The 144179-nt window shown below is 47.8% G+C and overlaps 2 protein-coding genes and 1 long non-coding RNA gene across 3 annotated transcripts; all 3 read right to left on the bottom strand.

Annotated features, from left to right (window-relative positions):
* Nucleotides 1-55126: 55126 nt before the first annotated feature.
* LOC139237774 (adhesion G protein-coupled receptor E3-like) lies at nt 55127-78054 on the bottom strand. The gene is made up of 7 exons (XM_070866959.1): nt 77896-78054; nt 74809-75006; nt 70618-70850; nt 67892-67958; nt 67021-67112; nt 56174-56342; nt 55127-55282 (listed from the first exon to the last, which is right to left on the bottom strand). The coding sequence occupies exons 1-7, from the start codon at nt 78052-78054 to the stop codon at nt 55127-55129; spliced, it is 1074 nt and encodes a 357-aa protein (XP_070723060.1).
* Nucleotides 78055-79916: 1862 nt separating this feature from the next.
* Nucleotides 79917-107262, bottom strand: LOC139237832 (adhesion G protein-coupled receptor E2-like). Its single transcript, XM_070867059.1, has 6 exons — nt 107202-107262; nt 102730-102852; nt 100966-101015; nt 99802-99903; nt 98289-98466; nt 79917-80130 (listed from the first exon to the last, which is right to left on the bottom strand). Exons 2-6 carry the CDS (start codon nt 102743-102745, stop codon nt 79931-79933), a joined length of 546 nt encoding a protein of 181 aa, XP_070723160.1. The 5' UTR covers nt 102746-102852; nt 107202-107262; the 3' UTR covers nt 79917-79930.
* Nucleotides 107263-122406: 15144 nt separating this feature from the next.
* LOC139237831 (uncharacterized) lies at nt 122407-134612 on the bottom strand. Its single transcript, XR_011588528.1, has 3 exons — nt 134518-134612; nt 122514-122573; nt 122407-122425 (listed from the first exon to the last, which is right to left on the bottom strand). It is a non-coding gene; the product is annotated as an uncharacterized lncRNA (long non-coding RNA).
* Between the last annotated feature and the right edge of the window lie 9567 nt (nt 134613-144179).

Below are 144179 nucleotides of genomic sequence, written 5' to 3'. Positions count from 1 at the left end.
ATCCAAACATCCTGCTTTAATCCAATCTTTAACTTTTAACCCTTTCGATATCTCCAGACTGCGCCGAAGCAACTCGCCCAGTGACCAATCGGTTACCTTGTGCAATGGTCGGTTCTCACTTCCGTCTTGGGTTCAAAACCAGCGACCGCAGCCAACTGAGGCAAGTTGGCTCGCACCTGAAGTCGGAGCTGAGCGGGGGCTGACGGAAGGGGTGTTGGTAACAGATGGGTTGACTCCTGCGGAGACACGTGGCCCTGGCACAGCTCCGGGACACAAAGAGGGAAGGCGGCAGCAAGAGTTCTAGGAACAGCTCAGCTTGGCACTTCAAACTCTGGCGGAGTCATGAGAAAATAATCAAATGTGTTCGAGGTTGGAGTGACTCACAGTAATAAGCATTTATATCATCATCATCATAGGCAGTCCCTCGGAATCGAGGAAGACTTGCTTCCACTCTAACAGTGAGTTCTCAGGTGACTGCACAGTCCACTACGGGAATTACAGTCTCTGTCACAGGTGAGACAGACAGTGGTTGAAGGAAAGGATGGGTGGGACTGGTTTGCCGCACGCTCCTTCCGCTACCTGTACTTGATTTCTGCAAGCTCTCGGCAACGAGACTCAAGGTGCTCAGCGCCCTCCCGGATGCACTTCCTCACTTAGGGTGGTCTTTGGCCAGGGACTCCCAGGTGTCAGTGGGTGTCTTTGAGGGTATCCTTGAAACGTTTCCTCTGCTCACCCTGGGCTCGCTTGCCGTGTCGGAGTTCCGAGTAGAGCGCTTGCTTTGGGAGTCTTGTGTCGGGCATGCGAACAATGTGGCCTGCCCAGCGGGGCTGGTCGAGTGTGGTCAGCGCCTTTCACAACCTCAGGACTTCCCAAAGCGCTTTAGAGCCAGTGAAGTATGTTTTGAAGTGTAGTCACTGTTGTATTGTAGGAAAACGTGACCGGCAATTTGTGCACGGCAGGATCCCACAAAACGCAACCTGATAACGATCACATTATCTGTCCTGGTGCTGTTGGTTGCAGGATACATTTTGCACCATGAGTACTCCACTGCTCTTCTCCGAACACTGCCATGGGATCTTTTGCATCCACCTGAGAGGCTGGACAGAGCCTCAGTTTAACGTCGCGCTCGATAGACAACGACCCCCGATATTATCTGGGAGGCGTGTTCGGGGGGGAGGGTGGGGCGGCCGAGGGCAGTGCGGGAGGGGAAGTGGATTTATGAACGGGAACCCGGAAGTGCGACTTTCCTGAAAGTCTTGCAGTTTTTAACCTGCAGGACATTTTTTTATTTTTTTACGCCAGGTTTCCCTCTGCCAGCTGTGGCTCAGTGAGCAGCACACTCGCCTCTGAGTCTGTGGGCTCGTGGACTTGAGAACACAAATCTAGGCTGACACTCCAGTGCAGTGCTGAGGTAGTGCGGCACTGTCGGAGGTGCCATTTTTTGGATGAGACATTAAACCGAAGGCCCATCTGCTCTCTCAGGTGGACGTAAAAGATGTTGTGGCAATATATCAAGGAAGAGCTAATCCTGGTGTCCTGGCCAATATTTATCCCTCAATCAACACAACAAAAACAGATTATCTGGTCATTATCACATTGCTGTTTGTGGGAGCTTGCTGTGCGCAAATTGGCTGCAGCATTTCCCACATTACAACAGTGATCACACTCCCAAAAGTACTTCATTGGCTGTAAAGCGCTTTGAGACATTCGGTGATTGTAAAAGGCGCTATATAAATCCAAGTCTTTCTTTATTTTGCCACCCAACAGCCAGTCTAATTGACAGGTTGGCTGCCTATCAGTCTGGAAAGTCTGTGGCACTAGGACCCAGCAGAGCAGCAGGTAGGGAGCGATCGTTGTTGGGAGTTCTAGTTGCGGGGTTGGTGGAGAGATCAGAGAGAGGTGTGGGGTGAGTTGGTGATCGAGTGGGGTCCGATCATGGTGGAGGGGGGGGAGCAGACAGATCGCGTTGGCGGGGAGCGAGGGGAGATGGGTTTATGGGTAAACTCATTGGGCCTGGAGAAAACACTCCTTCTCCTCAACTCACCTCTACACCTTCTATCAATTACTTTAAATCGATGCCCGCAGATTATTGACCTTTGTGCTGATGGAAATAGGTCATTCCTATCCACTCTATCGAGGCCCCTGTCTATCATGGGCCAGCCCACATTGGGTCCATGCAGCAGAGCTGGTCTCCAGTCGTCTTGGGTAATCCTTGCCACTGGACAAGACCTAGCTCAGTCAAACCCGTGTGGTGGCTTGCGTGCAACGGCCACCACGCGTTAAAAAAAATTCACGCACAGGCATCTTCCACCCTTCAATTGGAGTTCAGGACCCGTAATATTTGGTCCTTCATTGAAACACCTGTCAACTCATCCCTTTTTGATGTGGAAGCAAGTCATCCTCGATATGGGGGACCGCCTAAGAATAAGATGAAGAATCTAGGCCCCTCAAAGAACCGGCACTGGAACGATGGGCCACATGGCCTCCTTCTGCACCATGTCATTCTAGGATTCTAAACTAGAATTGTAAGTGATCTTGTAGTCACAAGTTATGGGCCAGTTGGGAAGAAAATGGCTAAAATCACAGGCAATTGAGGTGAATACATTTCAGACAATTCAAGGTAATATTTATCTGCCCAGGTCACATTTTAGTCATTGGGCCAGGAGCAGGCCAGTCAGCCCCTTAGACCTATTCCGCTATTCAATTAGATCATGACTGATCTGTATCATAACTCCATCTGCCCTCCTAGGTTATGAAGACAGGTTGCATAGACTAGGCTTTTATTCTCTTGAATATAGGAGATTAAGGGGTGATCTTTATCCCTTAATACCCTTACTGCACAAAAATCTAGCAATCTAAGTTTTGAAATTTTCAACTGACCCCCAGAATCAACAGCCTTTTTGGGGGAGCGAGTTCCAGATTCCCACTACCCTTTGTGTGAAGAAGTGCTCCCTATCATCACCCCTGAATGGCCTGGCTCTAATTTTAAGGTTATGCCCCCTTGTTCTCGACTCTCCCACCAGAGGAAATAGTTTCTCTCGATCTACCCGATCAAATACTTTGATCATCTTAAACCCCTCAATTAGATCACCACTTAACCTTCTATACTCAAGGGAATACAGGCCGAGTCTATGCAGTCAATCCTCATAATTTAACCCTTTTAGCCCCGGTATCGTTCTGTTGGATCTGCTCTGCGCCCCCTCCAAGGCCAACATATCCTTCCTGAGGTGTGGGAACTCCCAGAACTGAAGGCCTCCCTCCCTCCCCGTGCCCGTCAGTTCTGCTGCCTTTAGTGGGCGGTTGCTAGTGGCAACCAGCTCTTTGACAAGACGCTGTGCCCACGTTCTACCCACTATTGCCCTTTACCACACAGCACACCAGCTGCATGACAACCTTCAGCGCAACAACAAAGCAGAGAGTAAATAAAGACTTGCCAGTTTATGGCGCAGTTCACAACCTCAGGATGTCCCAAAGCACCTTACAGCCAATTAAATACTTTCTGAAGTGCAGTCGCTGTTGTAATGTGGGAAACGCAGCAGCCAATTTGCGCACAGCAAGCTCCCACAACCAGCAATGTGATGATGACCCGATAATCTGTGTGCAATGATGTTGTTGAGAGATAAATATCGGCCAGCAAACCGGGGTTAACTCCCATGCTCTTCTATAAAATAGTGGGATCTTTTACGTCCAAATGAGAGGGCAGGCGGGGCCTCGGTTTAACATCTCATCCGAAAGACGGCTCCTCCGACAGTGCAGCGCTGCAGAAGAACTGAGCGGTTGGACCAATCTAGCCACGGGAAAATCTGTTATAAGGACATAAGAAATAGGAACAGGAGTAGGCCATACGGCCCCTCGAGCCTGCTCCACTATTCAATAAGATCATGGCTGATCTGATCCTGGGCTCAGCTCGACTTCCTTCCCCCATCCCCATAACCCTTGACTCCCTTATAGTTCAAAATAAGGAACAGGAGCAGGCTCGAGGAGTTCCCGCCAACATTTCCCTGTGTCTAGTCCAGCCGCACAGCAGCCCAAGCTGTGGAAAATGTGGCCCAGCTTTTCAAAAAGAAAATAATTAACTTTTCCCAAGCTCGGAAAATAATTGCAAAGTCTTGCAAGAATTCACTGAGTGCAACGGAGATGCACAAATCCGCCCACCAACCCCCCCTCTTTTTTTTTTAACATAAATTATTCAGTAATGTTGTCAGAAAAGACAAGCCAGATGATTTGCTCCTTCCGCTTGTCTTTGCTCTATTCAGCGAGTAAATTGTTTAGTGTTGATTGGTGCATCGAGTGAACTCCTGAGAGGGCAAGTGGAGGACGGGGTTAATCCAGCCTGACTGCCGAGAATCTCCAGGGCTTAGTGAGTGCACCAGCACCTGTCTAAGTCTTTGTGTGAAGATATTAGCACGAGCAAGCACATTACAACGGAGGAGAGCTTCATTGATCGAGACAACTGAGTTATCACGGCCGCGTTTTGTGGAGCGCCTTGCCAGCGCTGCACCGAAAGGTTTCTTGTTCCTAATTAAATCACCAGTGATTAATTATAATTTTAGAACTTTGGTGGGGGAGGGAAGAACGTTAGGCAACAATCAGATGACTGCAGTCCCTCGAAACTTCCATCGCCTGAGTCGCCACCAGCCCGTGGTGGTGGTGCGCGCGCCACGTGTGGTTCGGGCGTTGAGACCCTGTCTGACTCCAAAGCGAAGCAGAGTAATACTCCCTTCCTACAAGGTGTTGCGAGGCACTTTGCACCAGTGTTGACTGGGCCCTGACTCCCGATTCAGACCCGGGCCCCGACTCCCGATTCAGGCCCAGGCCCCGACTCCCGATTCAGACCCGGGCCCCGACTCCCGATTCAGGCCCAGGCCCCGACTCCCGATTCAGGCCTGGGTCCCAACTCCCGATTCATACCTGGGACACGACTCTCAATTCAGGTCTGGGCCCCAACTCCCGATTCATACCTGGGACGCGACTCTCGATTCAGGCCTGGGCTCCGACTCCCGATTCAGGCCTGGGACACGACTCTCGATTCAGGCCTGGGCCCTGACTCCCGATTCAGGCCTGGGACCTGACTCCCAATTCAGGCCTGAGCCCCGACTCCCGATTCAGGCTTGGAACCCGACTCCTGTTTCAGGCCTGGGGCCCAACTCTTATTTCAGGCCTGGGAACCGACTCCCGATTCAGGCCTGGGACCCAACTCCCGATTCAGGCCTGGGAACCGACTCCTGATTCAGACCTGGGCCCAACTCCCAATTCAGGCCTGGGCCCTAACTCCTGATTCAGGCCTGGGAACCGACTCCTGATTCAGGCCCAGGAACCGACTCCCGAATCAGGCCTGGGCCCCCACTCCCAATTTAGGCCTGGGCCCTAACTCCTGATTCAGGCCTGGGCCCCGACTCCTGATTCAGGCCTAGGAACCGACTCCTGATTCAGGCCCAGGAACTGACTCCAGATTCAGGCCTGGGCCCTGACTCCTGATTCAGGCCCAGGAACTGACTCCCGATTCAAACCTGGGCCCTGACTCCTGATTCAGGCCCAGGAACTGACTCCCGATTCAGACCTGGGCCCTGACTCCTGATTCAGGCCCAGGAACTGACTCCTGATTCAGGCCCAGGAACTGACTCCCGATTCAGGCCCAGGAACTGACTCCTGATTCAGGCCTGGGACAAAAGCGGTTTTGCTTTGTGCCAATGCCGCTCATATACTGGAAATATAAATTTATTCCTCAATTGTGCTGAGGGGAGAATTAAAGCTGGTCTCCAAATCCACAAGATCACAATTACGCATTAGGAAGGTCATTCAGCCCATGTTACTCATCCATTCAGAAAGGATGACCAGAAACTTAACTGGACCAGCCACATAAATACTGTGGCTACAAGAGCGGGTCAGAGGCTGGGTGTTCTGCGGCAATTGACTCATCTCCTGACTCCCTAAAGTCTTTCCACCATCTACAAGGTACAAATCAAGAGTGTGAGGGAATACTCTCCACTTGCCTGGCTGAGTGCAGCTCCAACAACACTCAAGAAGCTCGACACCATCCAGGACAAAGCAGCCCACTTGATTGGCACCCCATCCACCACCTTCAACATTCACTCCCTCCACCACCAGCGCACCATGGCTGCAGTGTGTACCATCTACAAGATGCACTGCAGCAACTCGCCAAGGCTTCTTCGGCATCATCTCTCAAACCCGCGACCTCTACCACCTAGAAGGACAAGGGCAGCAGGCGCATGGGAACACCACCACCTCCACGTTCCCCTCCAAGTCACACACCATCCTGACTTGGAAATATATCGGCCGTTCCTTCATCGTCGCTGGGTCAAAATCCTGGAACTCCCTCCCTAACAGCACTGTGGGAGCACCTTCACCACACGGACTGCAGCGGTTGAAGAAGGCGGCTCACCATCACCTTCTCAAGGGCAATTGGGGATGGGCAATAAATGCCGGCCTTGCCAGCAACGCCCACATCCCAAGAATAAATAAATTGAAAAAATAAACACAGACCCCCTTATTGCAGCACATAATTGTTTTTTAAATGATTCCATCATTTTTGCCTTCGCGACTCTGGGAGTCGATTCACTTGTTGATCAATCTCTCTCTGTCAAGGATAACTTCCTGATATTAGGATAAAATTTGCCTTTTACAAGTTTGAACCTGTGGTCCAATGTCCCGCTCCCGCAGTTTAATTTTAAGTATTATTCTGGTTTTATCTGGACTGGACTAATACTTCAGTGAACGTGAGCTCAAATCCTACCATGACACTTTGAGAATTTGAATTCAGAAAAACAATTTGAAAATAAGGAGCTGGTATCAGTAAAAGCGCTTGTCATAAAAACCCAACTGGTTTCCTTTAGGGAAGGAATCTTGACTCAATATTTGCACAAGACTGACAACCATTGGAAATGGGCCCTGCCTGTTGCAAGGCAGAGGAAGCTGAGATGAAATTGATAGGAATTGTCCCTTCTCAGCTCACTACCAGGACCATTAGCAGCTGGTCAGGGCCTTAAAGGAGGTACAGTGCGAGCTGGTGCAGGAGAGTGATGGCTGTGAAGAGGGCGACTAGATTGGACATCACCAAAATCCAGGTCGCTGATTGGAGCGTGGGCAGGTACAGCAGGAGCGGTGAGGTCGGGGCGAAGGAGCGGGCGAGAGCTCATGGAGCGACGTGATCGGGGCCCAGGAGAGGCGTGAGTTCGGGGCCCAGAAGAGACGAGGGCCCAGGGCCAGCACGGGCCAGCCCACACTGCGATATGTGTGCGCACTAGGTCTGTGCAGCAGAGCTGGTCTCCAGTCGTCTTGGTTAATCCTTGCCACTGGACCAAGACCTAGCTCTGTCAAATCCGTGTGGTGGCTGGTGTGCAACGGTCACCACACGTTAAAAAAATCCACGCACAGGCATCTTCCACCTGTAGTTCGGGGCCTGGAATATTAGGTCCTTCATTGAAACACCTGTGAACTCATCCCTTTTTGGCGTGGAAGCAAGTCATCCTCGAAACGAGGGACCGCCTATGATGATGATGATGATGACCAGCATCACTGAAGTTACTGTTGTATTACGTGTGAAGAGAGAGATGGAGTGAAGAAGAGAGACTGAGATACAGCAAGGAAGAGAGAAGGAACTTGTATTAATATAGCACTTTATTATGCTCTCACAAGAACCAAAGAAATAGGAGCAGGAGTCGGCCATTCGGCCCCTCGAGCCTGCTCCGCCATTCAATGAGATCATGGCTGATCTTCTGCCTCAACTCCATTTTCCCGCCGGATCCCCATATCCCTTGGGTCCCCTCGAATCCAAAAATCTAGCGATCTCAGCCTTGAATGCACTCAACGACTGAGGAGCCACAGCCCTCTGGGGTCGAGAACTGTAAAGAGTCACCACGCTCTGACTGAAGAAATTCCTCCTCATCTCATTCTTAAATGGCCAACCCCTTATCCCAAGACTGTGCCCCCAGGGTTCTCAGGACATTGCAAACTGCTCTCCAGACAATTCTTATGTAGGCAGATAATCTGCGCCCCACAAACAGCGAGTGAATCGAATGACCAGTTATTCTGCTTTAGTGATGTTGGTCAGGCTTCCAGGAGAACTCCCCTGATCTTCTTTGAATGGTTTCACGTGGGATCTTTTACATCCACATGAGCAGGCAGACAGGGCCTCTGATTAACATCTCATCCGAAAGACGGCACCTCCGACAGTGCAGCGCTCCCTCAGCACTGCACAGATGTGTCAGTTTAGATTATCTGCTCAAGTGCGTAAGCGGCTTAAACTTTCAACCTTCTGACGCAGAGGCAAGAGTGCTCCCAACCGAGCCAGAAATAGGAAGGTCGGAGCTGTATTAAAACGGAGACGGAGTGGGTGAGGGAAGAGATGGTTTGTGAACAGAGCGGGTCAGCAGGGAAAGTTAGGTGCAAGTACAACCCGGCAGTGGTCCTGTCCAGTTGAAAACCTGGTTGAATAGGAAGGCACTTGTGCTGTCAACGGCCCATAGCATCTCATGGATGCCCACCTCCTTGATCTGTTCTGAATCTCATCATCATCATCATAGGCAGTCCCTCGGGGTCGAGGATGACTTGCTTCCACACTAAAAATGAGTTCTCAGGTGACCGTGCAAGATGCCTGTGCATGAATTCTTTTAAGGTGGGGTGGCTGTTGCTAAGTTATGCAAGAAGCAGCACACCACAACGAACTCAGCGACCTGCTCAGGCTGGTAATTGCAGGCTACCTCCTCAGCACTCCCAATTGCCTTTGACGATATTGCGTGTGGCCAAATGGCTTTCGTTGTAGCGCTTCTCGGCTTCTGTCTGAGTCTTTCATGGGGGGGGGCGCGAGGGGTCATGAGCCAGCTGGCAAGGCCATATCCTTTATCCCCCAGCATCCAGCAGTGACCTTGTGGCTAACTCTTAAGCAGATCAGAGACAGCGCTTGCACGCAAGATGTGCGCATCATGGATGCTCCCTGGAAATTTTGCATTTACTGGCCCCAAACTCACGCCTCTCCTGCGCCCCACGAGATTTACTGTCATGCTCAGCTGGCTCCCTGCTAGCCCTGCTTTAACTTGTGGGTTTTATTCCATTCTTAACTGTGGACTCTTGAACATCAATTTTAATCCATGTGGATATTTTACCCTCCCTTGAGGTATCTGCCTGAATCAAATCTCCTTCAGAGAACAGAATGGTATTAAACCACCGACGGTCTTTCCCCCTCAGAAATTCCGAATCGATCCCATTGAGCATGGTGGTAGTATCACGCAACACGATGGAGGGTGTCCTCGGTGTGAAGACAGGACTTTGTCTCCACAAGGACTCTGTGGTGGTCATTCCTACGGATACAGACCTGGAGAGATGCATCTGGGACAGATAGATTGGTGAGGACAAGGTCAAGTGGGTTTTTTTTCCCTCGTGTTGATTCTCTCACCACCTGCTGCAGGCCCAGTCTGGCAGCTCTGTCCTTCAGTGCTTGGTCAACTCGGTCAGTAACGGTGCTACCGAGCCACTCTTGGTGTTGGACATGGAAGTGCAAGGACCCAGAGTGCAAGTGTACTTTGTCTCTCTTTCCTTCCTGTCCTTTCTCCGCGATCTCTTCACTCTCTCTTCCTTCCTCCTGCTCCCTCATTCTTCTCTCTGCTTTCTCTTCCCTCTTCCTACTCCAGTTCTCGTATCCTCTTCACGCTCTCCCTTCCCCTTTCCCCTTCTCACCACACTTCCTGCTCCCTCTCCTCTCCGCTGTTTTTTCCCTTTCTACGACTTTTCCCCGGTCTTTGCTCCCCCCGTCTTCCGTCGCCTCCTCTCCTAGTCCTTCCTGCACTGTTTTCCACTCCTCACTGTCTCTCCCCTCCTCTTGCTCCCTCTGTCCTCCCCTCTCCACTCCAGCTCCATCTGCTACCTGCATCTCACTCTAATCTAACAGCCTCTCACCCAGACGCCCTCTGCATTACAGCTCCTTCCCTTTAAGAGCCTAAATGAATTCTCCATAATCCTTTGCTATTTATTTGAAGTGTAAGCTTAATAAGAATAGGTATAAAATACACTGGAGTGCATTAAATTGAAATAAAGTGCTGTTTTATCATTTTACAGCGCATTGTGTAAGCTTTGTAAAGGTTGTTGAGTTTGAGACGCTGTTTCTTGTAGATTCAGGCGAGATCAATAAGCCATTAACGGGATACCATTTCAATGGGACACGTGAGCTTGCTGATGGCTCTACTGGTTAAGAAAGTGATTAGCTCAGCCCAGGTTCAATCTCTATCCCAGGCCGAGTTCAGTCATCTCAGGCTGGGTGGCAACTTTGTGGTGGGGAGGGGAGGGGACGGAACTACATTTGGCCTTCATTTCCTGGGAGGGTGGGGAATATTTTTACGGTACATTCACAGACCATTTTCAAAATGAGGATGTCTGCAAAACAAAGGGGGGGGCAATTGACGCCAGCTCTTAAGGTGTAGGAACATAGGAACAGGAGTGGGCCATTCAGGCCATCGAACCTCAATGTTCCTGCTCTTAATCGCTGTCCCTACTGGTGGCTCAGTGGGTAGCACACTCGCCTCTGGGTCACAAGGTTGTGGGTTTGTCCCACTACAGGAACTTAAGCACATAAATCTAGGCTGACACTCCCAGTGCAGTACTGTCGGAGGTGCCGTCTTTCGGATGAGATGTTAAACCGAGGCCCTGTCTGCTCTCTCAGGTGGACGTAAAAGATCCCATGGCATTATTTCGAAGCAGAGCACTGAGTTATCCCCGGTGTCCTGGGCCAATATTTATCCCTCAATCAACATAACAAAAACAGTTTATATCTGGTCATTGTCGCATTGCTGTTTGTGGGATCTTGCTGTGCCCAAGTTGGCTACCGCATTTCCCAATGTGTGTGTGAGTGTGTTGCACATTGTCTCAGCATTAAAAGTGACAAATCTACTGACAGTCCCAGATGAGGAGAAACTTCTTCACCCAGAGAGTGGTGAACCTGTGGAATTCTCTACCACAGAAAGTAGTTGAGGCCAATTCACTAAATATATTCAAAAAGGAGTTAGATGAAGTCCTTAATACTAGGGGGATCAAGGGTTATGGCGAGAAAGCAGGAATGGGGTACTGAAGTTGCATGTTCAGCCATGAACTCATTGAATGGTGGTGCAGGCTAGAAGGGCCGAATGGTCTACTCCTGCACCTATTTTTTATGTTTCTATGTTCCTCTTCTGAGTTTAAAAGAATGAGAGATGATCTTATTGACTCCATGCCTCTCCTGGCTGCTGTCTGAGGCTGAGCCAGATTCCACCAGAGGCAGCCATGCCTTCAGCTGCCTAGGCCTTAAACCTGGAATTCCCTCCTTAAACCTCTAGGGAGCAGGAGATGGCCATCCAACCCCTCGAGCCTGCTCCACCATTCAATAAGATCATGGCTGATCTGCGACCTAACTCCATATACTCGCCTTTGGCCGATATCACTCAATCCCTTTGGTTAACAAAAAGCTATCAATCTCCGACTTAACATTAACAATTGATCGAGCACCAATTGCCGTTTGCGGAAGAGAGTTCCAAACTTCGACCAGTGTGTAGAAGTGTTTCCTAATTTCACTCCTAAAAGGCCTGGCTCTAATTTTTAGACTATGCCACCACTTCCTCGACGCCCCAACCAGCGAAAATAGTTTATCTCAATCTACTCTATCTGTTCCCCTTAATATCTTGAAAACTTCGATCAGATCACCACTTAACCTTCTAAATTCCAAGGGTTACAACCTTGTGTAATCTCTCCTCGGAATTTAACCCTTGAAGTCCAGGTATCATTCTGCTAAACCTACGCTGCACTCCCTCCAAGGCCAATATATCCTCTCTAAGGTGTGGTGCCCAGAACTGCTCACAGTGCTCCAGGTGTGGTCTAACCAGGGCTTTGTACAGCTGCAGCATAACTTCTACTTCCTTGTATTCTCTGCCTCTCTACCTCTCTCGCGACCTTTAAGACGCTCCTTAAAAACTATCTCTTTGACCAAGCTCTGCCCTAATATCTCCTTATGTGACTCGGTGTCAAATTCTGTTTGATAACACTCCTGTGAAGCGCCTTGAGACATGTGCTACGTTAAAGGTGCTATATAAATGCAAGTTGTTGTTGTTGCTTATTCTTTTGGTCAAGTCGCTCAATGGCTATTGCTTTAAATCCAGTCACAATATGTAAACAGATTAAAAAAACAAAGTTATGATCCTGTACCAATCTTATTTTTGAATAGCGTTACAAGTTTAATTGGTTACAGGTTGGGAGATAAATAATTCACATTTAAACAACGGTGTGTGATTGATTCAGTCTGCACAACAACAATAACAACAACAACAACTTGTATTTAGATAGTGCCTTTAACGTAGTGAAACGTCCCAAGGTGCTTCACAGGAATATTACGACAAAAATTATTTGACACCGAGCCACATAAGTAGAAATTAGTGCAGGTGACCAAAAGCTTGGTAAAAGAAATAGTTTTTAAAGAGCATCTTGAAGGAGGAAACAAATGTATAGAGGTAGAGAGGTTTAGGCAGGGAGTTCCAGAGCTTGGGGCCCAGGCAACAGAAGGCACGGCCACCAATGGTGGAGCGATTACAATCAGGGATGCTCAAGAGGGCAGAACTAGAGGAGCGCAGACATCTCGGATGGATGTGGGGCTGGGGGAGATTACAGAGATAGGGAGGGGCAAGGCCTTGGAGGGATTTGAAAACAAGGATGAGAATTTTGAAATCGAGGCCTTGCTTAACTGGGGACCAATATAGGTCAGCGAGCACAGGGGTGACGGGTGAGCGGGACTTGGTGCAAGTTAGGACATGGGCAGCCGAGTTTTGGATCACCTCCAGTGGACGTAGGGTAGAATGTGGGAGGCCAGCCAAGAGTGCGTTGGAATAGTCAAGTCTCGAAGTAACAAAGGCATGGATGAGGGCTTCAGCAGCGGATGACAAATAGTTTCTTTTTAAAGCTGTAGGGTGGAATATTTAAATGCGAGGAGGTCTGGCTATTCTTTCCCAGTGCATAACACAAACCGTTCTGATTCAAACCCAAGTCAGTTTGCAAACCTCATCAGAGAGAAGAAAAAATCAATTTGTACTTCCAAGAAACAATTTAGATTAATTCAGGAGCCAAGACGTTCAAGGAAGAGAAACACTGTTATTTAAAAGTGACTGTAAAACCTGTAAATTAGGGATTATGTACAGTTCTGGGTTTGAAACCTACTTCTGACACCAATAATCTGTAAGACATGCGGAAATCACCCCTCGCCCCGTCCATCAGTTTCCAAAGTTCAGACCCATGGAACAAACCAATGAATCTGGGAAAAATGTATTTTACTTAAAATCAACAAGAGATTACAAGTAACCTCACACAAAACTGTTGCGTATAATACTTCCTGATTATACTTCAGCTGAGACGTTAAACCGAGGCCCCGTCTGCTCTCTCAGGTGGACATAAAAGATCCCGTGGCACTATTTTGAAGAAGAGCAGGGAGTTATCTCCGGTGTCCTGGCCAATATTTGTCCTACACCAACGCAGGTCGGGGCTATAAATAGAACTGGAGCGCCGGGCCCTGGAACACCGTGGGTGAAGGTGCGGCGAATGAGGGTACGGGGCCCAGAAGAGCCGAGGGCCCAGGGGCAGCACGGGCCCAGCCCACACTGCGATATGTGTGCGCACTAGGTCCGTGCAGCAGAGCTGGTCTCCAGTTGTCTTGGTTCAACCCTTGTCACTGGATAAAGGCCTAGCTCTGTCGAGCCCGTGTGGTGGCTGGTGTGCAACGGTCACCACGCGCTAAAAAAATCCTCGCCCAGGCATCTTCCACCCCCTCAACTGGAGTTCAGGACTGGAACATTTGAAACAGCTGTGAACTCTTGTGGAAGCAAGTCATCCTCGTTCGACGGACCGTCTATGATGATGATCCTGGTCAATGTTTATCCCTCAATCAGCATAGCAAAAACAGGTTATCTGGTCATTATCACGTTGCTGTTTATGGGAGCTTGCTGCTCGCACGCTTGCTGCCATGTTTCCCACATTACAACAGTGACTACATCTTAAAGTGATTCCCTTACTTAAAAATCGAATAACACTGAGCAGGTACTACAAGCGTACTAACACCAGTGAGGGGCGAGCCTTCGGGAACCGCCCGCTGATGTCAGCAGAAGGCCGAGTGGCGTAAGTGCACTCCTACTCTTGCCTACTGAGATGTCAGATTGATAAGGGTGGGAGTCGGCAGGAAGTCGGCGCCAGAACAGGGGTTGGACCTCCGCGAGGAGACTGGTCTGTCCCCGACAGTAGGTATGAAGAGCTGGAAAAAAAACGATGAGTCAACATATTTAAATTTTTTTCTTTACAGGGCCGCACCTGGATGGGGTCCCCTGAAGGTGTTCAGATGTTTATTTTATTTTTTTTAATGCTTTTTCTTTGGGACTCTTCGACCCTCCGTGGGCCCGACTCCATCCTCGGGGACACTTGGGCGGCAAGCGTCTTTGCCAGCGAGATTGGTAGCTCTTGCCCGCTGCCGCCCAGATTGGCGGTGTAAGTCCCTCATTTGCCACCCGCCGACCTTTGAAGGACCTTTATGAAGAAAACCCCATTAAAGTACCATCCGGTACCTCGGCGCCATCGGTGATCCTTTGGGCGGCACTGGGGCGAGCGGGGGCCTTCTCCAAATTCAGGCCCATAGAGTGCAAAAGCATGGATCTTATGACGAACCTATGTAAAACACTGGTTCAGCCTCAACTGGAGTATTGTGTCCAATTATGGGCACCGCACTTTCGGGAGAATGCGAAGGACATAGATTTATGAGAATGATTCCAGGAATGAGGGACTTCAGTTACGTGGATAGACTGGAGAAGCTGGGGTTGTTCTCCTGAGAGAAAAGAAGATTGAGAGGAGGTTTGATAGAGGTGTTCAAAACCATGAGGGGTCTGGACAGAGTAGGTCGAGAGAAACTGTTCCCATTGGCAGAAGGGCACAGGTTTAAGGCGATTGGCAAAAGAACCAAAGGCAACATGGGAAATAACCTTTGTACGCAGTGAGTGGTTAGGATCTGGAATGCACTGCCTGAGAGGGTAGGGGAGGCAGATTTAATGGCGACTTTCAAAATTTTCAGGGCTATGGGGAAAGGGCGGGGGAGTGGGACTAGCAGAGTTGCTCTTGCAGAGAGCTCATTTCCTTTCTAAAACCACCCTGTTACAGGTTACATCATCAGGGACTTCGACGATAGTATTCGCGGTGAAAAACATTTCTAGCCGCTCCACATACGCTCCGATAGTCTCTTGGTCATGATGAAACTCACCCAACCGACCTATTATTCCCACAGGTGTGTCCATCGGGACTCTGGCTCAGGCGTGTTCAAAATTTACCTCGGATTTTTAAGCTTTTCTGCAAAATGAAGAAACTCTAACAGCCTCTCCGTCAGTTGGCAGGATGATCCTCCAACGTATATTTCAGCTGGGGAATCCGAATATCGCACCCTCATCACCAATCTGTGAGATCTTGAGACACAGTGTATACACACAACTGCACAACATGGCTTCCAGATAGGAACTGTGCAGAGCACATGGCTTTATTGTTATTACATCAGTAGTCCAATCGGTGAATCTACAACAAAAGACTTGCATTTATATAGCGCCTTTCACGACCATCGGACGTCTCAAAGCGCTTTGCAGCCAATGAAGTACTGTTGGAGTGTAGTCACTGTTGTAATGTGGGAAACGTCGTATTACCTTGTGGCCATACTCCATGAATACACCAGTACTGCAAAATGTCATTCTCATCTTGTCAGTCATGTCAGCTGTGGCTCAGATGATAGCACCCTGGCCTCTGAGTTAAAAGATTCTAGGTTCAAGCCCCACTTCAGAGACTAAAGCACAAAATCTAGGCGGACACATATAGGGCAGTGCTGAGGGAGCACTGCACTGTCAGAGGTGCTGTGTTTTGGATGAGATGCTAAACCGAGGCCCCATCTACCCTCTCAGATGGACGTTAAAGATCTGATGGCACTATCTCTCATCCAACAGCTAAAATCAGATTATCTGGTCATAATCACATTGCTTTTTGTGGGCGCTTGCTGTGCGCAAAACTGTCCGTTTCCTACATCACAACAGTGACTGCACTCCAAAAGTAATTCATTGCCTGTGAAGCACTTTGAGATGTCCGGTGGTCGTGAAAGGCTCTATAAATATATGTCTTTCTTTCTTTCTTTCTTTCTTCTAGGAGAGTGCCAGTCTGAGACAGTTCTGTTGAAGTTGTAGCGAGCTCGAGTGGTCTACATCTCGACTGCTGCATCACGTTTAGGCAGCGAGTTCCAGAGCTTGGGGTCCAGGCAACAGAAGACAAGGCCACCAATGGTTGAGGGATTATAATCAGGGATGCTCAAGAGGGCAGAATTAGAGGAGTGCAGACATCTCGGGGGTGGGGGGGGTGGTTGTGAGGCTGGAGGAGATAACAGAGATAAAGATGGGTGATGTTACAGAGGCCATGGAGGGATTTGAAAATAAGAATGAGAGTTTTGAAATCGAGTGTTGCTTAACCAGGAGCCAATGTAGGTCAGCGAGCACCGTGGGTGATGGGTGAGCGGGACTTGGTGCGAGTTAGGACACGAGTTTTAGATGATCTCAAGTTTATGGAAGGTGGCAGTTGGGAAACCAGACAAGAGTGCGTGGAATGGTCAAGTCTAGAGGTAACAAAGGCCTGGATGAGGGTTTCAACAGCGGATGAGCTGAGGCAGGGGCGGAGATGGGTGATGTTACAGAGGTGGAAATAGATGGTCTTAGTTATTCCAGGAGCTCAATATGAAGAAACATATTTCTTCATGTATATGTTAGACATTGATTGTTGCCAGGTTATTCAAGCACGGAGAGCACATTAGGTAAGCTCAAGGCCTTACCCAAGGCCCATACAGATACTTTGCTGGATCAGGAACCCGTGCTGAAATTTCCCTCCCTCCAGTCCAGGGTGTTGAGGCTACTGTAATCTCTCCTCCTGTCAGACAAGAGGACCCTCTTAAGAAAGAAATAACTTCCATTTATATAGCGCCTTTCACAACCTCAGGACATCCCAGAGCACTTCACAGTACTTATTGAAGTATGTCACTCTAGGAAACGCGGCATCCCAATTTGCACACAGCAAGCTCCCACAAACATCGATGTGATAATGACTGGATAATCAGTTTGTGATGTTGGTTGAGGGATAAATATGGCCCCAGGACACCGGGATAACTCCCCTGCTCTTCTTCGAAATAGTGCCGTGGGATCTTTTACGTCCACCTGAGAGGGCAGATGGGCCCTCGGTTTAACATTTTAGCCAAAAGACGGCAGTGTAGCACTCCCTCAGCACTGCACTGGGGTGCCAGCCTGGATGATGCACTCGCGTTCCTAGAGTGGGAGTATAAAACCAACAACCTTCTCACTCCAAGATGAGAGTGCTCCCCACTGAGCCATGGCTGGGACTATCCTGTACGTTTCAAATTACAGGTTTACCTTAGCAACAGAGCCATTGGGAGAGGTCAAACCCTTATTAAACTGGCCATCAATAACTGGAAGATTGAAAGGCGGGGAGTGCACAAACAGAACTGGGGCAAATCTGATAGATAGCAGCGATGCGAAGGTTAAGCATTTCTTAAGCATTCATTTAAGGATTAGATCAGATGTCAGACGCTAAATCCCAGCACTCCCCAGCCATAAATATGCACACATCTGGAGAATGATGCCAAGTAGTTCAAAGCAAAAGGAATAACATAAGGAACTTTGAGAAGCTGGTGAGATGAATGATCAGTGAAGGAAACAAATACTGATAATGATCTGATGAAACACACTTGGTGCAAAGCCGAAAGCATAATACGCACCTGGCTCAGCCTGTCATATGACTGGAAAGATTTGCATTTACATAGCAGCTTATCGTGTATCCTGGAAACACTCCAACAAGCTTCATGTGCAACGAATTATCACATAAAATTACATAGTATTTGTAACACAGAAACAGGCCGGTGTTTAAGCTCCACACAAACTTCCTCCTGTACTATAGAGCTCCCCCTAGTGGACTACGGCTTCACCTAGTGGATTACTGTGGTAATGGAACTGCTGATGTAAATACAAGTTGAACCTCCCTTAGCCGGAACCCTCGGGACCTGGCCTGTTCCGGATAAGAGATTTTTCCGGACGAGGGGTGGTCACGTTAACTTGGATGGTACAGGTACTGAGCAAGGGGATATCGGGGCTGGCTGGCTTGGGGCTGGGAGTGCGGCAGAAAGATCATGGGGGGGGGGAGGGGGAGTGGATCACGGGTTCAGGCCAGCGATTGCGGGAGTCGGCAGCAAGGAAGGACTTCAATTTGTTCATGTCGGAGTTCTGCGCTTGCGCTACCTGCTGGCCGGGAATGGTCCTGGACGAGGGGTGGTTCTGGATAAGGGAATTCTGGATAAGGGAGTTTCAACCTGTACACTAAAGGATAATGTGGCAAGGTCACATGACAAGTTCCTGTACAGCCATCGTGTGTATAGTGTGCTTATTGATCTCGTATAGAAGATATCACACCTCCCACCGCTTTTGATCTAATCTTACTGCCATTTCCTTCTATTCCTTTCTCCTCCATGTACTTATCTAGCCTCCCTTTAAAGGCATCTACCACCCCCACGTGGCTATTCGCATAAAACACTCCTTGTAGTAGCGCGTTATACATTTTAACCACTCTCTGGGTGAAGAAGTTCCTCCTGAATTCTTGATTGGATTTATTAGTGTAATCTTATATTTATGACCCCTTGGTTCTGGTCTCACCCACAAGTGGAAACATCTTCTCAACGTCTACTCTATTAAACCTCTTCAACCCCAACCACCCCCCCCCTCAAAAAACTGTATAAATTGTACTTGAAACCTCTTGTACTTTGAAGGTACCACGATTGAACTTTCCCTTGCATCTGCTCGAAGTACAGCCGGTTGAACCAAAGGTTTCGTTTGTTTGATTCCGTGATCGTTATACGGAGGACGAGGGCAAGGTGTCGACTTCCTATGTCAGGGAGTCTGCCTCGAGGAAGAGAAGTCTTCCTATTCCCACTACTAAGTCCCACTCCAGAGACTTGAGCACATAAATCTAGGCTGACACTCCAAGTGCAGTGCTGAGGGAGTGCTGCATTGTTGGAGGTGCCGTCTTTCCGATGAGACGTGAAACCGAGGCCTTATCTCCCCGCTCTTAAGTGGACGTAAAAGATCCCATGGCACTATTTTGAAGAAGAGCAAGAGATTTATACCAGCCTATATTTATCCCTCAATCAAAAAAACAGATGATATGGTCATTATCACATTGTTGTTTGTGGGAGCTTGCTGTGCGCAAATTGGCTGCCACGTTTCCCACATTACAACAGTGACTACACTCCAAAAAGTACTTCATTGGTTGTAAAGCGCTTTGAGACATCTGGTGGTCGTGAAAGGCGCTATATAAATCTAAGTCTTTCTTTCTTTTCTATATCTGACCCCGAGCCCTGATAATCCATGAGAGTAAGTCCAGGAAACGCACTCTCTATCCGTATTAGTTTGTTTATTTACGTACACAACAGTGTCCTTTCCAAATCTTCAGTCCCACAGATTTCAATAAGAAATTCCCCTGCATTTACTGTGTCAAGCCCTGTAAGAATTTTCTATGTTTCAATGAGATCACCTCACATTCTTCTAAACTCTAGAGAATATAGGCCCAGTCTACTCAATCTCTCCATGAACTAATTGAAGCATGCAAAATTCTTACTGGGCTTGACAGGGTAGATGCAGGGAGGATGTTTCCTCTGGCTGGGGAGTCTCGAACCAGGGGTCACAGTCTCAGATTAAGGGGTCGGCCATTTAGGACTGAGATGAGGAGAAATTTCTTTACTCAGAGGGTGGTGAATCTTTGGAATTCTCTGCCCCAGAGGGCTGTGGAGACTCAGTCTTTGACTATATTTGAGATAGAGATCGATAGATTTTTGGAATCAAGTGATATGGGGATAGTGCGGGAAAGTGGAGTTGAGATAGAAGATCAGCCATGATCTTATTGAATGGCGGAGCAGGCTCAAAGGGCCGAATGGCCTACACTTGCTCCTAATTCTTATGTTCTTCCACGTGCTGGTCACTCTGTTCGTGAAGACGTTCTTCCTGATACCAGTCCTGAACTTGCCTTTTACTGGTTTGTATCTGTGTCTCCTTACGGTAAAGTCATGGATTAACTTAGTTGTTGGTTAATCTTTTCTGCCCCGCTGTGTACGTTACGTACCCCTCTCAATCATCTCCATTCAAGGCTGAAATCTGAATCTTTGCAACGTTTCCTCGTAACTCAGGCCTCTGACATGAGGGACCTGGTCTTCATAGGCCTGCTTTGACCTGCCTCCAAGGCGTGGATGCAGAAGGTATTGGTGATACAATATTAGGCCCGTCAGTAACTGAAAAGGGGACAGGGAGGAAAGTATTCTGGGTAGCAAGCCTTCAAAACCCCAAAAGGAATGGGAGACAGGTTTCTATAGCACATAGCAGAGGACATGGGAAATGTCATCAAGTGTGAAATGGAGACTGTGGGCTGGATTTTCCGGGCCTTTGCGCTCGGGGTTTTGCCCCGGAGCGCCGTGAAAGGTGAAGGTGATGTCCACGCGCCCCTCCGCGGTCCTCGGGTCGGGTTTTGCGGCGGCGTGGAGCAGCACCGCCGGGAAGAGCTGCGTCGGGTGTGCACCGCCTCTGGTTGCGACACCGGCAGGAGTTTGACCTTTTGCCCGACATGACCGCCCGGAATTGTGCCCGCACTGACCGCCCGGGAAATCAGAGCGGTCCAGCCATGCCGGCACGGTGAGGAAGGTGAAGTACTCTGAAGGTAAGTGCGAGTGTTTGTTCTTTTAATGTTTTCAGCGATTTGTGTTGTGTGGTGGCATGGGCAATGTTTTGGGAATGTTTTTGTGAGTTTTTAAACATTACCCCCTTGCCACCCCCCCACCCCCCCCCGCCCCCTCTCGGAGCGCGCACGGCCCGGCAGTTTAGTTCACGAGTGTCATGTATATAGACCATGTATACTAACTGTATAGTCACATAAGGTGTGCCACCAGAGGGCACTGCGGTGGGAGACCTGAGGGTCACCTGTAGTGGTGTGCAGGGCCCAGTATAAAAGGCTGCCCACCGTGCTTGTGTCTCACTCTGGAGTTACAATAAATGGGACTAAGGTCACAACAGCTCGAATACAATACTAGACCTCGTGGAGTCATTCATAAGAGTATTAAAGACATAACAACGAGTTTGACATTTTTGCACCTCGAAAGTTGTTCAACGCCTCCCTTCGCGCTGCGCCCCCTGACGCAGGGCCCAGATGCCAAAAATAGCGGACTATTCCCGGCCGCTAACTCTCCCACCCGAACTCCGTCTTCGCCCCGAAAACGGAAAAGCCCAAAATACAGCCTTGTTACAATATTTAAATTGAGTACCGCCCCTTGGGAGTGCATCGGTTGCGCGCCCACCCCCGTCCCGCCTCCGGTAAAACCAGAAGTTGGTGGGTTGGAGGCAGGAGCAGGTCGAGAATCCCGTTTTTCACACTTTCATTGCCCCCCTTGCTTCAAACCCATCCGTTTTTTAGGGGAAATTATCAGCCATCGTGTCTCGATGACTAGAACTGAATGCAGCATCAAGATGCAGCCCACTCGAGCTCCGTACAGCTTCAGCAGAACTGCCTCAGACTGGCACTCTATCAGAAGAAAGAAAGATTTGCATTTCTGTCGCGGCTTTCATGACCACCGGATGTCTCAAAATGCTTTACAGCCAATCAACTACTTTTGGAGTGTAGTCACTGTTGTAATGTGGGGAACGCGGCAGCCAATTTGTGCACAGCAAGCTCCCACAAACAGCAATGTGATAATGACCAGATAATCTGTTTTTATTATGTTGATTGAAGGCCAAATATTGGCCAGGATACCAGCAATAACACCCCTGCTCTTCTTTGAAATAGTGCCATGGGATCTTTTATGTCCGCCTGAGAGAGCAGACGGGGCCTCGGTTTAAATCACGCCATCATAGGCAGTCCCTCGGAATCGAGGAAGACTTGCTTCCTCTCTTGAAGTGAGTTCTTTGGTGGCTGAACAGTCCAATACGAGAGCCACAGACTCTGTCACAGGTGGGACAGATCGTCGTTGAGGGAAGGGGTGGGTGGGACTGCTGGTTTCTGCAGGCTCTCGGCGTTGAGACTCGAGGTGCTCAGCGCCCTCTCGGATGCACTTCCTCCACTTAGGGCGGTCTTGGGCCAGGGCCTCCCAGGTGTCAGTGGGGATGTCGCATTTTATCAGGGAGGCTTTGAGGGTGTCCTTGTAACGTTCCTGCTGCCCACCTTTGGCTCGTTTGCCGTGAAGGAGCTCCAAATAGAGCACTTGCTTTGGGAGTCTCGGTTTAACATCTCATCCGAAAGGCGGCACCTCCGACAGTGCAGCGCTCCCTCAGCACTGCACTGGAGTGTCAGCCGAGATTTATTTCATGTGCTCAAGTCCCTGGAGTGGGACTTGAACCCACAACCTTCTGACTCAGTGGGTGCTGCCTATTGAGCCACAGCTGACACTCGAAACTCAACCCTTGCTACTGACCGGCAATACAGTCCATCGTTCATTCCCCCTCTCCACACCCCCCAGTGACTGGACATCGTCAGAGTCTACAATCACGCGCCGGTCTCTTTCAGCCTTTTCTCTAGCCAGTTGGACGGCGTTCACTTAATGATGTCCCTATTGCACACCGACAGACATTTCACACATTCCCCCCCCTTCGCGCCCCCGCTTCCCCCCGTGCTATAAAAACCCGTCTCACCTTCCTTGGCGGTTCCGAAGGCATGAGTATCCACTTCATGTCGCTTCTTGCGAAGCGTGGAATGTACCTTATGCATCATTGCATAATTTACACAAATGATGATCTGAGAAACAACCTTGTTTGGCATCCTGTTGTTTACCGGCATGAAGGAATAATATAAAAATATCGATTTTATTTTTTTGCTCTTTTCATAAATTTGAACAGGTTAATTAAACACGCTAGTGTTTGAATGTGTCAGCATTTCTTTTGGTGTCCCTTGCTACACAAAATTGCGTGTTATGTTTTTAACCTGCCTAAGTCTCCTTGGACGTGCTATCCAGGAGGCTTGCTACCCAGAATGCTTTGCTGCCTGTCCTCTTTTGGGATACTGCTGGGCCTGCTATGGTTTTACCTCTAGTTTCAATCAGTGCAGTGTGTGGCAATTTCTAGATGTTCCCATAATACTTGTACTTGTGTCAGCTATACTTGGGTACAGTGTCAGCTGTGGCTCAGTGGGTAGCACACCTGTCTCTGGCTCTGAAGGTTGTAGGTTCAAGTCTCACTCCAGGGACCTAAGCATATAAATCTAGGCTGACACTTCCAGTGCAGTGCTGTCGGAGGTGCCGTCTTCTGGATGAGATGTAAAACCGAGACCTCGCAGGTAGATGTAACTGTACAGGGTATTGGTAAGGCCACACCTGGAGTACTGTGTACAACTTTGGTCTCCCTATTAAGGAAGGATATACTTGCATTGGAGGCGGTTCAATAGGTTGATTCTGGAGATGAGGGTGTTGACTTATGAGGGTAGGTTGGGCCTATACACATTGGACTTCAGAAGAATAAGAGGTGATCTTATTGAAACATGTAAGATAATGAGGGAGCTTGGCAAGGTGGATGCAGAGAGGATATTTCCACTCATAGGGGAAACTAAAACTAGGGGACATAGTCTTAGAATAAGGGGTCGTCCATTTAAAACTGAGATGAGGAGAAATTTCTTCTCACAGAGGGTTGTAAAATCTGTTGAATTCTCTGCCCCAGAGAGCTGTGGAGGCTGGGTCATTGAATATATTTAAGGAAGAGATAGGCGATAAGGGAGTCAAGGGTTATGGGGAGCAGGCGGGGAAGTGGAGCTGAGTCCATGATCAGATCAGCCATGATCTTATTGAATGGCGGAGCAGGCTCGTGGGGCCAAATGGCCTACTCCTGCTCCTATTTCTTGTGTTCTTATGTAAAAGCTCCCATTGCACTATTTCTAAAAAGAGCAGGGAAGTACCTCCCCCGGTGTCCTGGGGCCAATATTTATCCCTCAATCGCTTGATCTTGATTTTCAGCATGGATACAGACCGTGAAAGCGAACATTCTGACCTTTTGGGTTTTAAGCAGGAGGTGTCAGAAAAGTTACCACGGGGATAATTGGCTTGTGACTGCTAAGCCTTCATAGCAACGTCACTTTTACATCCTTCGATGTCGGCTCTTCCTATCATTGTGAAGCAGAATTCACCAAGCGTTGGACCACAAACATTTACCCACTTACAGGGAACGTGAGCTGGGCTTAGGCCGTTGTGAGACAGATTATCTGGTCATTATCACATTGCTGTTTGTGGGAACTTGCTGTGCGCAAGTTACATAAGAACATAAGAAATAGGAGTAGGCTGTACAGTCCCTTGAACCTGCTCCACCATTTAATAAGATCATGGCTGATCTTCGACCTCAACTCTACTTTCCTGCCCGATCTCCATACCCCTTGATTCCCCTAGACTCCAAAAATCTATCTATCTCAGCCTTGAATATATTCAGAGATTCAGCATCCACAGCCCTCTGGGGCAGAGAATTCCAAAGATTCACAACCCTCTAAGTGAAGAAATTCCTCCTTATCTCTGTCTTAAAAGGCCGACCGCTTATCCTAAGATTGTGCCCCCTGATTCTAGACTTTCCAGGTAGAGGGAAACAACCTCTCAGCATCTACCCTGTCAATCCCCTTCAGAATCTTTTATGTTTCAATAAGGCCACCTCTCATTCTTTTGAACTCCAGAGAGTACAGGCTCATTCTATACAATTTCTCATTAAAAGACAGCCCTCTCATCCCAGGACTCAATCTAGTGAACCTCTGTTGTACCACCTCCAAGGTAAGTATATCCTTCCTGAGATAAGTGGACTGTCTCCATATCTAAAGAAATTGGCTGCCACGTTTTCCACATTACAGCAGTGACTACACTCCAAAAGTACTTCATTGGCTGTAAAACGCTTTGGGGCATCCGATGGCCATGAAAGGTGCTATATAAATCCAAGTCTTTATTTGTTTTTATCACTGTTGAGCGGGGCAACCAGTTAAATCCAGTAAGTCTGCAAGATGGAGTGAGGAAGAGAGCAGATATTCCGAAAAGCTGCTTTATGTAAACTTGTTTTTAAGAATATAAGAACATAAGAAATAGGAGCAGGAGTAGGCCATACGGCCCCTCGAGCCTGCTCCGATCATGGCTGATCCGATTATAGACTCAGATCCACTTCCCTGCCCGCTCCCCATAACCCCTTATTCCCTTATTGGTTAAGAAATTAAGGGGTTATGGGGAGTGGGCAGGGAAGTGGATCTGAGTCCATGATTGGATCAGCCATAATAAGTCTTGTTGTTTCCTTTAGCATTTGATGCTGGATTGTTAGGAACCCTTAAACATTATCGGAATATATAAAAAATTTGCATGCACATCCTGTCCACAACGCCATACTTTAGGTGTCAGTTGTGTCTCAGTTGGCGGCACTCGTGCCTTTCAGCCAGATGGTTGTGGGTTCATACGTGGGCCCAGAACCCAGGCTGGCACTTCAGTGAAGGTTGGTGCTGTCTTTCAGATAACACGTCTGCCCTCTCAGTGGATATAAAAGACCCCAGGGCACTATTTCGAAGAAGAGCAGGGGAATTCTCCCCGGTGTCCTGGCCAATATTTATCCTTCAACTAACATCGCTGAAACAGATGACCTGGTCATTATCTCATTTGTGGGAGCTTGCTGTGCACAAATTGGCTGCTGCGTTTCCCGACATCACAACAGTGACTACACTCCAAAAAGTACTTCATTGGTTGTAAAGCGCTTTGGGACATCCTGAGGTTGTGAAATGTGCTATAAGTCATTCTTTCTTTTTCTGATTGTGGGGCCTTGTTGTGTGAAAATTGATTGTTGCCTTTACCTACATGGCAACAGTAACTACCCTTCATTGGCTGTAAAGCATCCTGAGGTCGTGAAAGCTGTGATATAAGTGCAAGTTCTTTCTTAAACCAAATAGTGTATAAAATAAGGGTGGAATGAGTGAGTTTAACATGGAGACTGAATGACGAGGGGTGAAGTAAATGGGGGAGACACAAGAGGCCAGAATTGACCAGAACTTTCAGAACAAACCTTCGTCTTGGGGCCTATAATTTAGGCCTCAGTCCATTCGCAGCAAATAGATTTGAGTGGCAAGTCTTCCCTTCGGATTGGGAGCTGCCCTCATCCGATAGGAAAGTCACGGTGTTATTCTGATCACCTTGCAAGGCTTGTCCTTCAAATCCCGGAGTTCCACTTCACTGGGCCTGCTCTTGCTCTGTTAAGCAAAACGTTGGCTGAGATGCGAAACGATTATCCTCAGAGACCCCGGCGCTATTTACCATTTTAATTAAAGGATAGAGCGGGCCCAGTCCCAGTGGTCACCCCATATTGGTAGGTCGTCAAGTGATTAAGTGAAAGAGCGCAGCAGAAAGTGAGACCATCCCCTCGCTGATATTGGAGTCCTGACTCCGCGGCGCAGTGGGCTGGTTCTCTCACGAGAGACGAAGCAAAAGCAAAAATAACACAAGCACCTTTGTGGAAGAATGTCATCCTCTAATACACCTTCTGCGTCCATTGCTCCTTTTAAAACGCCTGTGAAAAAGACTTCTCAGAGACACATCCTGTTGGATATTTTGGGGTTGAAATTCCTTATCTCCCCAGTTGAGTGGGGGGCAGTGTAACCTCTCCAGGGCTGGATATTCTGCGCCTGGACAATTCTCTGAGGGCGGTGAAGCTGAAAATCATTGCGGTAAATCCCCAGAGCAAATGTGGATGAGGCGATGGTCGTCATACGTCATACATTCTGGCGACAGCCGCTTCTCCAAGGCGAGGTACGATGACTCTGCACGGGCGCAGTTCCACTGCTGAGAGAGGGAACATATCTGAGGGTGCAGGTCCGCAACTCGCCAACCGCTTTCCGAACCTGTCCCTGAAGGCGTTAATCGAGGTTGTGGAGGGGCGATGCGATGTCCTGCAGCCCGAGAGTGACAGGAGGAGAAGAAAACTCACCTGTAGCCTGTCTGAAGAAATTCCTCGTGGGGCGGGAATGAGATACCAGCAGTTTGAATTCAAACAGGAAGAGGCATCAAACAGGAAGAGGCATGTTGAAGGACATTCGAGTTGGCCAATCAGCATATTGTCAGTTTGTCTCCGGCCAAACAAAATTGGACATTTGTCTGGGCTCAGTTTGTTTTAGAGAAGCATAAGAACTTCGAAAAAAGGAACGTTATTTCTTCAGAGCTGTGGTGTCCCTGCACCTTACTACAAATTCACACAAGGCATGTACTACAGACACAGTCACTACGTGACCTTAACCTTTATTCCCAGGACCAAGGAGTGCTGACCCTGGGTGGGACCTCCCCTTTTATACCTGGAAACGCAGGTGAGGAGCGTCTCCCACAAGTTCACCCCCTGTGGTCAGGGTATGCATTTCTAGAGTATAAGTACAGTGTACAGGAGTTGCATGAAGGTTACCGTTGCATGATGGTCACATACATGACATCACCTCCCCCCTCACGTCTTTTTGTGTCAAAGGTTAAGTCTGTCAGGTGGTCGACGCTCTCTCTTGGAGTGCCGCAGTTGTGGCTCTGGTGGCTGAGCCTTGGCATGCGTCTCTGTCACCTGAGGTGATTCCGGCCTGTCCGGGCTGGCCGCAGGGACTGTGCATGCTGTGGACTGTCTTTGTTGATCGTCCACTGGCAGTGGTGTGGGTGACATCTCATGATCTTCCTCAGGTTCCTCAGTGTCTATGCTGAACCTTTTCTTTACTTGCTCCAAGTGTTTCCGGCATATCTGCCCATTGTTTAGTTTGACCACTATGACCCTATTCCCTTCTTTGCCAATTACTGTGCCCTCAAGCCACTTGGGTCCCAAAGCATAGTTAAGAACAAATACCGGGTCATCCATTTCTATACAGCTCCCCCTTGAGTTTCGATCATGGAAATCGGTTTGGGACTGGCGCTTGCCCTCAACAATATCTGCCAGGGCTGGGTGAATGAGGGACAGCCGCGTTTTAAGCGTACGTTTCATGAGGAGTTCCGCTGGCGGGACTCCCGTGAGCGATTGCGGGCGGGACCTGTAGGCCAGCAGATAGGTGGTACTGAATGGAGGGTCCTTGGATGCGTAGCATGTCCTGTTTTATGACTTAGACCGCACGTTCCACCTGGCCATTGGAAGCTGGCTTGAACGGCGCTGTCTGGACGTGTTTGATACCGCCCGACATAAACTGCTGGAATTCATGGCTGGTGAAACATGGGCCATTGTCGCTGAGCAGGATGTCCGGCAAGCTGTGGGTCGCGAAAACCGTAAGCAGACTCTCTACAGTGATGGATGTCATGCACGAGTTTAATATGATGCACTCGATCCATTTCGAGTATGCATCGACAATGATCAGGAACATTTTCCCCATGAACGGGCCTGCATAGTCTACGTGAATACGTGACCATGGCCTGGTGGGCCAGGGCCACGGGCTGAGTGGGGCCTCCCTGGAGGCATTGCCCAGCTGGGCACACGTCGTGCACCTGCGAACCCAGTGTTCCAGGTCTGAGTCAATCCCCGGCCACCATACATGTGACCGGGCAATGGCCTTCATTAACACGATGCCAGGGTGCTCGCTGTGGAGTTCCCTGATGAACGCTTCCCTTCCTTTCTGGGGCATGACTACCCAGCTGTCCCATAGCAGGCAGTCGGCTTGGATGGAGAGCTCGTCCATCCGTCTCTGAAACGGTCTGACCTCCTCGGGGCACGCCCCGTGTCCAGGCACCCAATCCCCAGTCAGAAACATTTATTTATCATGGATAGGAAGGGGTCTCTGTTTGTCCAGAGTTTGATCTGGCGGGCTGTGACGGGGGAGCCTGCAGTGTCAAAAGCCTCAACAGCCATGACCATCTCAGCGCTTTGCTCCGACGCCCCCTCAGTCGTGGCCAGTAGGAGCCTGCTGAGCACGTCAGCGCAATTTTCGGTGCCTGGCCGGTGCCGTATGGTGTAGTCAAACGCAGCCAGCGTGAGAGTCCATCGCTGTATGCGAGATGACACGTTGGCATTGATGGCCTTGCTGTCAGATAACAGGGATGTTAACGGCTTGTGGTCCGTTTCTAGCTCGAACCGTCTACCGAAAAGGTACTGGTGCATCTTTTTCACACCGTATACACAAGCGAGTGCTTCCTTTTCGACCACGCTGTATCCACGCTCTGCCTGGGAGAGCGACCTGGAGGCATAAGCCACCGGTTGGAGTCGGCCGTCATCATTACCCTGTTGTTAACAAAAGGACTGTTGCCAGGTATTCTTCTCTGATTGCCCATTTGGTTGTTTCTAGGCACTCTGATGGTAGGTGTTAATGGTGCCATCGCGGTACACATTGTTCCTCGTGATGGCGTGAATTGCCGATCCCCTTTCCATTGTCCCTGTTGCAGGCCCACCCTAGAGTCTGTTGCTGCCTGGGCGGTTTTGAAATGTCCTTGCCTGCCTGCGGGGTCCCAAGCCGTGTTCACCATGTTAACTCCCTGGTCCATCGCCACGTTGGGACCAGAGCTGCACGTGTAAATTAGCTTGGTCTCCTCTTCCCCTGCCATGAAGGTCTGAGCTATCAATGCCGCCCCTTCTAAAGTCAAGTCCTTGGTCTCTATGAGCTTCCTGAAAATCCCAGCATGATTAATGCCCTCAATGAAGAAATCCCTTAATATCTCCCCCCTGCAGGCGTCTGTGAACTTACAGAGACTGGCCAAGCGCCGCAGGTCCACAACGAAGTCTGAGATTTTTTGTCCCTCCCGACGCTGGTGTGTGTCGAACCGGTGCCGGGCCATGTGTACGCTACTCGCCGGCTTGAGGTGCTCACTGATCAGCTGGCTGAGCTCTTCAAAGGACTTGATCGCTGGCTTTTGGGGTGCGAGCAGGTCTTTCATCAGCGCATACGTCTGAGGTCCACAGTTGTTCAGTAGATGCGTCCTCCGCTTGGCAGCCGCTGCCGCTCCCAGCCAGTCCTTCATGACAAAGTTCTGCTGGAGTCTCTCCACAAAGTCATCCCAGTCCTCACCCACACACTAACGTTCCTCTGTGCTACCGGTGGCCATCCTCGTGGTTTGGTGATTCCCGTTTCTCGTCGCCAAATCTGGTGTCCCTGCACCTTACTACAAATTCACACGAGGCATGTACTGCAGACACAGTCACTACGTGACCTTAACCTTTATTCCCAGGACCAAGGAGTGCTGACCCTGGGTGGGACCTCCCCTTTTATACCTGGAAACCCAGGTGAGAAGTGTCTCCCACAAGTTCACCCCCTGTGGTCAGGTTGTGCATTTCGAGGATATAAGTACAGTGTACAGGACTTGCATGAAGGTTACAGTTGCATGAAGATTACCGTTGCATGATGGTTACATACATGACAAGAGCTTTGAATGGGACACCTGAAGGAGGTGTTGGAAGACGGCGCGTCGATATTCGGATGGACTGATCACCCATTGAATTATACTGAGCCAGTTTGAGCATAGTTACTGCTGAGATGCATGAATAGTTAACGTAAGAGTAATTGTACGTAACTGGGGAATAGGATAACTGTAAACAGTTGGATATGTACATTGTGGGCCGCATTGTGTAGGACCAGTTAACATAGTTTTTAATTGTACGCAACTGGGAGAATAGGATAAATGTAAACAGTTGGATATATACATTGCGAGAGGAATTGTGTAGGACCAGTTAACGTAGGAGCATATACATTGTGAAGTTTAAGGTTGTTTAATTGTATGTAACTGGGGAAATTGGGGCATGTGAATCTAAAATCGTTAAGCTAGAGATTTGTGGTTTTGATTTTTAATTTTAAATCTGTATGTGGTAGTGTTGAACTCGGAACTTACAGTCATTTTGACCTTTTTAATAAAAGTCCATTGTATTGGAAAATCTCAGTGTTCTTATAAGTCTTGGTGTTCAAAGCTTGGAGCTTTCAGACGGTCGTGGAGGGAGGTGGCACAGTACGTGGCGGCCGGAAACACGGTGCCCAGGACTGCGACACAACGTCACAAGTGGTTCAATGACCTCACTCGGGTCATCAGGGTGAGTGCCCTTTCTGTAGACATTATGATGCCATAATGTGAACCTCGCTATCTCACACGATGTGCAGTCTGTGCAGTACCTGCTCCTTCACTATGTGTACCACGTCATGGGTCGTCGTTGCTGAAGAGATCAGCAAAGGTCCGCCTCAGTTCAGCAGCCATACCCTGGCTATCCAAACTATGCACTTAGAGGGAGCAGCATGTGGCGGCCCGGCCTGGAAATCGGCGCAGTCCCAGCCTGCAAGACCATCAGCAGGCCGGGGCCATTAGAGGGAGCAGCGTGCTTCGGCTTACCACTGCAGGGAGCAGCGCGTGCTGCTGCAGGAGGGCGACGGCTGATTGCAGTGCGGGGCAGGTACAGCAGGAGCGGCGAGGATGGGGCGAAGGAGCAACGAGAGATTGTAGCGGGATGTGACCGGGGCCCAGGAGAGGCGTGAGTTGGGGGTCCAGAAGAGCCGAGGGCCCAGGGGCAGCACGGGCCCAGCGCACACTGTGCGATATGTGTGCGCACTAGGTCCGTGCAGCAGAGCTGGTCTCCAGTCGCCTTGGTTAACCCTTGCCACTGGACCAAGACCTTACTCTGTCAAGCCCGTGTGGCGGCTGGTGTGCACCGGTCACCACAGGTTAAAAAAATCCACGCACAGGCATCTTCCACCCTTCAACATGTAGTTCGGGAACTGGAATATTAGGTCCTTCATTGAAACACCTGTGAACTCATCCTTCTTCGGTGTGGAAGCAAGTCATCCTCAATACAGGGACTGCCTATGATGATGATCCAAGAGTGCTTCACCTCCCGTTCCCTACTCAGGCTCACCCCTCCTCTTAATACCATCTCACTCTTGATATGCATTTGCAAAACTTTAGCGTTATCCTTAATCTCAGCTGATGGCCACCAAATCCCACCAATCACAAAGCCGCTCTGCACAGCTACTGAAAGTCAAATGGATGTCAGCAAACGTCCATACAGTAGCAGCTATTCAACTCTGCAAGGCACACATGGCAGGCGATTAGCTGCACACTTAATCACACCGCCTTCTGTTTGTTATTGCAGGCGAAACTCGCTCACAGCAGGCGCGAACAGTTGTGGACCGGAGGGGAGCCTGAGCTCCATGCACGCGCGGAGACGGAAGAGTGCGTGTCCGCCCTCATGGGCGCACAAGTGGGTGCGGCAGTGGTCAGGGAAGCCGAGCCCCCCGGGGACACTGACGGTATGTCCATCCCCCTTTCCCTCTTGTATGAGACCATTTACCCCTGAAACCACGTGTCGTTTCCGCTTTACCTATAAATGCCCGATGTCACCTCCCTCTTCCCTTCCCGCCCGTTCCGCTGCCGCTAACCATACGTCTGTCACTTTGTGCTTACAGATAATGAGCCAGAAGCGCAACAGCCTGTCCATGAGGCATCCACCTCCAACAACGGGGGGGAGGAGGAGGAAGGGGGGGAGCGACAGTTCTGCGCCAGTCCGGCAGGCTCCATCTGCTGCAGACAGTGGGGATACCAGCTCGGCGGACGAGCTGATCTTCCGGGGGTTTGCCGAGCCTGAGATGCTTTGACCCACTGGCCTGCAGTAACTCCCCCCGCACGAAGGGAAGCTCGGGGGGGCCAGCTCTCCGGAGGGTGAGTCGGCCCGAGTCCTGATGAGCGTGACTCAGATGTGGACCTGGATTTGCAGGCTATTGCGACAGAGTTGCTGGGATTACATGGGATATATGGCACAGAAACAGGTCATTCTGCCCAACCAGTCCATGCCGGCGTTTATGCTCCACTCGAGCCTCCTCTCATCTTTCCTCATCTAAATCTATCAGAGTAACCCCCTATTCCCTTCTCCCTCATATGCTTGTCTAGCCTCCCCTTAAATGCATCGATACTATTCGCTTCAACCGCTCCCTGTGGCAGCGAGTTCCACATTCTCACACTCTCTGGGTAAAGAAGTTTCTTCTGAATTCCCTATTGGATTTCTTGGTGACTATCTTATATTGATGGCCTCTAGTTAAGTTCTTCCCCACAAGTGGAAACATTCTCTCTGTATCCACTTTATCAAAACTTTTCATAATTTTAAAGATCTCTATTAGGTCACCCCTCAGCCTTCTTTTTTCAAGATGAAAGAGATCCAGCCTTTTCGTCCTTTCCTGATATGTATACCCTCGCATTTCTGGTATCATCCTTGTAAATCTTCTCTAAACCAGTTTCTAATGAGCCTTGTCATGTATTCAACCAGCATTGTAACCTATGCATAAACTGACCTAAGTTGTACACAGTGAGAACACTGACCACTAGGTGGGAGACACTCCTAACCTGGACCTTCAGGTATAAAAGGGGAAGCTCCACCCACCTTCATCACTTGAGTGCTCAGGAATAAAGGACAGTTCATAGACTGACCTTCTCTCAAGCATGGGCCTCGTGTGCATTTATACTGTGTAGTAAGGACATATCAATGGCGACGAGAAACTGGGATTTAAACCACGCGAGCATGGCCACTAGCAGAACAGACGAGAGGTACTGTGTTAAGGAATGGTTGGGACAGAGATTCAACATTGTTAAAGCAGCACACAGTTCTCCAGGCAGACAAGGGCAGTCAGGCATGCCCCAACATGTAGTCGAACCCAGAGGGGGAGTTCAACAGAGACAATGGCAAGCTGAACGGCGATTCACGCCATTGCAAGGGACAATGCAGCCAGTAATGGGGCCATCAACACCTGTTAATGGTGCACTCAAGGACAATAACAGGGGCAGTCAGAGACGATCGACTGGCAAGGGACCTTTTGTTTCAAACCGCAACTCATGCTGGAGGCGTGGAGGCATACATTCAGCCGGAGTTTGCAGAGATGAGCAAAATACCTGCAGAAATTGCAGAAATGGACACTGGAGGAAATCGCTGGAAGCTGAAGTTCAGCGAGTTCATGTGGAGCACGTACACAGTTCATACACCAGGATGCCACCGATAATGATGAAAGTGCTCCTCAATGGCATCCCAGTATCAATGGAGCTAGACATGGGGGCCAGCCAGTCCCTGATGGGTATCAAACAGTTCGAAAAGTTGTGGGCATCCAAGGCCAGGAGGCCAAAATTATCGCCGATTGACGCACAGCTACGGACTTACACAAAGCAGATCATTCCGGTGCTAGGCAGCGCCACGGTAGTCGTGACCCACAAAGATTCGGAGAACAGGTTGCCACTCTGGATTGTCCCAGGGGACGGTCCCGCACTACTGGGGAGGAGTTGGCTTGCTGTCATGAACTGGAAATGGGGCTATGTCAATGCAATTTCCTCTGTGGAGCGAGTATCATGCTCACAGGTCCTGGACAAATTTGACTCATTATTTCAACCCTGCATTGGCACTTTCATGGGGGCCAAGGTAGTGATTCATATAAACCCGGACGCCAGACCAGTACACCACAAGGCCAGAGCGATGCCGTACGTGATGCGGGAAAAGATAGAAGGCGAATTGGACCGCCTGTTGAGGGAAGGCATCATCTCGCCAGTCGAATTCAGTGACTGGGCGAGCCCGATTGTGCCGGTGCTCAAGGCAGATGGGTCGGTCAGGATATGTGGCGATTACAAGGCCACCATCAATCGGGTGTCACTCCAAGACCAGTACCCGCTACCGAGAGCGGAGGACCTCTTTGCGACGCTATCCGGTGGCAAACTTTTTTCAAAATTGGACCTGACCTCAGCTTACATGACCCAGGAGCTGGCGAGTGAGTCGAAGAAGCTGACCACCATCACGACACACAAGGGATTGTTTGAGAACAACAGATGTCCGTTCGGGATTCGCTCGGCCGCCGCGATCTTCCAATGAAATATGGAAAGCCTCCTCAAGTCGATTCCAGGGACGGTGGTTTTTCAGGACGACATTCTCATTACGGGTTGCGATACCTCCACAACCTGGAGGAGGTGCTACGCAGACTGGACCGGGTAGGTCTGCGACTGAAAAAGGCGAAGTGCGTCTTCCTAGCTCCAGAGGTAGAATTCCTGGGGATGAGGGTAGCAGCAGACGGGATCAGACCTACTGCATCCAAGACGGAAGCAATCCAGAGAGCACCCAGACCCCGTAACATGACGGAGCTGCGTTCGTTCCTGGGGCTCCTGAACTATTTTGGTAACTTTCTTCCCAAATTGAGCATGCTGCTAGAGCCGCTACACGTGCTCCTACGCAAAGGTCGCGAATGGGTCTGGGGGGACAGCCAGAAAAGGGCTTTTAATAGAACACGCAATTTGTTATGTTCCAACACTCTGTTAACACTATACGACCCATGTAAGAAACTTGTGTTAACGTGCGATGCGTCGTCCTATGGTGTCGGGTGTGTGTTGCAGCATGTTAATGCAAAGGGTCAGTTACAGCCGGTAGCTTATGCCTCCAGGAGTCTGTCCCAGGCAGAAAGGGGCTACGGGATGGTAGAAAAGGAGGCGCTCGCATGTGTATATGCGGTAAAGGAAATGCACCAGTACCTGTTTGGCAGGAAATTTGAGCTGGAGACAGATCACAAACCCCTAACGTCCCTTTTGGCCGACAACAAGGCCATAAATGCAAACGCATCGGCCCGCAAACAGAGGTGGGCACTCACGTTAGCTGCCTATGACTACACAATTCGGCACAGACCGGGCACCGAAAACTGCGCCGATGCACTCAGCAGGCTCCCACTAGCCACCACTGAGGGGGCTACCGAGCAGGCTGTTGAGATGGTCATGGCTGTTGAAGCTTTCGGAAGCGAAGGCTCACCTGTGACAGCCCGTCAGATTAAAGTCTGGACAAATAGAGTCCCGCTATTGTCTCTAGTCAAGAAATGTGTCCTGAATGGGGACTGGGCAGCCATGTACAAGGCATGCCCTGAGAAATTTAAACCATTTCACAGGTGCAAGGAAGGATGAACTCTCGATTCAGGCCGATTGCCTACTGTGAGGAAACCGCGTAGTCATGCCCCAGATGGGCAGAGAGGTGTTCATCAGAGAACTCCACAATGGGCACCAGGGCATTGTCACGATGAAGGCAATTGCCAGGTCACACGTTTGGTGGCCAGGGATAGACGCAGATTTGGAACTTTGTGTTTGCAGGTGCAACACGTGTGCCCAGCTGGGCCATGCACCCAGGGAAGCCCCCCTTCGCCCCTGGCCATGGCCCGCCAAGCCTTGGTCATGCATCCATGTGGACTACGCAGGTCCTTTCATGGGGAAAATGTTTTTGGTTGTAGTAGACACCTACTCCAAATGGATCGAGTGTGACATTTTAAATTCAAGCACATCCTCTGCCACTGTAGAAAGTCTACGGGCAATGTTCGCCGCCCACGGTCTACCGGACATCTTGGTCAGCGACAATGGCCCGTGCTTCACAAGCACTGAATTCCAGGACTTCATGGCAGGCAAAGGAATTAACCATGTTTGAACGGCACCATTCAAGCCGGCCTCTAACGGCCAGGCAGAACGAGCAGTGCAGATAATCAAACAGGGGATGCTCAGATTCCAAGGGGGTTCCCTACAAACCCGCTTATCATGCCTCCTGTTGGCCCAAATGGCTCGCAGGCACTGTGGTTGCCAAAGAGGGAAATAGGATTCTGGTCGTTAAACTTACCAATGGACAAATCTGCCACAAACATGTGGATCAAACAAAAAGGAGATTAGCAACCCCACAGAAGAAGCAGAGGAAGAACACGATATAGAGTTCACTCCACCACAGGTGACCGAACACCGGAACCAAAGGGAGGAGAGCCCAGTCACTGTGGGCAGTCCGGACAGGCCTGAGGCACTGCAAACAGCAGACACTCAGGCCAGCGCCCAACAACCGGAGCCTCAACTCACGCGTTCTACAAGGGAGCGTAAACCACCAGAGAGACTCAACCTGTGATCCCAATAAGACTTTCGGGGGGGAGGTGATGTCTGTATTCAACCAGCATTGTAATCCATGCATAAACTGACTTAAGTTGTACACCGTGAGAACACTGACCACTCGGTGGGAGACACTCCTAACCTGGACCTTCAGGTATAAAAGGGGACGCTGCACCCACCTTCATCACTTGAGTGCTAAGGAATAAAGGACAGGTCACAGACTGACCTTCTCTCAAGCATGGGCCTCGTGTGCATTTATACTGCGTAGTAAGGACGTATCAGGCCTCAATCAAGTTCCGAGTGAATCTTAATCCAGTTCCGAGTCAGTACGCACCTACATCGCCAAACTGGCACTTGGTGGCCTTCAGAGGCCACAGACTGGCTGCAATGGGAAATGGGATTAAAAGTGACACTGATGCAGTAAAGGGCTTCTCTTCTGTGGTTGAGACTGAGGTATTCCTTGGGGCAAGGTAGAGAGGGGCTTCACGCTGCATCTAACTGTGCTGTACCCAACCCGAGAGTACTTGATGCCTGAACTGGGAAGCATTCCATTCCCCAGCAAAAACGTCCCTTCAGCTTTACGACCAAAATAGTAAGAAGATTAAGAAAGAAAAATCTTTTTTTTTTTGGGGGGCAAACCGGCTTTCAGTGAAAACGTGAGGTATGGCATCTCTGATGGGACATATTGCAGGAGGTGTCATCACATGAGCTCCTGCCTCCAACCACCCCGCCTCCACGCTCTCCCCATTGATCGCCCGGCTCGTCCATTCACACAGCGCCCTGCCTGCCCACATCCAATCGGAAAGCGGGCAGACTCTTCATTACCCGACTGCATGATTCTGGGCCGGCAGTCAAACAGCTTTTTTTTCTCCCAACGTCGGATATTTTTTATAGCGAATAAAAACTGTTCAATTCGGTTTTTTTTAAACACAATCTTTTAGGTTGCCTCTGTGATTTTTCTGCCAGATGTTGCTCATGGCAGCGTCGTCGAAAGGAAAGACTTGCATTTATATAGCACCTTTCACAGCTGCCAGATGTCTCAAAGCACTTTACAGCCAGTGAAGTACTTTTGGAGTGTAGTCACTGTTGTAATGTGGGAAACGCAGCAGCCAATTTGCGCACAGCAAGCTCCCACACACAGCAATGTGATAATGACCAGATAACCTGCTTTTTTTGTTATGTTGATTGAGGGATAAATATTGGCCCCAGGACACCAGGGATAACTCGCCTGCTCTTCTCCGAAATAGTGCCACGGGATCTTTTACGTCCACCTGAGAGAGCAGACGGGGCCTCGGTTTAACGTCTCATCCGAAAGACGGCACCTCCGACAGTGCAGCACTCCCTCATCGCTGCACTGGGAGCATCAGCCTAGATTTATGTGTTCAAGTCTCTGGAGTGAGACTTGAACCCACAATCTTCTGACTTTGAGGCAAGAGAGTGCTGCTCACTGAGCCAAGGCTGGCACTGACATTGAAGATTCATTGGAGATGCCATCTTTCGGCTGAGACGTTAAACCGAGGCCCCGTCTGCCCTCTCAGGTGGCCGTAAAAGATCCCGTGGAACTATCCTGGAGGATGGTAAACAGTGGTGAAATGGACAGCTTGAAGCAGCGCTGTTTTTAGATGGAGCGGCGCTTGCTAAGCATAAGCAGCTGAACTCTGTAGACCATGCAGCAAGTTTTATTGTGATCATTCCCTCTCGAATGTGTTTTGCTCGCAGCGTGCAGCCATCTCAATGTAATGCCAGATAGACGCAAAGCCACTCCCACCTTTGCACACTCTCAAACTTCCTTATGGATGGGCGCAATTGGGGGGGCTTGCTGCATTATTTAGCATTTGTATTTCTGACCCTGCTTTGGAGCAAATTCCTAATTCCACCCGCTCCCCCCATCCCACCCCACCCCACCCATGAGAAATAAGAATTTGATGAAACGGAGTCAGCCGCAAGCATTTTTAAATATTAACCTCATCCATTACTGTGGGGAGGTTAAGTGAGTATAATATTGTAAGTCACTGGAGTTTATCCATTGGCAGAGTAATAAACACAACCGTGCTGTGCTTCTCACAGGTGAAATGAGTAAGTCATCAGCATTACAGCCACGGCGAGAAGCTCCCACACACACAGAGTCCAATTTCCTGTGATTATATGTTGTATTATTGACACCAAAGTTAATGGGTGTGAGACGAGTGAATTGTCATGAGCACTGACCTGCTCTGTGTTCTTGTTTGCTCGCTGAATACTAATGCAGCCGGGGCAAGACGCTTTCATCGTCACGTCACGTCACCACACATGCTTGGCTCCTCGACGTGTGAAGCTACCCGCACCTGGAAGTTCTTTGATCGCCCTGATATGGACAAAGGCCAATTGCATCGGTAGGTTGTTTATTTTACACCCTAGCTTGATTCGTCGACCTCAGGAATCACAGTAAAGGACTCCACATTACGCAAAGTTTAGGCTTAACCCAACTGTTAGTTTTATTGCGCAAAGACCAACGAAAAATGACAGAACAAGACTTCTGAGAGAATTGACCGAAGACATACAATCACCTGTCCAGTTAGTTGCTGTTAGTGTCGATTGTAGGCTCGTGGTCGTTTGTTCCATGACCGGTTGTTTCTCTCCAATGTTCCCTCTTCTGGTCATTTTCTTCCTTCCATTCTCTTCTTTCTTCTCCTTCTTCTGAGCTGCTGCCAGCTCGTACATATGCATCCATTTTATAAATAAATGTCCTGCTGGGCTGGGTCTTCCGTTAATGCGTCTGGATCAGTTTAGTTGTTTGTGGTAATCCGTATGACTGGCTGCTGTGATGGGTCTGGATCGCCACAATTTGCACACGGAGTCGACAGAGCAAAAAATAACTCCTTATCTTGAGTACCCCGTTATCCAAAAATGCATGCCTTGTGGGATCCTTTGTTGTCCTGGTTTCTTGTAGACTTGTAGTCTCGAGTGAACTGTTTTTCCCCCCTCCGGCCAACCAATCCAGGGGCTCCTTGGTTAGATTGTTTCAATCCCTTTGTTTTGATGCATAAACAGTTCTCCCTAAACTTTTCCATTTATCCACCTCTCTCTCCTCCTTTAAAAGCCTCCTAAAAACCAATCTCTTTGACCAAGCTTTTGGTCACCTGTCCTAATATCTCCTTCTTTGGCTCGGTGTCAAATTTTTTGGGCATGATTATACTCCTGCGGGACGTTTTACATAGCGTGGTTTTACGTGTGGATCTGTTTTTTACCGTCCCTGCCTCAGCTCATACGCTGCTGAAACTCTCATCCATGCCTTTGCTACCTCTAGACTTGACTATTCCAATGCACTCCTGGCTGGCCTCCCACATTTTACCCGACGTAAACTTGAGGTTTTGGATGACCTCAAGTTTACGTCGGGTAAAATGTGTCCTAACTCGTGTCCTAACTCGCACCAAGTCCCATTCACCCATCACCCCCTGTGCTTGCTGACGTACGTTGGCTCCCGGTTAAGCAACGCCTCGATTTCAAAATTCTATTTTTAAATCCCTCCATGGCCTCGTCCCTCCATTTCTCTGTAATCTCTTCCAGCCCCAAAGCCCTCCGAGATATTTGCGCTCCTCAAATTCTGCCCTATTGAGCATCCTCGATTTTAATCGTTTCACCATTGGTGGCCATGCCTTCAGCTGCTGGGCCCTAAGCTTTGGAATTCCCTCCTAAGCATCTCCACCTCTCTACCTCTCTTTTTTCCTTCAAAACGCTCCTTAAAACTTACCTCTTTGACCAGCTTTTGGTCAACTGCCCTAATTTCTCCTAATGCGGCTCAGTGTCAAATTTTGTTTGGTAACACTCCTATGAAGCGCCTTTGGAATTTTTACTACTTTAAAGGCGCTATATAAATGCAAGCTGTGGTTGTTGTTATTGTTGAGGTCAACTATAACACCTTCAACTGATGTGCCTGCTGGGATAGTCTAACTAATGTGCTCAAAACCAGTCTAGGAGATGAATGGGCCAAGTGCCAGCCTTAAAGGCATTTACCAGTGAACTCGAAGTATAGGATTATGGATCCCCTTAGAGTCCAGAGCAAGAGACGACACTGGGAGGAGGCGGAGTGGGGTGGGTAAGATGGTGGTATCGCAGCAGAGGTCGGAACAGGGGAGCTGTGAGGTGTCACAGGCATGTAAAGGTCAGCAGCACGGCAGCGAACGAGTTTTGACAGTTTGAATTCTTCCAACTAATGATTAGACGGTTTTGGCTTCGCACGCCTCAGAGCTGGGAGCTCGGAGCTGCTAACTTGTGGAGAACTCCTTGTGTGGCTCAGTGTTTGATAACGCTCCTGTGAAGCGCCTTGGGACATTTTACTACGTTAAAGGGGCTTTATAAATGCAAGTTGTTGTTGTCATTGTAAAGTAGCAATGAAAGACAGATTTGCCTTTATGTAACACCTTTCCCAAAGTGCTTAACAGCCAATGAAGTACTTTCTGAAATGTAGTCACCTTTGTGATGTAGGAAACGCGGCAGGCAGTTTTGCGCACAGCAAGATCCCACAAACAACAGCATGATTAGGACCAGATAATCTGCTTTTAAGTGTTGGATGAGAGATTGTGCCATTGGATCTTTTACATCCACCTGAGAGGGCAGACATCTCATCCAAAACATGGCACCTCTGATAGTGCAGCGCTCCTGCAGCAATGCCCTATGTGTTTCAGCCTCAATTTCGTGCATAAGTCTCTGAAGTGCGGCTACCATCGGAGTCACAGCTGCCATGACTGACAAGATAAGAAAGAGATGTTGCAGTACTGGTGTATTCATGGAGTATTGCAACAAGGCATTTCTAAATTTTCAAACTAATAGTGTATAAAAGCAGGGAATTCCTGCTACAAGGGTATTGGTGAGACCACACCTGGAGTACTGCGTGCAGTTTTGGTCTCCGTATTTAAGGAAGGATATACTTGCATTGGAGGTAGTTCAGAGAAGGTTCACTCGGTTGATTTCGGAAATAAAGAGGTTGATTTATGAAGAAAGGTTGAGCAGGTTGGGCTTATACTCGTTGGAATTTAGAAGAATGAGAGGTGATCTTATTGAAATATATAAGATACTGAGAGGGCTTGACAGGATAGATACAGAGAGGATGTTTCCACTCATAGGGGAATTCAGAACTAGGGGTCATAGTTTCAGAATAAGTGGTCGCCCATTTAAAACTGAGATGAGGAGGAATTTCTTCTCTCAGAGGGTTGTAAATCTGTGGAATTCTCTGCCCCAGAGAGCAGTGGAGGCTGGGTCATTGAATATATTTAAGGTGGAGATAGACAGATTTTTGAGCGATAAGGGAATCAAGGGTTATGGGAAGCGGGTAGGGAAATGGAGCTGAGTCCATGATCAGATCAGCCATGATCTTATTGAATGGCGGAGCAGGCTCGAGGGGCCAAATGGCCTACCCCTGCTCCTATTTCTTATGTTCTTATGAAATGATCAGACAGTTTTGACTTCACAAGACCCAGAGCTGGGAGCTCGGAGCTGCCAACTGCTGAAGAACTCCTTGTGTTGCTCGGTGTTTGATCACGCTCCTGTGAAGCGTCTTTGGACGTTTCACTACATTAAAGGTGCTATATAAATGCAAGTTGTTGTTGCTGAGCCACTAGGGGAGCTGGTGTACATCCTGATAGATACGGTAGCTGTCCCTTCAGTTAGGGGTGAGATCCGAAATATGAAAGGCCTGTAAATGTGACAAATCCAATAGGCCCAGCATATTAGGATTTCTTCAAAGAACAACACTGCACTGTAATATAAGAAATATCCGAACTCTGCTGAACCAAAAACCCTTGGGTGTGAGCTGTGCTCACTTATCCTTTCTGCATAACAATTTCGGACTGGATTTATCTCCTCCAGAAGGAAGGATCTGCTCAGGTCAAAGCAATCCCCCAATGCAAACCAAGGCAGCATTATTCATCCCTACATTCGATGAGCTGGTTTAAAACATTCATCCTTGAAGTGGAACTAAACCCCAGGAGGAAAGTCAACGCTTCCAGAGCGATAGTCGCTTATCCTCTCGACTAATTAAGCTGGATATGTTTCTGTTTCTCCACTTGCACAGCTCGTTCTCCCAGGGTTCGGTCGGCTAGGTTAGTTTGTGACTGGGGAATACAAACTAGAAGGACCCTAACGGCACACATACACCCTGGGCCGTTGAAGAAAGTCAGCAAGGAGTTAGCAGACGCTTTGGCCACCGATCCTCCTCAGGGATACAAATTGTTGCCCGGAACAACTTGGAGATTTGCCAACATAACACCTCTGTTCAAGATAGATGCGATGCGGAAACTTCATAGCCACAGACCCATTAGTCTAATGTCAGCTGCATCCAAACTCCATAATTTAAGGCCATCCAAATTGAATTAATGAACATTTAGATGTGCAAGGACAGCTGGCACACATTTGTTAAAGTCAAAACAGCGATTTGCTTGTACGTCTTCCAATTTAGTATACTGTATTAGCTGTCTACGCTCCTATGCACTGGGGAGACCAAGCGTAGATTGGTGATTGCTTTGCAGAGCACCTCTGTTCAGTCCACAAGTGTGACTCTGAGCTTCTGGTTGCCTGTCACTGTAATTCTCCGCTCCACTCCCAATCAGACTTCTCCGTCCTGGGCCTCTTACACTGTTCCAATGAAGCTCATCCACCCAAACCCCGATGGTCTGGCACCCATTCCCCAGTCTCCACACCCCCCCACCATATCCGACACCTATTCCTAGTCTCCCCCTCTCCAAACAAGCCTCCACTCCATCCCTAGGCGCCGAGACCCCAGTCTCCCTCTCTCCCAACCCCCAGTACACTGTCACTCTCTCCCCCCTCACCACAAGCCCCACAGGTTAATGAGGCCATAAAAAAGCAAACCAAGTACTATGGTTTATTTCTAGAGATATGTAGAATTGAAAAGTAGAGAGGTTATGCTAAACTTGTATCGAACCTTTGGTTGGACCACACTTAGAGTATTGCGTGCAGTTCTGGTCGTCATATTATAAAAAAGATATCGAGGCACTGGGGAGGGTGCAAAGAAGATTTACAAGGATGATACCAGAAATGCGAGGGTATACATATCAGGAAAGGATGAGCAGTCTGGGTCTCTTTTCTTTTGAAAAGAGAAGGCTGAGGGGTGACCTAATAGAGGTCTTTAAAATTATGAAAGGTTGTGACAGAGTGGATACAGAGAGTGTTTCCACTTGTGGGGAAGAGCATAACTAGAGGCCATCAATATAAGATAGTCACCAAGAAATATAGATGCATTTAAAGGGAGGCTAGACAAGCATATGAGGGAGAAGGGAATAGAGGGTTATGCTGATAGATTTTAGATGAGGAATGATGGGAGGAGGCTCGAGTGGAGCATAAACGCTGGCATGGACTAGTTGGGCCGAATGGCCTGTTTCTGTACCGTATATCTGATGTAATCCTATGTAATTGTACATAATCCTCCACTGTCCCCAATCCCTAATACTCTGATATCATAGAATCATAAAAATTGACAGCATGGAAGGAGGCCATTCGTCCCATTGTGTCCGCGCCGGCCGACAAAGAGCTATCCAGCCTAATCCCACTTTCCAGCTCTTGGTCCATAGCCCTGTAGCTTACGGCACTTCAAGTTCACATCCAAGTGCATTTTAAATGTGGTGAGGGTTTCTGCCTCGACCGCCCTTTCAGGCCGTGAGTTCCAGATCTCCACCACCTTCTGGGTGAAAAAATGTTTCCTCAAATCACCCCTAAACCTCCTACCACTTACTTTAAATCTATGCCCTCTGGTTGTTGACCCTTCTGCTAAGGGAAATAGGTCCTTCCTATCCACTATATCTAGGCCCCTTATAATTTTATACACCTCAATAAGGTCTCCCCTCAGCCTCCTCTGTTCCAAAGAAAATAACCCCAGCCGATCCAATCTTTCCTCATTGCTAAAATTCTCCAGGCCAGGCAACATCCTCGTAAATCCCCTTTGTACCCTCTCTAGTGCAATCACGTCTTTCCTGTAATGTGGTGACCAGAACTGCACGCAGTACTCTAGCTGTGGCCTAACCAGTGTTTTATACACTTCAAGTATAAACTCCCTGCTCTTGTATTCTATATCCCCAGACCCTGTAGCTCTGCCTGCTACATCTCTCTCTGTCAGCCTTGCCGATACCCGGAGGGTCCTTAACCAGCCTGTCCCGTGTCCGGTCACCCGCTGAGCCAGTCCTGGCCCTTTGCGGCAGTGAGCTGGGAGGGGCGGTGTCACCCCCAGCCAGAGGCTTCCCCGCGGAGATAGCCGGTGATATCACGGAGCAGGGTTTGGAAGGGGTGACTGGGGGAATGGGACGGTGAGAAATTTGAAAGGCAAACTTCTCTCGTGCTGTTACCAGTAGTAACCAGGAGATTCAGGCCTCAGTTTCAGCCTCTGGGTCAGAATGTGGGTTCACTTCTCACTCCAGTAACTTGAGCACATGAATCTCGGCTGATACTCCCAGTGCAGTGCTGAGGAAACATAGAAACATAGAAAATAGGTGCAGGAGCAGGCCATTCAGCCCTTCTAGCCTGCACCGCCATTCAATGAGTTCATGGCTGAACATGAAACTTCAGTACCCGCTTCCTGCTTTCTCGCCATACCCCTTGATCCCCCGAGTAGTAAGGACTTCCTCTAACTCCCTTTTGAATATATTTAGTGGATTGGCCTCAACTACTTTCTGTGGTAGAGAATTCCACAGGTTCACCACACTCTGGGTGAAGAAGTTTCTCCTCATCTCGGTCCTAAATGGCTTACCCCTTATCCTTAGACTGTGACCCCTGGTTCTGGACTTCCCCAACATTGGGAACATTCTTCCTGCATCTAACCTGTCTAAACCCGTCAGAATTTTAAACGTTTCTATGAGGTCCCCTCTCATTCTTCTGAACTCCAGTGAATACAAGCCCAGTTGATCCAGTCTTTCTTGATAGGTCAGTCCCACCATCCTGGGAATCAGTTTGGTGAATCTTCGATGCACTCCCTCAATAGCAAGAATGTCCTTCCTCAAGTTAGGAGACCAAAACTGTACACAATACTCCAGGTGTGGCCTCACCAAGGCCCTGTACAACTGTAGCAACACCTCCCTGCCCCTGTACTCAAATTCCCTCGCTATGAAGGCCAACATGCCATTTGCTTTCTTAACCGCCTGCTGTACCTGCATGCCAACCTTCAATGACTGATGTACCATGATACCCAGGTCTCGTTGCACCTTCCCTTTTCCTAATCTGTCACCATTCAGATAATAGTCTGTCTCTCTGTTTTTACCACCAAAGTGGATAACCTCACATTTATCCACATTATACTTCATCTGCCATGCATTTGCCCACTCACCTAACCTATCCAAGTCACTCTGCAACCTCATAGCATCCTCCTCGCAGCTCACACTGCCACCCAACTTAGTGTCATCCGCAAATTTGGAGATACTACATTTAATCCCCTCGTCTAAATCATTAATGTACAATGTAAACAGCTGGGGCCCCAGCACAGAACCTTGCGGTACCCCACTAGTCACTGCCTGCCATTCTGAAAAGTACCCATTTAGTCCTACTCTTTGCTTCCTGTCTGACAACCAGTTCTCAATCCACGTCAGGAGGTGCCGCACTGTCGGAGGTGCTGCTTTTCGGATGAGACGTTAAACTGAGGCCCCGTCTGCTCTCTCAGGTGGACGTAAAAGATCCCATGCCACTATTTCAAAGAAGAGCAGGGGAGTTATCTCCGGTGTCCTGACCAATATTTATCCCTCAATCAACATAACAAAAAAAGATTATCTGGTTATTATCACATTGCAGTTTGTGGGAGCTTGCTGTGCACAAATTGGCTGCCATGTTTCCCACATTACAACAGTGCCTACACTCTAAAAGTACTTCATTGGCTGTAAAGTGCTTTGAGACGTCCGGTGGTCGTGAAAAACACTCATATATCGGGACCATAAAAGGAGCGGTGAGCGGCCCCCGGACAGCGTGGAGGCATACTACTACAAGATACCGCGCGAGCTGATGCAGGAGGGCAACGGCAGCGAAGAGTGACGTCAGCAAGGTCCAGGTCGGTGATTGGAGCATGGGCTGATGCAGCAGGAGCAGCGAGGTCGGGGCGGAGGAGCGGCGAGAGACCGTGGAGAGATGTGATCGGGCCCCAGGGGAGGCGTAAGTTCGGGGCCAGGGGCCCAGGGGCAGCACGGGCCCAGCCCACACTGCGATATGTGAGTGCACTCAGTCCGTGCAGCAGAGCAGGTCTCCAGTTGTCTTGGGTAATCCTTGCCACTGGACCAAGACCTAGCTCTGTCAAGCCCGTGTGGTGGCTGGTGTGCAACGGTCACCCCGCGTTAAAAAAATCCACGCACAGGCATCTTCCACCCTTCAGGATGTAGTTCGGGTTCTTCATTCGAAACACCTGTGAACTCATCCTTTTTTTGGCGTGGAAGCAAGTCATCCTCGTTTCAAGGGACTGCCTACAATGATGATAAATACAAGTCTTTCTTTCTTTCGGGAGACTAGCCAGGAGAGTTGATAAACCTGTGTGACTATCTAGTTTGGCCACTTTAGCTGTGATGAAATTTACTTCTCCGCAAAGAATTTGTGGTAAATAATCTTCTCCATCTGATTTCATTCGCCATCTTTTATACCCAGCAGTGACCCCTCAATCACACTGGAAAGAATAAAAATGTCATGACAACACAATTGGCTGACGTAAATGACCAGAAAGAGCAGCAATAGGACATTATCATTGTTCAGACTGCATTGAAATACAGCTTCTTGTATCTCATAAGAACATAAGAATTAGAAGCAGTAGGCCACATGGCCCTCGAACCTGCTCCGACATTCAATAAGATCATGGCTGATTCCCCACCTCAACTCGACTTTCCCGCCCAATCCCCATATCCCTTGATTTCCCTAGAATCCAAAAATTTATCGATTTCTGCCTTGAATATGCTCAACATCACATTCATAGTTCTCTTGGGTAGAGAATTCCACAGATTCACAACTTTCTGAGTCAAGGAATTTCTCATCATTTCAGTCCTAAATGGCATACCCCTTATCCTGAGACTATGCCCCCTAGGTCTAGACTCTCCAGCCAGGGGAAAAAGCCTCTCAGCATCTACCCTGTCAATCCCCCTCAGTAACATATATGTTTCAATGAGATCACCTCTCATTCTTTTAAACGCCAGAGAGTATAGGCCCATTCTACACAATCTCTCCTCATTGTGGAATTCAGTAGAATGAGAGGTGATCTTATCGAAACGTATAAGATTATGAGGGGGCTGGACAAGGTGGATGCAGAGAGGATGTTTCCACTGATAGTGGAGACTAGAACTAGGGGGCATAATCTTAGAATAAGGGGCCGCCCATTTAAAAATGAGATGAGGAGGAATTTCTTCTCTCAGAGGGTTGTAAATCTGTGGAATTTGCTGCCTCAGTGTGCTGTGGAAGCCGGGACATTGAATATATTTATAACAGAGATAGACAGATTCTTAATCAAAAAGGGAATAAGGGGTTATGGGGAACGGGCAGGGAAGTGGACCTGAGTCCATGATCAGATCAGCCATGATTGTATTAAATGGTGGAGCAGGCTCAAGGGGCCATATGGCCTACTCCTGCTCCTATTTCTTATGTTCTTATGTTCTTATGTGCTGGTGCTCCAATCACTGGTCACGTGTCAGATCCTAAAAAAAATACTTGCATTTATAAAGCACCTTTCATGACCTCAGTACGTCCCAAGACACTTTATCTTTGAAGTGTAGTCACTGTTGTAATGGAGGCACAGCAAGGTCCCACAAACAGCACTGTGATAGCAACCAGATAATCTGTTTCTTTACTGATGTTGGTTGAGGGATAAACCATAGCCTGGGGAGAACTCCCCTGTTCTTCTTCGAAATAGTGGCGTGGGATCCTTTACGTCCCCTCTGAGAGGGTAGCCGGGGCTTCGGTTCAACATCTCATGCAAATGAAATCCCAATAAGTCTATGGGGTGGATTTTTGGACCTTCTGCGCTCCATTTCTCGTCCCGGAGCGGCGGCAATGGCGGGGGTGAGGTGTCCTGGGCGGGCGGTCAGCCTCCAGCGCCCCGCGGCGATCCTCGGGTCTGGTTTAGCGGCGGCGCGGAGCAGCACTGCCCGGAAGAGCTGCGTCCGGTGTGCAACACCCACGGTTGTGAAACCGGCGCAAGTTTTGACTTCTGTTCGACCCGTCCGCCCCGCAGCGCACCCCGCAGTGACCGCCTGGGAAATCGGGCGGTCCCAACATCCCGTCGGCGAAGAGGTGAGTCATGGACTCCTGAGGTAAGTGCGATTGTTTTTTCTTTTAATTCATTTGCGTGGGCAATGTTTTCGGGGGGTTTTATTTAGGGTTTTATTTTTCTCCCCAGGTGTCTCTTGGAGCGCTCCCGGCCCGGCTCTTTAGCTTGGGAGTTTCCCATCCTAGCGCCCTGAGAGAGGTGTACGACGCCTCTCTTCACACTGCTCCCCTGACTCAGGGCCCAGCTGCCCAATGTTGCCTACTGAGGTGCAAACTATTTCCAGGGCGCTAACTTTACCACCCGCCCCTCCATTACTGCCCCGAAATCATCAAAGCCAAAAATCCAGCCCTAAGAGTGGAGCAACACCACAAGTGATGTCGGAACTCAAAGCCGGCCCTCCGTGTTAGCGACAGGAGCACGAGAGCGACTGCTGGTGTGCCTCAGTGCACCGTGTCCAAACTGGGTGCACGACACCAACGGTAAAGATTTAGGCACCGCTTCTCCTGTCTGCAGAACCTCCCTCTCAGAGCTCACAACTCCGTGGTTGCAAGACTTCACCGTCCCTCAGGAGGATTTTAACTTGGGGTGGGTGTCCGGCTGAGAAATCGCTCGTCAGTTAATTTCTTGCATCTTGTCCAACATAGCGAGGCTTGAAGAATCTTTCCATACCTTGCACCTTATATCCAACTAGAAAAAGAATGGCAATGAGGAAAGAGGGAGAAGAATTCACGAATAAATCCAATAGGGAATTCAACAGGAACTTCTTTACCCAGAGAGCGGGAAGAATGTGGATTTGAGTATAGGAGCAGGGAGGTCTTACTGCATTTGTACAGGGCCTTGATGAGACCACATCTGGAATATTGTCGACAGTTTTGGTCTCCTAATCTGAGGAAGGACGTGCTTGCTATTGAGGGAGTGCAGCGAAGGTTCACCAGACTGATTCCCGGGATGAGAGGACTGACATATGAGGAAAGACTGGATCGGCTAGGCTTATACTCACTGGAATTTAGAAGAATGAGAGGGGATCTCATCGAAACTTATAAAATTCTGACGGGACTGGAAAGGTTAGATGCAGGAAGAATGTTCCCGATGTTGGAGAAATTCCAGAACCAGGGGTCACAGTCTAAAGATAAGGGGTAAGCCATATAGGACCGAAATGAGGAGAAACTTTTTCACCCAGAGAATTGTGAACCTGTGGAATTCTCTGCCACAGAAAGTTGTTGAGGCCAGTTTGTTGGACATATTCAAAAGGGAGTTAGATGTGGCCCTGACGGCTAAAGAGATCGGGGGTATGAAGAGAAGGCGGGAGTGGGGTACTGAGGTTGCATGATCACCCATGATGATATTGAATGGTGGTGCAGGCTCGAAAGGCCAAATGGCCTGCTCCTGCACCTATTTTCTATGTTTCTATGTTTCTATGCTACCACAGGGAGTAGTTGAGGCGAATAGCATTTAAAGGAAAGTTAGATAAACACATGAGGGAGAAAGGTATAGAAGGATAGGCTGATAGGGTTGGATAAGATGCAGAGGGGTGGGAGGAGGCTCGTGTGGAGCATAAACACCGGCACAGAGCACTTTCTGATGTACAATCTATGTTAGAATGCCCAGTGGTCCAATAAAGAGGAGTTTGTACTGTGGGATAATGGATGGCTGTCTGAAGGTAAGAGGACAGCACATCAATCACGCCGTGACTCTGACACCATTATATACCATGGGAAGAAAGGTCATGGGGTTTGTGAATATCAGTAGGTTTATGAATTGAATGACTGACCACGACTCGGAAAGACTTCAGACAGTGCCAGTTCATTTATAGGATGATAAGCACATAATGCTGAGCACACAAGTAGCAAAGTGACACAGTTAAAGGCAAATTATGATTAGCAGCTTATGGATTGGGAACATGTCATTCCAAATATATTACACCATAGACGCAGTGTATTTGCTTCAACCGCTCCCTGTGGTAGTGAGTTCCACATTCTGACCACTCTTAATTAAGGAAGGACTTTAATTTATATAGCGTCTTTTATGACCACCAGACTTCCCAAAGCCAATGAAGTACTTTTTGCAGTGTAGTCACTGTTGTAATGCAGGAAACGCAGCAGCCAATTTGCGCACAGCAAGCTCCCAAAGCCAGCAATGTGATAATGGCCAGATAATCTGTCAAAGTGGGTAAATGTGACTGGCACCATTTGCTGGTGCAGAGCGTAAATGCCGGCACCGACTGGATGGGCCGAAGGGCCTGTTCCCGTGCTGTAACTTCTCCGTATTTCTGTGTGGGACAGTTCCAGCATCGTTGCAAAGTCCGTTGGCCTCACTGCGGCAGAGAGGATGATGGTCTTCACTTCTCCAGCCGTCAGGTCGATGTTTCTCAGCCGCTGAGAGGGGAGCAGCTTCTTCAATGCTCCAAGCTCTGCATCAACAGGGGAATAAAGTCTTGTGTTCAGTGAGTTTTCCGGGCCACAAAACAAGCCGAGGGCGCAGGATTTGGTCGGAGGGGAACCCGATACAGAGAAACAAGACCGGAGCGCAGGGTCAGTGAGAAACCAAGGGAGAGGCCTGAGGCCTACTGCACAGTAGGTCAAAGTTCACAAAGGCCACAGGCTCAGAACTCCGAATCACCGTGAATCCGTTTAAGTCCAGAACCAGGGGTCACAGTCTAAGGATAAGGGGTAAGCCATTTAGGACCGAGATGAGGAGAAACTTCTTCACCCAGAGAGTGGTGAACCTGTGGAATTCTCTACCACAGAAAGTAGTTGAGGCCAATTCACTAAATATATTCAAAAGGGAGTTAGATGAAGTCCTTACTACTAGGGGGATCAAGGGGTATGGCGAGAAAGCAGGAAGGGGGTACTGAAGTTTCATGTTCAGCCATGAACTCATTGTTCCTGCTCCTGCACCTAGTTTCTATGTTTCTATAGATGAGTTAATAGCAGCATTAAAAGAACACTGACTGGAATATCTGGGTACCGTCCCAACCACTTAAACCGCCCACACTAATCACAGGCGGCCACCTATATCGGGCCTATGAACCGCTCACCATCACCACAGGCCCCAACTACACAGGTGATGCTGATAACATATTGCGCAGGCCGGCTATTGCAGGCAGGTCAATGAATTCTTACCCCGCACTTACCCATTTAAACAGCTCTGCCTTTTTTAGGCCAAGTCGGGTCTTCAAGCAGGTTTAATCAGCTGGTTGTTAAAGTGCGAAAAGACGCTCGGTCACTCGATCAGGAAACACCAAGACTGGTTCGACGAGAACGACCAGGAGATCCAGGAGCTAACATGCGCAAGGCATTCTTGGACTGGAAGCAACAACACAACTCGACAGCAAGAAAGCTGCTCTACAGACGTCTGAAGGGCGAGGTCCAACAGAAAACCTGCGAGCTAAAGAACAGATGGTGGGTGGGGGAAAGCTCAAGAAATCCAGCAGCTAGCCGACAACCATGACGTGCGAGGATTCTTCAGCGCAGTCAAGACAACCTACGGCCCAAGCACCCAAGAGCCTACCCTGCTGCTGGCCTAGAACAGAAAGGTGCTCATCAAGGACAGAGAGGCAGTCGGTGCTCGCTGAAAGGAGCACTTCAAGGATCTCCTCAACCAATACTCTGTCTTCAACATGAGTGTCCTCGGCTCCATCCCACAGCATGCCACCCGCCACCATCTCAGCACAACCCCAGCCCGACACGAGGTTCAAAAGGCCATCCAACAACTGAGCACTAAAATATGGTGGAGAAGCACGACTGGCCCGGATCCATAATCGCATCTCTCTTATCTGGAAGGAGGAGAGCATGCCAGGAGATCTCAGAGATGCCGTAATCGTGACTATTTTCAAGAAATGTCACAAGTCCGACTGCGGTGACTACAGAGGAATCTCCCTGCTGTTGACCACTGGGAAAGTCATCACAAGAATCCTCCTCAATCGCCTTCTCCCTGTGGCTGAAGAGCTCTTCCCAGAGTCGCAATGCGGATTCCGCCCACTAAGGGGCACACGGTCATGATCTTCACTGGCAGATACAAGAGAAATGCAGGGAACAGCACCAACCCCTGTACATGGTCTTCTTTGATCTCACTGTGAGGAATTATGGAGCGTCTTCCTCAGAATCGGCTGCCCTCAAAAGTTGGCACCATCCTCCCCCTGCTCCATGATGACATGCAAGCTGTGATCTTGACCAAAGGATCCATCACAGAGCCAATCCACGTTCGGACTGGGGTCAAGCAAAGCTGTGTCGTCGCACCAATGCTCTTCTCGATCTTTCTTGCTGCAACACTCCGTCTCACCCTTGGCAAGCTCCTCGCTGGAGTGGAGCTAAATTACAGAACAACTGGGAATCTGTTCAACCTCCGCTGCCTCCAGGCCAGATCCATGGTCGTCCCGTCCTCCGTCATCGAACTACAATATGCAGACGACGCTGGTACACACTCGGAAGCTGAACTGAAAGCTATCGTCAACACCTTCACTGAAGCATATGAGAGCATGGGCCTTACGCTAAACATCCGTAAGACAAAGGTCCTCTACCAACCTGCCCCGGCACACAGCACTGCCTGCAGTTATCAAAATTGACGACGAGGCCTTGGACAACGTGGACCATTTTCCATACCTCGGGAGCCTACGTCAACAAGGGCAGACATCGACGACGAGGTCCAACACCACCTCCAGTGCGCCAGCGCAGCCTTCGGTCGCCTGAGGTAGAGAGTGTTTGAAGACCAGGACCTTAAACCCGGCACCAAGCTCATGGTCTACAGAGCAGTAGTGATACCTGCACCCCACACGGTGCAGAGACGTGAGCCATATACAGCAGGCACCTCAAAACACTGGAGAAATACCACCAACGCTGCCTCTGCAAGATCCTGCAAATCCATTGGCAGGAAAGGCACACCAATGTCAGTGTTCTCGCTCAGGCCAATATCCCCAGCATCGAAGCACTGACCACACTCGCTCAGGTCCATTGGGCGAGCCACATCGTCCGCTTGCCCAACACGAGACTCCCAAAACAAGTGCTCTACTCGGAGCTCCGACACAGCAAGTGAGCCCCACATGGGCAGAGGAAATGTTTCAAGGGCACCCTCAAAAGCCTCCTTAAAAATGTAACATCCCCACCGACACCTGGGAATCCCTGGCCCAAGACCGCCCAAAGTGGAGGAAGAGCATCCGGGAAGGTGCTGAGCACCTCGAGTCTCGTCGCTGGGAGCACGCGGAGGCCAAGTGTCGACAGCTGAAGGAGCGCGCATTACCCAGGCACCCCACCCACCTGTTTCCCCAGCCACCATCCGCCCTACCTGTGACAGAGACTGTAGGTCCCGCATTGGACTGTACAGTCACCCGAGAACTCATTTTTAGTGTGGAAGCAAGTCTTCGTCGACTCCGAGCGATTGCCTATGATGATGTTAAAGCACGATTGCCTTAGTGATGAGATTCTGGATGGAACTGCTTACAATTAGGAGAGGTCGATTCTCGATTCGATGGGGCGCTAACAGGGCGCGATACTGTTTCCATCCGGGGCGGAGCACTACACGCTACCGTGAAACTGCATGGGGGTTAGAGGAGGGGCAAACACGATTACACCACGCCCAGCTAGCAGCCCCCCAGGCCGCCGTGCCTCCGCCATTGCGAACTACGCCGACCTCTGCTCTCGGGGGCGGGGGGGGGGGGGGAGTTAAAGGGGAGGTGCGTCGTGCCGCTCGCCACCATTTTTAACGTCCGTACGACTCGCCGGTCGCCCCGTTACGATCTGCTGCCGGTCCGCCATCGTGCAGCCCGGCGCTCCTCTTTGGCTGCCGGGCTGTGGCCATGGCACCACACAGTCCCAGTGGCCCAGTGGAGGCCCATCAAAGGACCTGCGGAGCTTGTGAAGAAGCCATGTAGCGCTGCCGATCCCGCCCGCGTCGCACCCCGGACACCACCCCAACCGCCCGATGTTGCGCTCCACTTCCTGTGACAGGCGGTAACCCGAATTGCGCAGCCGTAACGGGATGCAGGAAGTCCCGCCCTGACTTGCTACCGCCCCCAAATGGGGCGTAACCCAATTTCACCCCTGTGGTTCGATGATTCTCAGACTCAGTGATGTCAGCCAAGACCCTCTCACCGACATGGCTGTTGTTGTGGTGACTTTTTTCGCTGGTGAAGCCGACATGCCCTTTGCCCTGCACGTCGTTGCAAACCATTTCCGGTACTCAGCCCTCACCTTAAGGCAAGATACAACATGAAATCAGTACTCTGGCGATATGTGTCCGAATGAGAACAATTAGAACTCACATTGTATTTGGGCTTAATGCTCAATACCTCCAATACCATGCCTACGTTCACAGCCTATGTCTCCCACCTAAAGAGCAGCCACTCAAACAAGGGACTAGAGATGGCTCATGGAACCAACCGCCAGGACCTATCAGCTCTGTCAGCAGAGGGATAAAGAAGAAAGGACATCGGTTCCACAAGATGGTACCTGTCCCATCAGCTCACAACAGTCACTTTGTGATCGGACGAGAAGATATAAGACCACACCTGGAGTACTGCGTACAGTTTTAGTTTTCTTATTTAAGGAGGGATATGCCTGCATTGGAGACAGTTCAGAGAAGGCTCACCAGGTTGATTCCTGAGATGAAGGGGTTGTCTTATGAAGAAAGGTTGAGCAGATTGGACCTATACTCATTGGAGTTTAGAAGAATGAGAGGTGATTTTATTGAATCGTATAAGATTCTGAAGGGGCTTGACAGGGTAGATGCAGAGATGTTTCCCCTCATGGGGAATCTAGAACTAGGGGGCATAGTTTCAGAATAAGGGGTCGCCCATTTAAAACGGAGGTGAGGAGCAATTTCTTCTCTCAGAGGGTGGTGAATCTTTGGAATTCTCTACCCCAGAGAGTTGTGGAGGCTGGATCATTGAATATATTTAAGGTGGAGACAGACAGATTTTTGAATGATAAGAGAGTCAACCGTTATGGGGAGTAGGCAGGGAAGTGGAGTTGAGGCCAAGATCAGATCAGCCATGATCTTATTGAATGGCGGAGCAGGCTCGAGAGGCCGAATGGCCGACTCCTGCTGCATTTCTTATGTTCTTATGTTCTTCTGTTTCCTACCTTGGGATTTAACACACAGAGGATGATGAAGATAAAGGTGCCCTGGAAACTGTTGACGATGATGAATAAATAGGCCATCACCCCGGCTTTATCCTGAAACTGGAACAATCCAAAAATCCAAGTACAACCCAAGATAAACACCTGCGCAATGGCTTTAAACATCAGCATCCTGCAACAAAGAGAGACGGTGAGATGCAGACTGTTTTGTTTAATATTCATTCCTGGGATGTGGGTGTCACTGGCAAGGCCGGCATTTATTGCCCATCCCTAATCACCCTTGAGAAGGTGATGGTGCGCTACCTTCGTGAACTAAAGAGGGCAGTTAAGAGTCAACCACATTGCTGTGGATCTGGAGTCACATATAGGCCCAGATCGGGTAAGGGTGGCAGATTATCTTCCTAAAGACAGTAGTGAACCAGATGGGTTTTTACAACAATCCAGTAGTTTCATGGTCACCATTACTGACGTTAGCAATACTGAGAGTAGCAAGGACACGAGGAGGACCTCAATGGCCATCACCAAGACTGGCTCGTTAGTGCCACCACTGACCGAACTGGCCGAGCCCTAAGCACTCGGCTTACGGCATGTGGTGAGAGAACCAAAGTGAGGGAATAACCTGTTTGACCTTGTCCTCACCAATCTACCTGTCTCAGATGGGTCGGGGCCCAGAAGAGGCGGGAATTCAGGGCCCAGGGGCAGCACGGGCCAGCCCACACTGCAATATGTGTGCGCACTGGGTCTGTGCAGCAGAGCTTGGTCTCCAGTCGTCTCGGTTAACCCTTGCCACTGCACCAAGACCTTGCTCTGTCGAGCCCGTGTGGTGGCTGGTGTGCAACGGCCACCACACGTTAAAAAAATCCACACAGAGGCATCTTCCACCCTTTGATATGTAGTTCCGGATCTGGAATATTAGGTCCTTCATGGAAACACCTGTGAACTCATCCCTTTTTTGGTGTGGAAGTGGGTCATCCTCGATACGAGGGATTGCCTAATACTAATACTACACTGTAGGAGAGATCACCGCACCGTCCTTGTGGAGACAAAGTCCCGTCTTCACGCTGAGGACACCCTCCATCATGTCATATGGCACCACCACCGTGCTGAGTGGGATAGAATAAGTACAGAATAAAAACAGAAAATCTTGGAAATCTCAGCGGGTCAGGCAGCATCTGTGGAGAGGAAGCAGAGTTAACGTTTCAGGTCGATGACCCTTCGTCAGAACCGGAGATTGTTCAGAAAGAACAGATTCTTAACAAGCACTGAAAGGGGGAGGGTTGGAACGAGCAAAAGGGAAGGTCTGTGATAGGTTGGAAGACAGGAGAGATTAGAGAGACAAAAGGGACGATGCCCAAATTCAAATGTTAATAACAGGAGTTAGAAAAAACATTAGTTGAGATAGGGTGTGAATGGTGGGATAATGACCAACTGCCATTAGAGACAAGGAGAAAAAAAGCAAGAAACAGGCTCTGAGGGGCAAGGGGGCAAAAGGGAGCCAACGATTACATAAAAACATAAGAAATAGGAGCAGGAGCAGGCCATACGGCCCCTCGAGCCTGCTCCGCCATTTAATAGAATCATGGCTAATCTGATCATGGACTCAGCTCCACTTCCCCGCCCACTCCCCATAACTCCTTATTCCCTTATTGGTTAAGAAAATGTCTCTCTCTGTCTTAAATTTATTCAATGTCCCGGCTTCTACCGCTCTCTGGGGCAGAGAATTCCACAGATTTACAACCCTCTGAGAAAAGAAATTTCTCCTCATCTCAGTTTTAAATGGGCGGACCTTTATTCTAAGATTATACCCCCTCGTTCTAGTCTCCCCTATCAGTGGAAACATTCTCTCTGTATCCACCTTGTCAAGCCCCCTCATAATCTTATACATTTCAATAAGATCACTTCTGAATTCCAATGAGTCGAGACCCAACCTACTCAACCTTTCCTCATAGGTCAACCCCTTCAGCTCCGGAATCAACCGAGTGAACCTTCTCTGAACTGCCCCCAAAGCAAATATATCCTTTCGTAAATATGGAAACCGAAACTACACGCAGTATTGCAGGTGTGGCCTCACCAATACTCTGTATAGCTGTAGCAAGACTTTCCTGCTTTTATGCTCCATCCCCTTTGCAATAAAGGCCAAGATTCCATTGGCCTTCCTGATCACTTGCTGTACCTGCATACTAACCTTTTTTGTTTCATGCACAAGTACCCCCAGGTCCCACTATACTGCAGCACTTTGCAATTTTTCAATTTAAATATTAACTTGCTCTTTGATTTTTTCTTCCAAAGTGCATGCCCTCACACTTTCCAACATCATACTCAATCTCCCAAATTTTTGCCCACTCACTTCGCCTGTCTATGTCCTTTTGCAGATTTTTTGTGTCCTCCTCACACATTGCTTTTTCTCCCATCTTTATATCATTAGCAAACTTTGCTACGTTACACTCGGTCCCTTCTTCCAAGTCGTTAATATAGATTGTACATAGTTGGGGTCCCAGCACTGACCCCTGCAGCAGCCCACTAGTTACTGATTGCCAATCCGAGAATGAACCATTTATCCCGACTCTCTGTTTTCTGTTCGTTAGCCAATCCTCTATCCATGCTAATATATTACCCCCAACCCTGTGAACTTTTATCTTGTGCAGTAACTTTTTCTGTGGTACCTTGTCAAATGTCTGTTGGAAGTCCAAATACACCACATCCACTGGTTCCTCTTTATCTACCCTGTTCGTTACATCCTCAAAGAATTCCAGCAAATTTGTCAAACATGACTTCTCCTTCATAAATCCATGCTGACTCTGCCTGCCCGGATTATGCTTTTCCAAATGTCCTGCTACTACTTCTTTAATAATGGACTCCATATTTTCCCAACCACAGATGTTAGGCTAACTGGTCTATAGTTTCCTGCTTTTTGTCTGCCTCCTTTTTTAAAAGGGGGTGTTGCATTTGCAGTTTTCCAATCTGCTGGGACCTCCCCAGAATCCAGGGAATTTTGGTAAATTACAACCAGTGCATCTGCTATCCCTGCCGCTACTTCTCTTAAGACCCGAGGATGCAAGCCATCAGGTCCAGGGAATTTATCTGCCTTTAGTCCCATTATCTTACTGAGTACCACCTCCTTAGTGACTGTGATTGTGTTAAGTTTCTCCCCTCCTATAGCCCGTTGACTATCTACTGTTGGGATATTTTTAGTGTCCTCTACCGTAAAGACTGATACAAAATATTTGTTCAGAGTTTCTGCTATCTCCATGTTCCACATTACTAATTCCCGGTCTCGTCCTCTAAGGGACCAACATTTACTTTAGCCACTCTTCTTTTTTATATACCTATAGAAACTCTTGCTATCTCTTTTTATATTTTGTGCTAGTTTACTTTCATAGTCTATCTTCCCTTTCTTAATAATTTTTTTAGTAATTCTTTACTGGCTTTTAAAAGCTTCCTAATCTTCTGTCCTCCCAATAGTTTTGGCCACATTGTATGCCCTTGATTTTAATTGGATACATCCTTTATTTCTTTAGTTAGCCACGGATGGCTATCTTTTCTCTTACACCCTTTCCTCCTCACTGGAATATATTTTTCTTGAGAGTTGTGAAATATCTCCTTAAATGTACACCACTGTTCATCATTAGCAGTGGTTATGCTCTGAAATTTTTTAACTCGATGTTGAGTGCAGAAGGCTGTAAAGTGCCTAAACGAAAAATGAGGTGCTGTTCCTCGAGCTTGCGTTGAGCTTCGTTGGAACAGTGCAGGATTACGAAGACAGAGAGGTCAGAGTGGGAATGCAGTGGAGAATTAAAGTGGCAGGTGACCGGAAGCTCAGGGTCACACTTGCGGATTGAACGAAGGTGCTTTGCAATGCTGTCACCCAATCTACGTTTAGAATAAGAACAGATCTAGCATCTAGAAAATGGGCATCCATGAGGTGTTTTGGGCCATCAGCAGCAGCATAATTATATGCCGTCACAATCCGTAACTCATGGCCCAACATATTCCTCACTCTACCACGACCATCAAGCCAGAGACCAACCCTTATGCAAGAGCATGCTGGGCAGCAGCACCGACCTGCTGAAGGTACACTACAGGACTACATACACGCTAAACAGTGGAAGCAACATGCTCTAGACAGAACCAAGCGATGCTACACCCAATGGATCAGATCAAAGCTCTGCAACCGTGCCATATCAAGTCATCAATGGTGGTGGGCAATTAAACAACTAATGGGAGAAGATGGCTTCATGTACATCCCCATCATCGACAATGGCAGAGCCAGCAAGTGAGTACAAACAAGGCTGAAGTATTTGCAACCATCTTCAGCCAGAGGTGCTCAGTGGATGATCCAACTTGGCCTCCTCCTGAGGTCCCCACCCTCATAGTTACCAGTCTTCAGCCAATTTGATTTAATCTGTATGTTATTTAAAAAAGACTGAGTGTTCTGGACACGGCAAAGGCTATGGGTACCAATAGCATCCTAGCTGTATTGCTAAAGACCTGTGCTCCAGAACTAGCCACACCATAGCTAAGCTGTTCCATTACAGTGACAACACTGGCATCTACCAACAATATGGACAATTGCCAAGTGTCCTGTGCAGTATAAGCAGGACAAATTCAATCCGGCCAATTACCGCCCCATCAGCCTACTCTCAATCTTCAGCAAAGTGATGGAAGGTGTTTTCAACAGTGCTATCAAGTGGCACTTACTCACCAATAACCTGCTCACCGATGCCAGGACCGCTCGGCTCGAGACCTCATTACAGCCTTGATCCAAACATGGACAAAAGAGCTGAATTCCAGAGGTGAGGTGAGAGTGACTGCCCTTGATATCAAGGCTGCATTTGACCGAGTATGGCACCAAGGAGCCTTAGTGAAACTGAAATCAATGGGGATCAGGGGGGAAACTCTCCACTGACTGCAGTCATACCTTGCACAAAGAAAGATGGTTGTGGTGGTTGGAGGCCAATCATCTCAGTCCAAGAACATCGCTGCAGGGGTTCCTCAGGGCAGTGACACCGGTCCAACCACCTTCAGCTGCTTTATCAATGATCTTCTCTCCATCAAAGGGTCAAAAGTGGGGATGCTCGCTGATGATTGTGCAGTGTTCAGTTCCATTTGCAATTCCTCAGATAATAAAAATAATCCATGCTCATATGTAGGAAAGCATGGACAAGAGCCAGGCTTGGGCTGGTAAATGGCAAGTAACATTCACATCACACAAGTGACTTGTAATGACCATCTTCAACAAGCGAGGGCCTACCCACTGAGGCACTGTGTGGTGTGCCTTGAATGAGGTTAGTGATACAGGGTATCTCTGACAGTGCAGCACTCTTTCAGTACTGTCATAGAAACATAGAAACATAGAAAATAGATGCAGGAGTAGGCCATTAGCCCCTTCGAGCCTGCAGCGCCATTCAATGAGTTCATGGCTGAACATGCAACTTCAGTACCCACTTCCTGCTTTCTCGCCATACCCATTGATCCCCCGAGTAGTAAGGACTACATCTAACTCCTTTTTGAATATATTTAGTGAATTGGCCTCAACTACTTTCTGTGGTAGAGAATTCCACAGGTTCACCACTCTCTGGGTGAAGAAGTTTCTCCTCATCTCGGTCCTAAATGGCTTACCCGTTATCCTTAGACTGTGACCCCTGGTTCTGGACTTCCCCAACATTGGGAAGATTCTTCATGCATCTAACCTGTCGAAACCCGTCAGAATTTTAAACGTTTCTATGAGATCCCCTCTCATTCTTCTGAACTCCAGTGAATACAAGCCCAGTTGATCCAATCTTTCTTGATATGTCAGTCCCGCCATCCCGGGAATCAGTCTGGTGAATCTTCGCTGCACTCCCTCAATAGCAAGAATGTCCTTCCTCAAGTTAGGAGACCAAAACTGTACACAATACTCCAGGTGTACAATTGTAGTAACACCTCTCTGCCCCTGTACTCAAATCCCCTCGCTATGAAGGCCAACATGCCATTTGCTTTCTTAACCCCCTGCTGTACCTGCATGCAAACCTTCAATGACTGATGTACCATGACACCCAGGTCTCGTTGCACCTCCCCTTTTCCTAATCTGTCACCATTCAGATAATAGTCTGTCTCTCTGTTTTTACCACCAAAGTGGATAACCTCACATTTATCCACACTATACTTCATCTGTCATGCATTTGTCCACTCACCTAACCTATCCAAGTCACTCTGCAGCCTCATAGCATCCTCCTCGCAGCTCACACTGCCACCCAACTAAGTGTCATCCGCAAATTTGGAGGTACTACATTTAATCCCCTCGTCTATAAATCATTAATGTACAATGTAAACAGCTGGGGCCCCAGCACAGAACCTTGCGGTACCCCACTAGTCACTGCCTGCTATTCTGAAAAGTACCCATTTACTCCTACTCTTTGCATCCTGTCTGCCAACCAGTTCTCAATCCACGCCAGCACACTACCCCCAATCCCATGTGCTTTAACTTTGCACATTAATCTCTTGTGTGGGACCTTGTCGAAAGCCTTCTGAAAGTCCAAATACACCACATCAACTGGTTCTCCCTTGTCCACTCTCCTGGAAACATCCTCAAAAAATTCCAGAAGATTTGTCAAGCATGATTTCCCTTTCACAAATCCATGCTGACTTGGACCTATCATGTCACTTCTTTCCAAATGCGTTGCTATGACATCCTTAATAATTGATTCCATCATTTTACCCACTACCGATGTCAGGCTGACCGGTCTATAATTCCCTGTTTTCTCTCTCCCTCCTTTTTTAAAAAGTGGTGTTACATTGGCTACCCTCCACTCCATAGGAACTGATCCAGAGTCTATGGAATGTTGGAAAATGACTGTCAATGCATCCGCTATTTCCAAGGCCACCTCCTTAAGTACTCTGGGATGCAGTCCATCAGGCCCTGGGGATTTATCGGCTTTCAATCCCATCAATTTCCCCAACACAATTTCCTGACTAATAAGGATTTCCCTCAGTTCCTCTTTCCGACTAGACCCTCTGACCCCTTGTTTGTGTCCTCCTGAGTGAATACCGAACCAAAGTAGTTGTTCAATTGGTCTGCCATTTCTTTGTTCCCCGTTATGATTTCCCCTGATTCTGACTGCAGGGGACTTACATTTGTCTTTACTAACCTTTTTCTCTTTACATATCTATAGAAGCTTTTGCAGTCCGTCTTAATGTTCCCTGCAAGCTTCCTCTCGTACTCTATTTTCCCTACCCTAATCAAACCCTTTGTCCTCCTCTGCTGAGTGTCCTTGAGTATCAATCTGGATTATGGGCTCAAGGATTAAAACTTAAACCCATACCCTTCTGACTCAGAGACAAGACTGCTACCACTGAGCTAAGGCAAATTAAACCTTGGCCTTTGGCTTATGGAACTCTGGCCTTTCACCTCGGGACACCGACCTTTCACCTTTGCGACTTGGGTTCAAGTTGAGCCCAAGACACAGGAGGAAAATCTTCTGACTACTTACTGTGAGGCCCTGTCATGAAATGAGCTGTGGCAATCTCTGCTGTTCCCAGTGGATATGGTCGACCACATAAGATGTACAGCAAAATTCTAAAAGGACAAAGAGTGTTAAAAAAACAAGCCTGAAGGCTTTGTGTCTTAATGCAAGGAGTATCCGCAATAAGGTGGATGAATTAACTGTGCAAATAGATGTTAACAAATATGATGTGATTGGGATTACGGAGACGTGGCTCCAGGATGATCAGGGCTGGGAACTCAACATCCAGGGGTATTCAACATTCAGGAAGGATAGAATAAAAGGAAAAGGAGGTGGGGTAGCATTGCTGGTTAAAGAGGAGATTAAAGCAATAGTTAGGAAAGACATTAGCTTGGATGATGTGGAATCTATATGGGTAGAGCTGCAGAACACCAAAGGGCAAAAAACTTTAGTGGGAGTTGTGTACAGACCTCCAAACAGTAGTAGTGATGTTGGGGAGGGCATCAAACAGGAAATTAGGGGTGCATGCAATAAAGGTGCAGCAGTTATAATGGGTGACTTTAATATGCACATAGATTGGGCTAGCCAAACTGGAAGCAATACGGTGGAGGAGGATTTCTTGGAGTGCATAAGGGATGGTTTTCTAGACCAATATGTCGAGGAACCAACTAGGGGGGAGGCCATCTTAGACTGGGTGTTGTGTAATGAGAGAGGACTAATTAGCAATCTTGTTGTGCGAGGCCCCTTGGGGAAGAGTGACCATAATATGGTGGAATTCTGCATTAGGATGGAGAATGATACAGTTAATTCAGAGACCATGGTCCAGAACTTAAAGAAGGGTAACTTTGAAGGTATGAGGCGTGAATTGGCTAGGATAGATTAGCGAATGATACTTAAGGGATTGACTGTGGATGGACAATGGCAGACATTTAGAGACCGCATGGATGAACGACAACAATTGTACATTCCTGTCTGGCATAAAAATAAAAAAGGGAAGGTGGCTCAACCGTGGCTATCTAGGGAAATCAGGGATAGTATTAAAGCCAAGGAAGTGGCATACAAATTGGCCAGAAATAGCAGCGAACCCGGGGACTGGGAGAAATTTAGAACTCAGCAGAGGAGGACAAAGGGTTTGATTAGGGCAGGGAAAATGGAGTACGAGAAGAAGCTTGCAGGGAACATTAAGGCGGATTGCAAAAGTTTCTATAGATATGTAAAGAGAAAAAGGTTATTAAAGACAAACGTAGGTCCCCTGCAGTCAGAATCAGGGGAAGTCATAACGGGGAACAAAGAAATGGCAGACCAATTGAACAAGTACTTTGGTTCAGTATTCACTAAGGAGGATACAAACAACCTTCCGGATATAAAAGGGGTCAGAGAGTCTAGTAAGGAGGAGGAACTGAGGGAAATCTTTATTAGTCGGGAAATTGTGTTGGGGAAATTGATGGGATTGAAGGCCGATAAATCCCCAGGGCCTGATGGACTGCATCCCAGAGTACTTAAGGAGGTGGACTTGGAAATAGCGGATGCATTGACAGTCATTTTCCAACATTCCATTGACTCTGGATCAGTTCCTATCGAGTGGAGGGTAGCCAATGTAACCCCACTTTTTAAAAAAGGAGGGAGAGAGAAAACAGGGAATTATAGACCGGTCAGCCTGACCTCAGTAGTGGGTAAAATGATGGAATCAATTATTAAGGATGTCATAGCAGCGCATTTGGAAAATGGTGACATGATAGGTCCAAGTCAGCATGGATTTGTGAAAGGGAAATCAAGCTTGACAAATCTTCTGGAATTTTTTGAGGATGTTTCCAGTAAAGTGGACAAAGGAGAACCAGTTGATGTGGTATATTTGGATTTTCAGAAGGCTTTCGACAAGGTCCCACACAAGAGATTAATGTGCAAAGTTAAAGCACATGGGATTGGGGGTAGTGTGCTGATGTGGATTGAGAACTGGTTGTCAGACAGGAAGCAAAGAGTAGGAGTAAATATGGACTTTTCAGAATGGCAGGCAGTGACTAGTGGGGTACCGCAAGGTTCTGTGCTGGGGCCCCAGCTGTTTACATTGTATATTAATGATTTAGACGAGGGGATTAAATGTAGTATCTCCAAATTTGCGGATGACACTAAGTTGGGTGGCAGTGTGAGCTGCGAGGAGGATGCTATGAGGCTGCAGAGTGACTTGGATAGGTTAGGTGAGTGGGCAAATGCATGGCAGATGAAGTTTAATGTGGATAAATGTGAGGTTATCCACTTTGGTGGTAAAAACAGAGAGACAGACTATTATCTGAATGGTGACAGATTAGGAAAAGGGAAGGTGCAACGAGACCTGGGTGTCATGGTACATCAGTCATTGAAGGTTGGCATGCAGGTACAGCAGGCGGTTAAGAAAGCAAATGGCATGTTGGCCTTCATAGCGAGGGGATTTGAGTACAGGGGCAGGGAGGTGTTGCTACAGTTGTACAGGGCCTTGGTGAGGCCACACCTGGAGTATTGTGTACAGTTTTGGTCTCCTAACTTGAGGAAGGACATTCTTGCTATTGAGGGAGTGCAGCGAAGATTCACCAGACTGATTCCCGGGATGGTGGGACTGACCTATCAAGAAAGACTGGATCAACTGGGCTTGTATTCACTGGAGTTCAGAAGAATGAGAGGGGACCTCATAGAAACGTTTAAAATTCTAACGGGTTTAGACAGGTTAGATGCAGGAAGAATCTTCCCAATGTTGGGGAAGTCCAGAACCAGGGGTCACAGTCTAAGGATAAGGGGTAAGCCATTTAGGACCGAGATGAGGAGAAACTTCTTCACCCAGAGAGTGGTGAACCTGTGGAATTCTCTACCACAGAAAGTAGTTGAGGCCAATTCACTAAATATATTCAAAAGGGAATTAGATGAAGTCCTTACTACTCGGGGGATCAATGGGTATGGCGAGAAAGCAGGAAGTGGGTACTGAAGTTTCATGTTCAGCCATGAACTCATTGAATGGCGGTGCAGGCTAGAAGGGCTGAATGGCCTGCTCCTGCACCTAGTTTATATGTTTCTATGTTTCTATGGTGCTGGATTGGCAAACGCATTCACAGCCCTGTGACTCTGGTGTTTCAGTGTCGATTTATTCCTGCGGTCTGATCTGCAGACTGACCTTATTGACCAGGCTTCAAATTTGTGGCCCGCTTTTAATCTTTTCCTTTAAATAATGTTCACCTTTTAGATGTACCTACGTAAAGCTTATAAAATCAGATAGAGCCATTCGGACTATTGTGCCTGTGCCGGCTCGGCGAAAGATCAATCCAATTAGTCCCACTCCCCCCGCTCTTTCCCCACTGCCCTGCACATTTTCAATTTCTATAAACTTCCAAATATTTATCAGATCCAGAGTTTTCTGCAAAGTCCTAGAGGGGTGACACTCACCTCGTGTCCTGAAGTTTAGACACTTGAGTGTCACGCTTAGAAACTTCTTTTTTCAATATCCAGAGTATTACGAGGAACAGAAGTGTGTTGACCTGCGGAAGATTTGAAGATGTGTTGGCTGATCGTCAACAAGTTCTGATGGATTGTATCTGGAATCAGCCCCTCGTTAACTCTTCAATTCCTGACATTCACAACCAGATATGCTGGGCCTTCACGGCAACAATTTTTCCTTTTTTCTTCTCTAAGGGCACTGGTTTGTGATGCAATGGGAGGAAAATTCTGTGGGGCAGGGGAGAGAGGCTGTGCGGGAGCGAGGCTGTGGGGGGGGAGAGCGATTGTCGGGGGGAGTGAGGTTGTCGGGGGGAGAGAGGTTGTGGGAGGAGAAAGGCTGTGGGGGGTGAGAGGCTGTGGGGGGAGAGAGGTTGTGGGGGGAGAGAGGTTGTGGGAGGAGAAAGGCTGTGGGGGGAGAGAGGCTGTGGCCGGGGGGGGAGGCTGTGGGGGTGGGGGGAGAGGTTGTGGGGGGAGAAGCTGTGGGGGGGAGAGAGACTCTGGGGAGAGGAGAGGCTGTCGGCGGGCCGGGGGGGGAAGAGGCTGTCGGGGGGGGGGGGAGAGACTGTGAGGGGAGAGGCGCTGTGGGGGGAGAGAGGCTGTGGGGGGGGGAGGCAGAGAATGGCTGTGGGGGGTTAGAGAGAGGCTGTGGGGGGAGAGACCATGGGGTACAGATGAGGGGCAATTTGCTTATTACTGTAACTGGGGTGAAGTTAGATACACAAACAGAGCAGGAGTTTACTGCACATTTCACACATAATCATGTGATGCAACGTGTCACAAATAAAACCCCAGAATCTGGATATGGACGGTATATAATTACCGCGATTATCAGGCACACGGGCCCCAGGAAACTACAGATCAATCCGCTGTCTGTGGAGATCCAGCAGCTGGAAGTTAAGAGGAGAAAGTGAATGTTCTGGATCGCTGAGGGGCACATGAGAGCGCAAACCGCCAATCGCAGGAGATTCATCCCGCAGGAATATTCTCAAACCCCGCTCACTGATTGGATAATAAAATGTCCCGTGTGCTGGCCGCTCACAGATCGACATTGAGGTGACATTCAGCCCTCAGTAAGTGCCAACATTAATAAGTCCCGGGTGACAGTTTCTCAGGAACATACCAAGCGCAGAGAGCGATATAAAACCAGGGGCAGAGTCCGTGGGTCCGGAGTGGCTTTGGAACCCGTTGCCCCTGGTTATCTGTGGGGCCTGCGCTGTGGTGCATGGGGCTCATCCGGCTTTCAGGTGAAACATTAAACCAAGGCTCTGTCTGCCCTCAATGGTGACGTAAAAGATCCTATGGCACTATCTCAAAGAAGAGATGGGGAATTCTCAATGAAATGTATAACATTCTTGGAGGGCTTGACAGGGTAGAACTGAGAGGTTGTTTCCCCCTGGCTGGAGAGTCCAGAACCAGGGGTCACAGTCTCAGGATAAGGGGTCGGACATTTAGGACTGAGATGAGGAGAAATTTCTTCACTCAGAGGGTGGTGAACCTTTGGAATTCTCTGCCCCATAGGGCTGTGGATGCTCAGCTGTTGAGTGTATTCAATGCTGAGATAGATAGATTTTTGGACTCTGGGGGAATCAAGGGATATTATGAGGATCAGGCGGGAAAATGGAATCAAGGTAGCTCAGCCATGGTATTATTGAATGGTGGAGCAGGCTCGAGGAGTGAATGGCCAACTCCTGCTCCTAATTCTTAAGTTCTTATGTCCTAGCCAATATTTATGCCTCAACCAACATCACTAAAGCATGGCGATACAGGAATAGAGAGGCCTGGGTGTGTATATACAAAAGTCTCTGACGGCAGCAGGACCAGTTGAGAAGGCCATTAAAAAAGAATACAGGATCATTGGCTTTATTAATAGAAGCATCGAGTACAAAAGCAAGGAAGTTATGCTAAACCTTAGTAAATCACTGGTTAGGCCTCAGTTGGACTATTGTGTCCAATTCTGGGCACCGCACTTTAGGAAGGATATCAACATCTTGGAGAGGGTGTAGAAAAGATTTACTAGAATGCGACCAGAATGATGAGGGACTTTAGTTATATGGAGGGACTGGAGAAGCTGGGGTTGTTCGCCTTAGAGCAGAGAAAGTTAAGAGAAGATTTGACAGAGGTGTTCAAAATTATGAATGGTTTTGATAGAGTAAATAGGAGAAACTGTTCCCAGTGGCAGAACGGTCGGTAACCAGAGGACACAGGTTTAAGGTGATTGGCAAAAGAACAAGAGGTGACAAGAGGAATCTGACGGGACTGGACAGGTTAGATGCGGGTAGATTGTTCCCGATGTTGGGGAAGTCCAGAACCAGGGGACACAGTCTTAGGATAAGGGGTAGGCCATTTAGGACTGAGATGAGGAGAAACCTCTTCACTCAGAGAGTTGTTAATCTGTGGAATTCCCTGCCGCAGAGAGTTGTTGATGCCAGTTCATTGGATATATTCAAGAGGGAGTTAGATATGGCCCTTACGGCTAAAGGGATCAAGGGGTATGGAGAGAAAGCAGGAAAGGGGTACTGAGGGAATGATCAGCCATGATCTTATCGAATGGTGGTGCAGGCTCGAAGGGCCGAATGGCCTACTCCTGCACCTATTTTCTATGTTTCTATGTTTATTTTTACACAGCAAGTTGTTGTAATCTAGAATCCTCTTTCAAAGAGTGGGCCTCCTTCTGTGCTGTGTCATTCTAAGGAAGGACATACTTGCATTGGAAGCTGTTCAGAGACGGTTCATAAAGTTGATTCCGGAGATGAGGGGGTTGACTTATGAAGATAGGTTGAGTCGGTTGGGCCTCTACTCATTAGAGTTCAGAAGAATGAGAGGTGATCTTATTGAAACATGAGATAATGAGGGGGCTCGACAAGGTGGATGCAGAGAGGATATTTCCACTCAAAGGGGAAACTAAAACTAGGAGACATGGTCTTAGAATAAGAGGCCATCCATTTAAAACTGAGATGAGGAGGAATTTCTTCTCTCAGGGGGTTGTAAATCTATGGAATTCTCTTCCCCAGAGAGCTGTGGAGGCTGGGTCATTGAATATATTTAAGGCGGAGATAGACAGATTTTTGAGCGATTAGTGAGTAAAGGGTTATGGGGAGCGGGCAGGGAAGTGGAGCTAAGTCCATGATCCAATCAGCCATGGTCTTATTGAATGGCGGAGCAGGCTCGAGGGGCCAAATGATCCACTCCTGCTCCTATTTCTTATGTTCTTACGTTCTTATGATTTGATGATGCTATAGGTTGGAAGAGGGGAGATGAGAGGAAGAGAGAGGCGAGGTAAGGGAAGGAGACAAGGGGAGGGGAGAGAAGGTAAGGGCCAGAAAGGAGGGGAGGAGAGAGAAGAAGAGAGGAGGGAAAGGAGAGGGACAAGGAGAAGAGAAGACCAGAGGGTCGTTCAGAGGAACATGAACTGTATTATTATTGAGAAAAGGAAGGTTGCAACAGGAGAAAGAAGTTTGGAGTCCACAGGTGAGAGCAGTGACTTAAGTTCAAGTGGAAGGCCACAAAATTCATTGTAAGGCTGGAATAACAGGACACATTACTTACTTTCTGGATGACACATAGCCATCGTGATAGACTGCAGTAGATACGATCACGATTACTGCAGGGACCCCGTAGCCACAGGAGTACATGTACCTCCCAGCTTTCTCTGAGTGGGGAACCCTCAATTGCCTGATATTTCTGACCATGAGGAAGAGCTGGACTCCTTCGAGAAACATCCAGACAAACGCTGCCAGGAAGAAGTAGTGCAAAAACCCCGCCACAATCCCGCACACAACCTGAAACAACAAGAAACAGCATGGGAGCCTTTCGGGAAAAATACAAAAATATGCAGATATTCGCCCGGAGATACACTGAGCCAAGGACTGCAGAAATTGCACGCAGTGGATGATCACTTCAGCACATTTGGGCATATCTGTAGCCGAGGGGCAATGGTTGACACGATAGGCTGAAAACCACAGTCAGTGTTTTACCGCGGCTCGATCCTCCCCTGGTGGATCAGCTGGTTTATCCAGTCAGTAGCCGAGCCACAGGGTCCAGGCCATCTCCAGGTTCCATGGCCAGTCTTGTCGCGTGCACTGATCTCAGCAGGACAGCAGTAGGCTTATTACTTTTATTCTCTTTATTGTAACCTTTCTTTCTTTTCAATACTAATAAGGTTCGTGTTCCTCTGATCTATCCTCTCATTTTCTCTCCTCACCCCCTCTTCCTTCGCTCTTCTCCTTCGCTTCTTCCCTCTCCCCTCCTCTCCTCATTCCTCTCCCCTCCACTCCTCGTCCCTCTCCCCCTCCACTCCTCGTCCCTCTCCCCTCCTTGCCTCGTCCCTCTCCCCTCCACTCCTCGTCCCTCTCCCCTCCACTCCTCGTCCCTCTCCCCTCCACTCCTCGTCCCTCTCCCCCTCCACTCCTCGTCCCTCTCCCCTTCCACTCCTCGTCCCTCTCCCCTTCCACTCCTCGTCCCTCTCCCCTCCACTCCTCGTCCCTCTCCCCTCCACTCCTCGTCCCTCTCCCCTCCACTCCTCGTCCCTCTCCCCTCCACTCCTCGTCCCTCTCCCCTCCACTCCTCGTCCCTCTCCCCCTCCACTCCTCGTCCCTCTCCCCCTCCACTCCTCGTCCCTCTCCCCTCCACTCCTCGTCCCTCTCCCCTCCACTCCTCGTCCCTCTCCCCTCCACTCCTCGTCCCTCTCCCCCTCCACTCCTCGTCCCTCTCCCCTCCACTCCTCATCCCTCTCCCCTCCTCTCCTCGTCCCTCTCACCTCCTCTCCTCGTCCCTCTCCACGCCACTCCTCGTCCCTCTCCCCTCCTTGCCTCGTCCCTCTCCCCTCCACTCCTCGTCCCTCTCCCCTCCACTCCTCGTCCCTCTCCCCTCCACTCCTCGTCCCTCTCCCCCTCCACTCCTCGTCCCTCTCCCCTCCACTCCTCATCCCTCTCCCCTCCTCTCCTCGTCCCTCTCCCCTCCTCTCCTCGTCCCTCTCCACGCCACTCCTCGTCCCTCTCCCCTCCTTGCCTCGTCCCTCTCCCCTCCACTCCTCGTCCCTCTCCCCTCCACTCCTCGTCCCTCTCCCCCTCCACTCCTCGTCCCTCTCCCCTCCACTCCTCATCCCTCTCCCCTCCTCTCCTCGTCCCTCTCCCCTCCTCTCCTCGTCCCTCTCCACGCCACTCCTCGTCCCTCTCCCCTCCTTGCCTCGTCCCTCTCCCCTCCACTCCTCGTCCCTCTCCCCTCCTCGCCTCGTCCCTCTCCCCTCCTCGCCTCGTCCCTCTCCCCTCCACTCCTCGTCCCTCTCCCCCTCCAATCCTCGTCCCTCTCCCCTCCACTCCTCATCCCTCTGCCCCTCCACTCCTCGTCCCTCTCCCCTCCACTCCTCATCCCTCTCCCCTCCACTCCTCGTCCCTCTCCCCTCCACTCCTCGTCCCTCTCCCCTCCACTCCTCGTCCCTCTCCCCTCCTCGCCTCGTCCCTCTCCCTGCCACTCCTCGTCCCTCTCCCCTCCACTCCTCGTCCCTCTCCCCTCCTTGCCTCGTCCCTCTCCACGCCACTCCTCGTCCCTCTCCCCTCCTCTCCTTGTGCTTCCACTTTCCCTCTTCTCCCCTTCTTTCCTCCCCTTCTCTTCTCTCCCCTTCCTCCGGTCTCCTCCACTTACCGCCCCTCCTCTCACTTATCTCCCTGCTTCATCTCTCATCTCCCCTCTCTCCGCTTCCCTTCCTCTTATCTCCCCTCATCTGTTCTCCCCTCCCCTTCCCCTCCTCTCCTCTGTCCTCCCCCCACTTCGCTCCTCTGCCCTTCTCTTCTGCCTTGAAGGCATTGGCTTCCTGAGACAAGTAGCAGTTGCAATGTGGTACTTTTCCCTATTGGTCACTACTCACGTGTGAGCCTTGAGAACAGGGGATCGAAATTGCCCCCCATCGAAAACACAGCGCACTTACCCTGTTTCAACAGTGGATGCGGTGGCCTCATGAGCAAAATTCCGTTTTTTGGCTATTTTATCCTGCGGCCCGGAAGTCGGTCATAATGGGAGCGGAATTGCGGTGGTGAGCAGAAGTTCGCGCACTGGAAGGGCAGAAGTTCGGGGGTGGGCGGAGTGTCCGCCGCTGTCACTCATCGGCGTAGCGCTGATGACGTCATCACGGTGCCGCATCACCACGGTTGTCCCCTTCACTAAAAGGGGAGAGCCGCTGCGATTCTTTACGTTAGGACCACTGGGCCACCAGAGAGGGTTTCGGCCGGGCCAGTGGCCTGGCTACCCAAGAGGGGGCATAATTGTCGGCCCGACCTGGCAGTTGGCCGACAAAAAAAGAAAGATGGCGGCTGCGGCAGTGCGCCCTCCCCTTTAATGTCCAGCCGCACCGCCATTTTAGAAGCACTCTCAGCAAAGTGCACCGGCAGAAAAAGCTGCCGGTGGCACCGAGCGGCAGGAGGAAGATTTTGTCTGCAGAAATTCACGGTCGTGGGGGTAACATTGGCGGTGCACACTCTGATAACACACTTAGGGCGGATCGGCAGCAGCGCAGTGGTAGTGGGGGGAGCGGGTTACCGCCGGGATACCTTGGGAACGGGATTTTCAAAGTGGCAGCCATTCCACAAAAGATCGGAGGCCATTGTACTCTGCAGTGTGGCCGCCGATTTCTGCTGGTAGCAGGCCTTAAGGGAAGGGGCAATTTTGGCCCCTGGGCATGGGGTGAGTGAGCATAAATTAACCCTGTTTTCCACTCCCGATCCTGATCCATTGAGCCATGCTGGAAAGTGCCCGTGTGTGTAGTGGGTGAGATGAAGATAGAATTGTGCACAGTCAAATAACCTACCAACACTCACATTAAAAGTTTACGTGGGAAGAATGGTCACCCAGTGAGAAACTGGAGTCAGCGACAATGTGTAGGATATAATTGGGATATGATCATCGGGTGGGGTCTGCTATGGGGCTTCATCTACTGTTCTAAATACACCAACAGGAACTTGCATTTATACAGCACCTTGAATGAAGTAAAATGTCCGAAGGCGCTTTACAAGAGCTTTATCAAACAAGGATTGACACCGAGCCACATAAGGTGATATTAGAAAGAAGGAAAGACGTCTCAAAGCACTTTACAGCCAATGAAGTACTTTTGGAGTGTAGTCACTGTTGTAATGTAGGAAACGCGGCAGCCAATTTGCGCACAGCAAGCTCCCACAAACAGCAATGTGATAATGACTAGATAATCTGTTTTTGCTGTATTGATTGGAGGGTAAATATTGGCTAGGACACCGGGGATATCTCCCCTGCTCTTCTTCGAAATAGTTCCATGGGATATTTTACTGGTTTAACATCTCATCCGAAAGACGGCACCTCCGACAGTGCAGCACTGCACTGGAGTGTCAGCCTAGATTTTTGTGCTCAAGTGAACCCACAACCTTCTGACACAGGTGACTGGTCACAGAGGTAGGTTTTAAGGAGCGTCTTGAAGGAGGAGAGAGAGTTAGAGAGCCGGATAGGTCTAGGGAGGGAATTCCAAAGCTTCAGGACCAGGCAGCTGACAGCCAGTGGTGGGGTGAAGGAAGTGGGTAAGAGAAAAGTGTTGATGCACATGGATCCAGAAACATGAACACGCAAACATGCACACAAATATACATGTACATGGACACACACAGGCACACCAAATAGCTGCACATGACAGACATTGACGTGTATACACAGACACAGTCAAATATGCTTAGACACGCACACACAATCTTGGGCGTTGCTGGCTGTGGAGAGGTCTCTTACCCTGTTTTCGGTCCTGTTGATCCCCACGATGAACAGCAGCTCTGCCAGAAAGAGACTCGCGCACAGCTGCGTGTGGGTGGCATGTATGGCACTTTTTAAATTGGAGCAGAAGGCAAACGTCACAAAGGTGATTCCAAGACACACCAGCGATACGGGAATCCCAATGAATGTAATTACATTCAAAGCAAGGGAATCGTCCTAGAGAAAGAAAAAACTTGCCTTTATATAGGGCCTTTCTGGACATCCCAAAATGCTCCACAGCTAATGAGGTACTGCTGAAGTAGTCACTGTTATAACATAGGAAACTCAGCAGCCAAAATGTGCACTGCAAGCTCCCACAGACAGCACTGTGATAAATGATCAGATAATCTGTTTTTGGTTGCGTTGGTTGAAGGATAATTGTTGGCCAGTATACATCCCCTGCTCTTCTTCAAATAGTGGCAGAGTGTAGGAGAGGATACAATATAATCAGATCACAGTCTGGCATCGGTAAGGAGCATTGTGGGTTAGTTAGGAGAGGGAGCTAGAGTGAGTGCAGAGAGAGAGTGCAGAGAGAGAGACTGAATTGTGCTGACTATACAGAACAGGCTGCTTGAACAAGAGCAGTCATAAAAACCAAATTAAAAACAACGGGGGTAATTGTAACTAACTGCAGTACTTGCTAAAAGTAATCATAGATAAGTAGAATGCTTAGCTTAGGTGGAACGTATATCACTGGACTAAGATAGAGTCGGAGTCAATGTGCTGCCATGGACACACAGACCCAGGCCTGAAGGACAAGTGTTGAAAAGTGCTCAGCAAAGTAATGTAAGGGAAACATGATACAGAGGGCTGGAGATAAGGGAATTGGACAGAACCAAACTAGGTCAGTCTTGAACAAAGGAATAGCACATGGGGTTCAGGGTTACACCATATCCTGTGACCAAAGTAGGTGTGGTATCGTAACGGTATGATTGTGGAATGCAACATACCCTCGGTGAGACTCAAGACTGAGAACTGCCTGGGGAGTGGTAAGCTCAAACTACCCCAATGGGTATCCTACAGGTGAGTATATAGACACACTGCTTGCATGTACTACTCAGTGTACTGTCTTTAACTAATAAACATCTGTCAGCTATATCACTACCTCATGAACTCTCAAATTTGTTAATTAAATAAAGGATAAGAAGCAGGGACACAGGAGCAAGAGCATTAGTCCTAATCCAATATAAAATCCAATACATAGGATCTTTTACATCCACCTGAGATGGCATATAGAGCCTTGCTATAATGCTTCATATAAATACAACATTTCCAACAGTGCAGCAGTCCCTCAGTACTGAATTCCCTATTGGATTTTTAGTGATTATCTTATATTTATGGCCCCTAGTTTTGGTCTCCACCAGAAGTGGAAACATCTTCTCTACATCTTCCCTATCGAGCCTCTTCAGAATTTTAAAGACCTCTATTAGGTCACCCCTCAGCTGACTTTTTTCTGGAGAAAAGAATCCCAGCCAGTTTGGCCTTTCCTGATAGGTGTATCTTCTCAGTTCTGTGGAAGATTTTCCAGCACATCGCCCACTTTATGTCCTCATTTCCATGAACTACAATCTATAGAACTCCCCATCTCCTTCAGTGTTCACCATCCTATAACCTACAGGCTTTTAAAATCCAATCTTAGTGTCATTTATCACTATTTATTGATTCTCTCCCACTATTTCCAGCCCTGATTCTGTCCTGCACTGCGGGCCTTGATGAGTCCAAATCCCACAATCCAGGAACTTTCATTGCAACACATTGAACAGTTGAACCTCACCCTCACTACAGCATTCAGGGCCTACATTAGCCATCACTGCTGTTAATAACACAAGAACATAAGAATTAGGAGCAGGTGTAGGCCATTCAGCCCCTCGAGCCTGCTCCATCATTCAATGAGATCATGGCTGATCTTCTACCTCAACTCCACTTTTCTGCACTAACCTCATATCCCTTCATTCCCTTAATATTCAAAAATCTTTTGATCTCAGTCTTGAATATACTCAATGACTGAGCCTCCACAGCTTTCTGGGGTAGAGAATTCCAAAGATTCACCACCCTTTGAGTGAAGAAATTTCTCCTCATCTCAGTCCAAAATGGCCGACCCCTTATTCTGAGACTGTGACCCCTGGTTCTGGACTCCTCAGCCAGAGGAAACATCCTCCCTCTTGCCATGAATTCAGTACTAACCATGAAGAATATTGGTGAATAAACATTTGTACCTGGCGTTTGAAAGGAATCAGCAGAGCGAATCTGGAGAGGTGATTACATCGGCACTGGGTCTCCCTTTCATTGGAAGCTCCCACAGTGCACCCGCTGGGAGACCAGTAACTTTTCCCAGCTGCATAATTCCAGTGGACGCAGTGCATTGTCCAATCATGAATAGCCAGCTGTAACCGGTCAAGTAGATGGTGTGTGCACCGCTCAGTGGGGAAAGGCATCGGCCCAGTGTGGTACTGAGCCACACAGAAGGCAATGCCCCAGGCTCCACTCTGGGTCCGTGTTGAATTAGCCCATCTCAGCCCAGGCAGGAGTTGGTGAACTACAACCAGCCTCAGTGTGGTGTGTGAACAATGAGTAGGAGCAGGTCAAAGGTCAGCGGCGATGCTCTCCACCAGCCAATAACCTGCTGACACTGTCTACCTTCACACAGCAGGAACAGATGATGGAGTGAAGGAATGGGAGGCTGTATCCAAGCAAGAGTCAGGATCTTCAAAGAGGAGGGGATAAAACTGAGGAAGGGGGGACAATTTTCACAAACTCTAATGAGAATAAATAAATAATACCCATTTATTTATTTATGCTGCATCATGAATGAGCTGTTTTGTCTCACAGCCGACGCACTGGTCCACATGTCACATACTGTTATGTGACGTAACAAGAAAATTAGCAGGTTAACAGACTCATTCTCAGCCCAGTGGTCTTCCCACTGTTCCACTAAATTGCCTCACTGGGCAGAAATAAAACCCAAAGCTGCTGTTTCACTGCATGAATATCATTGCAAGACTGGGATGGTATCCGTGATCCAATCTGTTACAAGCTGTATACAAACTGGCGCAGCGCGTTACAAACCACTGTGTGCTTGAAAGTGAAGTTCACTGTCGGGTCGAGTCCATGCTTGTCCCTGTTAGTTATCGTGGCTGAAACTACATTTGAGATCAGTCGAAATGGCTTTGGTTTCCCACCGGCGGTGCTGGGGTTGAAAACACTTCCATTCAGGATGGAATCCATGTTCTTGTAGGCGATCAAAGCCACAGCAGCAACATCTGCCCCGGGAGGGAGAGTCAAAGGTTACTAACGCCGGAGTGAAATCCACAGGGGAGGCAATGGCCATAACATACACGTAACTCCTGCTGTGGAACCGGACCAGGTCACGGCCGGCTTCCCGGAAAAGATTGCTGCTAAAAGGGGGAACGGTAAGGTAACTAAAGTCAGAGCTCTATACAAAAGTAAAATACTGTGGATGTTGGAATCTGAAATAAAAACAGAAAATGCTTGAAATCTCAGCGGGTCAGGCAGCATCTGTGGAGAGAGAAACAGAGTTAACGTTTCAGGTTGATGACCCTTCGTCAGAACTGGAGAGTGTTCGAAATGAACAGATTCTTCAGGAGCACTGAAAGGGGGAGGGGAGGAAAGAACAAAAGGGAAGGTCTGTGATAGGGTGGAAGACAGGAGAGATTAGAGAGACAAAGGGGATGAAGGGCCGACTTGAGATGATAATGGCAGAAATTATAAAAAGGTTAGTTTAGGCTGAGTGTGAATGGCAGGATAATTACCAGTTGCCATGGGAATCACAGAGAGAGAGAAAAAATACATCAGAGCATAATGTGGACAGAGGCTAAGGTCTGAAATTGTTGAACTCGATGTTCTCCTTGGATCAGAGAAGACTGAGAGGAAATTTGATCGAGGTTCATAATCATGATGGGTCTGGACAGAGTAGACGGAGAGAAACTGTTCCCATTGGCAGAAGGGTCGAGAACCAGAGGACACAGATTTAAGGTGATTGGCAAAAGAACCAAAGGCAACGTAAGAAAAAATATTTTTACGCAGCGAGTGGTTAGGATCTGGAATGCACTGCCTAAGAGGGGAGGCAAACTCAATCGTGGCTTCCAAAAGAGAGTTGGATAAGTACCTAAAAGAAAAAAAAATTGCAGGGCTACGGAGAGAGGGCAGGGGAGTGGGACTAGCTGAGAGTTGGCACGGCTTCTTCTGTGCTGTAAGCATTCTATGATTCTATGAAATCTTTAAATGCCATTTATATCTCTATGATCGTTTTCCATATTCTCTCCCCCCACTAAATCATTGTGTGGGAAGGGAGACAGGCAACAAGTTCCTGCGGCTCTGCCATTTCCGCTCTGCAACAGTTACCGGAAGATACAAGGCAGCCAACCTGTCAATTAGGCTGGCTGTTGGGTGGGAAAATAAAGAAAGACTTGCATTTATATAGCGCCTTTCATGACCACCGGACGTCTCAAAGCGCTTCACAGCCAATGAAGTGCTTTTGGAGTGAAGTCACTGTTGTAATGTGGGAAACGCGGCAGCCAATTTGCGCACAGCAAGCTCCCACAAACAGCAATGTGTTAATGACCTGATAATCTGTTTTTGTTATGTTGATTGAGGGATAAATATTGGCCCCAGGACACCGGGGATAACACCCCTGTTCTTCTTCGAAATAGTGCCATGGGATCTTTTACATCCACTTGAGAGGGCAGACGGGGCTTCAGTTTAACGTCTCATCCAAAAGACGGCACCTCCAACAGTGCGGCACTCCCTCAGCACTGCACTGGGAGTGCCGGCCTAGATCTATGTGCTCAAGTCCCTGGAGTGGGACTTGAATCCACAACCTTCTGACTCAGAGGCGAGAGTGCTGCCCACTGAGCCACAGCTGACAGGGGTAACTCCCCCTACGCTTCTGCTGCCCTCTCTGGGCCGGACTCCGACTGGTTCCCAAAGGCCATGGTAGACCTCATAACCCTCCATGTGGGGAACGATGGTTACAGGCCTGTGAGCAACCCCCCTCTATCGCCCCACCCCTTGGAACTCGAACGCCGCTTCCCACCGCAGGCCCAGGGCTGCACGCCCCGACACGCGTGCGTTTCGCTTCACTTCATTGAGAAAAACGTGTCAACCTGCAGAGGTGTTTGCTGAGCGCAACTGAAGGACCGGAGAGATCACCGGTAGATTTACCTGTTGTGGTTCCTCCGGTGACTGTACGGCGATAAATATCCATCACGGTGCCCTTCGCCTGTAAACTTACTCTGTCGTGGGCCGAATTGTCCTCCCCTCGAAAAACTCTAGCTTCCAGATCTAGGAGTGAAAGAAAGCAAACTCTGTAACGTGTGGTGCAGGAGTGAGATTTAGTCACATTCTGCCATCATATTGTTTACATAAGAACGTAAGAAATAGGAGCAGGAGTCGGTCATTTGGCCCCTCGAGGCTGCTCTGCCATTCAATAAGATCATGGCTGATCATTCACCTCAGTACCCCTTTCATCACCATCATCATCATAGGCAGTCCCTCTGAATCGAGGAAGACTTGCTTCCACTCGAAAAATGAGCCCTTAGGTGGCTGAACAGTCCAATATAAGAACCACAGTCCCTGTCACAGGTGGGACAGATAGTCGTTGAGGGAAAGAGTGGGTGGGGAGTCTGGTTTGCCACACAATCTTTCCGCTGCCTGCGCTTGATTTCTGCATGCTCTCGGCGATGAGACTCGAAGTGCTCAGCGCCCTCCCGGATGCACTTCCTCCACTCAGAGCGGTGTTTGGCCAGGGACTTCCAGGTGTCGGTGGGGAAGTTGCACTTTATCAGGGCGGCTTTGAGGGTGTCCTTCTAATGTTTCCTCTGCCCACTTTTGGCTCATGTTCCCTGAAGGATTTCTGAGTAGAGCACTTGCTTTGGGAGTCTCGTGTCTGGCATGTGGACAATGTGGCCTGCCTAGCGGAGCTGGTCAAGTGTGGTCAGTGCTTCAATGCTGGGGATGTTGGCCTGGTCGAGGACGCTAACGTTGGTGAGTCTGTCTCCCAGGTCTTCCCCGCCCGCTCCCCATCACTCTTGACTCCCTTAATGTCCAACTGTCAGTTCAGCAGATGCAAACAGCACCGAGCTAAAATGACGATTTAGTTCACAAGGGAATTGGTGAAAGAGCCAGAGGGGCGATGAGGAGAATGTTAATGTTACGCAGCGAGTTGGCGTGATTTGGAACGCGCTGCCTGAAAGGGTGATGGAAGCAGATTCAATCGTAACTTTCAAAAGGGAACTGGATAAATTTTTGAATTGGAGAACGTTTTTGGAGGACCATGGGGAAAAGAGCAGGGAAGTGAGACAGCTTTTGCAAGGAGCAGGCACGATGGTCCGATAGCCTCCTTCTGTGCCGTATGATTTTATAATTGTATGGAAAGTAAAATGGTCTGGGTGATGTGCAATGAGAAAGGACTAATTACCAATCTTGTCATGCGAGGCCCCTTGGGGAAGAGTGACCATAATATGGTAGAATTCTTTAACAAGATGGATAGTGACACAGTTAATTCTGAAACTAGGGCTCTGAACTGAAGGAATGGTAACTTCGATGGTATGAGACATGAATTGGCTAGATGACACTGGCGAATGATAATTAAAGGGTTGATGGTGGATAGGCAATGGCAAATATTTAAAGATCACATGGATGAACTTCAACAATTGTACATCCCTGTCTGGAATAAAAATAAAATGGGGAAGGTGGCTCAACCGTGGCTAACAAAGGAAATTAGTGACAGTGTTAAATCCAAAGAAGAGGCATATAAATTGGCCAGAAAAAACAGCAAACCTGAGGTCGAGGAGTAATTTAGAATTAAGCAGAGGAGGACAAAGGGTTTAATTAGGAGGGGGAAAATAGAGTATGAGAGTAAGCTTGCTGTGACATAAAAATTGACTGCAAAAGCTTCGAGAGATATGTGAAGAGAAAAAGATTAGTGAAAACAAACGCAGGTCCCTTGCAGTCCCTTGCAGTCAGAATCAGGTGAATTTATAATGGGGAACAAAGAAATGGCAGACCAATTGAACAAATACGTTGGTTCTGTCTTCACAAAGGAAGACACAAATAACCTTCCGGAAATACTAGGGGACCGAGACTCTAGCGAGAAGGAGGAACTGAAGGAAATCCTTATTAGTCAGGAAATAGTGTTGGAGAAATTTATGGGATTGAATGCTGATAAATCCCCAGGGCTGATAGTCTGCATCCCAGAGTACATAAGGAAGTGGCCCTAGAAATAGTGGATGCATTGGTGATCATCTTCCAACAGTCTAGAAAATCTGGATCAGTTCCTATGGACTGGAGGGTAGCGAATGTAACACCACTTTTTTAAAAAAGGAGGGAGAGAGAAAACGGGTAATTATAGACCGGTTAGCCTGACATCAGTAGTGGAGAAAATGTTGGAATCAATTATTCAAAGATGAAATAGCAGCACATTTAGAAAGCAGTGACAGGATCGGTCCAAGTCAGCATGGATTGATGAAAGGGAAATCATGCTTGACAAATCTTCTAGAATTTTTTGAGGAGTAACTAGTAGAGTGGACAAGGGAGAATGAGTGGATGTGGTGTATTTGGACTTTCAAAAGGCTTTTGACAAGGTCCCACACAAGAGATTGGTGTGCAAAATTTAAAAACATGGTATTGGGGGTAATGTATTGATGTGGATAAAGAACTGGTTGGAAGACAGGAAGCAGAGAGTCAGAATAAACGGATCCTTTTCAGAATGGCAGGCAGTGACTAGTGGGGTGCTGCAGGGCTCAGTGCTGGGACCCCAGCTATTTACAATATACATCGATGATTTAGATGAGGGAATTGAGTGTAATATCTCCAAGTTTGCAGATGACACTAAGCTGGGTGGCGGTAAGAGCTGTGAGGAGGATGTTAAGAGGCTGCAGGGTGACTTGGACAGGCTAGGTGAGAGGGCAAAATGCATGGCAGATGCAGTATAATGTGGATAAATGTGAGGTTATCCACTTTGGTGGCAAAAACATGAAGGCAGAATATTATCTGAATGGCGGCAGATTAGGAAAAGGGGAGGTGCAACGAGACCTGGGTGCCATGGTACATCAGTCATTGAAGGTTGGCATGCAGGTACAGCAGGCGGTGAAGAAGGCAAATGGCATGTTGGCCTTCATAGCTAGGAAACATACATAAGAACATACATAAGAATTAAAAACAGGAGTAGGCCATCTAGCCCCTCCGCCATTCAACAAGATCATGGCTGATCTGGCCGTAGACTCAACTCCATTTACCTGCCCGCTCCCCATAACCCTTAATTCCCTTATTGGTTAAAAATCTATCTATCTGTGATTTGAATACATTCAATGAGCTAGCCTCAACTGCTTCCTTGAGCAGAGAATTCCACAGATTCACAACCCTCTGGGAGAAGGAATTCCTTCTCAACTCGGTTTTAAACTGGCTCCCCCGTATTTTGAGGCTGTGCCCCCTAGTTCTAGTCTCCCCGACCAGTGGAAACAACCTCTCTGCCTCTATCTTGTCCATCCCTTTCATTATTTTAAATGTTTCTATAAGATCACCCCTCATCCTTCTGAACTCCAACGAGTAAAGACCCAGTCTACTCAATCTATCATCATAAGGTAACCCCCTCATCTCCGGAATCAGCCTCGTGAATCGTCCCTGTACCCCGTCCAAAGCTAACATATCCTTCCTTAAATAAGGTGACCAAAACTGCACGCAGTACTCCAGGTGCGGCCTCACCAATACCCTGTACAGTTGCAGCAGGACCTCCCTGCTTTTGTACTCCATCCCTCTCGCAATGAAGGCCAACATTCCATTTACCTTCCTGATTACCTGCTGCACCTGCGAACTAACTTTTTTTTGGGGGATTCATGCACAATGAGCGGAGGAGCGGGCTGGATGGCGCCAGGCACGCTGGCACGGCGCCTAAATTCAGCAGACGTCCGCCGCGCGGCCGATTCCATCGAGTCGCTAAAAACAGCTTTGGGCCCTGACTCTGTTCGGTGCATCGAGGAGGCTCAAGCACGTGGGGAGATCCCGTCCGAACTGACCCCCGTCCGGACAGAATTCCTCATTGGCGCCAAACCCCGGAACCTCCCTCGGGGGCCGGCGCCTCACAACTTGAGCCGCCTCGGGGAAATCCCCTCCGTGCCTTTCATTTCCGCGCGGAGGGGTTTCCTGTACGGGCTGCTCCTGCACACTCTCAACTTTGCCATCCTCGCCGGCCGAACGGACACCCCATGGCGTACCATCTTGCCGTCCGGAGGAGGCGGGGGTCCCCGATGGAGGGCACTCTATGCGGGAGTCCTCCCACTATTCATCGGGGACTTGGCCTGGAGGGTGGTGCACGGAGCAGTCCCGTGCAATAAATTTTTAAGCCGGTTCATGGACTCCCAGGCCGTCTGCAATTTCTGCGGTCTGGAGGAGTCCGTGTTCCATGTTTTATTGAGTGCACGAGGTTGCAGCCCCTGTTCCATTATTTAAAGGGGCTGCTCCTGAAATTCTGGCTGCACTTCAGTCCCACTCTCCTGATCTTTGGGCACCCTGTGCGGAGGGGAGCGGGTAGGTCCGAGGGCCTCCTCGTAGGACTGCTCCTGGGCACGGCCAAGGGTGCCATCAGCCGGTCCAGGCAGCGGGCGGTCGAGGGGGTCGTTCAACCTGACTGCCTGCCTCTCTTCCGCTCTTACATCCGGTCCATGGTGTCCTTGGAGATGGAGCACGCGGTGTCCACCGGTACGCTCGCGGCCTTCCGCGAGAGGTGGGCACTGGAGGGACTGGAGTGCATCATCACGCCCGGCAACCAAATTTTAATTTGATTTTATGTTTTAAAGTTTAATTTGTTTTAATTGCCGGTGCTTTTAGTGTCCCCCTCCCCTTTTATAGGGGGCACTGGAGGAAAAAATGTGATTTTAGTGTCCAAAAAAAAAAGAAAAACACAAAAAAAAAAACACAAAAAAGAAAAAAAAAAGGGGCCTTGTAAATGTCTGGTGTGTCATCCAGGGCGGGTGGCATGGATTAATGTTTATGTTTTTTCAGGTAAACTCCAAAAGAGTTTCATGCACAATGACCCCCAGGTCCCTCTGCACTGCAGCACGTTGTAATTTCTCCCCATTCAAATAATACTCCATTTTACTGTGTTTTTTTCCAACCTGACCTCACATTTTCCGACATTGTATTCCATCTGCCAAACCTTAGCCCATTCGCTTAACCTATCTAAATCTCTTTGCAGCCTCTCTGAATCCTCTACACAACCCGATTGCCCACTAATCTTTGTGCCATATGCAAATTTTGTTACACTACACTCTGTCCCCTCTTCCAGGTTATCTATGTATATTGTAAACAGTTGCAGTCCCAGCACCGATCCCTGTGGCACACCACTAACCACCGATTACCGAAAAGGACCCATTTATGCCGACTCTCTGCTTTCTGTTAGCCAGCCAATTCTCGATCCATGCTCATACATTTCTTCTGACTCCGCATACCTTTATCTTCTGCAGTAACCTTTTGTGTGGCACCTTATCGAATGCCTTTTGAAAATCTAAATACACCACATCCATCGGTACACCTCTATCCACCATACTCGTTATATCCTCAAAGAATTCCAGTAAATTAGTTAAACATGATTTCCCCTTCATGAATCCATGCTGCGTCTGCTTGATTGCACTATTCCTATCTAGATGTCCCGCTATTTCTTCCTTAATGATAGCTTCAAGCATTTTCCCACTACAAATGTTAAACTAACCGGCCTATAGTTACCTGCCTTTTGTCTGCCCTCTTTTTTAAACAGAGGCGTTACATTAGCTGCTTTCCAATCCGCTGATATCTCCCCAGAGTCCAGAGAATTTTGGTAGATTAGAACGAAGGCATCTGCTATAACTTCCGCCATCTCTTTTAATACCCTGGGATGCATTTCATCAGGACTATTAGCCTGTCCAGCACTACCCCCCCTAGTGATAGTGATTGTCTCAAGGTCCTCCCTTCCCACATTCCCGTGACCAGCAATTTTTGGCATGGTTTTTGTGTCTTCCACTGTGAAGACCGAAGCAAAATAATTGTTTAAGGTCTCAGCCATTTCCACATTTCCCATTATTAAATCCCCTTTCTCATCTTCTAAGGGACCAACATTTACTTTAGTCACTCTCTTCCGTTTTATATATCGGTAAAAGCTTTTACGATCTGTTTTTATGTTTTGCGCAATTTTACTTTCGTAATCTATCTTTCCTTTCTTTATCGCTTTCTTAGTCATTCTTTGCTGTCGTTTAAAATTTTCCCTATCTTCTAGTTTCCCACTAACCTTGGCCAATTTGATACTCTCCTTTATTTCCTTGGTTATCCACGGCTGGTTATCCCTTCTCTTACCGCCCTTCTTTTTCACTGGAATATATTTTTGTTGAGCACGATGAAAGAGTTCCTTAAAAGTCCTCCACTGTTCCTCAATTGTGCCACTGTTTAGTCTGTGTTCCCAGTCTACTTTAGCCAACTCTGCCTCATCCCACTGTAGTACCCTTTGTTTAAGCATAGTATGCTCGTTTGAGACACTACTTCCTCACCCTCAATCTGCATTACAAATTCAACCGTACTGTGATCACTCATTCCGAGAGGATCTTTTACTCGGAGATAGTTTATTATTCCTGTCTCATTACACAGGACCAGATCTAAGATAGCTTGCTCCCTTGTAGGTTCTGTAACATACTGTTCTAAGAAACAATCCCGTATGCATTCTATGAATTCCTCCTCAAGGCTACCCCGTATGATTTGATTTGACCAATTGAGTATAGGGAAATTGAGTATAGGAGCAGGGAGGTCTTACTGCAGTTGTACAGGGTCTTGGTGAGGCCTCACCTGGAACATTGTGTTCAGTTTTGGTCTCCTAATTTGAGGAAGGACGTTCTTGCTATTGAGGGCGTGCAGCGAAGGTTCAACAGACTAATTCCCAGGATGGCAGGACTGACATATGTGGAGAGACTGGATCGACTGAGCCTGTATTCACTGGAGTTTAGAAGAATAAGAGGGGATCTCATAGAAACATAAAATTCTGACGGGACTGGACAGGTTAGATGCAAGAAGAATGTTCCCGATGTTGGGGAAGCCCAGAACCAGGGGCCACACTCTAAGGATAAAAGATAAGCCATTTAGGATGGAGATGAGGAGAAACTTCTTCACTCAGAGAGTTTTTAACCTGTGGAATTCTCTGCCGCAGAGAGTTGTTGATGCCAGTTCGTTAGATATATTTAAGAGGGAGTTGGATATGGCCCTTATGGCTAAAGAGATCAAGGGGTATGGATTGAATGCGGGAAAGGGGTATTGAGTTGAATGATCTGCCATGATCATATTGAATGGTGGTGCAGGCTCGAAGGGCCGATTGGCCTGCGCCTGCACCTATTTTCTATGTTTCTATGTTTCTATAGATTTGTGAAGAGAAAAATATTAGTGAGGACAAACGTAGGTCCCTTGCAGTCAGAACCAGGTGAATTTATAACAGGGAACAAAGAAATGGCAGACCAATTGAACAAATACTTTGGTTTTGTCTTCACGAAGGAAGACACAAATAACCTTCCAGAAATACTAGGGGACCGATCTTCTAGTGAGAAGGAGGAACTGAAGGAAATCCTTATTGGTCAGGAAATTGTGTTAGGGAAATTGATGGGATTGAAGGCCGATAAATCCCCAGGGCCTGATAGTCTGCTTCCCAGAGTACTTAAGGAAGTGGCCCTAGAAATAGTGGATGCATTGGTGATCATTTTCCACCAGTCTATCGACTCTGGATTAGTTCCTATGGACTGGAGGGTAGCTAATCTAACACCACTTTTTAAGAAAGGAGGGAGAGAGAAAACGGAGAATTATAGACCAGTTAGCCTGACATCAGTAGTGGAGAAAATGTTGGAATCAATTATTAAAGATGAAATAGCAATGCATTTGGAAAGCAGTGACAGGATCAGTCCAAGTCAGCATGGATTTATGAAAGGGAAATCATGCTTGACAAATCTAGATTTTTTAGAGGATGTAACTAGTAGAGTGGAAACATATAGAAACATAGAAAATAGGTGCAGGAGCAGGCCATTCAGCCCTTCTAGCCTGCACCGCCATTCAACGAGTTCATGGCTGAACATGAAACTTCAGTACCCACTTCCTGCTTTCACGCCATACCCCTTGATCCCCCGAGTAGTAAGGACTTCATCTAACTCCCTTTTGAATATATTTAGTGAATTGGCCTCAACTACTTCCTGTGGTAGAGAATTCCACAGGTTCACCACTCTCTGGGTGAAGAAGTTTCTCCTTATCTCGGTCCTAAATGGCTTACCCCTTATCCTTAGACTGTGACCCCTGGTTCTGGACTTCCCCAACATTGGGAACATTCTTCCTGCATCCAACCTGTCCAAACCCGTCAGAATTTTAAACGTTTCTATGAGGTCCCCTCTCACTCTTCTGAACTCCAGTGAATACAAGCCCAGTTGATTCAGTCTTTCTTGATAGGTCAGTCCCACCATCCCGGGAATCAGTCTGGTGAATCTTCGCTGCACTCCCTCAACAGCAAGTATGTCCTTCCTCAAGTTAGGAGACCAAAACTGTACACAATACTCCAGGTGTGGCCTCACCAAGGCCCTGTACAACTGTAGCAACACCTCCCTGCCCCTGTACTCAAATCCCCTCGCTATGAAGGCCAACATGCCATTTGCTTTCTTAACCGCCTGCTGTACCTGCATGCCAACCTTCAATGACTGATGTACCATGACACCCAGGTCTCGTTGCACCTTCCCTTTTCCTAATCTGTCACCATTCAGATAATAGTCTGTCTCTCTGTTTTTACCACCAAAGTGGATAACCTCACATTTATCCACATTATACTTCATCTGCCATGCATTTGCCCACTCACCTAACCTATCCAAGTCACTCTGCAACCTCATAGCATCCTCCTCGCAGCTCACACTGCCACCCAACTTAGTGTCATCCGCAAATTTGGAGATACTACATTTAATCCCCTCGTCTAAATCATTAATATACAATGTAAACAGCTGGGGCCCCAGCACAGAACCTTGCGGTACCCCACTAGTCACTGCCTGCCATTCCGAAAAGTACCCATTTACTCCTACTCTTTGCTTCCTGTCTGACAACCAGTTCTCAATCCACGTCAGCACACTACCCCCAATCCCATGTGCTTTAACTTTGCACATTAATCTCCTGTGTGGGACCCCGTCGAAAGCCTTCTGAAAGTCCAAATATACCACATCAACTGGTACTCCTTTGTCCACTTTACTGGAAACATCCTCAAAAAATTCCAGAAGATTTGTCAAGCATGATCTCCCTTTTACAAATCCATGCTGACTTGGACCTATCATGTCACCATTTTCCAAATGCGCTGCTATGACATCCTTAATAATTGATTCCATCATTTTACCCACTACTGAGGTCAGGCTGACCGGTCTATAATTCCCTGCTTTCTCTCTCCCTCCTTTTTTAAAAAGTGGGGTTACATTGGCTACCCTCCACTCGATAGGAACTGATCCAGAGTCAATGGAATGTTGGAAAATGACTGTCAATGCATCCGCTATTTCCAAGGCCACCTCCTTAAGTACTCTGGGATGCAGTCCATCAGGCCCTGGGGATTTATCGGCCTTCAATCCCATCAATTTCCCCAACACAATTTCCCGACTAATAAAGATTTCCCTCAGTTCCTCCTCCTTACTAGACCCTCTGACCACTTTTATATCCGGAAGGTTGTTTGTGTCCTCCTTAGTGAATACTGAACCAAAGTACTTGTTCAATTGGTCTGCCATTTCTTTGTTCCCCGTTATGACTTCCCCTGATTCTGACTGCAGGGGACCTACGTTTGTCTTTACTAACCTCTTTCTCTTTACATACCTATAGAAACTTTTGCAATCCGCCTTAATGTTCCCTGCAAGCTTCTTCTCGTACTCCATTTTCCCTACCCTAATCAAACCCTTTGTCCTCCTCTGCTGAGTTCTAAATTTCTCCCAGTCCCCAGGTTCGTTGCTATTTCTGGCCAATTTGTATGCCACTTCCTTGGCTTTAATACTATCCCTGATTTCCCTAGATAGCCACGGTTGAGCCACCTTCCCTTTTTTATTTTTACGCCAGACAGGAATGTACAATTGTTGTAATTCATCCATGCGTTCTCTAAATGTCTGCCATTGCCCATCCACAGTCAACCCCTTAAGTATCATTAGCCAATCTATCTTAGCCAATTCATGCCTCATACCTTCAAAGTTACCCTTCTTTAAGTTCTGGACCATGGTCTCTGAATTAACTGTTTCATTCTCCATCCTAATGCAGAATTCCACCATATTATGGTCACTCTTCCCCAAGGGGCCTCGCACAATGAGATTGCTAATTAATCCTCACACTGAACCAGTGGATGTGGTGTATTTGGACTTTCAAAAGGCTTTGACAAGGTCCCACACAAGAGATTGGTGTACAAAATTAAAGCACATGGTATTGGGGTAATGTATTGATGTGGATAGAGAACTGGTTGGCAGACAGGAAGCAGAGAGTCGGGATAAACAGGTCCTTTTCAGAATGGCAGGCAGTGACTAGTGGGGTGCCGCAGGGCTCAGTGCTGGGACCCCAGCTATTTGCAATATACATCAATGATTTAGATGAAGGAATTGAGTGTCATATCTCCAAGTTTGCAGATGACACTAAGCTGGGTGGTGGTGTGAGCTGTGAGGAGGATGCTAAGAAGCTGCAGGGTGACTTGGACAGATTAGGTGAGTGGGCAAATGCATGGCAGATGCAGTATAATGTGGATAAATGTGAGGTTATCCACTTTGGTGGCAAAAACATGAAGGCAGAATATTATCTGAATGGCGGTAGATTCGGAAAAGGGATGGTGCAACGAGACCTGGGTGTCATGGTACATCAGTCATTGAAAGTTGGCATGCAGGTACAGCAGGCAGTGAAGAAGGCAAATGGTATGTTGGCCTTCATAGCTACGGGATTTGTGTATAGGAGCAGGGGGGTCTTACTGCAGTTGTACAGGGTCTTGATGAGGCCTCACCTGGAATATTGTGTTCAGTTTTGGTCTCCTTATCTGAGAAAGAGCGTTCTTGCTATTGAGGGAGTGCAGCTAAGGTTCACCAGACTGATTCCCGGGATGGCAGGACTGAAATATGAGGAGAGACTGGATCGACTGGGTCTGTATTCACTGGAGTTTAGAAGGATAAGAGGGGATCTCATAGAAACATATAAAATTCTGACATGACTGGACAGGTTAGATGCAGGAAGAATGTTCCCGATGTTGGGGATGTCCAGAACAAGGGGCCACACTCTAAGGATAAGGGGTAAGCCATTTAGGACCGAGATGAGGAGAAACTTCTTCACTCAGAGAGTTGTTAACCTGTGGAATTCTCTACCACAGAGAGGTTGTTGATGCCAGTTCGTTAGATATATTCAAGAGGGAGTTAGATATGGTCCTTATGGCTAAAAGGATCAAGGGGTTTGGAGATAAAGCAGGAAAGGGTTACTGAGGTGAATGATCAGCCATGATGTTATTGAATGGTGGTGCAGGCTCGAAGGGCCGAATGGCCTACTCCTGCACCAATTTTCTATGTTTCTATGTTTCTATATCTGGGTGGTTCATTGTCCGCATGCCAGGCGCGAGACTCCCAAAGCAAGCGCTCTACTCGGAACTCCTTCACAGCAAACGAGCCAAAGGTGGGCAGAGGAAACATTACAAGGACACCCTCAAAGGTGGGCAGAGGAGCCTTCAAAGCCTCCCTGATAAAGTGCAACATCCCCACCGACACCTGGGAGTCCCTGGCCAAAGACTCCCCTAAGTGTAGGAAGTGCATCCGGGAGGGTGCTGAGCACCTCGAGTCTCATCGCCGAGAGCATGCAGAAATCAATCGCAGGCAGCAGAAAGATTGTGCGGCAAATCTGTCCCGCCCACCCTTACCCTCAACGACTATCTGTCAGGGCCTGTGGTTCTCGTATTGGATTGTTCCGCCACCTAAGGATTCATTTTAAGAGTGGAAGCAAGTTTTCCTCGATTCCAAGGGACTGCCTATGATGATGATGATGATGAGGGTCAGACACTGGCCTCTCATTTCGGGAACCTATGTTCAAATCCAGCTCACAATGAGGCAATGAAAGTTTCCTCTGTCTGCTGACTGGTGGTGTCCGAAGTAAAAAGATTTTCGACAATCTCTATCGAAAGCCAGTGAGGAAGGCCTACAACATAAAACAGGTACTGAAGTCGTCACCTCACTCTGCAAATCAAAAACTGGTGTCGGTTTAAAAGTGACCGGAAAGCTGTCGGATTGTCATCGAAACCCAACTGGTTCGCCAGCGTCCTTTAAGGAAGGAAACCCGGTCTGGTCCATACGTAGCTCTAGCCCCACAGCACAATGGTGGACTCATTACTATCCTCAGTCTTCATGGCTGATTATTGACCTCAACTCCACTTTCCCGCCCAATCGCCATATCCCTTGATTCCCTTATAGATCCCAAAAATCTATCTATCTCAACCTTGAATATATTCAGAGATTCAGCAACCAGAGCCCTCTGGGTCAAAGAATTCCAAAGAATCCTCTGAGTGAACAAATTCCTCCTCATCTGTCTTAAATGGCCAACCCCTTATCCTGAGACTGTGACCCTGGTTCTAGACTCTCCAGCCAGGGGGAAACAAACTCTCAGCACCTACCCTGTCAATCCCCCTCGGAGTCTTGTACGTTTCAATGAGATCACCTCTCATTTTTCTAAACTACAGAGAGTTTAGGGATGGACGGCCTTGCCAGTGACGCCAACATCGTAAAAATGAATGGCTGATGGGGGAATTGTTAAAAGGCCACAGCTAAGCATGGCACAATTTCTTCCATGTGGGTGATGATTAGGGAGAGCTTAATCTGCATCCAACCATGGAGCATGGCAATATGGGAACAGGAGTAGGCCATTCATTCCCTCTAACCTGTTCCGACTTTCAATGAGATCATGGCTGACCTGTATCTTAACTCCATCTACACGCCTTGGTTCTGTAAAACCCTAACACAAATCTATCAATCTCAATTTTCAACTGACCCCCAACCTCAGCAGCTTTTTGGGGGAGCAAGTTCCAGATTCCCACTACCCTTTGTGTGAAGAAACGCTTCCTGACATCATCCCTGACCGGCCTGGCTCTAATTTGAAGGTGATACCCCCTTGTTCTGAACTCTTCTGGCCAGAGGAAATCGTCTCTTTCGATCTACCTCATTAACTCCTTTAATCATCTTAAACATCTCAATTAGATCAGCACTTAATCTCTATACTCGAGGGAATACAAGCCGAGTCTATGCAACCTGTCCTCATAATGTAACCCTTTTAGCCCCGGTATCATTCCGGTGAATCTGCTCTGCACCCGCTCCGAGGCCGATATATCCTTGCTGAGGTGTGGAGCACAGAACTGAACTCGCTGCACCTGATGCCCCAATGACCTTGGCATTAATGATGATGACACTGGGCGCTTGAAATTGAAGAATTTCCAATCCTCATAAGAACATAAGAACGTAAGAAATAGGAGCAGGAGTAGGCTCTACGGCCCCTCGAGCCTGCTCCACCATTCAATAGTATCATGGCTGATCATCGACCTCAACTCCACTTTCCCACTCGATCTCCGTATCCCTTGATTCCCCACAACTCCAAAAATCTATCTATCTCAGCCTTGAATATATTCAGAGATTCAGCGTCCACAGCCCTTGGGGCAGAGAATTCCAAAGATTCCAATTCTGTGAGTGAAGAAATTCCTTCTCTTCTCTGTCTTAAATGGCCGACCCCTTATCCTGAGACTGTGACCCCTGGTTCTAGACTCTCCAGCCAGGGGGAAACAACGTCTCAGCATCTACCCTGTCAATCCCCTTCAGAATCTTGGATGTTTCAATGAGATCGCCTCTCATTCTTCTAAACTCCAGAGAGTATAGGCCCATTCTACACAATCTCTCCACGTAAGACAGCCCTCTCATCCCAGGAATCAATCTACTGAACCTTTGTTGAACCACCTCCAAAGCAAAGTTATCCTTCCTTAGATAAGGAGACCAAAACTATGCATCACCAACTCACAGGTTGATGAGTACGAAACTCCAAAGCATCAAATTCAAATTGAGTTCAAAATGCCATTTAAATGTAGTGATTCTTCTTCATCATTGGCCTTTCTCAGCTCTTATATACTTTCTTCACCATTTCTGAAAACAGTTGGGCCGGTTTCCAATGGCCCCATCCCCCAGTGAGGCAAAGAGAGGCCAAAGTCCACCCAAGCCTGAAGATTCTGACCCCGCTCCGAATGGTGGGAAATGGGAAAAACCATCTTTATAGTTGGGGTGGGCCGCAGACACTTGAGCGATGATTGCCCCGATTCCCCCCTGGGAAGATGGAGTGAGCCATGGTGCTCCACCATAAGTCATCCCAAAACCCATCCGAGGTGGAAGAAAACAGGGGTAAAGAAACCATTTCGCTCTGGGAAGGAGTCATTTGGTGGGACAAGAAATTCTCAATCCCCTCTGGGATCAATTATCTGTAGAGCTTTTGGGGCCTTTCACAAGGTCTCAACGGGACTCGTGGCAGTTCCCAGCCACTCGGCATATGGCCCCATCTTCACAATTTGGGATGGGGGTCACAGCTTTTAGGAGCTTGAGCTCACTTAGGTCCTCATCCCATTGAAAACGGCTCTCTATAAACTATGGGATGGAGTCAGATGGAACTGGATTCGGTCCCGATCCAGAATCCTTCTGGTGCTAGAGTTCTACAGACACTGCTCACTCTCTGGTACCTTGCTGAAGTGGTCATTATTCGTGTGTGAGCCTTGACAACAAGTGTCAGCAGTCTATGGAGGGGGAAACCAGACTGGGTTTCTGCTGGAAGGGCCTGTGTTTGGATCTCTGGTGAGGATGAGAATGGGCTTGACTGTTACTCCCTAATCCTCCTTTCCCGCCGTTGGTCGAGGTGCAGTGCTCTTGGGGCAATCCACCCGAGCCCAGCTCACTCCGGACAGACCGGGCAAGAAACCTGGTCTTTATGGCCCATCTTTTCACTGGTTCAATTCAGTGAGGCCCCAGGAGTGCCAATGTTTTGGTTACATAAGACCCAAAGGCCTTGCATTTGAAACGTTTCCGATTCAGAATCACAAGTATCTTGACAAAAATGATCGAATTGGGCTGAAAATTGCGGCCTCGCCGGCTGCTTACGAAGAGGGATGAACCCGGTGGGTCCTCGCAAAAGTAGGTTCTCGGGGTGCGAAGCGCATGCGCCGAAAACTGGCTCTTCCGATCTGTCAAGATTTCTCCATACAGATCGCACATGTCCCAGGGAAAAGGGCATCTGTGCGGGAGAGATTGTGCTATTTGCCCAACTCATGTCCAGCGAATGTCCTTCAAACTCTTACGCCTGGTAAAAGCAGGCACATAGCTTACTTTTACTAACAAAGCACTTAAAAAATGTATAAAAATTACATTTCAACACACATTTTTATATATTAAAAACCCTGTCCATTAAGGTAAGTTTATTTTTAACCCTATTAAAACACATTAAAAAAATTTCAATAAATATATAAGCTCTGAAATTCCGGCTCCTTTCGAACGAACGCTTCCGACCGGAGAATCTTTTCGAAAGTACCTGGTGGTCCCGGAGGAGCGTGGGATTCCAGTGGGGAGGCCTTCTCTTCCCGTGCTGCGGAGCGCGCTCCCGTCCTCCAGGTTCCCGCGCAGATGGTGCAGTCACGTGTGACTGCTCAGCCAATCAGGTACAGTATTCCCAATTAATAGCAATGGGAACTCCGTATCTACCAGTTCTCATTGCTATTAATCGAGAAAAAAAACAAACACAATAACACCAAATAAAAAATACAAAACACACCTCACAGAATTAAAATTAATTGAAATTAAAGTTAATAAATATCTTAGAGAAAAAAAAAGTTTAAAAAAAGTTTTTTTAAATTATGGTTTAAAATAAACTTAGTGTAGTGGGCAGGGTTTTAAAAATAAAATGTGTTTTTTAATTTTACTTTTCATGTTTTAAGTGTGTTTTAAAACTCTTACGCCTGTAAAAGTAGGCTATGTGGCTGCTTTTATCAGGCACAAGGGTTTTGAAGAGATTTGAAGGGCAAGATATGGGTAAATCCCGCAAACTTGCCCGTGCAAATGTCCTCTCTCCTAATATGCGGATGATCTGTTAAGCTGGAGCTTGACAGATCAGAAAAGTCGGTTTTCAACACATGCGCATTGTGCTGAAAACCGTACAGACCCGGGAGGTCAGATTTTCTGGGCCTTAATTACATTTAATTTTAATTAATTTTAAATATGTGAGGTGTTTTATTGATAATAATAACTTTTATTTATACAGTGCCATTAAAGTAGTAAAATGTCCCAAGGCGCTTCACAACAGTGTTATAAGACAAAACAGATAAATTTGACACCGAGCCACAAAAGAAGAAATTAAGGCAGATGACCAAAAGCTTGTTTAAAGAGGTAGGTTTTAAGGAGCGTCTTAAAGGATACAAGATAAAAGTTCACGGGGTTGGGGGTAATATATTAACATAGATAGAGGATTGGCTAACTAACAAAAACAGTGTCGGGATAAATTGTTCATTCTCTGGTTGACAACCATTAACTAGTGGGGTGCCGCAGGGATCAGTGCTGGGACCCCAACTATTTACAATCTATATTAACAACTTAGAAGAAGGGACTGAGTGTAATGTAGCCAAGTTTGTTGACAATACAGATGGGAGGAAAAGCAATGTGTGAGGAGGACACAAAAAATCTGCAAAAGGACATAGAGAGGCTAAGTGAGTGGGCAAAAATTTGGCAGATGGAGTATAATGTTGGAAAGTGTGAGGTCATGCACTTTGGCAGAAAAAAAATCAAAGAGCAAGTTATGATTTAAATGGAGAAAGATTGCAAAGTGTTGCAGTACAGCGGGACTTGGGGGTTACTTGTGAATGAAACACAAAAGGATAGTATGCAGGTACAGCAAGTGATCAGGAAGGCCAATGTAATCTTGGCCTTTATTGCAAAGTGGATGGAGTATAAAAGCAGGGGAGTCTTGCTACAGCTATACAGGGTATTGGTGAGGGCACACCTGGAATACTGCGTGCATATTTCCATATTTCCAAATTTACGAGAAGATATACTTGCGTGGAGGCAGTTCAGAGAAGGTTCACTTGGTTGATTCCTGAGATGAAGGGTTTGACTTATGAGGAAAAGTTAAGTAGTTTGGGCCTCTACTCATTGGAATTCGGAAGAATGAGACGTGATCTTATCGAAACGTATAAGATTATGAGGGGGCTTGACAAGATGGATGCAGAGAGGATGTTTCCACTGATGGGGGAGACTAGAACTAGAGGGCATGATCTTAGAATAAGGAGCCGCCCACTTAAAACTGAGATGAGAAATTTCTTCTCTCAGAGGGTTGTAAATCTGTGGAATTCGCTGCCTCAGAGAGCTGTGGAAGCTGGGACATTGAATAAATTTAAGGCAGAAATAGACAGTTTCTTAAACGATAAGGGGAGAAGGGGCTATGGGGAGTGGGCAGGGAAGTTGAGTTGAGTCCATGATCAAATCAGCCATGATCTTATTGAATGGTGGAGCAGGCTTAAGGGTCCGTATGTTATACTCCAATTCCTATTTCTTATCTTCTTATGTTCTTATGAAAGAGAGGTAGAGAGACGGAGATGTTTAGGGAGGGAGCTCCAGAGCTTAGGACAAAAAAAACTGAAGGCACGGCCACCGATGGTTGAGCAGTTATAATGAGGGATTTTCAAGAGGACAAAAGTGAGGAGTGCAAACATCTTGTGGGATTGTGAGGCTGACAAAGATTACAGAGATAGGGAGGGGCAAGGCCATGGAGTGATTTGTAAACAAGGATGGAATTTTGAAATCGAGGCGTTGCTTAACCGGGAGCCAATGTAGGTCAGTGAGCACAGGGGATGATGGGTGAGCGGGACTTTGTGCGAGTGAGGACACGGTACCTGCTGAGTTTTGGATAACCTCAAGTTTACGTAGGGTAGAATGTGGGAAGGCAGCCAGGAGTGAGTTGGAATAGTCAGGTCTATTTCTTTATTATGCTGCGTTTCGGTGTTTTAGGGGGTTTTCTCATTGATAGTAATGTGAGGTCCATACAGAGTTCCCATTTTTGACAATGAGAATACTGCATGGTGATTGGTGGTCCCGGCCCACGTGATACCAGTATGTATGTATGTACATGAAAGACATCTTCCTGTACACTGCACAGCGAACCTAGGCCTCCGACCGGGGTCTTATATTCCTCTGGGACCACCAGGTACTTTCGTATATTGTCGTCGGAGTCGTTCGTACGGAGGAAGCCTCCGACCGCAATTTCCCCCCATTATATCCCAGGGATTATAGAATCACTGAATATTTTGGGACAGATTCTACATTCTGGGTGTTATATAGGATGTCAGTACATGTTATTCCTCACACGACTCACACACAGCTGCCTCAAGAAAACCCATTGTGTAAAATATCTTCTTTTGAACTCACCGATATTTTCAGTTGAACTCGTTATCGGTTTGTCACCCGGTGAATCCAGACCGGCAGCAATGGCCACGTTTTCCATGGACTGCAGGATGATGGACGCTGACAGGAGCTGCTCTTTCCTTTCCATGCCGTCCCACAGGGAGTCATTCCCGAGAAGATCATTGGTGGTTGAAATGATTTGCTGTGGAGGACAAAGCGTTTCACTTCCATCCCAGTGAAGACAGATAACGGATAACACAGATCGTCACAGTTCCTTTGGTAGCTCCACACACGGACCCAGTGAACAGCAGCCGTGGCTCAGTGGGCAGCACTCTCGCCTCTGAGTCAGAAGGTTGAGGGCTCAAGCCCCACTCCAGAGACTTGAGCACAAAATCTAGGCTGATGTTCCTCGGGCTTTTTCCAATGGAGTGGAGAGCTCTGAGGGGGTGACCTCATAGAGGACTTCAAGGTTATGAGAGGGTAAATGGTGATAGGTTGGTTCTGATTGGCTCGATTCTTGCCTGGGCCCATAGGGTGATATTGGGCATGAGCCTCATGCCACCAGACCCAACATCACAACCGATGCCCCCACTCTCGCCCCCTCCTGGGAGGAGGGCAGCACTGAAACAAAGCCAGTCAACTTAGAATGAGTACTGGGAAAGATAATGGGGGAGAAATTCGGTCATGCCTCTGTTGCGGCGGTAACCCAGGCGGGGCGGTAATTTTAACGCCTTGAAAAAGTTTGCGCCTCCTGCCCAGAAATTCATCCGAATTTGTTGAAGAGCTGACAGGGGCGCTAAATCGGCCATTGCACACCAGAGCTGGGGTGAGGGGAGGGTGATAACAAAGGTTTGGTCGGTACATTGTGCAGGCCCATTGCGCATGCATGGAACTCCGAATCAGATCTCGGGGAAAAGCCGAGTCTTAAAGACGTGGCCTAGTAATGCACCCATTAAAGTTTTCAAAATCACTTGTTTCCCCCCCCCACCGTACTGTTATGTCTGTCTGCTGCTGCAAACTGGGAGGCTCACACACCGTGCTGTGTGTAAACGTTGCACTGACTGTGACCTCCGAGGGAAGCGCTCCCTCATCCCTTGAAGTAGCTGCCAGTTAACGACTCTGCAAGCCTGCACTGACTGGTTTTCCAGACGTTGTTATTGGCGGGCTTTCAATGAGGCGCGCGCACCGAATTTACTGACCAGGGCGCGAGCGTGGGCGTTGCACCGGAAATTCGTCAGGATCGCAGCGATCGTCAGCAGCCGGGAGGCAGCAGTTTGTGCCCCCGGTGAGCCTCTCATGAATTTTCCGTCAGGTTGCTAAACGCTGCACGCCCGGTCTAATGCTAAGCCCTAACGCTCCCATTAACGCCACCTCTGGCTGCTAACTGTGGCGTTAGACAACCGAAAATACAACCCAATGTGTTGGTCACGGAAGGTTTGAAGCGAATTGATGGGCATTCAGAACTCTTAATCCCAACCCAGAGCTTAAACATCAATGTCACCGCTTGCGCAACAATGGAGAATGTGTCTTTACTAACCGGCAAAGGGAAAGGTCCACTGTGCTTCTCGAACCAGTCATTGATCAGGTTAATAGTTGAATTGATCAGTGAGCAAAATGTGAGGAATGTGGGCCGGGAAGACTGTGAGAAGATGAGAAATAAGGCGTCAAAATCTTCAGAGCAAGAGAGTTGACTGCAGTTCACTTGAAGTCCCCCTTCTCATAACATTTTCAGAGGCCGGTACCTGGATACATCGATCATACATGATCGCACATAGATCATACATGTATAAAAAGAAAACTTGCATTAATATAGCGCGACTCCTGACCTCAGGACGTCCCAAAGCGCTTTACAGCCAATGAAGTACTTTTGAAGTGTAGCCGCTATTGTAATGTAGGAAACATGGCAAATAGCAATGCGCTAAAGATCAGATAAAATCTATTTTAACATAGAAACATAGAAAATAGGTGCAGGAGTAGGCTATTTGCCCCTTCGAGCCTGCACCGCCATTCAACAAGATTATGGCTGATCATTCCTTCAGTACCCCTTTCCTGCTTTTTCTCCATACCCCTTGATCCCTTTAGCTGTAAGGGCCATATCTAACTCCCTCTTAAATATATCCAATGAACTGGCACCAACAACTCTCTGCGGCAGGGAATTCCACAGGTTAACAACTCTCTGAGCGAAGAAGTTTCTCCTCATCTCGGTCCTAAATGGCCTACCCCTTATCCTAAGACTATGTCCCCTAGCTCTGGACTTCCCCAACATCGGGAACATTCTTCCCGCATCTAACCTGTCCAGTCCCGTCAGAGGGAGGTTGTGGTGAGGGTTGTGTGGGTGCCAGGTGTGATCCCTGTGCCTGGCCTCATACATTACCCCCCCTCCTTGCACACAGACCATGTGGGTGTCATTGTTGGAGGATTCCTCAGTGGTGGAACTTGTGCAATGGGTCGGGTATCTACACTGTAGAGTGGGTAAGTTATTCATGATATTGGTTGGTGGATGAATATTAGCCAGGACACTGAGGATAACTCCCCAAATCTTGGAAATAGTACCATGGGATCTATTATGTCCACCTCAGAGGGCAGACAGGACCTTGGTTTAACGTCTCATCCAAACGTTAAATATATTGACACAGCTATATCGATAATTCAGGTAATAGATTACGCAGACTCACACAAACACATAGATTAACTTTCCCACCTTTAATATATTCTTCGAGCTGCATTGTACTGTGTCGATCCTGTTCAAGTCTATGAATTCAGAAAGATATTTAAGATGTAATTAAAATGTTCGAAAAGAAAATAAGATTTCTGCCCAAACATCTATTGTGAGAGTTATCTCAACATTGAGTCATTTCCCAGCCTGAGTGCAATGTCTGAGCAAAACTAGGGGTCAGCTGTGACTCAGTGACTCATGTGCCTCTGAATCAGACGATTGTGGCTTCAAGTATTACTCCAGAGATATGAGCACAAAATCTGGACACTGCAGGCCAGTTGCATGGCACATCAGGGCAAAATTTGAGAAAATCAAAATAATTTACCAAGAAGAATGATCAACTTCAACACGCGCTTAGGGATCGGAGTCAGGTGTACAACTTTGAAAGGGTTACATTCAAAGAAGTGAGGAAGCAGCTAAAGCAAACGGATTGGGTTGTGTTGCTGAAAAACACTTCATGAGAGGACACGGGGAACACCTTTAATGGTGCAATGCTGAGCATGCAGGATGAAAACATTCCTAAAACAAATGAAATCACACGAAATAAATGTGATCCTAAAGGGATTAACACACATGGGAGACAGGAAAGTTGCTCAAAAAAGTCAAACCAGGGACGTGAAATGGAATAGATGTGCGCTACCTATAAGTGCTGGCAAAGGGTGTCACTGGGGGCGCTAATGGGTTATCGCCCAGACTCAGCGATATTAGCGCCGCTTGCCAACTTGAATAGAGTTTTGGCGGCGGTGCTAATACGTAGCACTCGGGATTGTTGCACCAATGTGCAACCCCACCCAGTAGTGCCACGGAAACCAACTTGTATGTCATCGCCTGGCTTACCGTCTACCGCTGATCATGCCAGAAAGATGCAGATTCATTGAATTCCTTCCAGCAAAAGCTGGATTTGTTTCTGACTGCGGCAGAGATTAACTCCAACAGAAGGTGGATACTGCAGGGAATTTAATGGCCAGAGTGATCTTCTGGACCAGTTTCGTTCGCTTAGCTGGGTCGGAGAGGAATTTCCCAATTTGTTTTTTCGCCCCAAATTGGCCCGGGGTCTTTTCTTCCTCTCCCAGGAGATCACATGGTTTAGGGTGTGGGGCGGGGGGGGATTGTATATGTTGTGATACACAAGGTATCACAATTCTGTGGGACAGGCGACAGGCTCGATGAACCAGGTGGTCTTTACCTGTCCATCATTTTTCATCTGTTCTTATGTGAGAGGCTGGTGATCACAGCTTCCCGGGGCGCTAATGAAAGGGATGAGTATATAAGGTAAGTTTTAGAGATTTTATTTAACTTAATGGGCATTGATTCTACTGTTTTTGGTATTCCTGCTGTGTTAATTATTTGAATTGTAATGTTTTTTTAAGTCTTCATTTTTTACAGCGAACCTTCTCTGTAAGCGCTAGGAATCTGGTACGTTAGCGGCAGAACTTCAGTAGCGCAAGCGGCTGAGCGCCCTTAGAGAAATGTGGAACGCTTCCCTTAGCGCTGCACTCCATTCTTAGGACACTAAAAATCAATATCGCTAACTCAGGCGTTAAATATCGCCCGACGCTAAAATTAGCGCTCAGGCGATGTTAGTGCCACAAAATGGTCGCTAATCAACTTTTCCCTCCAGGTGTTTTAAAAAATAAATGTTGTGCTTGCCACATTTTGCCCCTAAACTTCTCCGCTTCGCTCTTTTGGGTCTGAGAAGCAACTCTATTCAATCCAATGTTGATAAACATGTACAAAATAAATCATTACCTCGGCAAGGTTTCATCAAGTTACTGTGCTTGATTTCTCCAATGCAGATACAGTAGTGGCCATAGCGAGATGAGTGACAGTAAACATTTCTACCACACAAACTGGGTTCAATAACACAGTAGTCTGTGATGGAATAAAACAGAGAACATGAATCATATGTAATTCCCAACTGTGACACATATGGTGAGTGTGGCATGCTTGAAAGGAACAGAAGACTTTGGAGCTGTGGGTCCCAAAGTTCTCCACCACTGGGGGTTTTCCTCGCCTCGTGTCTGTGTCTGTCGTAGACTAATTGATTGCTGTGATCAGTCAAAAATTCCATTATTGTTGTATCGTGTGGCTACCAGGATGGTAGAAGCTTTAGAATGTGATCAATTGCTTTCAACTGATTCTCAATGATGTACATTCACGTAGTGCCTTCAATGTAGTAAAACATCTTCACAGGAGCGGTAGCAAACAAAATTTGACATAAGAAGATATTAAGGATAAGCTTGGTCAAGGAGGAAAGAGAGTTGGAGAGGCAGAAAGGTTTAGGAAGGGAGTTCCAGAGCTTGGAGCCCAGGCAACAGAAGGCATAGCCACCGATGGTTGAGTGATTATAATCAGGGATGCTCAGGAGGGCAGAATTAGAGGAGAGTAGACATCTCGGGGGGGGGGGGGGGGTTGTGGGGCTGGAGGAGATTACAGAGATAGGGAGGGGGCGAGGCCATGGAGGGATTTGAAAACAAGGATGAGAATTTTGAAATCGAGGTGTTGCTTAACCGGGAGCCAATGTAGGTGAGCGAGCACAGGGGGTGATGGGTAAGCAGGACTTGGTGCAAGTTAGGACACGGGCAGCCGAGTTTTGGATGACCTTTGGGGGGTTGGAGATGGGAGGCCAGCCAGAAGTGCATGGGAATAGTCACGTCTAGAGGTAACAAAGGCACAGATGGGGGCTTCAGCAGCAGATTAACTGAGGCAAGGGTGGATGTTACGAAAATAGAAATAGGCGATCTTAGTGATGGCTCATCCAGCCTGTACCAAGCTCCAAATTCTAGTACTTTGATCGAATTTATGTTGCTTTTACAATAACCCGAGTAGCATATCTTTCTATTCCTTTCTCCCTCATGTACTTTTCTAGTGTCCTCTTATATGAAAAGAAAGACTTGCATGTATATCATGCCTTTCACAACTTCAAGCGCTTTACAGCCAATGAACTGCCTTTGCATCACAGTCGCTGACGTAATGCATCTGTACTATTCGCCTCAACCACTCCAGTATCAGCTGTGGCTCAGTGGGTAGCACACTTGCGTGGATTGGGAGCGCGGGCAGGTACTGCAGGAGTGGCGAGGTCGGGGCGAAGGAGCGGCGAGAGATTGTAGAGGGACGTGATCAGGGCCCAGGAGAGGCGCGAGTTTGGGGCCTAGAAGAGGTGAGGACCCAGGGGCAGCACGGGCCAGCCCACTCTGCGATATGTGTGCGCACTAGGTCCGTGCAGCAGAGCAGATCTCCACTCGTCCCGGTTAATCCTTGCGACTGGGCCAAGACCTAGCTCTGTCTAGCCCATGTGGAACGGCCACCACACGTTAAAAAAATCCACGCACAGGCATCTTCCACCCTTCAAGATTCAGTTCGGGATCTGGAATTTTAGGTGCTTCATTGAAACACCTGTGAACTTTTTGACGTGGAAGCAAGTCATCCTCGATTCGAGGGACTGCCTATGATGATGAGCACACTTGCTTCTGCATCAGAAGGTTGTGGGTTCAAGTCCCACTCCAGAAACTTGAATAATTAAAAAAAAAATCTAGGCTGACACTCCCAGTGCAGTGCTAAGGGAGCGCCGCACTGTCAGAGGTGCCGTCTTTCGGATGAGACGTTCAACCGAGGCCCCGTCTGCCCTGTCAGGTGGACGTAAAAACTCCCATAGCACTATTTCGAAGAAGAGCAGAGGAGTTATCCCCGGTGCTGTCCAATATTTATCCCTCAATCGACATCACTAAAAACAGATTATCTGGTCATTATCACATTGCTGTTTGTGGGAGCTTGCTGTGCGCAAGTTGGCTGCTGCGTTTCCCACATTACAACAGTGACTACACTCCAAAAGTGCTTCATTGGCTGTAAAGCGCTTTGGGATGTGAAAGGCGCTATATAAATACCAGGCTTTCTTTTTCTTTTCAGGCTCCACATTCTCACCACTCTCTGGGGAAAGAAGATTTCCCTGTTGGATATATTGGTGACTATCTTATAGTTATGGCCTCTAGTTTTGGTCTCCCCCACAAGGGGAAACATTTTCTCTACTGGTTCGAGTGAGTTGCCAAAAGGGGGAAGTATTTCACTGCAGCTGCTTCAGATTGAAAGTGTAAATCGAGAAACACCACACTCCCAACCCTGGGATTACCCACACTTGAACTTTATTGGATGCAGCCCAGCATACTGAGAGGGTGCAATTTCCTGTTATAAGGTCCCACAGGAACCAGGAGTAGGTGCAGTTGACTTTTTACCCTGATGTCGCCAGCAGTAGGTCTACCTGAACCCACTTTTTCTTTGGCCGTGAATGTTTACGCTGATCAAAGTGAGCTGGAGGAAGGAAGAAATTGTTGCTCTAACCCAGGGAGATCGAGTGATGTACTGCTCCGGGGGTGAAACATCCTGTTTTGCCCCAACAGGAAGCTGAGACCGTGAAATGCCGTCATTGCACAATGTTAGATTCTTTAATAAAAGGGTGACACGAAAAGGCTGTCGATGCAAAAAGGAGAAACAGAGGTGGCTGTACGGTGGTGCAATATGTTTGCTCAACGCACAGGAGGGGTTGAGAAACACAAGCGAAGGACCGTTGCAGAAACTTTCAACAAAAGGTCCGAATTTGTTTGAGATTACTGGGGGCAACTTTCATAAGAACGTAACAACATAGGAATTTGGAGCAGGAGTAGGCCATTCGGCCCCTCGAGCCTGCTCCCCCATTCAATAAGATCATGGGTGATCATTGACCTCAACTCTACTTTATCCCCCCCGATCTCCATATTCCCTGATTCCCCTAGACCCCAAAGATCTATCTATCGCAGCTTTGAATGTATTCAGAGACCCAGCATCCACAGCCCTATGGGGCAGAGAATTCCAAAGATTCACAATTCTCTGAACAAAGAAATTCCTCCTCATCTCTGTTTTAAATGGCCGACCCCTTATCCTGAGACTGTGACCCTTGGTTCTAGACACTCCAGCCCGGGGGAAATAACTTCTCAGCATCTACCTTGTCAATCCCCTTCAGAATATTGTCTGTTTCAATGAGATCAACTTTAATTCTTCTAAATTCCAGAGTATAGGCCCATTCTACATCATCATAAGACAGACATCCCATCCCAGGGATTAATTTAGCGAACCTGTGCCACATCACCGCCAAGGCAAGTTCACCATCATCGCCTTGGCAACAGCCTGGGTGAGCGGATCACCCGTCTGATGTAGAACCCGCCCGATTTTCATGCCGTTGAAATCCATGATACCTGGGGTTAAATTACGAGGACAGGTTGTATTAACTTGGCTTGGATTCCCTTGAGTTTAGGAGATTGGGAGGCAAACTGAGCGAGGTGTTTTGAAATGTTTAACGGGCAGGTTAGATTCGGAGAAACTATTTTCTCTGGTGGGGGAAATCAAGAACGAGGGGAGGGGGGCGGGGGGAGAGGAGACATCATCTTCAAATGAGAGCCAGGCCGTTCAGGAGCAAAATCGGGAAACAGATTTTCACACAGAGGCTGGTAGGAATCTGAAACTCTCTCCCAACAAAAGGCTGTGGATGCCGAGGGTCAATTGGAGCTTCCAAGACTGAGCTTGATAGATTTTTGTATTAGCTGAGGGTACCATGGGAGTTGGAGCAACGGGGGTGAGGTGCTGATCAGCTGTTCTCTGATTGGATGGCGGAGCAGGATCGAGGGGCCGAATGGCCTCCATCATCATCATCATAGGCGGTCCCTCGAAACGAGGCTGACTTGCTTCCACGCCAAAAAAGGACGCGTTCACAGGTGTTTCAATGAAGGACCCGAACTACATCCTGAAGGGTGGAAGATGCCTGTGCGTGGATTTTTTTAACGTGGGGTGGCCATTGCACACCAGCCACCACACGGGCTTGACAGAGCTAGGTCTTGGTCCAGTGGCAAGGGTTAACCAAGACGACTGGAGAACAGCTCTGCTGCGTGGACCTAGTGCACACACATATCGCAGTGTGGGCTGGTCCGTGCTGCCCCTGGGTCCCTGGGTCCCTGGCCCCGAACTCACACCTCACCTGGGCCCCGATCATGTCCTTTACAGTCTCTCACCGCTGGCCTGTCCCTGTTCCTAATGGTCCTTTGAAAATCGAGCAGGTTCTACAATGGGCCAGGGTACTGTCAGGGGGGTGAAGGTGAAAGTTGCCCTGTGTGTGTTTCAGTGATGGGAGGATGGTGTGGCACTGGGGGATGGAAATGTACAGGTCTGGTTGGTTCAGGGTAGGCGACATCAGTCACCTATTTATTTGTTCTCCTCCTTCTTCACATTCTTGCCGTGTATCTTTCCGTCAAACACAACTGTGGGATGGGTGAAGACACTCTCCGTTGAGCTGGAGACATCTGTGGATCCGTTCACTAGTAATGGAAATGAAATAAGGGTGAAAAGCGATGCAACCGTGCAGGAGCATTCCCTCCCCTTGGGTTATGGTAAACTTATTCATTGAAAGCGGGTCCTCACGCAGGGGAGGCTGCATGCCAGGTGAGAAGGAGGCTTGAACTATCTGGGGACAGAAGGCGGGGCTGAAGGGGTTCTGGCTCCAGGACTGGAGTGGGAGGCCAGGTCAAAGGTCCTGAGCGGAGGAGAAACTGTGGACAATGAAGGCCGGTGAAGATATTGCAATATGAAGTGCGCAGGTTTGTGAGAGAGTAGTTCCATTTCTAGAACTTCTGAGGTGAGGTGATGTTAGGAGACACAGATATGAATCCTTCACATGTGTGAATGGAATGATTAATTCATCGTGTGAAAACGTGCTTTAGCACTGCGCACAAGAAACGACTTTTGGCCCATAGAGACTTGTTGATATCGAGGCAGCCGCGGCAGCCATTTTGCAGCGGGATTGCCTGAACAGCAGCAGTGAGACGGATCAGCAGTGCTGATGTTGTTGGCTGAGGGACCGACAGAAGCTGAGACACCGAGACAACTCCCGGGTCTCCTTCAAATGTTGCGGGGGTGGGCGGGAATGTCCACGCAGTTTCTCCTGCTCGTCTGCTGTAACTTCCCCGGAAGAGGAGGGGGAAAACTCTGGAAAAATGACGGGAAGGCCAATTTTGCGGGGCCTTGGTCTTGCCTCCCACTCTGTTCCTGGAGCAAACATTCCCTTCAGTCTTCAGCCCCCATATTGTTCAGACCTCCATGTCACCCAGGTCCTTCTCCTGCATGAGGATCAACTTTAAAAAGGAGAAAGGAAATAAAGAATTTGCATTTCTATAGCGCCTTTCACATCCTCAGCACGCCCCAAAACGCTCTGCAGCCAATTAAGTACTTTTGAAGTACAGTCACTGTTGTAATGTAGGAAACGCAGCAGCCAATGTGCGCACAGGAACTTCTGACAAACACCAATGTGATAATGACCCTGTTTTTTTCATGTGGGTTGAGAGATAAATATTGACTGGGGCAAACTCCCCTGCTCTTCTTCCAAAAAGTGCCACAAGGTCTTTCACATGCATCTGAGAGGTTCCACTGAAAGACGACACCTCCGACAGTGCTGCACTCCATCAGTATGGCACCATAAGGGGTGTGGACCTATATTTTGTGCTCCAGTCTCTGGAATGGGTCTTGAATTCAGTGTGTTTTGGTGATGCAGCAATCCCTCATTGGCATGTGTGAGACAGAAAGGCGGGAGATGACACTGAAGCAGGTATAAGTCCTGTCGACTGTGCAGTTATTGGCAGACCTGTACCCTGTTGATTGTGACATCAATGTCTAGCCCTTCCTCCCCAAACCGAGATTCACCCAACACAGTATCATGAGGACTGATTGACCTCTGTGTTTTTGCTCATGGTGAGTCCAGACCATGTGTAATCTCCAGGTGAAAGGTCACCAGAGGGCGGGGGATAATTGGACCAAAGCGCACAGGCATAAATCAGTCATGCATCCTGTCCTTATTTTTATAGAACACTTAGATTTTATATCATTTTTAATTTTTTATTTTTATTCATTCATGGGGTGTGGGCCAGCATATATTGCCCATCCCTAATTGCCCCTTGAGAAGGTGGTGGTGAGCCGCCTTCTTGAACCGCTGCAGTCCGTGTGGTGAAGATGCTCCCACAGTGCTGCTAGGGAGGGAGTTCCAGGATTTTGACCCAGCAACGATGAGGGAACGGCCGATATATTTCCAAGTCAGGATGGTGTGTGACTTGGAGAGGAGCTTGCAGGTGATGATGTTCCCATGCGCCTGCTGCCCTTGACCTTCTAGGTGGTGGACATCGCGGGTTTGGGCGGTGCTGCCCGAAGCAGCCTTGGCGAGTTGCTGCAGTGAATCCTGTAGATGGTACACACTGCAGCCACGGTGCGCCGGTGGTGGAGGGAGTGAATGGAAACATGAAGAACAATTTGAGAAGAAGAGACAAGAATTGGTTGTAGTTTCTGTGTAGTACAGCAAAGTTTTGGGGAGATACAAACATGATGCGCTACACTGCCACCACTGGAGGGAGCGTGTAATTAAACCATGACAAGCTGTCAGAGGCAATTTTCATCACAAATGTTGATTTAGGAATTTGTAATGGGAAAAGCAGACAGAGAAGTGTGACACTAAAATGTGACAGCAAATCACTAGTTAGGTCTGAGCCAATTCTGGGCACCACACTTTAGGAAGGATGTCAAGGCCTTGGAGAGGGTGCAACAGAGGTTTACTACAACGGTACCAGGGATGTGGGACTTAAGTTTTGTGGAAGGACTGGAGAAACTGGGGTTGTTCTCCTTAGAGCAGAGAAGTTAAGGGGACTTTTAATTGAGGTGTTCAAAATTAGGAAGGGTTTTGATAGAGGAGACAGGGAGAACCTGTTTCCACTGGCAGGAGGGTCGGTAACCAGAGGACACAGATGTCAGGTAATTATCAGGTAAGAACTAGAGGCAGGATAGGGAGAAATGTCTCTAAGCAGAGAGTTTTTATGATCCGGAATGTACCACGGGAGAGAGTGGCGGAAGACAAATTGAGCAGCAACTTTCAAAAGGGAATTGGATAAATATTTGAAAAGGAAAAATTTGCAGGGCTACAGGGCAGTAGGACTAATTGGATCGCTCTATCAAAGAGCTGGCACAGACACGATGGGCCGAATGGCCTCCTTCTGTACTGTATCATTCTATAACACGGAGTAAGGTCTGTAGACTGGAAATGGTCACAGATGCAGTATTTGTAATAACATAGGTATAAACTGGAGACCATAAGAACATAAAAACATAAAAAATAGGAGCAGGAGTAGGCCATTTGGCCCCTTGAGCCCGCTCCGCCTTTCAATGAGATCATGGCTGATCTTCCACCTCAAATCCACCATCCCACACTATCACCATATCCCTTGGTTTCCTCAGTGTCCAAAAATTTATCGATCTCTGTCTTGAATATACTCAACGACTGAGCCTTCACAGCCTTCTGAGGTAGAGAATTCCAAAGATTCACCACCCTCTGAGTGAAGAAGTTTCTCCGCACATCAGTCCTAAATGGCCGATCCCTTATTCTGAGACTGTGACCCCTGGTTCTAGACTCCCCAGCCAGGGGGAAACATCAACGTAGGAGCGGAGGTGTTAGCTATTAAGATTACCGAGGTTTTCATAAGAATATAAGAACATAAGAAATAGGAGCAGGAGTAGGACACCTGGCCCCTCGAGCCTGCTCCGCCATTTAATAAGATCATGGCTGATCTGATCATGGACTCAGCTCCGCTTCCCTGCCCGCTCCCCATAATCATTTATTCCCTTAACGCTCAAAAATCTGTCTATCTCCGCCTTAAATATACTCAATGACCCAGCCTCCACAGCTCTCTGGGTCAGAGAATTCCATCGATTTACAACCCTCTGAGAGAAGAAATTCCTCCTCATCTCAGTTTTAAATGGAAGGCCCCTTATTTGAGACTATGGTATAGAACCTCTACTTTTGGGCTTATTGCCCAAAAATGGGTGTTATTTCCAGCGGGCCGTGAAAAAAGGGTTTTCAGATTGCTGGCTTCTCGTCCATTCTCAAAACACCTAGTTTCCATTTTTGAAAATAGACCTTACCGTGAGCGACATCAAATGGGCGTAGCGTTAAATTATTTTGACCTCCTGCCGTAAAGTGTGGCCGTCCTTAGCAACGGCATGGCAATGCTCGATTCCCGCGATTCAGGAGGTCAAGGGTCATCATGACATGCACAGGAGAAGAGACAGAGAGAGAGGAGCTCAGAGGCACTGAAAGCGTGTGTGGCTGTGGTGTGTCCTTGTCTGGCTGTTGTGGGAGAAACAACGGAGATTCACCAGTAGCAAAAAGCCTACTTAGCACCAAGAACATAGTTGGCACTGAGTTTTTGTCAGATTCAGGTGAATTTATAATGGGGAACAAAGAAATGGCGGACCAGTTAAACAAATACTTTGGTTCTGTCTTCACGAAGGATGACACAAATAACCTTCCGGAAATACTTGGGGACCGAGGGTCTTGTGAGAAGGAGGAACTGAAGGAAATCCTTATTAGGCAGGAAATTGTGTTAGGGAAATTGATGGGATTGAAGGCCGATAAATCCCCGGGGCCTGATAGTCTGCATCCTAGAGTACTTAAGGAAGTAGCCCTAGAAATAGTGGTTGCATTGGTGATCATTTTCCAACAGTCTATCAACTCTGGATCGGTTCCTATGGACTGGAAGGTAGCTAATGTAACACCACTTTTTAAGAAAGGAGGGAGAGAGAAAATGTAATTATAGACCAGTTAGCCTGACATCAGTAGTGGGGAAAATGTTGGAATCAATTATTAAAGATGAAATAGCATCACATTTGGAAAGCAGTGACAGGATCGGTCCAAGTCAGCATGGATTTATGAAAGGGAAATCCTTCTTGACAAAACTTCTAGAATTGTTTGAGGATGTAACGGGTAGAGTGGACAAGGGAGAACCAGTGGATATGGTGTATTTGGACTTTCAAAAGGCTTTGACAAGGTCCTACATAAGAGATTGGTGTGCAAAATTAAAGCACATGGTGTTGGGGATAATGTACTGACGTGGATAGAGAACTGGTTGGCAGATCGGAAGCAGAGAGTCAGGATAAACGAGTCCTTTTCAAAATGGCAGGCAGTGACTAGTGGGGTGCCGCAGGGCACAGTGCTGGGACCCCAGCTCTTTACAATATACATTAATGATTTGGATGAGGGAATTGAGTGTAATATCTCCAAGTTTGCAGATGACACTAAGCTGGGTGGCAGTGTGAGCTGTGAGAAGGATGCTAAAAGGCTGCAGGGTGACGTGGACAGGTTAGGTGAGTGGGCAAATGCATGGCAGATGCAGTATAATGTGGATAAATGTGAGGTTGTCCACTTTGGAGGCAAAAACGCGAAGGCAGAATATTATCTGAATGGTGACAGATTTGGAAAAGGGGAGGTGCAACGAGACCTGGGTGTCATGTACAACAGTCATTGAAAGTTGGCATGCAGGTACAGCAGGTGGTGGAGAAGGCAAATGGTATGTTGGCCTTCATAGCTAGGGGATTTGAGTACAGGAGCAGGGAGGTCTTACTGCAGTTGTACAGGGTCTTGGTGAGGCCTCACCTGGAATATTGTGTTCAGTTTTGGTCTCCTAATCTGAGGAAGGGCGTTCTTGCTATTGAGGGAGTGCAGCGAAGATTCACCAGACTGATTCCCGGGATGGCAGGACTGACATATGAGGAGAGATTGGATCGACTGAGCCTGTATTCACTGGAGTTTAGAAGGATGAGAGGGGATCTCATCGAAACATATAAAATTCTGACGGGAGTGGACAGGTTAGATGCAGGAAGAATGTTCCCGATGTTGGGGAAGTCCAGAACCAGGGGACACAGTCTAAGGATAAGGGGTAAGCCATTTAGGACTGAGCTGAGGAGAAACTTCTTCACTCAGAGTTGTTAACCTGTGGAATTCCCTACCGCAGAGAGTTGTTGATGCCAGTTCATTGGATATATTCAAGAGGGAGTTAGATATGGCCCCTACAGCTAAAGGGATCAAGGGGTATGGAGAGAAAGCAGGAAAGGGGTACTGAGGTGAATGATCAGCCATGATTGTATTGAATGGTGGTGCAGGCCCGAAGGGCCAAATGGCCTACTCCTGCACCTATTTTCTATGTTTCTATGTAACAAATAGCATATAAAATGGAAGGGATGGAGGAGGCCCTGGAGCTGTAAGCACGAACACTGGTGGCAGAGGCTCTCAGTGGTCATTGAGCTCGACACTGCACCCCAAGGTGCCGCACCCCCATTGCCAACCATACATGAGAGCCAGTACAACATCTTGATCTTGCTTTTGGCTCAGAGCACATTCCCACCTCTGGACCGTCCTCTCCCATATTTGTCCAAACAGTGCTTCGGCCATCAACGCCCCCCCCCCCCACCCCGCAATGCAGCATCACCTTGGCCAGGCGGCTTGGAGTCAGAAGGGGAAGGGGAAGGGGTAGAGATGGGGAGGAGAAGCGGGGGTGGGGTGGGGGAAGGATTGGTTTGTACAGAAATACTGATGATTTCAGACTAATAGTCAGTTTAAATGTTTTTTATTTAATAAAACCTTGTAGCACATTGGCTCAGATAGCTGCACTATTACACGCTGGTGATTCCTTAACATCAAAGGGTATAATTACTCTTAACTTCAATCAACTAGTTTAACTGTCACCAAGGTGATGTGCACCATTGATCTATGACCTGCACACCCAGCAGTGTGTCAACCTTGTAAATAACACCAACGTTTTTTCAGGCAAAGCGATCATTGATGAGCTCCTGCCATAAGGCTCTTGCAGCTATCATGCCACCACGGGCCCTTTCATGCGGTCTACAGGGGGGCGGGGGCATGGCTTCAGCGTCAGCCTGATTATCTGGGCCTCCTCGTCCTCCTCTTCCTCTCTCTGGTGAGGTGGACTGTCAGACTCATCAGGCAATTCTTGTCCCCTCCTGATAGCCAAGTTGTGCAGCATGGAGCACAGCACGACAAATTGAGCTACCTGCTCAGGGTGGTATTGGAGCTTGCCTCCTGAATGGTCCAGGCGTCTGAAGCGCTGCTTCAGCACTCCAACGGTTTTCTCCACGATATTGCGAGTTGCTCTGTGGCTCTCGTTGTATCGCCTCTCGGCTTCGGTGTGGGTGTCACGAAGTGCGTCATCAGCCAGGTGGCGAGGCCATATCCTTTATCATCAAGCATCCAGCATTGACCTTGTGGCTCATTGTTAAACAAGTAAGGTACAGTGCTCTCACGCAGGATGTGAGCATCATGGATGGTGCCCGGAAATTTAGCATTCACTGCCAGTATAATTTGCTGGTGGTCGACAACGAGTTGGACATTCAGGGAGTGGAATCCCTTGCGGTTCCTGAAAACCTCAGCATCCTGAAAAGGTGCCCGCATCACGATGTGCGTACAGTCTATTGCTCCCTGCACCTTGGGGAAGTTTGCAAATCTGGAGAATCCTCGAACTCTCTCACTTCTGTGCCTCCCAGATCATCGGGAAGCTGGTCAAGTCCCTCCTGCATGCATACAGGGTTTTAGTGACCTGTCTAATGCAGCGATGTGTGGCATGCTGAGAACATCCTCAAATGCTTCCATCTGTGGCCTGAAAAGAACCCTAAGCATAGAACGACAGTGCCATGGTGACTTTGACCTTGACGGACAGTGCAGGACTGATGGTGCTGACAGGCTGCAGATCTGCCCTGATCAGCTGGCATAGCTCAGTGATAACCTCTTTGTGGCAGCGCAGTCTCCGAAGGAAGGTGGTGTCGGGCAAGTTGAGGTAAGAATGCTCCTCCTTGTACTTGCGGGGAGTGTAACGTCTGGACCTCCTCATCTGTCTTTCATGTCTTACATTGGGCACATAATGCAGTGGAGCGTTCCTTCGGTGATGTCGAGTCTGCTGCATATAATTGGTCGTCAAGAGAGGGTGAAAAAGGACAGGCGCCATTGCAGTAGCTCTCTGCTTTCCACCGATTGGTCACAAATAAGGAATGCCCCGACGAACACACCTCTTCAATTCCAATCAGTCACAGTAAGGTCAAGATGTTTTTACAGATGTTCACATCAACTCCATCCGAACTCTGCCGGGGTTGAAGCGTAGCAGCCTTTTAATGGACGCGACAAGTGATCTAGAACATGGCGTCCATAACACTGTGATTAGGTCTGGTTAGTTCCACTTTTTCTGGGCGTTTTTTTGGGCGAGCGATATTGTGAGCGATATGTGTGCGAGGTGGTGAAATTGATGCAGAGCGATCTCATGGGCCCTAGTTTCGGTAAATATGCTCTTTGCAACAAAAAAAACTGGCGGGTGTTAATATTGAATCTCGGCATTAAATCTGTGTGGAAAGTAACCCTGGGCGATATTATGGGCGTCAAATTGGCCTATTCTGCTGATTCTGCCCAAAAAACATGGGCGGGCAGTAATATCTTTTCCCAGCGTTAAGCACATGGGGAAAGCAACGCTCAACGATAAGTTTTCGAAAAATGCCCACCAGTTTCCATTTTTTGCCAAACTATGCGATATATGGGCATTATACGTCATTCCAGCAGAAAAATGGGCATTAAGTGGGCGTTATGCAGGCAAAAAAAAGGGAGGTTCTAGCCCCATGTCCCCTCGGTTTAGTTTCCCCTATGAGTGGCAATATTCTCTCTGCATCCACCTTGTCGAGCCCCCTCATTATCTTATATGTTTCGATAAGATCACCTCTCATTCTTCTGAACTCCAATGAGTATAGACCCAAACTACTCAACATATCCTCATAAGTCAACCCCCTCATCTCCGGAATCAACCTAGTGAACCTTCTCTGAACAGCCTCCAAAGCAAGTATATCCTTCCTTAAATACAGAGACCAAAACTGTATGCAGTACTCCAAGTGTGGCCTCACCAATATCCTGTACAGTTGTAGCAGGACTTATCTGCTTTTATACTCTATCCCCCTTGCAACAAAGGCCAACAGTCCATTTGCCTTCCTGATTACGTGCTGTATCTGCACACTAGCTTTTTGTGTTTCATGCACAAGGACCACCAGGTCCCTTTGCACTGCAGCAATTTGCAATTTTTCTCCATTTAAATTATAGTTTGCTTTTCTATTTTTTCTACCAAAATGGATAACCTCACATTTTCCAACATTATACTCCATCTACCAAATTTTTCTGTGTCCCTTTGCAGATTTTTTGTGTCCTCACAATTTGCTTTCCCACCCATCTTTGTATCATCAGCAAACTTGGCTACATTACACTCGGTCCCTTCATCCAAGTCATTAACATAGATCGTAAGTAGTTGAGGACACACCACCGATGCCTGCAACACCCCACTAGTCACTGTTTGCCAGTCAGAAAATTACCCATTTATCCCAAATCTCTGTTTTCTGTTAGTTAGCTAATCCTCTATCTATGTTAATATATTACCCCCAACCCTGTGAACTTTTATCTTGTGCAGTAACCTTTTATGTGGTACCTTATCGAATGCCTTCTGGAAATCCAAATACACCACATCCACTGGTTCCCTCTTATCCACCCTGCTTGTTACATCCTCAAAGAACTCCAGCAAATTTCTCAAACATGATTTCCGTTTCATAAAACCATGCTGACTCTGCTTGATTGAATTATGCTTTTCCAAATGTCCCACTATTGTTTCCTTAATAATGGACTCCAGCATTTTCCCAATGGCAGATGTTAGGCTAACTGGTCTATAGTTTCCTGCTTTTTGTCTGCCTCCTTTTTTAACTAGGGTACGTTACATTTGCAGTTTTCCAATCTGCTGGGACGCCCCAGAATCCAGGGAATTTTGATAGATTACAACCAATGCATCCACTATCTCTGCAACCACTTTTTTAAAGACCCGAGGGTGTAAGCCATCACGTCCAGGGTACTTGTCCGTCTTTAGTCCCATTATTTTATCGAGTACTACTTCATTCGTGATAGTGATTGTATTAAGTTCTTCCCTCCCTATCGCCACTTGATTTTCCACTATTGAGATGTTTTTAGTGACTTCTACCGTGAAGACCAATACAAAATATTTGTTCAACGTCTCTGCCATTTCCCTGTTCTCCATTATTAATTCCCCAGTCTCATTCTCTAGGGGACCAACCTTTACTTTAGCCACTCTTTTCCTTTTTATGTACCTGTAGAAACTCTTACTATCTGTTTTTATATTTCGTGCTAATTTGCATTCATAATCTATCTTCCCTCTCTTTATCATTTTTTTAGTCGTCCTTTGCTGGCTTTTAAAAGTTTCCCAATGCTCTGGCCTCCCACTAGTCTTGGCCACATGGTATTCCCTTGTTTCCAATTTGATAGCATCCCCTATTTCCTTAGTTAGCCACGGATGGTTATCCCTTCTCATACAGTCTTTCCTTCTCATTGGGATATATTTTTGTTGCGAGTTACGAAATATCTTCTTAAATGTCTGCCACTGCTCATCAACCATCCCATACTTTAATCTATTTTCCCAGTACACTTTAACTAACTCTGCCCTCATACCTTTGTAGTACACTTTATTTCAGCTTAGGACACTCGTTTGAGAACCAACTTTCTCATCCTCCAACTGAATTTGAAATTCAACCATGTATGGGGCTAAAACCTCCACTTTTTTTGCATGCTTAACGCCCATTTTACCGCTGAAATGACGTATAATGCCCATATATCGCCCACTCTGGCACAAAATGGAAACTGACGGGATTTTTTAGGAGACTTATCGCCAAGCTTTATTTTCCCAATGGGCTTAACGCCGAGAAAAAATATCACCACCCGCCCACTTTTTGGGGGCAGAATCAGCAGAATGGGCGAATTCAACGGCCATAATATCGCCCAGCATTACTTTCCGCACAGAATTAACGCCGAGATTCAATATTAACGCCCGACGACTGTTTTTTGTCGTAAAGAGCATATTTACCCAAACTAGCGGCCATGGAAATCACCCATCTTCAATTTCACCACCTCGCACACATATCGCCCACAATATCGCTCACTTAAATATCCGCCCACAAAAAGTGAAACTAACCGGAACGAACGTCAGTGGTGTGACTGGCATTTGTTAAATCCCACTCTTACGTGAGGAGCTGATATCGGAAAGAGCGCTGATGTAAGTGACAATGCGGACACACTGCTGTGTGTGTGCAGCTCAGACATTAATGGTACCCATCAGCTTGGTGACAGTTAAAGTTTACATTGATTGATGTTAAGTTGCATTTAATCCTTTCATGGTAAGGAATCACCAGTGTGTAATGGTCCAGCTATGTGAGACAATGCGCAACAAGGTTCAATAACAAAAGTTTAATACCAACATTGGTCTGAAATCATAAGTATCACAGCCAATAACACCCAACCCCTGCCCACACACCACTTTTTCCACCATTGACATAAATCACATATTCAACATGTCCACCAACACAGAATACAAATGCAAAGCGGGAGCGTGGTCTCCAGCCCTCATACATTGCAACAAATTACATGCACCCAGATGGAGATATAACACAGCCATCACCTGCGGACATGCACCTCACTTTCTTTCTCCCCTCTCCTTCTTCTCCTCACCTCCGCCCCTTTCCCTCCTCGCACCACAGCACCTGACTGAGGAGCTCCTCAGGCGGTGCCTCATTGGGGTGATGAAAGCAGATGCGTTGGTTGGACGGATACGGGAGCAGGGGGTGCTGAGGGAACAACATTCTCTGATGCAGAAGCAGGATCTTGGTCCTTGCTCTCAACTGTCGTTCGCAGTGGTGGTGCACGACCTAGGGGTGGAGTGCTGCGCTCTGGGATCACTGGGAGAGCTGTGGCAGCAGTGTTCCTGGCTATCGCATCCAGGGACTCCGCCATGCGCGGAATGTACTCGATCATGGCAGCCAGCTGTAGGGATATGCCCCCCAAAGCTTTGATGAGCTGGTCACCAATGTCTACAGTCCTCCTGGACAACTGTACCATCTCTCCACTGTCACGTCGCGCTTGTGGACCAGACCTGCTGCGTCCATGAGACCTCTGCGGGGCCGGCACCTCCAGAGTGGAGGTGGGAATGACCGGAGGACCAATAGATGGCCTTGGGGTGGAATGGATTCTGGAGGTGCCTTCAGTCCCTCTGAGCTCCGTCTCCCTCTGTCTCTTCTTCTGCGCATGTCATGGTGACCCTTGACCTCCAGAATCGCGGGAATCGAGTGTTGCTGTGCCATTGCTAAGGACGCCCACATTTTACGGCAGAAGGTCAAAAGAATTTAACGCTACCGCCCATTTCTGATCGCTCACGGTAACGCCCATTTTCAAAAATGTAAACTAGGTGTTTTGAGAAGGGGCGAGAAGCCGGCGATCTGAAAACCCTTTTTTACCGCCCATGCCGGAAATATCGCTCATTTTTGGGCGATAACCTCAAAAGTGGAGCTTCTAGCCCCATGGCCACTCATTCCAAGAGGATCTTTCACTACGAGATCATTTATTAATTCTGTCTCATTACACAGTACCAGATCTAAGGTAGCCCGCTCTCTGGTTGGTTCCTCAACGCACTGTTCAAAGGAACTATCCCGGATACACTCTATGAACTCTTCCTCAAGCCTACCCTGGCCAATTTGCTTTATCCAATCAATGTGAAGGTTAAAATCGCCCATGATTATTGCTGTTCCTTTATTACAAGCCTCCATTATTTCTTAATTTATACTCTGTCCAACAGTATAGCTACTGTTAAGGGACCTATAGACTATGTCCACCAGCGACTTTTTCCCCTTGTTATTACTTATCTCCATTCAAACTAACTGATTCAACATCTTGATCTTGTGAGCCAATATCATTTCTCACTAACACATTGATCTCATCCTTTATTAACAGTGTTACCCCACCTCCTTTGTCTTTCTGTTTGTCCTTCCGAATTGTCAAATACCCCTGGATATTTAGTTCCCAGTCCTGGTCACCTTGCAACCATATCTCTGTAATGGCTATCAGATCATACCCATTTGTATCTACTTGTGCCGTCAACTCACCTATTTTGTTACGAATGCTACGTGCATTCAGATAAAGAGCTTTGAAATTTGTTTTTTTTACTATTTTTACCTGCGTTGACCTCACTTTCTAATTCACCTTCATGTTTATACATTCTGTCCCTTCCTGGCACGCTCTGGTTTTGATTTCCCTCAGTGCTACCCTGCTCTATTGCCTTCTCCTTAGTCTTTGACTTTGTAAATTTTCGCTCACCTGAATCCTCCCCTATCTCCGCTACTTAGTTTAAAGCTCTCTCTACAGCCCGAGTTATTTGATTCGCCAGGACGCTAGTCCCAGCACGGTCTAAGTGGAGTCCGTCCAAACAGAACAGCTCCCTCTTACCCCAGTACTGGCGCCAGTGTCCCATGAACCAAAACCTATTTCTCCCACACCAGTCTTTGAGCCACGCGTTTAACTCTCTGATCTTATCTACCCTATGCAAATTTGCTCATGGCTCAGGTAGTAATCCAGAGATTATTACCTTTGTGGTTTTGCTTTTAATTTGGCCCCTCACTGCTCATAATCCTTCAGTAGAAGCTCTTTGTTTGTCCTACCTATATCGTTGGCACCCACGTGGCCCATGACAGTTGGATCTTCCCTCTCCCACTCCAAGTTCCTCTCCAGCCCTGAGGAGATGTTCTTAACCCTGGCACCGGGCAGGCAACACTGCATTTAGGACTCATGCTCTCGACTGGAGAGAACCTTATCAATCCCCCTAATCATACTGTCCCCTACCACTACAATGTTTCTTTTTACTCCCCCCACTTGAATGGCCCCCTGGACCACGGTGCTGTGGTCAGTTTGCTCAGCCTCCCTGCAGTCCCTGCTCTCACAGGGAGTGAGAGCTTCGAACCTGTTGGACAAGAGCAAGGGCCGAGGCTCCTCCATCACTCCATCCTGAGTCCCTATACATTCCTCACTCGTAGTCACACCCTCCTGTACCTGACCATGGACCGAATTTGAATTCATTACTCTAATTGGTGTGACTAGCTCCTGGATCATGGCGTCCAGGTAACTCGCCCCCTTCCTGATGTGTCGTAGTGTCTGCAGCTCGGATTCCAGCTCACTAACATGGAGCCAAAGTTCCTTGAGCTGCAGACACTTGCTGCAGATGGGGTCAACCAGCTCCCACATGCAACAGCAGAAATATGTCGCCTGTCCTGCCATCTCTAATGTATTTAATTAATTAGATTTAGTTCTTAGTTATTAATCCCGGCCCCTAATCTAAGCCCTTAATTTAAAGCAAGAAAAGAGAGAAAACATAGAAACATTGAAATATAGAAACTAGGAGAAGTCGTAGGCCATTCAGCCCCTCAAGTCTGCACCACCATTCAATATGATCATGGTTGATCCTCTATCTCAACACCATATTCCCACTTTTTCCCCATACCCCTTGATGTCTTTTGTGTCTAGAAATCTATCTATCTCCCTCTTAAATATATTCAGTGACTTGGCCTCCACAGCCTTCTGTGGTAGAGAATTCCACAGGTTCACCACCCTCTGAGTGAAAAAATTTCTCTTCATCTCGGTCCTAAATTTCCTACCCCGAATCCTGAGATTGTGACCCCTTGTTTTCGACTTCCCAGCCAGGAGAAACATCCTCCCCACATCCAGTCTGTCCAATCCAGTCAGAATTTTAAACGTTTCAATGAGATCCCCTCTCATTCTTCTAAACTCTAGAGAATACAGACCTAGTCGACCCAATCTCTCCTCATACGACAACCCTGCCATCCCAGGAATCAATCTGGCGAACCTTCGCTGCACTCCCTCTATGGCAAGTATATCCTTTCTTAGGTAAGGAGACCAAAACTGCACACAATACTCCAGGTGTGGTCTTACCAAGGCCCTGTATAACTGTAGTAAGACATCTTTGCTCCTGTACTCAAATCCTCTTGCAATGAAGGCCAACATACCATTTGCCTTCCTAACTGCTTGCTGCACCTGCATGTTTGCTTTCAATGACTGGTATACAAGGACACCCAGGTCCCTCTGTACATTGACACTTCCCAAGCCATCACCATTTAAATAATACTTTGTCCTTATGTTTTTCCTACCAAAGTGAATAACTTCACATTTATCCACGTTATACTGCATCTGCCATGTGTTTGCCCACTCACTCAACCTATCTAAATTGCCTTGCAGCGTCTTTGCATCCTCCTCACAGCTCACAATCCCACCTAGTTTTGTGTCGTCAACAAACTGGGAAATATTACATTTGGTTCCCTCATTTATATATATATTGCGAATAGCTGGGGCCCAAGCACCGATCCCTGTGGTACCCCACTAGTCACTGCCCGCCACCCCAAAAAAAACTCACCAACAATCACTTCCCTGCTTTCCAGTGACATCAAGTGTAGTCACCCTCTTCTCCTTTGTCGCCCTCTCTTACCTGCTCGTGCTGCTCCCTGCCGTGGCTGGGCTCTGTGCTGGGTCCAGACTGCTTGCATTTTTTTCCTAGGTCGGGGGTGTCATCAATGGGTTTTCCTCATGACTAATGTAGACTATTTCCATTCATAGACTTTAACAAGTGGGCAATGTTAGATCTGCTCTTAGGCCTCACCTACACCTATTCAAAAGTAGAATTTTCTATACATTGCATAAATTATTAAACATTATTATATTGTAACAACAACATCATATTTTCTTAATTAACAGCATATTGTTAGTTACTTACCAGTTTTCTGCCCTGAGGAAAGTAGCTCATTCTGGCTCCAAATTGTACAAATGCAGAAAACTACAGCAGAGGAGGGGCGTGGGAGAGAAAGAATTCACCATTCGACATCTTCAGTTCAATAATTACTTCACGCGCTTAAAACCGATTATTACCTTTCATGGACTCAATGCATGACAGAATCCGATGACTGGGAGTGAGTTACAAGGCTGAGGGGCTCTGGGAATGTCATAGAAATTATCAACAACTTGTATTTATATAGCGCCTTTAACGTAGTGAAACATCCCAAGGCGCTTCACAGGTGTCTAATGCAATAAAAAATTGACAGCGAGCCGCATAAGTAGAAATTAGCGCAGGTGACCAAAAGCTTGGCCAAAGAGGTAGGTTTTAAGGAGTGTCTTGAAGGAGGAAAGAGAGGCAGAGAGGTTTAGGCAGGGAGTTTCAGAGCTTATGGTCCAGGCAACAGAAGGCACGGCCACCGATGGTTGAGCGATTATAATCAGGGATGCTCAGAAGGGCAAAATTAGAGGAGCGCAGACATCTCGGGGGGGGGGGGGGGTGGGGGGGCGGTTGTGGAGCTGGAGGAGATTACAGAAATAGAGAGAGGTGAGGCCGTTGAAAATAAGGATGAGAATTTTGAAATCGAGGCGTTGTTTAACCGGGAGTCAATGTAAGTCAGTGAGCACAGGGGGTAATGAGTGAGTGGGACTTGGTGCGAGTTAGGACACGGGGCTGCCGAGTTTTGGATCAATACTAGTTTACGTAGGGTAGAATATGGGAGGCCAGCCAAGAGTGCGTTGGAATAGTCAAGTCTAGAGGTAACACAGGCATGATTGAGGGCTCCCGCAGCAGATGAGCTGAGGCAAGGGTGGAGATGGGCGATGTTACGGAAGTAAAAATAGGCGGTCTTAGTTTGCTGCTGATATGTGGCCGAAAGCCATTTCAGGGTCAAATATGACACCAAGGTTGCGAACAGTGTGGTTCAGTCCTATTGTTAAACAACAATAGATTAATATATATTTTTTGAGCTTCTCTGACCTTTCCCGGAAATGTCCAATTCTTGCTGGCCCCTGAGTGACAACCTCCCTACACGGTCCCATCCGCGAGCACCAGCATTGAAAGCAGAGAGACAGTAGGTACTTGACCATCACAGTCGGAGCCTGATAGTGCCCTCGCCCAATCTTCACACTCACACGCTCTGTTTGCCCAAACGTGCGGGATCATTGGATAGTGAGCAGAAGAAGAAAACCTGGACAGTTTTCTCCTCCCTCAACCGGGGGGCCCCGAGGCGAGCTGTAGCGAGCCCTTCAACCACTGTCCCAGCCACGATCATCCAACTCAGCAAGTACTGAAGATCAAACCTATGTTCCTCTGGCCTGCATGGCTTTAGGCTGCATAGTGGAACCCATAACTTATTGGACCATGAAGAGAAGCAGACAGGTATTAGGTGGCAGGTCACTACCAAATATATCAGAGTGCGGTTTGGGGTTGCATTCTGAGATGTGAGCCGACTTCTTTGCCTGAGTGCTGATCCCCAGAGAGATTAATCTCCAACTTCCCCAAACTGATTCTGCTAAGGGCCAGTGCACTTTACTTTGGGCTGGTTTCACGCCAGTCTCTTGAGTCTATTCTGTATTGATTGGAGTTGAATTGATTTTGCCCCGTGTCTAAAGCCACCATATTTAGCCAGTTTTCAGCATCGTGTCAGATCAACTTTAACCAGCAGGTGATTTCCTAACAATGACTTCTGTATTCTGCCATGTCATGGAATTAATACTCAACCACACCAGCTTTGTTGAAAACTGTGTTTAGAACATCAGTACTTACCCATTCTCAGACAGTATCCCTACTGACCCCTGCCACCTTCTCGTCATATCCCTCAAAACCTTTTCTCAATAGAAATACATTTTAGGGCTAGATTTTCCACTTTTTTTGCATGCCTAACGCCCACTTAACATCCATTTTACCGTTAAAATGACGTATAATGCCTAGATACCTCCCATTTAGCCACAAAATGGAAACTGACGTCCATTTTTCGGACACTCATCGCCGAACGTTACTTTCCCATGTGTGTAACGCTGTGAAAAAAATAATACCGCCCGCCCAGTTTCTTTGGGTGGAATCATCAGAAAGGGCGAAACCAATGCCCATTATATCGCCCGGTGTTAGTTTCTGCAGGGATTCAATAATACTGACCGCCCATTTTATTTTGTTGTAAAGGTCACATTTGCTGAAACTAACGTCCAGGAGATCGCTCAGCGTCACTTTCTCCACCTCGCACACATCGCGCCCAAAATATCGCTCGCCTAAAAAACCGCCGGGAAAAAGTGGAACTAACCGGAACGAATCACAGCGTTATGGACGCCATGTTCTAAATCACATGTCGCATCATTTAAAAGACTGCTCTGCTTCAACCTCGGGGAAGTTCGGATGTACTCTGGAGGTCTTTAGAGGTGATGTGAACATCTGAACAACCATCTTTATCATACTGTGAACGATTGGAATTTAATAGGTGTCTTCGTCAGGACACTCATTCTTTGTGACCAATCGGTGGAAAACAGAGAGCCAATGGAATGGGGCCTGTCCTTTCTCACCCTCTCTTGATGACCAATTACATGCTGCCGACTCGAGATGGCAGAAGGTATGCTCCACAGCATTATGTGCCCAATGTAAGACGTGCCAAACTGATGAGGAGGACCAGACGTTACTCCCTCTGCAAGTACAGAGAGAAGCATTCTTACCTCAACTTGCCCGACACCACCTGCCTTCGGAGACTGCGCTTCCACAAAGAGGTTATCAGTGAGGTATGCCAGCTCATAAAGGGAGATCTGTAGCCTGCCAGCACCATCAGTACTGCACCGTCCATCGAGGTCGAAGTCACTGCGGCACTGTCGTTCTACGCCTCGGGTTCTTTTCAGGCCTCAGCTGGTGACAGTTGCGCTATATCTCAGCATGCCACACATTGCTGTATTAGACAAGGTCACTGAAGGCCTGTACACACGCAGGATGGACTTTATCAGCTTCCCTATGACCAGGAAGGCTCAGACTGAGAGGGCTTTAGGATTCTAACTTCCCCAAGGTGCAAGGAGCAATAGACCGTATGCACATCGTGATACGGGCACGTTTTCGGTATGCAGAGGTTTTCAGGAACCGCAAGGGATTCCACTCCCTGAATGTGCAACTCGTTGTCGACCACCAGCAAATTATTATGGCAGTGAATGTTAAATTTCCGGGCAGCATCCATGATGCTCACATCTTGCGTGAGAGCACTGTATCTAACTTGTTTAACAATCAGCCACAAGGTCAATGCTGGATGCTTGGTGACAAAGGATATGGCCTCGCCACCTGGCTGATGACCCCCACTGCGTGACATCCACACCGAAGCCAAGAGGCGATACAATGAGAGCCGCAGAGCAACTCGCAATATCGTGGAGAAAACCATTGGAGTGCTGAAGCAGTGCTTCAGATGCCTGGACCACTCAGAGGCGAGCTACAATACCACCCTGAGCAGGTAGCTCAATTCGTAGTGGTGTGCTCAATGCTACACAACTTGGCTATCAGGAGGGGACAAGAATTGCCAGAAGAGTCTGACAGTCCACCTCAGGAGAGAGAGGAAGAGGAGGGCGAGGAGGTGGACGCTGACCTCGAGCCAATCAGGCTGATGCTGAAACCATGTCCCCGCCCCCCTCGAGACCGCAAGAAAGTGCCCATGGTGGTGTGATTGCTGCAAGACTCTTACGTCAGGAGCTCATAAATGAGCGCTTTGCCTGAAAGAACGTTGGTTCTTACAAGGCTGACACACTGCGGGGTGTGCAGATCATACATCGATGGTGGGCATCACCTTGGTGACAGTTAAAGTTTAAGTTGATTGAAGTTAAGTGTAATTATACCCTTTGATGTTAAGGAATCGCCAATGTGTAACGGTGCAGCTATCTGAGCCAATACAAAACAAGGTTTTGTTAACTAAAAAACATTTAAACCAAACATTTGTCTGAAATCATCAGTATTTTTATACAAATCAACCCTTCCCCCCCCACCCACTTCTCCTTCCCACCTCTACCCCTTCCCCTCCTGACTCCAAGCCGCCTGGCCGAGGAGGTTCTCAGGCGATGCTTCATTGGGGGCGGGGGATGATGGCCGAACCGCTCCTTGGACAGATACAGGAGAGGTCGGTCCCGAGGTGGGAACGTACTCCGAGCCAGAAGGAAGATGTTGCTGTTGGCTCTCATGTGTGGTTGGCAATGGGGGTGCGGCACCTTGGGATGCAGTGCCGCGCTCCGGGACCACTGGGAGCCATCTGCTACCAGTGTTCCTGGCTAACAGCTCCAGGGCCTCCTCCATCCCTTCCATGTTATATATTATTTGTTGGACAAAAACTTGGTGCCAACTATGTTCTTGGTGCTTAGTCGGCTTTTTGCTGCTGGTGAATTTCCGTCGTTCCTCCCACAACAGCCAAACAAGCACACACCACAGCCACACATGCTTTCAGTCCCTCTCAGCTCCCTCTCTCTCTGTCGCCTCTTCCGCGCATGTTATGATGACCCTTGACCTCCTGAATTGCGTGAATCAAGCGTTGCTATGCCGTTGCTAAGGACGGCGACACTTTACGACAGAAGGTCAGATAGATTTAACGCTACTGCCCATTTCATATCGCTCGCGGTATTGCCCAATTTCAAAAATGGAGACTAGGGGCTTTGAGAATGGGCGACAAGCCGGCGATCTGGAAACCCATTTTTACCGCCCACGCCAGAAGTACCACCCATTTTTGGGTGATCTGCACAAAAGTGTAAAAGCTAGCCCTTAATCTCTCCTGAGCCCAGTTAGACTATTCGTTCAAAGACCTTCCTTGTTAGCTTATTGCATAACCTCTGTTAGATTGTTGAAAAGTTTACACTGAATTCCGTTCTCATACCTAACTTTCTTACATTTAGCTGGTATTTGAACCCATCAGCAGAGGGAACAATTTGCCTGCATAGGTTTGGTGAAATCTCTTCAGAATCATAACAAATTCAATGAGGTAAAGTATCAACTTTTCGAAAGCAAGAGTCAAAGTTTATGAATCCTTTTTCATAAGCATCTCTGTTGCTCACCTCTGCACCCTACCAAGGGTATCGATACAATCTCTGGAGCTGACTGCACAGAATTCATTATTCCGTGTGGGTCAGGCCCATTGGGTGCTTAAACATATTATCACACCAAGACCAGATGGTGTTCTCTCCACGTGACATACGGGGCGATGTGCACATATAGGCATTTTGGCCAGAAGAAGACTCTTGTTCCATCTAACCTGCCCTCCCTCCCATCAGGTTCCTTACTGTGATTCTGATTACTGCTCTCCGGCATGGCTAACAAGTCCGCATGTCAAATCCGTTGATGTCCAGCTGAATTCCACTGAATTATCACCGGTACGCTTTTATCGACACCAACACCGTGGCTGCCCGTGCTCGCAAACATCGCAGCACTACATGTATGTCGCGAATACGCAGTCTCCAGAGAATACAGCCGCTACACCAGCAAAGACACACCGATCCAGGCCGACTTGAACAACCCACCACCAACCCGTCTTGAATTTAGGACCGCCGCCGAAGCCCTTCAGCGACCCCCCCTCAACCTTGATGACCAACGGCAAAATGTTTTGAAGAACTGCGACATACGGAATGGATTCCTTACAGAGGACCCCACAGTACTACCCCCGAAGGGTCAAACCTTCCTCACAAACAGTGGAAAACCGTCAACCACCTCAGAACCGGTCACAGTCGATGCTGCCTCCTTCTCCATAAGTGGAAGATTAAAGCATCCCCATCATGTGACTGTGCAGTTCCTAATCAGACCCTGGGGCACATCACTGAGCACTGCCCTCAGAGGGAATTCGCAGGCAGCCTACAAGATGTCCATGCTGTTACACCGGAAGCTTTGGCCTGGATATCCAAGTTGGATATTAACATTTGATTTGCTTTGCTATGACCATACGAAAGAAGAAGACTGTGATTCTGGAACTAATGTTCTTGAATCCTATTTATTAATAGGAATTCAACCTTTCCTTTATTAAAACACTCCATCGCTTCCTTTTCCTTCACCCACTCTGGTGCTCATCCACTTAATAAAATGTGGCCCAAGTATTTTACAAAGATGGGTGGGAAAGCAAATTGTGAGGAGGACACAAAAAATCTGCAAAGGGATATAGACAGGCTAAGTGATTGGCCAAAAATTTGGCAAATGGAGCACAATGTGGGAAAATGTGAGGTTATCCGCTTTGGCAGAACTAATAGAAAAGCAAATTATAATTTAAATAGAGAAAAATTGCAAAGTGCAGAGGGACCTGGGGGTCCTTGTGCATGAAACACAAAAAGCTAGTCTGCAGCTACAGCAAATAATCAGGAAGGCAAATGGAATGTTGGCCTTTATTGCAAGGGGGAGCGAGTATAAAAGCAGCTAAGACCTGCTACAACGGTACAGGGTATTGGTGAGGCCACACCTGGAGTACTGCATACAGTTTTGGTCTCTGTATTTACGGAAGGATAAAAATTGCATTGGAGGCTGTTCAGAGAAGGTTCTCTAGGTTGATTCCAGAGATGAGGGATTGACTTATGAGGATAGGTTGAGTAGGTTGGACCTATACACATTGGAGTTCAGAAGAATGATAGGTGATCTTATTGAAACTTATAAGATAATGAGGGGGCTCAACAAGGTGAATGCAGAGGGGACACTAAAACGAGGGGACACAGACTTAGAATAAAGGGCCGGCCATTTAAAACTGAGGTGAGGAGAAATTTCTTCTCTCAGAGGGTTGTAAATCTGTGAAATTCTCTGTCCCAGAGAGCTGTGGAGGCTGGGTCATCAAATATATTTAAGGCGGAGATAGATTTTTGAGCGTTAAGGGAGCGGGCAGGGAAGTGGAGCTCAGTCCATGATCAGATCAGCCAGGATCTTACTCAATGGCAGAGCAGGCTCGAGGAGCCAAATGGCTAATGTGGCAGGGGGATGGGAACCAATGCAGGGAGACAGAGGGAAACAAAAAGGAGACAAAAGCAAAAGACAGAAAGGAGATGAGTAAAAGTGGAGGGCAGAGAAACCCAAGGCAAAAAACAAAAAGGGCCACTGAATGTAAAGGGGCTGCAGGAGGGGGCAAAACTAAAAATCATGGATTAAAAACTAGTATTAAAACACTCTACCTAAACGCATGCAGCATTCGAAATAAAGTAAATGAGTTGACGGCACAAATCATTACAAATGGGTATGATTTGGTGGCCATTACAGAAACGTGATTGCAGGATGGCCAAGGCTGGGAATTAAACATACAGGGGTATCTGACAATTCGGAAAGATAGACAAGAAGGGAAAGGAGGTGGGGTAGCTCTGTTAATAAAGGATGATATCAGGGCAGTTGTGAGAGACGATATTTGCTCTAATGAACAAAATGTTGAATCATTGTGCCTGGAGATTAGAGATAGTAAGGGGAAAAAGTCACTGGTGGGCGTAGTTTATAGGCCCCCAAATAATAACTTCACAGTGGGCAATAATCAAGGAAATAATGGAGGCATGTGAAAAAGGAACGGCAGTAATCATGGGGGATTTTAACCTACATATCGATTGGTCAACTCAAATCGCACGGGGTAGCCTGGAGGAGGAATTCATAGAATACATTCGGGATGGTTTCTTAGAACAGTATGTTACAGAACCTACAAGGGAGCAAGCTATCTTAGATCTGGTCCTGTGTAATGAGACAGGAATAATAAACAATCTCCTAGTAAAAGATCCTCTCGGAATGAGTGATCACAGTATGATTGAATTTGTAATACAGATTGAGGGTGAGGAAGTAGTGTCTCAAACGAGCATACTATGCTTAAACAAAGGGGACTACAGTGGGATGAGGACAGAGTTGGCTAAAGTAGACTGGGAACACAGACTAAACGATGGCACAATTGAGGAACAGTGGAGGACTTTTAAGGAGCTCTTTCATAGTGCTCAACAAAAATATATTCCAATGTAAGAGAAGGGATAACCAGCCGTGGATAACCAGGGAAATTAAGGAGAGTATCAAATTAAAAACCAATGCTTATAAGGTGGCCAAGGTTCGTGGGAAATTAGAAGATTGGGAAAATTTTAAACGACAGCAAAGAATGACTAAGAAAGCAATAAAGAAAGGAAAGATAGATTACGAAGGTAAACTTGCTGGACAGGCTAATGGGACTCAAGGTAGACAAGTCCCCTGGTCCTGATGAAATGCATCTCAAGGTATTAAAAGAGATGGCAGAAGTTATAGCAGATGCATTCGTTATAATCTACCAAAATTCTCTGGACTCTGGGGAGGTACCAGCGGATTGGAAAGCAGCTAATGTAATGCCTCTGTTTAAAAAAGGGGGCAGACAAAAGGCAGGTAACTATAGGCTGGTTAGTTTAACATCTGTAGTGGGGAAAATGCTTGAAACTATCATTAAGGAAGAAATAGCGGGACATCTAGATAGGAATAGTGCAATCAAGCAGACGCAGCATGGATTCATGAAAGGGAAATCATGTTTAACTAATTTACTGGCATTCTTTGAGGATATAACGAGCATGGTGGATAGAGGTGTACTGATGGATGTGGTGTATTTAGATTTTCAAAAGGCATTCGATAAGGTGCCACACAAAAGGTTACTGCAGAAGTTAAAGGTACGCGGAGTCAGAGGAAATGTATTAGCACGGGTCGAGAATTGGCTGGCTAACAGAAAGCAGAGAGTCGGGATAAATGGGTCCTTTTCGGGTTGGAAATCGGTGGTTAGTGGTGTGCCACAGGGATCGGTGCTGGGACCACAACTGTTTACAATATACATAGATGACCTGGAAGAGGGGACAGAGTGTAGTGTAACAAAATTTGCAGATGACACAAAGATTAGTGGGAAAGCGGGTTGTGTAGAGGACACAGAGAGGCTGCAAAGGGATTTAGATAGGTTAAGCGAATGGGCTAAGGTTTGGCAGATGGAATACAATGTCAGCAAGTGTGAGGTCATCCACCTTGGGAAAAAAAACAATAAATGGGAATACTATTTGAATGGAGAGAAATGGTGCATGCAATTTGTTGCAATGTATAGGGGGAGGGGACCATCCTCCTGCTTTGCCTTTGTATTCTGTGTTGCTAGACATGTTTAACTTTTGATTGATGTCAATGGTAGAAAAAGTGGGATGTGGGTGGGAGTTGGGTGTTTTTGCCCATGATACTTATGATTTTAATGTTGGTACAAAAATGTTTTTATTGAACATAACCTTATTGCGCATTGTCTCAGATAGCTGGACCGTTACATACTGGTGATTCCTTAACATGAAAGGGTTAAATAAAACTTAACTTCAATCAATGTAAATTTTAACTGGCACCAAGGTGACGGGCACCATTGATGTCTGAGCTGCACACACACAACAATGTGTCAGTGTTGCAGCGTTGTCACTCACAGCAACGTTCTTTCAGGCAAATCGTTCAGATATCAGCTCCTCATGTAACAGTCTTGCAGCTATGTAGCCACCACGGGCCCTTTCCTGCGGTGTGGGCGTGGTTGCATAGCCAGCCTGATTGTCTGGCCCTAGGTCAGTGTCCAGCCCCTCGTTGTCCTCTTCCTCTCTCTCCTGAGGTGGAGCATCAGTCCCTTCTGACAATTCTTGGCCTCTCCTGATAGCCAGATTGTGCAGCATGGAGCACACGACCATGAATTTACCTACTTGCTCAGGGTTGTATTGTAGCTCCCCTCCTGAGTGGTCCAGACATCTAAAGCGCTGCTTAAGTACAGTTATTGTTTTGTGGACCACATTGCGTGTGTCTCTGTGGCTCTGGTTGTATCGCTTCTCGGCCTCGGTGTGGGTGTCACGCAGAGGGGTCATCAGGCCATATTGGTTATCACCAAGAATCCAGCATTGTCCTTGCATCTGATTCTTAAAGATGTCAGAGACAGTGCAGGATGTAAGCCTCATCGAAGGTGCCCGGACATTTGGCATTCACTGCCATGATGATCTGGTTGTGGTCGACAACTAGTTGGACCTTCAAGGAGTGAAACCCTTTTGTGTTACGAAAATGTTCCGGGTCCTGAGAAGGTGGCCGCATGGCGATGTGAGTGCGCTATATAGCTCCCTGATCCCTGGGGAACTTAGCAATGCGGTAGAATGCTCCAGCCTTGTCAGTCTGAGCCTCCATGGTCATGGGGGAGATGATAAAGTCCATCCTCCTCGCATACAGGGGCCTCCGTAACTTGTCTAATGCAGCGATGGGTTGCATGGTGAGACAGAGAAATCTTGACCGCGGAGGCCCGAAAGGAACCGGACGCGTAGAAAGGCAGTGCCGCGGTGACCTTGACCTCGACCGACATTAATATCCTGAAGGCAGGCTGCATATGTGGCCTGATGAGCTCACATATTACATTGATCACCACCTTGTGGAAGCACCGTCTTCGAAGGCAGGTGTGGATGTGGTTGGATACGTTGAGGTAAGACCTCTTTTCCCTGTACATGTGGGGTGTGTATGGTCTGGCCCTCCTCCTCATAACTGCAGGACTTAAATTGGGCACAAAATGATGTCCATCACACATTGAGCCATCTGCACTCTGCAGCATCTGCATATTAATCGATGCAGGCTGAGAAATGGCTGGCCCCATTGCAATGAAAGTATAATAGCGATTGATCAGAAGCAATAATTTCCTCACTAAAATACACCTAGAGTAAACCCCCAATCGTCCAGAGTCTGAAAATATGTCTGTTGTGATGGTCACTTCACCTGAGAACAACTCCAGAGTACAATGCAAACTCCCCCGAAGTTGAAGCAGTCTTTTGAATGAAGCGACCCGCGATTTAAAAAATGGCTTTAGTTCAGAACAGTTCCACTTTTTCTGGTTGATTTTTTGGGCGAGCGATATTGTGGGCGATATGTGTGCGAGGTGGTGAAAGTGATGCTGGCCGATCTCCTGGGCATTAGTTTCGCCAAAAGTGCTCTTTACGACAAAAAATATGGGCGGGTGGTATTATTGAATCTCAGCGTTAATTCCGTGCGGAAAGTAACACTGGGCGATATTATGAGCGTTGTTTTCACCCATTCTGATGATTCCGCCAAAAAAAGTGGGCAGGCGGTAATATTTTCCCCCGGAGTTACGCACATGGGGAAAGTAACACTCAGCGATAAGTTTCCGAAAAATTCCCGTCAGTTTCCATTTTGTGGCAAAATGGGCGATATATGGACGTTTCAGCGGTAAAATGCACGTTAAGTGGACGTTAAGCATGCAAAAAACGTCCCCTAGTTCTAGTTTCTCCTATGAGTGGAAATATCGTCTCTGCATCCACCTTGTCGAGCCCCCTCATTATCTTATAAGTTTCAATAAGATCACCTCTCATTCTTCTGAACTCCAATGAGTATAGGCCCAACCTACTCAACCATAAGAGTATAAGGGGTTATGGGGAGCGGGCAGGGAAGTGGACCTGATTCCATGATCGGATCAGCCATGATCATATTAAACGATGGAGCAGGCTCGAGAGGTCGTATAGCCTACTCCTGCTTCTATTTCTTATGTTCTTATGTTCTTATAAGTCAACCCCCTCATCTCCGGAATCAACCGAGTGAACCTTCTCTGAACATCCTCCAATGCAAGTATATCCTTCCTTATATATGGAGACCAAAACTGTACGCAGTACTCCAGGTGTGGTCTCACCAATATCCTGTACAGTTGCAGCAGGACTTCTCTGCTTTTATACTCCATCCCCTTTGCAATAAAGGCTAACAGCCCATTTGCCTTCCTGATCACTTGCTGTACTGCATACTTTTATATAGTAATTGCCTCTAACATACCTCCTGCTAACTTCTACCTCTTTTCTCTCTCCGCAGTGAAACTCTGTACCTCTCCTTCTTCCTTCTTTCCAGCAAGGTACAAACTTGTGCAATGAAACACGATTATGGGTTTATCATTCCCACAGATGCAGCTATTCCTTCTCTGACTACAACTAACAGCTGATGCGCATTTCCACTGGCCTCTCACACAACTTTGACAAGCGGGACTTACTCAGTAAGGGTGGGAGTTGCGCTGTTTTCATGTTGCTGGTGTCTGGGTCCGTCAGAAATCAATAAGCTCTGCACCACGACCTCGACTCTGCAGCACTGATGGATCTTATCTACTCAAGCCCTTCGGTAAGCAATTGCTTCAACGGCACAGGAAGGAACCCGAGCTGAACACGTCACAGGCTGACTCACCGCAAAATCATCTTCACCGTTTGGCCGTCACCACTCAGAGCGCGGAGAATACTGTCGCCCAGCTCCTATTGAGCAACATATTCAACATTTCCACAAAATGGTATGAGCAACTCGGATCAGGAATTGCCGGCAAGATATTATCAGAATGTTTCTTTCACCCTTTTAACTGAAGAAAAACTGTCAGGAATGTCAACCTGTTAGTGCTACTGTTAGGATCTGTTAGAGCCCCTCCCACCTTCTCAGAATATCCCCCAGCCCCACCCACTCACCTTCTCACCATATCACCCAGCTCCACCCACCCACCCTCTCACCGTATCACTGACCCACTCACCCACATTTTCAGAATATCACTGACCCACCCACCCACCTTCTCATCAACTCACTGCCTGAAAGGGTGGTAGAGGCAGAAACCCTCACCACATTTAAAAAAGTACTTGGATGTGCACTTGAAGTGCCGTAACCTACAGGGCTACAGACCCAAGAGCTGGAAAGTGGGATTAGGCTGGATAGCCTCTTGTTGGCCGACACGGACACGATAGGTCGAAGTGGCCTCCTTCCGTGCTGTAAATCTCTATTCTATTCTATTCTATCCTCCGATCCCTTCGCCCTCCTGAAATGTATCTCATTGCCTCTTGAACCCAGGGGCTCGGTTTGCTTCAGTGACCTTCCCTGGAAAGTGTTCCACAATTGCTCGGGCAAAGAGGTGGCAAGTACACAATGGGCCACTGGCCTCCTGCTGCTCTATCACCTTCTATCGTGTTCACTCACACGTTCCGGCCGACTTGCCTTATTGTTCTTAGTTTTAACATGTGTCCCTTGAACCCTTCACTCGAGACAATAACCTGATGCAATAAATCCGGTATTTTTAGGGATAAAAACAGCAAATGCTGGAAACTCTCAGTGGGTTGGGCAGCATCCGTGGGGAGAGAGACAGAGTTAGTGTTTCAGCTCGCTGACGCTTCGCCAGAACGGGAAGAAGTTGGAGATTTGGCAATGAAGGTGAGCAAAGTGAAAGAGACGTATGGTAAGCCTGTCGGGGCAAAGGGCAGAACTTCGTCAAGGCGGGCATTGCTGCGAGAAGTGGCTGTGAATTAAACATGAAGCCAAAGGCAAAATACTGCGGAGGCTGGAAACACTCAGCAGGTCAGCCAACATCCGCGGAGAGAGAAAATATTTCAGCATTTTCTGTTTTTCTTTCAGATTGCCAGCGTCCGCAGTATATTGCTCACATTCTGGTATTTTAGGGCAAGCACCAGAAAACACTGACCAAGAAATCTGTTAGATTGCCATAAAAACCCACTTGGTTCACTAATGCCCTTCAGAGGGAACCTGACATGGTTTGGCCTACAATCGACTCCAGTCCCACACTACCTGGTTGACCTTTCATGACCTCTGAAGTGGCACAGCGAGCTTCTCAGTGGTAGGAACTGTGACAACCGCTGCCATGGCAACAGTTGCCCTGCCACCACCTTCTCAGGCGGCTAGAGATAGCCAATAAGTGCGGCTTTGTCCACATCCTGGGAAATGGCGGAGACTTTGAACAAATATTTTGTCTTGGTCTTCACGGTAGAAGGCACTAAAAGCATCCCAATAATTGATAATAAGGGGCCATTGGGCAGGGGCTAGGGGCGGGGGGGGGACTTAAAACAATCACTATCACTAGAGAAAAAGTCCTAGACCAACTAATGGGACTAAAGGTGGACACGTCCCCTGGACCTGATGCCTTGCAACCTAGAGCCTTAAAAGATGTGGCTGCAGAGATGCATTGGTTATAATCTAACAAAATTCCCTGGATTCTGGGGTGGGCACAGCAGATTGGAAAACCGCAACTGTAACACCCCTATTAAAGAAAGGAGGGAGACAGTGTTATGTCCTAGGATGTTCTGATAATGACTCCACGAGGCAATGTGTTGTACTTGAGCTGTAATGACCTTAGTCCTTTATTGATACTTCCAGAGTGAGGATCACACCTGGTGCCTGCCTTTTATACTAGGCCAGGCACATCTGTACAGGTAACCTACAAGTCTCCCACTGCTGTGCCCTCTGGTGGCACACCTTGTAGCCATGTAGGATACATGACATCACTCTCCTCCAAGCCTTTAGTGCAAATCGCCTTTGCATTGACTGAGCTCTGGGCTTAGCTCTATCTGGTTGACCCTTGGTGGGTCGTTTCAATCTTGGGTGAGTGGTTGGTGTTTCATTGGCAGTAGAGTGCTGGTGGTTGCTTTTGTGTGTGTCCCTGACCACTCCATTCTCTCCCCCCCACACCCCCCCCCCCCCACATATAGATTATGCTGGAGGCTCATTGCATTCATATACATTCAAGTCCAGAAAAATTATTTTGCATTACATTTGTGGTTCAGTTGTGAGACAAGTACATTAGACTGGTGAGCTACATTATCGATACGTACAGGGGATCGGTAACTGGTGTGTAAGGACAAGCTAGTTCCAGAACTGCTGGATGGTGTCCCTGCAGTCTGGTGGTGGCGTGGTGCCCAGTGCTGGCAGTGGGAACCCGGTTGGCTCAAGCTGCCTGCTCTCGGGGCTGTTGTTGTTGTTCCTAGTGTCGGGCAGGGTCACTGTCTTTTTTTTGCACCCTAGGTCGCTGCTGTTCCCTGAGGAGCTGCCGTCTAGCAGTACACAGGGAACTGCTGACTCGCTTGCCTGGGCGTTGTTTGATTTGGGATCCTGCTGGTCCCGGTCCCCTTTGGGAGAACTGTTGCGGGTGACCCTTCATTCCCAGGTATGGCCTTGGTCGCGATGGGGTCTGGGGGCTGCACCTTAGCACAGTTTGCTCTTTGGCGGTTGGTGCCACCAGGTGCCTGAGAGGCGGAGCCGATCATGGACAGGGTATCGATACCGGTGCCGTTGCCCTCCTGAGATCACTTGCTCTGCAGCTCATGTGTATTGGCTGCTTGTAGCCACACTCCATGGTGCATAACTCTGGTCCCAGGGACGCAGGCCACAGCGTCGGGTAGCTCGCTGGACCTGTATGCTCCCGATGGGTGTCTGCCCGCTGCATTGACTGTATTCAGTTGAAATCCTACATCGCACAACATTTCATTACTTATTGTGAATACCCTGAAGCTCCGATCGCGGTCGTGTGACTTTTCCTTGCTTATTGCATGTACACAATTCTGATCGTCAGTTACACATTTTACCTCGAACTCACAATTGCTATTACATCGCTTGAGTGTGTGGAACTGTCTCTTTAAGTGTGGTGGGTGATAGAGTATTCAAACAGGCTCATTTAGACAGGGTTTGAAAATTCACAGACCCCCCAAGTCAAAGCTACTACGTGCTGCTCAGCATGTTGCATTAACTCATCAATCAACTTGACATTTTAGGACCTTGGGTAACGAGCCAATTAAAAGGTTAAAAGACTATTAATTGAGCCAATAAGGTCAAAGAAGGCGAGTTCTTTTCGGTAAATTGAACCCGGTATAAATACAGCCATTTTGACCATGTGGTCCCAGTAAGACAAAGGAACTGGCAATCAGCCAGCAGCTTGTTGCTCTCTGCCAAAAATAAAGAAGTTAAAAACTACCATCGGAGTTCGTATTTCATTGGAAATTAAGAAATCTAACAGTGGGTTGCAGGCCTCCTTTAAGAAAGCCTTGCTTTCTTTACCCCAATCTTCTTCTCTGTTTGGTGTCACGTGTTGCTCCATCAGCGCCGAACCTCGTGGTTTGGCCGCCACCATCTTTTTCTTCAGCGCATCACCTCGTGGTTCGGGCGCCATCTTTCCTCCATTTACGATGTTGACTGCGGTTATCCTCTTCTCCCCGGGTTCTGCCACCGAAGCTGGGGAGTCGCCTTTGGATCCGATTTTCTTCCTCCGGAGCCCTGCCATTGGAGCCGAGAAGGTGCGCTCGGGTCGTCCCAGCTGGATCATCTCCACGCAGTCGTGCTGGGCGGTCTGTGCCTCGGGTGCTGTGCTGGTCTGCTCTCTGGTGCCAGATCCAACCTCAGGTGAGGGCTTGCTTTGCCTCTGAGCGCAGAGGGCGTCGATTGCTGGAGGGGTGCAGTCTTCCCACTTCCAATGGATCTTATCTATCCACCTTCTTCCGAGTAGCATTGGTCCATCACCTGCAACAATCCACAGAGGTAACTTGTGCACCGCGCCATCATTACATCTGCACTACCAACGACTGGTATAAGTTCATTGGTGTAGGTGCGCAGCTTTGCCTGAACCGGGACCAACTTGGGTCGTTCAGCTTGATTGTCCCACAGCCTCTCAAAGGCTTCTTGATTCATTACTGACTGGCTTGCTCCCGTGTCCACTTCCATGACAGTCAGAAAGTAGGAAACTACAGACCAGTTAGCCTAACGTCTGTCATTGGGAAAATGCTGGAGTCTATCATCAAGGAAGTAGTAGCAGGACATTTAGAAAATCATAATGCAGTCAAGCAGAGTCAGCATGGTTTTATGAAACGGAAATCAGTAATGATCTTATTGAATGGCGGAGCAGGCTCGAGGGGCCAAATGGCCTACTCCTATTTCTTATGTTCTTACATATCCTGACAACCAAACTTGCCACAAGCAGCTTCAATGTTCCTCTTCATCATTTTGAAAACGTTCCTTTTTCAAAGCAAGCATGCCAACCTCTTTCAGTTTATCTTCGAACAGAAATTTCTAAATTAGATTAGTGCATCCTGTTGTACCCGCTCCAGATTCTTACAGCACAGAAGGAGGCCATTCGGCCCATCGTGCCTGTGCTGGCTCTGTGAAAGAGCTATCCAATTAGTCCCACTCCCCACCGCTCTTTCTCATGGCCCTGCAAATGTGTCCTTTTCAAGTGTTGATCCAGTTCCCTTTTTGTCAGTACTATTGAATCCACTTGCTCCACCCTTTCAGACAGTATTTAACAACTCAGTGCATAAAAAAACAATTTTCCTCATTTCCCTCTCTGGTTCTTTTGCCAATTGTTTTAGCATCCTCTGAAAGCACTTATATGGAAGCTTATTATGCGTATCAAATATCTAGTGGCTCTTTACATTCAATGAGTTTGCAGTGGAGTGCGTGCCGTTGTGTGGACAAGTGCCACAGCCATTTTGATGCAGCAAAAGATTACAAACGCTAAACAGATGAGTGACCGGTGTGTGTGCTAAAAAATAAATAAATTAAACCAAAACCAAACCTATTCAATTCACTGACTCCCAACACAGATGTCCAGCTTCAGGAAGGTCAGGGCTCAGTCCGCAGGGAGAAGCTACAAAGCTGTCTGACTCCTGGAGCAGGACACCTTTTCGAACACACACATCACAGGCTGACGTGAACTCTCCCTCCTTCTCTGTTTGAGAAGGTCTCTCTCTCACTCTCTCTCTCTCGCTCCCAGTTTGTGTTTCTCTCTCTCTCGCTCTCTCCCCCAGTTTGTGTTTCTCTCTCTCTCTCTCTCTCTCTCTCTCCCTGTTTGTGTTTCTCTCTCTCTCTCTTTCCCCCAGTTTGTGTTTCTCTCTCTGAGCCAGGAGCTCAGTGGGTAGCACACTCGCCTCGGAGTCAAGTCCCACTCCAGAGAACTTGAGCAAAAAATCTAGACTGATGCTCCAGTGCAGTACTGAGGAGGGTCCTGCACTGTTGGAGGTGCCGTCTTTTGGATGAGACATTAAACCGAGGTGGACATAAAAGATCCCATGGCACTATTTCGAAGAAGAGCAGGGGAGTTATCCCCGGTGTCCTGGCCAATATTTATCCCTCAATCAATATAGATGTGATATATTCCTCCAACATCACAGATACAGACATCACACAAGATGGCTCTTACTGGAAACTGTCATCATGTGACTTGTAAGCTTGACTTTTGATTTAGCTTGTCAGACAGCTGTGTCCGTGGAATACTCCTGAGAATTTTGCACGATTTCCAGTCATCAGATAACCGAGGTGAATCCCCTGCTGGTTAAAAGTAAAAGGCAGTTGGGCCCCAAGGCCGCAGGAACTGGCCAAGGTAACAGTGCATTGAAGTCATGCTATCGGTGTCTGGGACAACACATTTTTCAAAGTTGTCCACATGTGAAGGCAGAGTGATTCTGCAAGAAAACTAGGCATCTTGCAAAGGTGTGCCGACTGAAGAATAAACCGATGCTCAATGTTAGAAGTAGAAATCGCCAGACACTACATAGCATTGAAGGGAAGCAACAGGACGAGGAGGTTCTGGAGATAGACGTCATCAGGAGCACAATAATTCACAAAGTATCGTTATCCACGTAGACATTGCAGGAACCAGGATACCCATGGAAATCGACACTGGTGCACCCACTGGTGAGCATAGTACCAGAATTGCTATATCTCGACAATTACATGATCTTCCACTGGAGAAGTTGAAGGTAGAGCTGTGAGACTACTCAGGAGAGCAAATCCCTGTTGTAGGATGTATCACCGTACCGGTGAAATACAAGGATCAGTTTCAGAACTTACCTCTCATAGTGGTGTCAGGTGACAAGCCTGCCTTAATAGGTAGAAATTGGTTGGGATCACTGACTCTGGATTGGAATGAGATTTTTCGCGTGGAAACAAAATTTGCATCAAAAGATGATATCATCAAGCAGTATCCAAAGGTATTCCGCGAAACAGGAAGCCCCCTCCAAGGCTTCAAGGCGAGTGTCAGAGTACAGAAGACACAAGACGAGTTTACTGCAAGCCACGTTCCGTACCATACGCACTCAGGAGAAAGTTGAGCAAGAACTCAAAAGACTAGAAGCTGAGAACATTATCTCTAAGATAGATCTACGTAATTAGGTTATATCATTGTTGTACCTAAGTCAGATGTTAATGCTGATGCTATGTCCAGGCTACCATCCCCATCACTAGTTACATCCGACAGGGAAGAAGTGTTCTATTTTTCATGCACTGATGAACTGCCAGTCAGAGCTGAAGAAATTGGTAGAGAAACCAAGCATGACCCAGTTATGTCAAAGGTGTATGATTTCATAGCAAATGGATGGCCAAACCATGTATTAGAGAAAGCTATTCATACATACTTCATGTGTAGGAGTGAATTATCAGTGGATAAAGATTGTATCATGTGGGGTGCAAGAGTAGTTATTCCAAATAAATTCAGGTCCATATTGTTAGGAGATCTTCATGACCAGCACCTGGGAATGTGCTTGACCAAGAGTTTTGCACACAGGTGTAGATAAAGATATAGAGTACATCGTCAGTCAGTGTACGACATGTCAATCGATAAGCAAGAAAACACCATCAGTACCATTATAGCCATGGAAATGGCCTCCCAGGGTGTGGCAAATGTTACATGTAGATTTTGCTGAACTTGAAGGACAACAGTTGTTCGTTGTGATTGATCGCCATTCGAAGTGTGTAGAGGTGGATCTGATGAAGAAAATAGCAAGTAAAACACTTGCGTGGATTGTTTTTTTCATTTGGCCTTCCAGAAGAAATTGTGTCTGATAATGGGCTGCAATTTTGTTCAGAAGAATTTGCGCAGTTGATGAACAGAAATGGTGTGAGACATACCAAAGTCTCACCATACCACCCTGCTTCAAATGGTGCGGCAGAGCGCATAGTACAAATTGTAAAACACACCCTTATCAAGGACATGTCATTGAACCACAAATTGGCTAATTTTCTGATTACTTATCATAATACTCCTCATACAAGAACTGGTAGAACACCAGCAGAGTTGTTTCTCAAACGACAGCCATGAACCAGATTCTCGTTGTTAAAACCAAATTTGGCACAGTTTGTAGATGTGAAACAATTAAGACAGAAAGAGAGAAGTGTGGAATTAAATCAGAAGATGTGAGTGAAGAACCATCACCATAAATGGTTAGAATGGTTACCAGGAAGAGTAGTGAAGATATGTGGCCCTCGCACATATTTGGTCAAGATGTTTGATCATGGACAGGTTAGGTTTTTTCACATTGATCATATTTTACCAATAAGATGTGGAAGGAGTTGAAAGTTGGAATTAATTGATTATTTCTGATGAGTCAGATAGTCTTGTTACAAGTAGAATACCAGAAGCAAATCCTACATCAGATGTACTAGAAATAAGTCAAAGAGAAAGTCAGAATTTAAGTCTGAGTCCGAGTCAGGCAGACAAACAGTCTGAAGTTGTAGGCAGTCAAAATGTAGATCAAGGGTTGCACTTGGAGAAAAACTCTCCTCAGGCTCAGCCTAGAATGAGTCTAAGTTCGACATCAAGTTTGGAAAGTTCTGTTCGAGAGCGAATGAATCCTCTTTGAAACAGAAAAAAAGTGGTTAAGTTTGTTATGTTCAGAATAACTTCACAAGACTGTATACTGTAAGCTCAAATGTTGTGACCTTGGTCTCTTTATTGTAACTCCAGAGAGAGGAGGCAGCATCGTAGACTGCCTTTTATACCTGCTTGCCCAGGGTGTGCAGGTGACATGATACATAACATCATTCACCGCCTCCCCCCCCCTGCCCCGCCCCACCCCACCCCGCCCCAGCCCGCCAAAGTCTTTGATACAAGTTATTTACAAGTTGAGGCGATCCGGGGCTCTGTATTCCCGGGTTGATCGCGTGAGTTGAAGTCCTGGCATGGGTGAGTCGGTCGGATCATTGCTGCACTGCGGTGTGGCTGGTCTGATCGGACTGTTGGGCATGGTGGGTTCATCCTCGTGGTTGACCGCGAGGTTGGTTTCTGGTTGGGTGTGTGTGGGTGGATCATTGATGGTAATGTCCACTTCAAACTGTTCTTGGTTGTCAGTGAACCGCAGTTTGGTCTGATCCAAGTGTTTTCTGCACGTTTGTCCATTCAAAAGTTTGACAACAAACACTCTATTCCCATCCTTGGCTAACACAGTGCCAGCAACCCATTTGGGACCATGACCGTGATTAAGAACAAACACAGGGTCATTAACCTCAATGTCACACAATACAACTGCGCGATCGGGATATACGTTATGCCGGTGACACCGGGTTCCTGCATGATCATTGAGATCCGGGTGGACGAAAGACATCCTGGTTTTGAGTGCTCTCTTCATTAGCAATTCTGCAGGGGCAACCCCGGTAAGCGAGTCGGGTCACGCCCGGTAGCTGAGCAAGGTCCGAGATAACCGGGTCTGCAGGGAACCATCCGTCACGCGTTTCAAGCTCTGCTTGATAGTTTGGACTGCCCGTTCCGCTTGACCATTGGATGCGGGCTTAAACGACGCAGACCTGACATGTTTGATGCCATTGCGGGTCATGAACTCGTTGAATTCCGAGCTGGTGAAACATGGAACCGTCTGACATTAACAAGGATGTCGGGCAAACCATGGGTGACGAACTGGTCCGGAGGCTTTCAATGGTGGCAGTGGACATACATGATCACATTATTATACATTCAATCAATTTAGAGTAAGCATCCACTGCTACTAGGAACATCTTTCCTAGAAGGGGCCAGCGAAATCTACGTGGACCCTGGACCACGGTTTGGTGGGCCATGACCACAGACTCAGTGGGGCCTCCCTTGGTGCATTGCTCAACTGTGACAAGTGTTACATTGGTGTA

The sequence above is a fragment of the Pristiophorus japonicus genome, chromosome 24 (genome assembly GCF_044704955.1).
Source record: "Pristiophorus japonicus isolate sPriJap1 chromosome 24, sPriJap1.hap1, whole genome shotgun sequence".
NCBI lineage: Eukaryota > Metazoa > Chordata > Chondrichthyes > Pristiophoridae > Pristiophorus > Pristiophorus japonicus.
Note: the sequence above shows the minus strand (reverse complement) of the source record. Positions and strands in the feature narration are given on the sequence as shown.

Bases quoted from the DNA above. Each gene is read 5' to 3' on its own strand.
- LOC139237832 (XM_070867059.1), bottom strand. The intron at 99,904-100,965 runs GTGGGAAAGTTA...ATCTTCTCACAG, and splicing joins GCTCGAAGAATATATTAAAG to TCTTCCCGGCCCACATTCCT. The intron at 98,467-99,801 runs GTTAGTAAAGAC...TGTCCTCCACAG, and splicing joins GTGGACCTTTCCCTTTGCCG to CAAATCATTTCAACCACCAA.
- LOC139237774 (XM_070866959.1), bottom strand. From the start codon at position 78,054: ATGGATTCCATCCTGAATGGAAGTGTTTTCAACCCCAGCACCGCCGGT. The intron at 75,007-77,895 runs GTTTGTAACGCG...TTCTTTCTCTAG, and splicing joins TCACTTTCAAGCACACAGTG to GACGATTCCCTTGCTTTGAA. The intron at 67,959-70,617 runs GTAAGTAATGTG...CTTAACTTCCAG, and splicing joins GGCTATGTGTCATCCAGAAA to CTGCTGGATCTCCACAGACA.